This window comes from Leopardus geoffroyi, chromosome A2, assembly GCF_018350155.1.
Source record: "Leopardus geoffroyi isolate Oge1 chromosome A2, O.geoffroyi_Oge1_pat1.0, whole genome shotgun sequence".
Classification (NCBI taxonomy): domain Eukaryota; kingdom Metazoa; phylum Chordata; class Mammalia; order Carnivora; family Felidae; genus Leopardus; species Leopardus geoffroyi.
In genome coordinates, this window is record NC_059331.1 from 115,584,803 (window position 1) to 115,728,981 (window position 144,179).

Sequence of the window (144,179 nt, forward strand, 5' to 3'; positions counted from 1 at the left end):
TGACTTAGTACTCCGGATTGGGACTAGGGAGAAATGGGGTCTTTTTTAAAAGTTTATTTTTGAGAGAGAGAGAGAGAGAGAGAGAGAGAGAATGAATGCCTGAAGGAGGGGTAGAGAGAGAGAGGACCCCAAGCAGTCTCCATGCTGTCAGCACAGAACCTAATATGGGGCTCAAACCCATGAACTGTGAGATATAATCCAAGCTGAAGTTGGATGTTTAACTGACTGAGCCACTCAGGTGCCCTGAGATAAATGGGTCCTTTTGGCAGCATCCTGCACAAGTGGGAAAGCCAGGTGTTCATTCACATGCTTTCACTTTCCCCTGTGGGAGAAATCATGTGCTGAGAAGGGCTCTCTTAGTACTAAGCTGTGTTGCTTTGTGGGAGAGTTGATACAGGTAGAGTCAAACTGTTCCTCTTACCCTCACCACTGCATTGTCTTGGATTTGTTTGTTTGTCTGTTTGTTTTTGGCTCCAACATTGTGCTGGATCTTATCTGCTGGACACTTGAACTTCCAAAAAGGATCTCTCATTGTGGGTGATTGCTTAAATCAGTGTTCTCCAGGACCTCCCGGACTATAGCTAAGATAGGCAGATGCCAGTTCATGGGCTACTTCAGGTTCCACAGCCCAAACCAAGGTCTGCATGTCTACTACCTGACTCACAAGTGGGCAAGTCCTCTCTCAAATCCCTTGGTATATAGTGCTGGTAACAGAACTAAAGCCAAACAAGGCTACAGCTAAGTCTTCAAGGATATGAAACTGTTTTGGGTCTACAGCTGGGACTACAGTAGATAGGTCAACTGCCTGGGTGCAGGCCTGTCTTCTCAAAATACCCCTCCTAATTCTTGGACTGCCCAGGAAATTCACAATCTCTATCTGAATCCTGCAGCTTCCACACAGGCACTTTTGTTCATGGATAGATGTCAAATTGTTATTGTTGAGGACGGAATACAAGCAAGGGGGGTCTTATTCAGCCATCTTGCTGACATCACCATTAGAGCTCCCCCCAATTTTTCTTCGTGCCCCTTTGTAATCTTTCCCTTTTGTCCCTCCCTGTCCCCAACCCATAACCTAGGCCACCACTGATCTGCTTTCTATCAATACAGATTAGTTTGCACTGTCTAGAATTATAAAATGGAATCATACAGTGTGTATTATTTTTTGCCTGTCCTGTTCTACTCAGCAAAATTATTTTGATATCCATCCATTTTTTTGCATGTATCAGTAGTTCATTCTTTTTTATTAGCACATAGTATTCCACTGTATGGGTATATCACTTTCTTTTGTATCTTCACCTGTTGAATATGGAGTTTTTTCCAGTTTCAGGCTATTACAAATAAGTCTTCTATAAACATTTTTTACAAGTTTTTACAGGACATGTGCTTTCATTCCTTTAGGATAAATACCTATAAATAGAATGGTTGATTTATCTAATGGTTGATTTATCTAATATCTAATCTAATGGGCATATGTTTAATTTTAAGAAACTGCCAAACTATTGCCCAAAGTGGTTATGCATTTAACATTTCCCACTGGCAGTGTATGAGAGCACCAGTTTTTCCAAATCTTCACACACACTTGATATGGTCAGTCTTTGTAACTTTAGACATTCTTTTAGGCATGAAGTGGTATCTTATTGTGGTTTTAATTTGCATTTTCTGACGTCTACTGATGCTTATTTCCTATCCATATATATGCTTCGATAGAGTATCTGTTCAAATATTTTGCTTTCTTGGTTTCCTGCCTCCGCCCCCCAGTTGTTTCTTTTCTTCCTGTTGAGAGTTCTTTTATATTCTGGAAATGAGTCATTCATCAGGTATGTGATTTACAAATATTTTCTCCCAGTCTGTAGCTTGTCTTTTCATTCTCTTAACAGTGCCTTTTGAAGAGAAGTTCTTGACTCTTGTGAAGTGCAAATTATCAGTGCCTAGTTCAGAGGGCCATGAAGATGAAGGGAATGATATAGAGAAAATAGGTAACAGTGATTGGAATATAGTAAGTGCTCATTAAATGTTAATCTTTGTTGACTTCATTGAAGGAAAAAATGGCTTAAATAATAAAGACTAATTGTTAGCTTAAATCCCCCACTTCCTTACCACTTATGATTATGAGCTGTATAAACAAAATTTAGGGTTCTGAAATAGTTGAGCACTTATCCATTGCTGGTAAGAATATAACTTGGTACAACCACTTTGCAGAACAATTCGACAAAAGCTAGTAAAGTTGACAATGCATATTTCCTCTCTAAGCAATTCCACACCTGGACCATAGAATCTCACACATATATCCAAGGAGATATGTATTTATATATGAATAGCTATGTTTTGGTGATAGAAAAAAAGCCTAAACAACCTAAATGTACCCTAATAGGAAAATGGATAAAGGATGGATATGGACACAACAAAAAATTACATTGCAGTAAAAAAAAAATGATAAAGCTGTATTAAGAGCAATGAGCTTCATAAACATAATATTTGAGGAAAGAAAACAAGATACAAAAAATACTCCTTAGATGATTTCAAGCCTTTAGCTAGTTTCTAGCAACCTGAAAAAGCTGATTTTGACAGTTCCCTAGTGTTCTTGTCGCTTTCAGGGAGGAATCGATTTTCAGAGGTCCAACTTACTCCACCATTTTGCAAGCTGAGGTCACGCTTGTAACTTATATGCTGTATTATAAAATATATGCATGACAAGCATATTTCTACCATTTTTGACTAGAATTCAATGAACACTAAATCTTTTTTGCCTACCATTTTACACAACTGAAGATCGAAAGAATTTTCCACAGACCAGCTTCTGGCTTTATATATTTCACACTTGTTTTTCCTCCACTCCTTATGGTATTGGGCACTGTAGAATATATTGTGATAAGATCTCTGGCCCTACATCTTTACATTGCAGCACAGAATTGGCACAGTGGGCACAAGGACTATGCCTGGAAGTCATACCTACATTGAAGGGCTGAAAATAACATAATTATATAGAAGTAACTATGATCCACAAAAGTATATGCTACTAAACCCCAACAAAATGTATCCCAAGCTCAATTTGTTCTTAGTCATGTCTCAAAAAATCCATGTCCACTCCCACACCACTTTATAGTAAAAGAAATATATAGAGATAAAATCAGAGTAGAATGAGACAACAGACTCAACCTAGTATGGTTACAATATCTTTTAGAAATTTTACAAAACCAAATGACTATATGAACACATTGCTAGGACTCCAACCTTGAAAAGGGCCTATTAGAGATCCTGAATTTTAAGCTTAACCTCACTATATGTCTCTGTTTCTGCCTCTATTTCTCTCTCTCTCTCTCTCTCTCTCTCTCACACACACACACACACACACACACACACACACACCACCTGGTCTCTCCTTTGATTTCTCTCTGGATCTCTGGGTTTCTTTTCCTCTATGTAGTTTCTGCAGACTGCTTTACTCTGCTTATCTATGCACATGGCCCTAAGATGGCTGCCTGAGCCCCTTGTACATATACCCTGTAGAATTGCTAAGTGCCAGCTCACTAACATCTATTTGTCCAGTTTCCAGAGAGAAGCTAATTGCTCTCCCCACCAGTTTATTAATTGGCTTTCTTCAGCTCAGGTGTTCAACTTTGATCCAATAAGCTATACCAAGTATAAGTAAAGTCTCATAGGACAAAGGTAGCTTTAGAGTCCCATACTGTAAGTGGATAGAATATCAAATAACTTGTGGATGGAAAATAGGAACAGGCTAACCTGATGCCCAAGGCAGTATATTATGGAAAACTTGATTACGTTCAAGCAATAGGTACAGCAAAGTCTTTGCCAAAAACTTCATATGTAAATATATTTGGGATTTTCTCTAAGAACATATATCTTATTTCCCAAAATTGTATTCACAGGGATCCTATTTCAGGGGGATAGGGATTGTTCATAGCACTAGAATTCTGAGGAACACATTTTGGGGAATTCTGGATTAAATAATAACAGTGAAATTATTACTCAGTAAAGTAATATTGTTTGTCTCAGTGTGGCACCAATCTAAGCATTTTTGTAATCCTTATACCAGTTCCATGTGGTAGGTCCTATTCTTACAAATAGAGACGCTGAGGCATAAGAGAAGTTGACCAATTTGCCCCAAGTTGAACAACTAAGGAGTGGGGCTGCTTGATTGGCATCCAGGCAAGGTTTCATGCTTAACCTTGTGCTACATAGGCATACCTTGGAGATATTATGGTTCAGTTCCAGATTACTGAAATAAGGCAAAAATCATAATACAGTGAGTCAAATGAATTTTATGCTTTCCCAGTGCATACAAAAATTATCCTTACACTATAGTCTATTAAGCATGCAATAGCATTATGCCTTAAAAAACAATGTACATACATTAATTGTAAAATTCTTTATTACTAAAAATTGCTAATCATCATCTGAACTTTCAGCAAGCCATAATCTTTTCCCTGGTGGAGGATCTTACCTTGATATTGATGGCTGCTGACTGGTCAGGGTGGTGGGTTGCTGAAGCCTGGGGTGGCTGTGCCATTTCTTAAAATAAGACAGCTATGAAGTTTGCTGCTTCAGTGGACTCCTCATTTCACAGCTGATTTCCCTGTAGCATGTGATGCTATTTGATAGCATTCTACTCACAGTAGGAGTAAATTTTTTTTCAAAATTGGAGTCAATCCTCTCAGACCTTGCTGCTGCTTTATCAACTAAGTTTCTGTAGTATTCTAAATCCTTGTCATTTCAACAGTCTTCACAGTTCCTAACCAGGAGTAGATTCCATCTGAAGAAACCACTTTCTTTGCTCCTGCATAAGAAGTAACTCCCCATCCATTAAAGTTTGATCTTGAGATTGCAGCAACTCAATTATATCTTCAGTCTTCATCTCTGGTTCTAGTTCTCTTGCTGTTTCCATCACGTCTACAGTTCTGTCCTGCACTGAAGTCTTCAACCCCTCCAAGTCATCCATAAGGGTTGTAATCAACTTCTTCCAAACTCCTGTAAATGTTGACATTTTGACCTCTTCCCATGGGTTATGAATGCTCGTAATGGCATCTAAAATGGTGAATCCTTTCCAGAAGAGTTTCAATTTACTTTGCCCAGACTTATCAGACGAATAACTATCTATGGCAGCTATAGCCTTATAAATGTATTTTTATTTTTATTTATTTTAAAGAAAAATTTTTTATTTTTATTTTTAAAAAATGTTTTATTACTTTTATTTATTATTTATTCTATTTATTATTTTCTTCTCCTCCATGCATGAGAGGGAGAGAGGGAGAGAATCTTTTATTTTTAAAGACATAGTTATTCAGCATCATGATTAGATTATTACATTGAGAAATCAACAGCATGGGTGCAAAAAAAATATCTACATTAAAACCCTTTGTTGGAGTGCATTACACTTTCCACAGAACAGAAACTAAAATAAACTGTTATATAATTAGTCATGAATATAGTCCTTGGGTTTTAGCCCATACACATGAATATTGTCTAAAACATGGCTCCTTTGTGGCAGCTAGGCCCTGCCACCACCGTGCTTGACTGAGCTCACAAACCTGTTGTAACCTGTAGCTTCCCTGTTACTTCCCTGGCTCTCCTCTCCTGCTAAGCTTTGTTTCCCGACAGTAATTAAAACCTTCTGCCACTGCCATAGCTACTGCTGCTGCTGGAACTGCCACAGCCACCTTGGTTTCTGGTTTGGCAAAGTATTGGCCTCCACCATCATAGGGCACAGAGCTTCTGCCTCCAAACTTCCCTCCTTGCAGGGGTCCAAAATTTGAAGATTGATTGTTGTAATTGCCAAAATCATTATAGCTTCCGCCACCTCCAAAACTGCTTCCATCATTACCAAATCCGTTACAGCCATCCCCACTGCCACCACGTCCACCACCACCTCGCCTGCCACCAAAGCCACCTCGCCTGCCACCAAAGCCACCTCGCCCACTGAAGTTTCCCCCACGACCAGAGTTGTCATTCCCACCACAACCACCACCAAAGTTTCCAGGACCACTTTGACCTCTCTGGCTGGCTGAAGCACCAGCCATCTCCTGCTTAAATAGGGCTCTCCTCACTTCCCAGTGTGGCCATTCACAGTATGGTATTTTTGAATGACAATCTTGTCTACAGAGTCATGATCATTAAATGTTACAAAAGCAAAATTCTCTTCTTGCCACTACCTCGGTCAGCCATGATTTCAGTCACTTCAGTTTTCCCATTCTGTTCAAAATAATCTCTAGGATGTGTGCTTCAGGGTCTCCTTTAAGGCCACCGACAGAAATCGTTTTCACTGTTAAGCGGGCACCAGGTCTTTGAGACTCGTCTCTTGAGACAGCCCTCTCTGGTTCTACAACTCTTCCATCCACCTGTGTGGCCTTGCATTCATGGCTGCGTCCACCTCTTCCACAATGGCATACGTGACAAACCCAAAGTCTCTGGAGCGCTTGGTGTTGGATCTCTCATTACCACACAGTCTGTAAGCGTTCCCCCATTACTCAAAATGGCTCCTCAGACTCTCATCGGTTGGTTCAAAGCCCAAACCGCTGATGAAAACCGCAGCTGTTCAGGCTCTTTGGGAGACTCTGACATGACGGCGTCTACAGGCAGAAAGCAAGAGAGAGAATCTGCTTGATGCAGGGCTCAACGCAGGGCTCTACCTGGGGCTCACTCTCACAACCATGAGATCATGACCTGAGCGAAAATCAAGAGTCAGACACTTAATCCATTGAGCCATGAAGGTGCCCCGAAATATGTTTCTTAAATAATAAGTCAAAATTACTCTTTGACCCATAAGCTGCAGAATGGATGTTGTGTTAGCAGGCATGAAAATCTTTGTTTTATATCTCCATCAGAGCTCTTGGGTGACCAGGGGTATTGTCAATGAGCAGTCATATTTTGAAAGGAAGCAGATCTCAACAGTGGGGCTAAAATATTAAGTAAATCATATTGTAAACAAATGTGCCATTACCTAGGTTTTGTTTTTCCATGTAAATTTAGCATAATTATTAAGGGTCCTAGGATTTTTGGAATGGTAAATGAGCATCGGCTTCAACTTAAAGCCACCAGCTTCATTAGCCCCAAGAGTGTAACACTGTCCTTTGAAACTTTAAAATCAGGCATTGACTATTCTTCCTTAGCTATGAAAATACCAGGTGGCCTCTTTTCCAATAGAAGCCTGTTTAGTCTAGATTGAAAATCTGTTGTTCAGTGTAGCCACATTTGATTAATTGCCTTAGCTAGATCTTGTACATAACTTCATATGGCTTCTACATCATCACCACTTCACCTTGCACTTTTGTGTTATGGACATAGCTCTTTCCTTAAACCTCATGAACCAACCTCTGCTAGCTTCAAATTTCTGCAGCTTCCTCACCTCTCTCAGGATTCATAGAATTGAAGAGGGTTAAGATTGTGCTCTGGATTAGGCTTTGGCTTAAGGGAATGTTGTGGCTGGTTTGATCTTCTATCTAGAGCACTAAACCTTTCTTCATATAAGCAGTAATGCTGTTTCACTTAATCATTTGTATGTTCACTGGAGTAGTACTTTTAATTTCCATCAAGAACTTTTCTTTTGCCTTCACAGGTTGGCTAACAGTTTGGTGCAAAAGACCTACCTTTTGGCCTATCTCACTTTCAACATGTCTTCCTCACTAAGCTTAATCATTTCTAGCTTTTGATTTAAAGTGACAGATGTGTAGCTCTTCCTTTCCCTTGAACACTTAGAGGCCATTAGGGTTATTAATTGACCTAATTCCCTCATTGATGCATCTCAGGGAATAGGGAGGCCTGAGGAAAGAGAGACAGGGAAACAGCTGGTTGGTGAAAGAGCCAGAACACACATTATTTATCAAGTTCACCATCTTATATAGGGACAGTTTGTGGCACCCCAAAATAATTAGAATGGTAACATCAAAGGTCACTGATCAAGAGTACCATAACAAACATAATAATAATATAAAATACTGCTAGAATTACCAAAATGTGACCCACAAAGTGAACAAATGCAGTTGGAAAAATTGTGCTGATAGACTTGCTCACCACAGTATTACCACAAACCTTAAATTTAAAAAAGTGCAATACCTGCAAAGTACAATAAAGCAAAGCACAATAAAAGGAGGCATATTCTGCAATATGTAAAAGGATTGATTTAACATCAAGTAGGTGATTACTGTTTCTTGGGCTTTTTTGCCTTGTTACAGATGAGTATTCCATCTCCTCACCTGTATTTCTGCTTTGGAATCATGGATCCTTAGTGACTCCCAAGGCCTCAAGAGTTAGAAGACAGGTTTCCACTTCCTTTCAATTAAAATAAATATTTAAATGCACTCATATTCTTCAGTGTCCTGGGTCATTTGATGAAGTACATAGGGTTTTCCTCATTTCTAATTTCATGAGGAATAAATGGTTTCTATTGCCAGGGTCCAGTATAAAACCTCAAATTATGAACTAGCTAAAATACAAGATCTGAGAACCTCTAGATTAAGAGAAGAAAGATAAAGTGCACAGAGGCATAAATGCCTTAGACTTTCATAAAAATGGAGGCTTATATACCGCTTGCTTTTTCATTTGAGTTATTGTATAGTTTGTCTTCATGAAGAGAAGGCATAATACTTCAATAGCATGTTATTTTCCATGAAACATGTCTCCATATATACCCATATAGACATAGGTAGAAAATCTTCTACCCTCTGCGTTATGTAGAAATTTTTCAGAATGTGAAACAATGTATAATTTCAAATGATCTTGTATATTATCATGCACTAGAACGATTATTAGAGTCACCAAAAGTCTTTTCATGCGTTCTGTGATTGAGTTCCGGTAGAATATTTGGGGAAGACTAACTGAAGATTTCTGGAGCTGACACCTGATCTTCTGGTTTCAAACACAGTAATCCAGCCTAAGTAGGCAGGCGTTCCACATCAGGGAGACGCCAACGGGACTGTACGTTTTTGCTCTATGAATCCCAAGCAAATAAATCTTGTATTCTGTGTAATACGCCTTTCACTGGCAGTACGTGAACATCCTTCATCATTTAATAAATATGTATTGAGCGCCTACAGTTTGCGTCTGATGCTGCAGTGAAGAAAACACCAATCCTGTTCCCAAGGAGCTTACGCTAACGGGAGACACCCTAATGTGTCCTACCGCCTACGCTTCCAAAAATATATATATAATCTCACCACATAACCTAAATTTATAAAATCTGACTTGGGGAAATGGAAGCGCACGCTCGTCCTTGGGGCCGCTGAAAGTCAAAACCGTTCCTGCTCCCGGTGGCGACCCAGTCTCCCGCCCAGCGCCGCGTCGCAGGGAGCGGCGCGCCTCTGTGACGCGCACGCCCCGCCCACCGCTCCCTTCATAGTGCCCCGCCCCCGTGAGCGAAGTGCGCAGACTCCTCAGCCCGGCTCCAGTTCGGTCGGGACGCCGCTGAGCCCGCGACGTCGCCTCCCGGTGAGTTTCTGAGGGGGCCGCCAGGCCTTGTCCTTCCGCAGTGGCCGCGCCGGCAGCAGGGCACTGCAGCCGCAGTCCCGGCCGCGGTGTTTGGTAAGCAGAAGCCCCGGCGTGCCCTGAGCGTGCAGCCCCCCGCCGCTCGGCCAGGCCACAGCCCCGGGCGTGAACGGAGCTGACGGAGGATGGCAGCCTCCGGGGTGGAGAAGAGCAGCAAGAAGAAGACCGAGAAGAAACTTGCTGCTCGAGAAGAAGCTAAATTGTTGGCGGGCTTCATGGGCGTCATGAATAACATGCGGAAACAGGTACCGCCTTTGTGGGAGTGACGGACGCCAGGGGGGAGGGGGTCCGGGACTCGCGCCCCTGGCTCCCTGGGCCGAAACCGCGCCCGGTGGTGATCGCGACTCTCCTCTGTCCTCGCCTTTCCTTCCATTTTCGCACGCCAGCGGAGCTGCTGTTAGTAGAGGGTCGCGTTAACCATTTGTCGAGCAGAAGCGTCTCCTCGTCTGCCGGTGCTGCGTGGCTCGCAAGTCAGGCTCCTGGGAGACTCCTGGGCTGGCATATTCGGCATCGCGTATCGGTTGTGTAACAGCTCTGCCCTAGTTATCTCTTTGTGAGGCGAGGATCCTTCCATTGGCGAGCCGCCGCGTTAAGGTGTCGTGAGATCTTGTGCGAAGAAGCCCATTGGCACAGCCCAGCCCGAAGCCCCCTCGGAAGGGAGAAGCATTGCTGGCCTGAAATCAGCTACTTTTAGATAAGGGTCCCCGCCCCTCGTCTGTGTTCCCCGGGTGGAGCTAGTTGAAGGCAAATCCTCCTGTACGTGTTAATTTAGAGCAGAAACAGTCACCGATAAATACCGCGCAGTCTTTTAAGGCTCCTCTGCGCCTCTGTTATTAAGAGGAGCTCTTTGTTCTGTCCTTGACGTGTGGCGCATTAATGACCGTCTTCACGTCGGCGAAAGGTGGGTGATGAAAAGAACGGATTTTAACGCGGAGGATGTAGACAAGAGAGGTTTTTTGGTGGTGTTTTTTTTTTTTTTAATTCCATAACATCTTATACCAATAAGTATAGAAAAGTCACTTGGTTACCGTAAGCTTTGTTTATAGCAAATAGGCATCTTAGATGTGGGAATGTTTCTATGCTGTAACTGTGGTCCTGTTTCCAAAGAAGACAAAAGCAGGATGTATGAATAACTGCAAAACCTGGTTATCTAGTGGTTTTGATGGGAATATGGAGAACAGTACAGGAATTTGAGATTTGTAAGAAGATCCTAGCTTCTGATTTCTTGAAGCAAACTCTGACTGCAGGGATCTTGTCTTTGTTCATCAGCTCCTGGCATGGTGCATGAATGCGGTAGAGATCTGTCTGAATGCCTTTAAATCTTCCACGGCTTTTGTGCCGAAGTCGCCGTGAATGTCTGCATTCAGTATTGTATGTAACTGACTTTCATGTATCTATTTTCATGTATACATTCAAGTTCCTTTCATGTAAACCTTTTTATATTTGCAACACCGGTGACTTCAAATTACTGGTGCATTTAACAAGTGTGTGCTCCTAAAGGGTAGTTGAACACAGTTAACCAGTGCTCAAATTTGTTTCCAGCAGTCCTCCCCCCCCCCCCCCGCCCCCCTCCCCCATCCCCAGAGAGGTGGTTTCATCTGTGGACTCCAGCATTGTAAAGCTTGCCTCATTCCTTATGTAGATAGGTTGCAGCTGGGTTGCAGCATCAGCTGTTTACTTGAGGAAAAGGGGATTGTATGTTTAACTGTTTGGGTTCAAAAGTTGAATTGTATCCATTTCTTAGATTTAGCTTTAGACTATGTTAACCTCTGTTTATCCACTGTTGAACTAGAAATAAAGTTACTGAAAAATCAGGATTCTGTTACTGTGTAGTAGGGGAAAATAGAGTCTGTTACTGTGTAGTAGGGGAAAATAGAGCTGGAACAACCAGAGATCTCTTCCACAGTGGTTCACTGATCTTAATCTGCGGGTTCTCATTTTGTCAATGGCTTTGCATGTTTTTAAGGTATTCTCCAGTAGAATTTTCACCAACTTCATGGAATCCTTTTGCAAGATGTGCAGTTTCCTTTGCAGTTGATGTATTGTACTCGTATTGTTCTGTTTAACGTAACACAGGAGAGACTCACCAAGAATGACTGACAAGGGCATTTGATGGGATTGGCAGAAATAGAAAGTGGTCTGAGCCAGAGGAAGAATGTTTGAATGAGAACCAGTTTTATAAGTGTTCTTGTTCTTCAGTGAATATTTTTGTGTCGTGACTCTTTTTTCTTTCCCATATGACTTTATTACTTTGGGGATCAGGATAATGAGTGCCTAGATGACAAGGACTCCTCTGTACACACCCAGAAACATTCTTACGAGAACTTGAGAACACTGAAATTAGAATACCTGGATTCAAATTCCTGCTGTACCATTAATTAGTTTTGTGATCTGAAATAAATATGACTTAGGTCATTTCATCTCTCCATAACATAGCAGTCAATTCTATACGTAGTGGCCAAGGAGGTTGTACAGAGCCAGCAGCCTCAGCTTCTTATGGGCCCCTTTTCCTTCATCATCCTTGCAGTCATTTCTAGCCTTTTATTTTTAAGTAAACTTTCCAATGAAGTAGAGAATTCATTAAAAGGATACAAATCATAAACATGCAGCTCATTGAATTATTACAAACTAAACACACCATCGACGATAAGAAATAGAACATGAAGAGTACACAAGAGGTCCCCCTTTACACTCTTCTGAATCACTACCCCCCCCCCAACCAAAGGCAACCACTGTTCCAACTTCTATCACCATAGATTTGTTTTTTCTGTTTTTGAACTTATATAAATGAAATCCTACTGTATATATTCTTGAGTCTTGGCTTCTTAAAGCTAACATTATGTTTATGAGATTTATTATGTCGTTCTGTGTCACTTTAGTACATCCTCGTTGTGCTTAGTATTCCATTGTATGAATACACCACATTTATCCATTCCATCATTATGGACATTTGAGTCATTTCTAGTTTGGCACTATAAAGACCAGTTCTACTTGGAATGTCTTGTATATTTTGTACATGTCTTTGGATGTGTGCATGTCTGCATTTCTGTTGGGAACTACATAAGAGCGGAGCTGTGGAGTCATAGGTTACACTACATTTAGCTTTAATAGACACTGTCCTGTAATTTCCAAAGTTGTGTCAGTTCATGCTCATTCCAGCTGTGTACGAGAGAGGGTTTTGCTCTCATCTTTGTCAGCACTTAGTATTGTCAGTCTTTATAACATTGGCCATTCTAGCGGGTGTATTGTAGCATCTTATTAGGTTGAGCACCTTTTTATTTCCCTTTTTGTTTAGATTAATTTTATTACCTGATACACTAGAGAGGGGCTCTACAAAGGAGGGCTGGGTCATAGTCACTACTGCTCCTATCCAGTTGCTGTCACTGTGTTAATGAAGTCGAGGAGACCCTTAACATTTGAGGGATATATTTTGAGACCTTTCGGAGTACCACTGTAGTTTATAGTTTTCTCATGTTAAGTGAATTAAAGCATAATTAGAATTTAAAAGCTTAGTTAAAGCCCTATTGAGAATTATGTGAGAGAACCAAAAAAAAGTTGATTTGAAGACTGGATGCTGAGCAGTTAACTGGGATTATTTACCAACTAAAAGGACTCAGCTTCTGTACAGTCACCTCTTAAAGATTGTTAATTACTGGTAGTCATTTTCTTTAGGGTCTCTTGTGAATGATCTAAACCCTCTGCATTAAATCTTCAATAAGAGAAACACTTCTTGGGCATGTATTTTCTACCAGCTTTGTCTTACTTAATTCAGCTAACAATTCCCATATACAACTCCCATCATTCAGACCTCCCTATTCTTAATTGCTGCCTTCTCCTTTTGTCTGTCCAGTTTAGGAGATAATCATCTCTCTCTTCACTCCCTTTCAAATGCCCCAGGCTTTCTTGACATTTCAGCCTTTTTTTCACATCCATCTGGCCAAAAGCATTGATGACAATTTACCTTATTTGTGCAAGGCTTCCAAGCACAGCTGGAGAATATCCCATTATTGAACAGTCCTCTGCTAGGTAAGTCCTAATTTCAACAGGGCTGTCAGTACTGGTGATCAATCCTACTTTCCATTAATTTTACTGTTTTTCTCTAACCTGAGCCTTTTCTCTATATCCTCATTTTCAGTAGGGCATCCCTCTTGTGATATCACAAATAAATAGAAGACATTAGTTTGGAACTATCTAACTTTTAACTTTCTACCACCAAGTCTTTAAGCCTATTTTGTCACATTTTATTTTGCTACCGTGAAGAAGCTGCCTCTTTTCCATCTAAAGCCAGTGATTTCACCTGGGCTTTGACTCAGTCTGGTCAGAAAAGTTATATTGTTGTTTATTCCATCTCTGCTAAGCACCCTTAACTACTTCTTTTCTACTAGACTCTAGCCATCAACAGTCATGTTTTAACCTCCCTAGCTTTTAAGCCAACCAAACCAATCCACCTATTCTTAGTCTCAACATTCCCCTGTAAATAATACCTCTCTCCCCCTTGTTAAAACCAAAAGGTGGGTAGATTCACTGCCTTTTTTTGGCTCACTGTTGATTTATTCCCTTATCTCAGTTTCTTTCTAACTCAGCCCTTCAGATGAATGTTTATTGAGACCCACTGTGTATGCTAGGCATTTTGCTAGATTGTGTAGTTGCAGTGATGAGCAAAACCAGACAGTCCCTGTGTTCATGTGGGTTTTGTCTACTAAGAGAGACATTAGTCAAGCAGTCACACACAAATGTAAAATTGCAACAGTGGTAGGTATTATTAAAGAGAAGAACATAGTACAGTGAGGGCATATGAATAAATCATTTCACATCAGGAAGATTTCCCCAGGAAACTGGTAAATGAACTGAGAGCTGAAATAAAAGTAAGGGCACCTTAAGGAGGAGCCTCTTAGGTAGATGGAACAACAAATGCAGAGGTTCTGAGTCAAAAGACCTACTTACCATAGAATGGCAAGTGCAAGATACTGATTAAAGGCCAGCGTGACTGGAGCACAGAACATAAGGGGGAGGATGGCGAACATGAAACTGGACAAGTAGTTAGAGAACTGTCCATGCATAGTCTCATAAGACATTAGGGGGAGTTGCCTCTATCCTAAAACCCCTTCAGATGCGTGTGTGTGTGTGTGTGTGTGTGTGTGTGTGTGTGACAGAAACAGAAAAGGGATCTGTGAGTATTTGTTTTTCTTTTGAAAAAGATGGTGCTTAATCTGTGGCCAAATGGGAGAACTCTCAGAGTGGTTGTTGGCAGACCAAATAGGAAGTTGTTCAGTAACTCAGATGGTCCCTTGGACTAAGGTGGTAGCAGCAGTAGCAATGAGGAAAAGATGACCTATTCAAGATTTAGGGGGTAAAATCAATAGATCTTGGTGATGATAACTCTCACATGTGGTTGTGATGACTAAATTAGATAGCCAAGGTAAAATAAAGCATGACCTGATAATGTTGGCTATTTTTGTTGCTCTTGTGATATGGTGGTTGATTCGATGCTGAGGGATTTAATACAAGTTGTCAGTTATGACCTCTAGGGTTCTAGAATTCATAACTAGATAGATGATGACGTTAGCCACCAAGAGAGGAGACACTAGAGAAAAGGATCAAGGCTTTGAGGAAAGGATTATAGGTTGTATTTTAGATATGTTCAGTTCACAATGCCATGAGACAGTAAGGTATATAATGAACTGACAGGTTTGAGAGTTGTGGGTTAAAAGTATAAATTTGTGGTGCACCTGGCTGGCTTGGTCAGTAGGTAAAGCAGTAGAGTGCACAACTCTTGATTTCAGGGTTGCGAATTCAAGCCCCATTTTGGGGATAGAGTTTACTTAAAAAAATTTTTTTAAGTGTAAATTTGTGATTATCTGCAGATAGAAGATAACTTTGTTGAAACTATGGAGAGTCAGGAGTCTGGGATAAAGAATAGGAAGGAGCCTATAAAGGAGACCCCCCCCCCCGAAAAAAGGCCAGAAGAATAAGAGGAAAGTGAGAATTTTCAGAATCGGGGAAGAAATTGTTTCAGAAGGAGGATGGCAAATTTTGAAGCCTATGAGAAGTCAAGATATGATATAGCAACACAGGGGAGTTGTTGACTGTAGTGTGTTGTTTTGATTGGAAGACAGATGGAAGTCAGATTGGCATGAGTAGGATATGAGACCATTCAGACAATATTTTTGGAGAAACTTGGCCCAGAAGGGAGTAGGGGAGTCCAAATGAAGGTTGTTTGGTTTCATGTGTTTAAACTGGGGAGATATAAGTGTGCTTCAAAACTGAAAGGAAGAATTCATTTGAGATATAGAGGTTGAATGTATGTGAAACAGAATGTATAATTGATAGATGATTCCTGAGATAAGATCTAAAGTAAAGGTAATTAATCTCATGGGAGGAGGATAGTTTCTCTTTCATCAGAGTGGGAAGGAAGAGTGGTTGGAAGAGAGGTTTGGAATCAGAATAAAAGAGCCTCTGTCAGAGGCTGTCTCTCTGAAAAGTAGCAAGTGAGACCATCTGCTGAAATGAAGGAAGAAGAAAATGAAGTTAGAGGTTGAGGAAAATAGTTTATGTGGAGTGGAAATGGTATGATGGCTGGCAGTATTTTTGAAGGTTTTTTTTTTTTTTTGAGGTTAATTACCATGGATTTGTAATTAATATTTATCCTCACCCTGGCCTTCAAAGCCCTGTCTGACCTGATCCCATCCTATTTCAGTCAGATTTCATACCACTTTTCTCATAGCCATTTCACTCCAAGGCACCTGTCTTCCTTCAGAGCCTGAAATGTTGTATCAGTGCTTGTAACTCTTTCCCTCTTACTCATGCTCAGTTCTTACCATAAATGGCACTTCCTCCCTGAATGCCCTTCATTGTGTCAAGGGCATGTACTACATATACTCTATTTCTTTCCTTCACCCATTGATCTTCTTTATTAGATAAACACTTTGTATGTATGTCTTTGCTACTAGGCGCTAAGTTCCTTGAGGGCAGGGACAATATCTGTCTTATTCAGTGCTATATTGCCAACATCTACCACATAGGTGTCAAATATTTATTAAGTAAATAGTTGATGCCATAGGTATGGTTGATAACACCTAGAGATTGAGGAGGAAGAAGAAAAGACAGGATGAAATTCTAGGGGAACATCAACATTTTAAAGGATAGAAAGAAAAGTGCATTGGAGATTGAGGTGTGGAAGGAAGAAAGACAGCAGGGAATAATGTCATTGAAACCTAGATATAAATTACAAAGAAGAGGAGACAGGAGTATCAAATGTAGTAGGGAGGCCAAAAAAAGATAGTGTTCCCTGGGTTTGAAAAGTGGTGCATTTAGCAAATAAAGTTTTAATGGAATGGTGGGGGAGGGAGCAGATTTTAGAGGACAAAGGAAGGACAGAATGGTGAGTACATGGAGAGGGGCCTGCCTCCTCTGGGGCCAAGGCTTTCCAGGATGAGATTAATGTTCTTTAAACACCAGTGGTATAAACGGAATGGGAAAAGATATTTGCAAATGACATATCGGACAAAGGGCTAGTATCCAAAATCTATAAAGAGCTCACCAAACTCCACACCCGAAAAACAAATAACCCAGTGAAGAAATGGGCAGAAAACATGAATAGACACTTCTCTAAAGAAGACATCCGGATGGCCAACAGGCACATGAAAAGATGTTCAGCATCGCTCCTTATCAGGGAAATACAAATCAAAACCACACTCAGGTATCACCTCACGCCAGTCAGAGTGGCCAAAATGAACAAATCAGGAGACTATAGATGCTGGAGAGGATGTGGAGAAACGGGAACCCTCTCCCACTGTTGGTGGGAATGCAGATTGGTGCAGCCGCTCTGGAAAGCAGTGTGGAGGTTCCTCAGAAAATTAAAAATAGACCTACCCTATGACCCAGCAATAGCACTGCTAGGAATTTATCCAGGGGATACAGGAGTACTGATGCATAGGGGCACTTGTACCCCAATGTTCATAGCAGCACTCTCAACAATAGCCAAATTATGGAAAGAGCCTAAATGTCCATCAATTGATGAATGGATAAAGAAATTGTGGTTTATATACACAATGGAATACTACGTGGCAATGAGAAAAAATGAAATATGGCCTTTTGTAGCAACGTGGATGGAACTGGAGAGTGTGATGCTAAGTGAAATAAGCCATACAGAGAAAGACAGATACCATATGGTTTCACTCTTATGTGGATCCTGAGAAACTTAACAGGAACCCATGGGGGAGGGGGAGGAAAAAAGAAAAAAAAAAAAAAAAGAAAAAAAAAGAGGTTAGAGTGGGAGAGAGCCAAAGCATAAGAGACTGTTAAAAACTGAGAACAAACTGAGGGTTGATGGGGGGTGGGAGGGAGGAGAGGGTGGGTGATGGGTATTGAGGAGGGCACCTTTTGGGATGAGCACTGGGTGTTGTATGGAAACCAATTTGACAATAAATTTCATATAATTAAAATAAAAAATAAAAAAATAAAACCTAATGCACTGATGAAAAAATAAATAAATAAATAAATAAATAAATAAATAAACACCAGTGGTATATACCCAAAGGATACAAAAATACTAATTCAAATAACCATGCATGCACCCTTCTCAGCATCATTATCTTCAATAGCCAAACTATGGAAACAGCCCACATGTCCACTGACTGATGAACGGATAACAACACGCATGCAAACACACACAGATGCACACACACTTCTTATTCAGCCATAAAAAAGAATGAAATCTTGCCATTTGCAACAACATGGATGGAGCTAGAGAATATTATACGAAACAAAGTCAGAGAAAGACAAATACCATATGATTTCACTCATATGCAGAATTAAAGAAACAAACAAGCATAGGAGAAAGAGAGAGGCAAACCAAGAAACAGACTCTTAACTGTGGAGAGCAAACTGTACCAGAAAGGAGGTGGGTGGGTGGATGGGTTAAATAAGGGGAGTAAAGAATGCACTTTTTGTGATGCGCACAGGGGTTGTATGGTAGTGTTGAATCACTAAATTGTATACCTGAAACTAATATTATACTGTATGTTAACTAAATAGAATTTAAATAAAAACTTCAAAAAAGTAAAATGTACTTCTAAATAAAAAAAAAAAAAACTCTGGTAGTATAAAGTGCATACTGCCATCATGACACTTACCACATGTGTGTTGAATAAATGAATACAGAAGCACATCTTAAAGGAGACATGATTGTATTAAAATTCCCTATGAGGAGAAGAAAATCAAGATTTGGGAGCTGCAAGAACCATGCCAACCCCAGAGGCCTCTAGCCTCTCTCTAGGACACTGCCTTCATTGCACCTCAGCTCTGACTACCGCCAATCTGTTTCTCTTTCAGAGTTTCAAATCCTGGAGAGAGAGGATCTGATAGACCTAGTTTGGGTTGAATGTTAACCCTTTGAATCAATGATCTATGCTAAGGAGAACAAGGTCATGTAGCACAAACATGATCTTGAAAGGGTTATTTTATGTACTTATTTTGTGTATTCCATTTCTGGGGAATGGAGAATTACAAGTTGGGTAGCTACTCCAGTGGGCATCTATTACAAAGATTCATATCATTAAAACAGCTGGCATATTATATATTTTAATACATTATAATATAGCATATAATTTAGTTACATTCTGTTGAACTGTCTAAAATGTGGTTGATTGGGGCGCCTGGGTGGCACAGTCGGTTAAGCGTCTGACTTCAGCCAGGTCACGATCTCACGGTCCGTGAGTTCGAGCCCCGCGTCAGGCTCTGGGCTGATGGCTCAGAGCCTGGAGCCTGTTTCCGATTCTGTGTCTCCCTCTCTCTCTGCCCCTCCCCCGTTCATGCTCTGTCTCTCTCTGTCCCAAAAATAAATAAACGTTGAAAAAAAAAATAAAAATAAAAATAAATAAAATGTGGTTGATTAATATTTAAGAGAGGCACTCTTAATATGCCATCTATGCTAAATGTCATAAATTCTATACTCGGTATCAGGTTAGTCTACTGGAAAATGGTCTGCTAGAATGAAATTAGTTCTTTTTTAGACCTTTGAATTGCACTTAAATTCAATCACAATTTAATATTATACTGTAAGCTTTTATCATGAACAATGATTTTAAAATGTGTTTGTATCTTCTATAAAACTTCTTTTAGTCATGTTGTCTTTAGTCACTCATTGCTATGGGAAACAATATGCTATAGTGGAAATAACTTGAGTTTTGGAATCAAACAGATCTGGGTTTGAATCCTAGCTCTTCCTAATTGTGTGACATTGGGCAAGTCAACTTCTTTAGCCTTTTATGTTTATATTTACACAATAATGATTATAATATTATACTGACCTACCTTACTGATGTTGGGGATAGAGAGAGAATGTGAAAACTCTTGATAAATTAATGTTAAATATTGTTGATATTGTTATCACAACGAGTCTACTGGCATTCTTCATTATCAGCAAAAGAAATATGTTCTCTCTTAAGTCAAAATAATTTATTGTAAGAAGTTCAGAAGCTTATAATGTTGACCACAGGCTGGAAGATGAGCAAGCATGGCAAACAGGCAGAAATCAGGCATTCTCCATTAGCTAGGCTTCACAAACCCTGGAGTTCATTACAGTGTAGGCACAGTCTTGACTACCTGCTGCTGCTGCCGCCACCGTAAAGAGATTTTTCCTCCATCTTTCTATCATTTGCTCAAGATTCAAAATCCTGAAAGTTGGCATATAATTGACTGGCCTTAGATTGTTTGCCAGGTTTTGGCTCTGGTAAGTGAATCATAGAAACAACTGACTTCTAGTTTCCATAATGAGAGTCAGGCTCTGAGAATTGCCCTCTCACCATTTTCATAATGAGAAAATTTTCCAGAAATGGGAGGTTGGGTTTTGTTTTTTTTTACTTTGTTTATTTATTTTTGAGAGGGAGAGAGAGAGCATGAGCAGGGGAGGGGCAGAGAGAGAGGGAGACACAGAATCTGAAGCAGGCTCCAGGCTCTGAGCTGTCAGCACAGAGCCAGACGCGGAGCTTGAACCCACAGACGGTGATACCATGACCTGAGCCATCCAGGTGCCCCGGGAGCTTCGGGTTTTAATAGGCAGGAAATTGGGTGCTAGGTTGCCAGAATCCACAAATGTCTACTGTGATCTATATACCTCAAGCTGTTAAATACAAACATGTATGCACTTATTCTCATTCCTATAATTAAAAAAAAAAGTAATCAGTCTTTTTCACTTACCATATCTAACTTGAAGTTCAAGATTATTGGTGATACCAGTTTCTTCTATAGTCTTTTCAAGATTCTTAGGCCTAAGTCTTAATAGATTTATTTGATTGTAAAGGGGAGAGTTTCACATAGTTAAAACTTATATAAATATAAGAGCAAAAGGGTGCCTGGATGGCTCAGTCAGTTAAGCATCCAACTCAATTTTGGCTTAGGTCATGATCTCACAGTTGTTGAGTTCTTGTGCACTGACAGCACAAAGCCTGCTTGGGATTCTCTCTCTTCCCTCTCTTTTGCCCCTCCCCTGTGCACGTGCATGCTCTCTTTCTCTCTCTCTCTCTCTCAAATAAACATAAATATATGTGTGTGTGTTTGCGCGCACGCGCGTGTGTGCAAAGATGAAAATAAAAATGCAAGCCACATTGTTATTTAATATTTTTATTGTGCATTGTTTTCATGACTTCGTCCTTCCCTGACTATTCCTATTTGTCTTTAGCCAACTCCTCAAGGTTCTTTTTCTGATGGGATGATCTAATCCTTTATTCCTAGGTATCTTGAACCTTTGGTATTACCTATAAAGTCACATTAGTCTTCCATTAATGCTTATTACTAGCTTTAGGAGTACGAGCCTTAGGCAGGAATTTGATTTTATGATAATTATAAGTTGATTAGTTAGCCTGTTGCTGTTTACTTTATTTTATTTTTTTAATGTTTATTCTTGAGAGAGAGCACGCGAGCGAGTGTGAGTGAGGGAAGAGCAGAAAGAGGGAGGCACAGAATCTGAAGCAGGCTCTAGGCTCTGAGCTGTCAGCACAGAGCCCGACGCAGGGCTCGAACTCACGAATCAGATCATAACCTGAGCCAGTCGGACGCTTAACCAGCTGAGCTAAGCAGGCGCCCCAGCCTGTTGCTCTTTAATGGATGCTGGCAGAAGACATGAGACTCCTAGATTAGAGACAATAGACTTGATTACTCACAGCATAGCATTATGAGCATCCATATGTATGTGTCAGTTCCTCTTGCCCCACAAGTACTATGAGGGTGACCTGCCCGGGGCCCAGATGGATATTATACACACAGTGGGTTTGTGTTGTAGCTCTGGAATGAACACTGAGCTTAAGGAATCTGCTATTTTTATAGCAAACAATAAGCAAGCCTGCTCCTTATTCTTGTGAGGGAGAAGGTATCTCATCCCTATGGTTGCTTGCTGGCAACATAATCCTGAGAAATGGTGGCCCAGGGAAAAAGTGTCAGGGCCTTGCCTTCTTGACATGTCCGGGTTTTAAAATATATAGGAATTCAAGAGACCCACAGAGGTCTCTTCTCTCCCAACAGACAAAAGATACCCAAGGGGATCCCCTGAGCTCCAGCTATCTTCTGTCCCATAAAGAGCAATGGTTCCCCACCCCCCCCCCCACCCCCTTCATTGCCAGGTTCAGAGAACTACCCAAATGTAGTAACTTTTGTTCTTTTTACCCATTGGCAGGAGGAGGCCAAAATGGCCAGGTTGCAGTTTTAACTTCTAAATCTGTGGAAACATGATTCTATCACTTGAATCATTCTTCTTTTGGGTCCTCATATCTCTAAACTAGCAGAACCCACCTCCAGAGACTGATTGCTGAGATCAGAAGCAAAATATTTGTGAGTGAATCATTAAGCATAAGAGTGAGGGGAGTTTCTTCCATCCTTTGGTTGCCAGGCTAACTCTGGCTATAGAGAAAACATTATTTCTGTATAAATTATGTGTAATCACATCATTTGAAAATGGATTCTACTGCTTAAAAAGTTTGAAAACCACTGTTATAAGGCTTTTCCCTGAAAGGAAAAGACATATGTATTCTGTCTGTGTGTGTGTGGTGTGGGCTGGGAAAAACATTTCTGACCTTCACCTTACTGAAAGAGGAAACAAGGTATCTTGAACTCCTCTCTCTCTCTCCTACAAATTTTGCCCAATGAGAGAGAAGTTCTAATGAAGCTAGGATTTAAGACGTTTTATTAATGGTAGGGTTACTCTTTTGAGGCTTACATACTTTTTGCCCCAAATTTTTAAATTCTAGTTAACATACAGTGCAATATTGGTTTCAGGAGTAGAATTCCGTGATTCATCACTTACATACAACACCCAGTGCTTATAACAAATGCCCTCCTTAATACCCATCACCCATCTAGCCCATCCCCTACGCATGCACCCAGCTCCCTCCCTCAGCCCTCAGTTCTCTATCTTTAAGGAGACTCATATACTTCTACTTAAGGTCTCCATCTGCTAAGGAGGACAGATAGGATATGTCTTGTGGACTCTATAAGGTGGATTTGGGCCCCGCTATCTTCCCCCCCCATATGAATATGCAAATTTAAAAATTTAGATGATTGGAGTATATGGGTGTGAGTAGGTGGGGATTACTAAGCACTCACCCATCTGTTTTATTTTGTCTCACTTGGCTGTAAATCTTTACATAAACTCCCTGAGTTGAGAATCTCAGAGGGCTGAATAATAGTATTCAGGCACCAGAGCCCCATCCCAACTCCCAACAGAATGTACTGGACCAAGTAGTTATAAGTTCTTATTTCCAAGTTTTTTTTTTTTTTGTTTTTGGTTTTGTTTTAAGTTTTCTGTTTCTTGTTTGTTTTTAACCTGTACAGGGAGCATTTTGTTTTTTTTTTTTTTTAATTTGTGTTGAGAGAGAGAGCACACATGCATGAGCAGGAGAGGGGCAGAGAGAGAATCCCAAGCAGGCTCCATGCTGATAGTGTGAAGCCTGACGGGGGTTCAATCTCATGGACCATGATATCATAACCTGCACCAAAATTAAGAGTCAGATGCTTAACCAACTGAACCACCCAGGTGCCCCGGGAGTGTTTTGTTCTATGTTAAAGGCATCCTCTATCAATAACTATTCTTCCATGTGTCTTCTGCAGACCACCTTAGGAAGATTATTTAAATTTTTTACTCCAGAAAGCTTTAAAATGAGTAGATAATCTATTAACTCTAGACTGGAAATTCATTCGCATTTCCCATCTAAAATTTTTCTCAGCCAAGGTGTCATTCATAGCTTTCCAGATTATCTGGAGTGAAACAAATGACAGCTTAAAGCGCTCCATCTAATTCCATACTAGCAATATAAAATCCCCCAAATCTGACTGTTATGAACCCACTCATTATTAAATTCCCACATCTGTGATCTCCCTGTGGGTTAAAATTAAAGGGCGTTCCAAATGTGTGCTCTCTCTGGTTTCTTATATGCCAAGTCTCAGGCAAAAAGTATTCACTTAAGTGTTTGGGTAGGTTCTGGGACTTTGTTCAGCAGCTGCAGCCTGGGCTATCTTCCACTGGCATATATTAAGTTAGTTTAGCACCTCCAAAGCTGAATTTTTCCAGTGTCAAGGTGGTTGGTGCCACATGTTTTCAGAATGTCACAGGGTTCAGAGGACTCTTAAGATGAGTACGGCATCATCCTGATCCCCACAAACCTGAAAAGATACAAGCAAATCTCCCATCTCTACAATAGATGTTGACACCTTACTATACAGTCCTAACCCACATTGTTCCCAGACAAAAACAACAGAAACGTCGGTTTCTAGAGAACAGAGAATCTTCAAAGAAAACTTCAGGATATCTTGGCTTTTGGCTTGCCACAGGTTGCCAGTCTGTGTTGGCTATCTATAATTTATAGACTCTAAACTCAGCTAAGAGGAATCACTTATCAAGAGGCTAATAGGGACACTTTACCATATAGGGAAGAATTTTGTCTATGCTTGTAATGTTTCACTGGCATAGGATATTTTGTACTTAGAGAAATTTGCCAGGGGGATTTGCCCAGCTGCCAGGTCTTCTAGAATTTCTCTTGTTCCCCTTTGTCCTGCACATTTAAAGCTTAATTTTTATTTCTTTTTTCAACCTTGTGTTCCTCACACCCCAATGCTAGAATAGTTGAGTTCTGTCCTTTGAGAGAGGATGATCCACATTTGTAGCAGGCAGTCAGGCAAAGCATAGTCCGTAGCCTTGCATTCTCTACAGTTCTGATCCTCCTAGTTCTACACCCTTGTGTCCCCATTATGATCCTATCCTGCTGTGAAATTCCTTGTATCTACTAATCCTGCCTCTTGAAGGGGGGTCTTTTTTCCTTTCCATTTTTCTCAGCTGGAGAATGGCCTTTGACTGATTCCTCTAAAGCCTATGGGGACCAACCTGGCCTTTGCAGTGTGCTCCTCAGAATCTTACCTTTTCTTGTTATTTGAGCTTTCCAGACCTTGGAAACTCAGTAGTAGCACACACATTCCTTTCTGTTACCTGTATGTGTCAAAATGGGCTGTCTCTCTGTTTCTTTCAGGCATCACCAGCTGAGTTGTTAACCTGTTTAAGTTAAATCTTTTCCTTTCTACATAGTGTGGAGCTAACGTTATTCAGATCAGAATAACTTCCTTTTCCTTTCCTTTTGATTATGGGCCCAAATGTTTGTTTTGCTTCTTCTTTCTCTAGTGCCTTTCTTAAAAGACACTGTCCTAGTGAAAACAAAGAGGTCCACGTGTTCAGTATTGATTCAGTTACTGCCAGCCCTCAGAGTAATTCCAAATTATGGACAAGTTCAGTATTCACTTAGGCTTGGATTATGGCTGGGTCATTTGGCTTCCCTTTAATGTGATCTAGTACTCTCCCTTAGAGTCTTATTTCCACACATTTCCCAGATATGTTCCACTATAGCCTGTAGCCTTCCTGTCTTCCCAGACACACCACCTTGCAAATTATGTAGTGAAGGAACTACTTTACTGCTGATCTTCCTTTTCCAAAAGTTTACAAATCTATCTGAATTTAATGTAACCACCTATTATAACTGTCCTACTCTTTAAGGGCAATCCTGTCATTATGTTTATGATTCCTTACCTTTAGCTTTGAAAGAGCTCTTAAAAATTTCCTAGATCCAGGCCTTTTCTGAATTTTATTTCTCTTCCTCCATTATATTTCTTTGGTATGTATCACCTAAATTGAATAAATAAAGCAAAAATAACTCTTTTTCCTAGTCTTATCTTTTAAAGAGCAGTTATACCAAACTGTATATGCTTTCCCTTTCGAAGCTGTTTGACCTAACATGCCCTGTGTTTCCGTTAAGGAAGAAGTCCCCTTTTCCCTCTGTTTATCTGGTGTCTAACTTTTTCTTTCCTTTCCCACTGGCCTTATTGTGATTATGTGTCTTTAAATCCAGTGCTGTTTTTCTTGGCTTTCTGAGAAAATGTGATTCTGAAGGCTTTTTAATTTTTCTCTTAGGTTTTGAGTTTATCATAGCTTTGTTGAGGCTTTTCTAGTATCTCAATCCGAGAAGATTTACCCCCATATAATAAGGGCTCCATTTCCCTTTATCTTTTCAGTGATTTAAATCCACCACCCAACTATAGTTGAATCTGCAGTCTACTCAGGGAGTTATACCCAGGGCCAACTTGAAATCACGCTGTGCAGGACTGATTGCAGAACCTTGTTGACAAGCTACATAAACCCAAAGGTTAGTCATTCCCTGGTCCTCTTCTTGGGATACGATGAAGAACAGAATTTGGGACAGCTGATTGCATGCCTCCTACTAATGCCAGCACACATTGTTAAAAGCTAGAACCTCCTGCAATGCTGCGGAGCTTACATGGAGCCTCCTACCTTTTGCACTCCTACTAAGAAAACCTGTAAAGAGAGCAAAAGGTCATTCTACCAACACTTGCCTGAAATCCTTGCCTCTTTTCAAGTGAACGTTTCCTGACCGAAGGACGCTTCCCACAGAAGTCCCTAATGTTTGCAGGCACTAAAGCATTACCAAAGTTTCTGTCTCTGTCTACAGGGCTTGGAGTGTCTATGCATATGGATTTCAACAGCCCTCTTCCACTGTTGGTTCCAAACATTTGCGATGAGTTATGTTCCGTTTTGGGGCAAAATTATAGAAGAGAATGAACCAGACTGGGCAGTTTATGGTCAGTGACCTCTGCCTTAACTCTTGCTCATCTTGTAGACACTCTTCCACAAGTGACAGTGGAGAAAAGGACTGCACTTTGCTTCTCAGTACTTACTTTCCCCAGAGGAAGAGCATTATGAGAGAGAAATCTAATTTCCCCTAAATGGGTAACAGTTATACCATTTTTTTCCAATTAGCCATTCTCTCATCCCTCTTTTTAAATTAATAGACTTTGTTTTTTAGAGAGGTTTTAGGTTTACCAAAAACTTGAACAGAAAGCACAGAGTTTCCGTTTTCCCTCTCCCCCTCCCAGTTTCCCCTACTAGTAACATCTTGTTAATACAAGTGTGATACATTTGTTATAATTGATGAGCCAATATTGTTACATTATTATTAACCATAGTTTAGGGTTTTTTCTAAGTGTTATATATTCTGTGGATGTTGACAAATGTATAATGACATGTATCCACTGTTACACTATCATACAAAATAGTTTCACTGCCTTAAACATTGCCTTCTTACCACATTTTTGAAATAGTATCTTTATGATACATCAAATTCCTGCTTAGTGTAGATCCCTCACATTTCTTAGGTTTACTTCTCAACATTTAATTATTTTGTTGCTGCTATGATGGGTTGTTTTGGTTGTTTTTTTTTTGTTTTCTCATTTGTGTTTTTTTATGGCTTACTGCTCACATATAGGTTAGCTAGTTGCTTTTTCATATTTATCTTATTTGTGTCTAGCCATCTTTTCATTTAGTTCTACAAGTGTTAGGTTTATTTATCTTTATTTTCTTACTGATTTTGTTACCAAAAAACCCAGGTTTGGCTACTTGTTGCTTGAAAAGCCAATACTCAAGGGAGGAATTTTGATTGGAAAGGAATATGAGCTTTATTCAGGAGGCTGGCCATCTGGGGAGAAGGGAAACTCTTGTCTGAAAACCAATTCTGACTATTCTGCCTGGTCCAAAGAGTTTTAAAGGAATTTTAGGGCATTTAATCAATAAAAAGAGAGCACAGTGGCCTGGAACCCTTCCTGATTGCATGCAGACTTGATGCCAGCTACAGACATTATCATCACAGTGCCAGGAGGTTGTGTATTGGTGCCCCAGGGGGAGGTTGTGCAAGAGGATTTGGTTCTTTCTAGGGAACAATGTATAACCTGTAGATATACAAAGAAAGGCTTAATTAATCACATGGGCTAAAAGTGCTTTCTGAAACTTAAAGACTACTAAGTTGGCCAGACGGGCTGAGGTATCAGCTTCAATTTGGGTAAAATTTCTAAAACAATAATTGAAAAAAGTAGTGACAGCATATGTTTCTTAGATGAGAATGCCTCTTCTGTGTCGACATTAATTTTTTTTTTTTTTTTTGACGTTTATTTGTTCTTGAGACAGAGAGAGACAGAGCATGAACGGGGGAGGGGCAGAGAGAGAGGGAGACACAGAATCGGAAACAGGCTCCAGGCTCTGAGCCATCAGCCCAGAGCCTGACACGGGGCTCGAACTCACGGACTGCAAGATCGTGACCTGAGCTGAAGTCGGACACTCAACCGACTGAGCCATCCAGGCGCCCCTTCTGTGTCGACATTAAACGTGATGTTTGCTCTTTCTTTGTTGTTGTTTTTAAATTTATTTTTTAATGTTCATTATTTATTTCTAAGAGAGAGACAGTGTGAGCAGGGGAGGGGCAGAGAGAGAGGGAGACCCAGAATCTGAACCAAGCTCCGAGCTGTCAGCACAGAGCCTGACTGAAGGCTCAAACCCACAAACTGTAACATCATGACCTGAGCCAAAGTCAGACACTTAACCGAATGAGCCACCCAGGTGTTTCCTCTTGATTCGAATGACCTTCGTTATACAGATGCACCATTTTCTTTATTAAAGAGTATGAAAGGAAATGAATGTTTAATTTTGCCATCTATTGAAGTTTTTCTACATGAGGTTTTTCTCTTTTAACCTGTATATATGCTGAATTATATTAAAGAATTATTGTTCTTGAACCCTCCTTGCATTCCTAGAACAATATTTGACTAGTAACACTTCTGAATTCACTCAGCAACTATTTGACATATCTCTAAGTCTCTAAAAGAAGAAAAAGGTGCAAAGAAAATGTGACCAAAATAGCAACTGGTATTTAAAGAAGAAAAGAAGATGGGGCACCTGGGTGGCTTAGTCGGTTGAATATCCAGCTCTTGATTTCAGGTTCATATCATGATCCCAGGGTCATGGGATTGAGTCCCACATCAGGCTCCACACTGAGCGGAGAGCCTGCTTAAGATTCTCTCTCTCTCTCTCTCTCTCTCTCTCTCTCTCTCTCTCTCTCTCTCTATCAAGAAAAGGAAAAGAAAAGAAAAAAGCAAGGAAGCAAAATAAGTAATGTAAAAGAACATGGCATATGTAAGATGAAACATAAGTTATCAGTAATAAATATGAAGATTAAACTAAATCTGACTTAAGGTAATCTCAGATGGGGGTGGGGGTGCTGAATGGCTCAGTTAAGTAACTTCAGCTCAGGTCATGATCTCACAGGTCATTAGTTCTCGCCCCTCATTGGGCTTGTGCTGACAGTGCAGAGCCTGCTTGGGATTCTCTCTTCTGTTTCTGCCCCTCCCCCACTTGTGCACGTGCTCTATCTCAAAATAAATAAAACTTAAAAAAAGAAAGTAATCTTAGATGGTGAGAATTTTTAATTAAATCACCTAAAGCTATCAATTTATGAGAGGCTAAAAATTCAAAAGCTGAAAATAAATACAAAGATGTAACAAATATGGAGGAATATAAACAAAAAAATTACAAGATTTTTTTTTCTTGTTTTGTCCAGTGAACATGTATTGTTCAAAAGGTAGTTCTGTGTAGGTTTCTCCTCAGTTCATATAGATAGGACTTGTTATCTTTCATACTGTCTTCCGGTTTTCTGTGGTTACACTCTTCCCAATAGGAGCCTCTCTCTTTAAGTCAGTCCTATCTCTTGTTAAAACCTATTAATCTGTAGTACAGTCAGATGCACAATTTGGATACAAAAAGTTCCTCCCTTTCCTTCTACAACATTAATATCCAGCTGGAGATTAATCTTAGAGAAGACTGAATTGCTTTGCAGAGATCTGATTTAACTTTCTTCAGTGCCTGTAAATTCATGCCACTAGAACTCCCTGTTGCTGAGTGTATATTTTGAAAAGGTTTTTGGCTCCGTTTCCATACAGTTCTACATCTTCTGGAACTTCCTGTCAGCAGCCATAGACCCCTCCCTTATCTGATTCGCTGTTCTCTATCAGTGTTCTTTTTCTGTCCCACCTTTCCTTCTTTTCCTTCCACCTTTATTTTTCTTTCTTGCTTTCGAGCAACTAGATCAGTTTCTTTTGGTGGTAACCAAATATTTGGCTTGGTTTTGCTACCTGGTATTTTTGGTGTGGTATGTGGCAAAATCACCTGAAAGCTGACCAAAGGAAATAAAAATTTTAAACTTCGAGACACTATTGGGATAACAATGGCTTTAACTATAAATAATCTGCATATAATTTCTAAGCAATAGACCATAGGCCTTATGTAGAAATTTTTCACATAGCTGTAAAAGTGAAATTTTGTTTCTCTCTTACCCAACTATAAAATATAAATAAAGCCCATTTCTTTTCTTGTTCTAAGCATTACCATCTCATTTGGTAATGAGAGTATCAGAAACTGTATTAATAGTTTTAGTAAGTATTTAAAATTTACAAAAGGCCACATCCTCTGAGCTACTAACCCAACATTTAGATATGTGATAGATTTTCTTTTACTCTGATAACATTATTTTCCTCATATTCCCAGTGCCTGAGAGTGCCTAATATATCGCAAGCATCAAATTTTCTCTGAGACTAACCTGGAGGTTACATATGTAACTTCATTAAGAAATTGAAATTTTGTTTGACAAAAAGATGTTTTTTTTCCTTGAAATTCATGTTTAAGGGTTCCAATAAACCTTAAATTTTTTCTTTAATATTTCATTTCCTCAGCATCATAAGTATGTAATCTGACTCTGCCTTCTTTCAGCAATCTAGAGTGATACCATTTTTGCCTTGGTTAGAGATCACAATATAAAAGTGGTTGGTATCCAGCTTGTCAGAAGTGCATTTGAGGAAAGTGTTACTTAAGGAAAGAGTGCTGAATGGTCATTTGCTTCGTCCACTCTGTATTCTGAGTGGTTTCTGTGAAGGTTACTTTCTTGGGAAATACAGTGTGCACACTGCATCTCAAAACAAATAGATAATTAAAAAAACCCAGATTGTTCTGTTTGAGAAACCATCAAGGACATTGCTCCTATGTCATTTAGTGTCCCCTTAAATTTTTACCATGAGAAAACCCTTAAGAATTTGTGTCAGAAAAAAAAAAAAAAAAAAAAAATGGTTTCCCTAACAGATTAGTAGAATACTTCTTTTCTGATTGTAAAGATCTTTTCTTTTTTTCTGTTTTTACTACTGGGAAACTCAATAGCACTTTTTGATACAGCAAATCATGATAGCACCTGTCTAAGGTCTTCCTAAATAGGTCTTATAAACAGATTCTGTGCTGAAAAAAGACTGGATTTGAACAGAAAATAGAGATAAAACCTTTGGCAAGCACCAGTTTTATATGTGTGCTAAGCCAGGCCCAATGAGCCCCTTTTAATTTCATTTATTTTTCTCTTGACTAGAAAACGTTGTGTGATGTGATCCTTATGGTCCAGGAAAGAAAGATACCTGCTCATCGAGTTGTTCTCGCAGCAGCCAGTCATTTTTTCAACTTAATGTTCACAAGTAAGTATCTTAAAGTAATAAAACATGTTATTTTTTTCCATCAGAATGACTTAGAGTCTAAATTAAAATATCTTTCCAGTACCTGGGTGGCTCAGGCAGTTAAGTGTCCAACTCAGTTTCGGCTCAGGTCATGATATCTAGGTTTCATGAGTTCAAGCCCCACTTGGGGCTCTGTACTGATGGTGCAAAGTCTGCTTGGGATATTCTCTCTCTCTCTCTCTCTCTCAAAATAAACTTAAAATTTTTTTTAAAAGAAGAAAATATCTTTCTAAAGCCCTTAGATATTAAGGCCATAAAACATTGAAGAGATTGGAAAGGGGTTATGATGATGTTTGATCAAAAGAAAAATGTCCTTTCACTAGCACTAGAGGCCCAAAGGCTTTATTGATGGAGATGCAGTTTCTAGTTGAACAATTGTCATTGTTCTCATAGATTGGCTCCAGCTATATCAGATGTAGTTTTGCTCACAGCAATTTAGAAGAGTGCCACTAAGTCATTTTAGGAGTTGGGGAAATACTAAATCTAGTTTTATGTATCTCTGTTTACTTGGCCCTTTTTGTTTTTTTAAAGAAGTACACTAATCCACTAATTTCTTACCTTATTTTAAGACACATCTCAAGTGTGGAGAATTAATTTGCATTTGTTAAAGGAATGTTGGGCTTCCTGGGATCTTTATTAACAGAGAGCTCTCTGTCCTGTTATTCTTCTCCACATTTAACATGGCCTGGAATGATCTGGTCCTCAGTTAACCTGGTGATAGTAGTCATGTCATTTATATTTCTTCTTTTCATTTTAGCTAACATGCTTGAATCAAAGTCCTTTGAAGTTGAACTCAAAGATGCTGAACCTGACATTATTGAACAACTTGTGGAATTTGCTTATACTGCTAGGTAAGTTAAGAAGGATCATTTCTGTTGTGGAGGAGTAAGGTTGGGATCTACTATGGCAGAGCATTATCGTGACAAATTGATGGGCTCTAAATTCTTCAACAGGAAAAACCATAAGGATGGGGAAGTTTGAGGAGCTTATGCCATACATACTCATGCAAGCAAGGACCGAAAAGTTTAATTTTTTGTTTAATTTCAGGAGCTAGTAGGATACATTTTACAAAGCATTATTTAAGTAATAAAATATTATAGGAAATTAAATTCACTTTAACTTCTTTGCAGAATTTCTGTGAATAGCAACAACGTTCAGTCTTTGTTAGATGCAGCAAACCAGTACCAGATTGAACCTGTGAAGAAAATGTGTGTTGATTTTTTGAAAGAACAAGTTGATGCTTCAAATTGTCTTGGTAAGAAGTCATATTCCTATTTAAAATAAAAAACAAAACAAACTTTAATGTGCATTTTAATAAAGGAAAAAAAAAGTGTCATTCTAAGTGTCCTCATTTAATTTTAAAGACATTGTCCGCTAGAAAATACACTTAAAATACATTTTAAGAGACATTTAGGGAGATGCCTATTAACCCGGGCAGAAACAAGCCCATTAAAATTTCCAAAATATAAAATAGCTTTAATAATGAGTTTTTGTGTATCTAGAACAAAAAGTAAGGATTGCGTCTGGTGGTGGTGTGGTATGTCATAAACATGAATGTTTACCTTTGTTGCAGTACTTACGATTGGTCTGTCATAGATGAGAAAACAGGTTGTGTATATTACCTGAGGTCTTAAAGCTAGTATGTGGAGGAGCTGGAGTTGGAATTCAAGTCCTCTTGTTCTTAACTACTGTCCCATGTTGCCTCTCCACATTATTAAATACGTTATTGTATACTAGAACACTTAAAAATCCTAGACTATAAATTAAGATACTAAGTAAGAGACTGCTATAGCACTCTATTTTATTTTTTTAAGTCTTTATTTATTTTTGAGAGAGAGGTCAGTTGCAAGCAGGAGAGGGGCAGAGAGAAATCCCAAGCAGTCTCCATGCTGTCAGCGCAGAGCCTGATGCAGGCTCAAACTCACGAACCATGAGATCATGACCTGCACTGAAACCAAGAGCCAGACAGACGCTTAACCGACTGAGCCATCCAGGTGCCCCAGCACTCTATTGTAAAGCCATTAATAAAGTATTTTATATTTCATGTCAGGAAAAGCAGAAATAGTTGATCAGAGTTTTCCAAGGTGTGATATGGTATGCTTTCCACTGTGAAATAATCTTTAGTGGCACATAAATGAACATCCAGGTCTTTGTAGTTGTATTTTCTTACCCTTGCTGTGATTCAGAGGGGAAAAGAATCAGGGTAGGAGTCCTAGGAAGGCAGGGAGGAGAGGAAAGCTGAATCAAGGACAACCAATGCAAAGATTTTTGACATATGAGAGAAGATGAAGGGTGCTGACAAGCCAACAGCTGGGCAAAGGGCTCCTGGAGATACATGAGAAGTTTGCAAGCCTTCTCTTTCCACCGTTTTTCTAGGCTCCCCTCTAGTAATGAACTAGACGGTTCATTACTCCATCTGTCACACACCCCTACTGTGAATGCAGAGCAAAAGATCTTTGTAGGCAGGTAATTAGGAAGCAGAATAAATTTTAGGGAAGGATAAAAGGCAGGCAAAGGGGATGGGAATGAGTTTGTGGCTGGTATCCAAAAAAGGAAATGGACCAAATGGAAGAGGACAGGTAATAGCTATGCAGGTGAATATACTGGTGGAATTTATTTTAAAGGTGGTTGTAGGTCACAAACGAAAAGACCCATATATTAGGAAATAAAAGGCCAGTCTCTAATCTCATCTGTGCAGCAGAGACACTCTGGAATGAGTCCCTCTATTTCTCTGGGCCATAGTTTGGGGCTCCATTCATCAATAAAACTTATATTCTGAGATTTTACTTATTTCCCCTTATATAAATATGTAGTCTCACAAAATTTATTATAAAAAGAATTCAAAGGAGTTTTTGGAAGATGATGGCTTAAGTACTTCTCCTTAACTCCCTAGCACTCTAAACTTCCAACCAGGTGATTCAACTAGAAAGAAAAACAGCCAGAGTAGGGAGTGGATATGGTGGAACCTGGAGCAAGTTTGTGCTAATCTCATTTTAGGCTTTGGGCTTCTGAGGAGACCACTTGGGAGTGTTACTTCTGGATGCCTTCTGGGTCATTGTTTTCAAGAGAGGAAGGATGGTGTAGCAGCCTAGAAGGGAGCCTGATTCTCTAAGCCGGGGTAAAGACAGTGGCCCGTCCAGTTGAGCCAAGTGCAGCTACTCTCAGTATCCAAGGGAACTGCTGCAGCCTGCATTCTTTTTAGCCCTGGGGTGGCTCTCCCTGTGAACTGATTAGAGAACTCCTTTGTTCTCTGCTGCCCCAGAGATCCCAACAAGCTGACTTCCATGAATTCTAAAGGCACCCATAGTATCTGATGGAAGTGGGCAAAGATATCATACCAGGTTAAAGGAAACCTGCTAGTTCGAGGACAGAAATCAAGCTAAACAGCCAAAATGAATGGCTCCTGTAGAAATTTTCATTTAAGAAATGGAGGAGACCTTAAATAGAAAGGAAAGCCATGATTTTCCATAAAATTCAATTGAATTGAAAAACAGAATGGATATTCCTAAAAATCAACCTAAAGAAAATAAAACAGAGAAAACTGCCTTATGATAACAACACAAAAATGCAAAGAAATGGAAATCATTAGTGAAAAACATAAAAGACCTGAAAGGAAGATACGGGACACTGATGTGAAGTAGGGATTCCACAAGGAACAAGTGGAGGAAAAGTGATATCAAAGAAATCGTAAAAGAAAACTTATTTGAGACTTAAAAAACTTGAACTTTCACACTTATACCAAGTACTAGACCTGATGGAGTGAGATTTTCCTCTCCTAAACATATCCTAGTGATATTTTTTCACCTCCAAAATCAAGAGAGAACTTTTTATTTTTTTTAATATATGTTTATTTTGAGAAAGAGAGTGAGCACGAGTGGGGGAGGAGCAGAGAGAGAATCCCAAGCAGGCTCCATGCTGTCAGTGCAGAGCCTGATTGGGGCTCAGTCTCACCAACCGTGAGATCATGACCTGAGCCAAAAGTTGGACGCTTAACCAACTGAGCGCCCCGGGTGCCCCAAGAAAACCGTTTGATGTGATAAAAATGCTCTGGCACTAGATAGTGGTGATGGTGACACAACATGGTGAATGCACTAAATCACTAATGGTAAGTTTTATGTTGCATGTATTGTATCTTAATTTTTAAAAATATAATAAGAATTTATAAGTTTTTAGAAAGGGTATGTATGATAGGTTACCAGAAACTGGTCACAAATTCTTTTCATCCTTGTATGTATACCCCTTATATATGTGACTGTAGCTCTTCCATCAAGAAGTGGAGTCTTTTTCCCCTTGTAATCTAAGGTTGGCCATGTGGCTTGCTTTAGCCCATGGGACATTTGCAAATGTGACATGAGCAAAAGCTTAAACAAATGTGCTTTGGGGCTTGCCCTAGTTTGCTACTGGGGACTCTTCTGCCATCATGAAAAGAAAATTAGAGACCATTTGGGACACAGATGAGTTATACTAGCTGATGTCCCCTTCACCAACCAGCTTGCCTATTACCAAGTATGTGAATGAGGCCAATCTAGACTATACAGTCCCCACTAAGCAACCAGCTGGCTGCAGAGATTAAACCAGCCCAGGTCAAAAGAACCACCCACTTGACCCATAGAAGTGCATTGTTATTTTGAGCCACTAAGTTTTGGTGGTGTTTTTCCCGCATCAACAGATAATTAACATAAAAGTTTACTTAGAAAAGAAGGAGAATCTGAATGACATTAATTTTTTATCTGCAACAGGAAGTTAGAAGACCACAGCATTAGATATGCAAATCGTAGAGAAAAAAAGAATTACATTTAAAAACATTGTTCATTTGAGATATTGCAAAGACACAATGTATAATCCGCCTGGAGCCTTCTGAGAAAAGTATTGGGGGAACTACTACAGCAAAGTATGGTAAAGATCTCAAGATAGGGATATGCTGCATCAGCTTCCTTAATTGCAAGCGAAATAAACTGACTTTGCTGGTTTAAACAGAAAAGGAATTTATTGAAAGCTTTTGAGTAACTCAGAATTGGCTGGCTCAGCTCAGTTGGTGAAGCATGCAACTCTTGATCTTGGGGCTGTGAGTTCAAGCCCCAAGTGTGGCGTGAAGTTTACTTAAAATAAAAAATTAAATACACAAAATTAAATACACAAAATTGCATAGAAATCTCAAATCAAGCTTAGTAAAAGTCTGAATTTGAACAACACAAACTTGTTTAGGTAGATATCACAGAGTGTTTTACTCAGTAATCAGAGAACACATACAGTTTTCAGACACCTCTGGAGTGTTTACAAATCCTGATCAGCAGCCACAGAAAATCTGGAGCACCTAAAAGAGAAGAGACACAGTCTACATCCACTGATTACAGTGCAATAAAGCTGTGAACTAACCTCAAAAGGAAAGCTGTTTCCTCCCACTCCATTCTGAACACTAGATATTTAATTGAGAAATTTAGAAAAATATTTTTAAAGAGGTGTTAATGAACTTACAGGCCAAATAGAAATATATGACAATATATACAGAAAAAAACCCAAACCTTTAGAATGTGACCAAAGTATTCCTTTTAAAAAAAAAAAAAAAAAATTTTAATGTTTATTTTTGAGAGAGAGTGCATATGCAGGAGGAGCAGAAAGGGAGAGGGATACTGAGGATCCAAAGGAGGCTCTGCACTGACAGCAGAGAGCCCGATGAGGGGCTCAAACCCACAAACCATGAGATCGTGACCTGAGGTGAAGTCAGATGCTTAACCGACTGAGCCACCCAGACACCCCAGTGACCAAAGTATTTCTTAGAAGAGAATTTGTAGTCTTAAAATATTTTCCAAATAAATGCATTTATTTTTATCTTTCCTTGACTGAGTATTCTACTCAAAGAGATAGGAAAAAACTTTAAACACCTAATGAAAGTAGAAGAAAATCTCTTTCAAAGCAAAATTAATAAAATGGAAAAAAAGAACACTAATAGACTGTAGACTTGGCCAGGGAAACAAAAGCTAATTATTTCAAGAAATGGTATAAAATAGTAAACAAGTCTACTCAAGAAGGAAAGATCATAGAACAAACAACAAGAATTAGAAAAGGTCAAAGAAACAACATCAAGATATGAACACAAAAGAGAAATAGTCAAAATTGTCTTTAAAAGTTGAAAACCCAGAAATAGAAACGTTGAAAAGGTAAAGATTTGTTCCCAACGAATGCTCCAGGTTTGATGGTTTTATGTGTTGATTCTACCAAGCTTTCAAGCAATAGATAAATTCTGTATTACTTAAATCCAGTGGACATGGATAGAAAACTTTACAGCTCATTCTACAAGGATTATTGTAGGTGCCAGGATTGGACAGATAACACACACACGCACATATGTGATTTTAGTTTCACTTAGGAACAATGATTTATGGGGCCTGTGGGTGGCTCAGTCGGGTAAGCATCTGATTTAGGCCCAGGTAATGATCTCACGATTCATGAGTTCAAGCCCTGCATCGGGCTCTGTGCTGACAGCTCGCGGACGGAGCCTGCTTCGGATTCTGTCTCCCTTTCTCTTTGCCCTTCCCCCACTCACACTCTGTCTCTCTCTCTCTCTCCAAAATAAACGTTTAAAAAATTTTTTTTAACAATAATGATTTATTTTAAATTCCTTAAAAATAGCAAATTGAATCCATCAATGAATATATTTTTAAAAATAATACTTTACCAAAAAAAAATAATATTGTAATACTTTACCACCCTGGTGTGAGATGTTGACAATGGAAGAGATTATTTATGTATAAAACAAGTATATGGGAACCCTGTGGTTTATACTAAATTTTGTTGTGAGCCTACAACTGCTGTGGAAATTAAAGTTTGTTAATTAAAACAATAATACTTTGTGACCCAGTAGGGTTGACTTCAGAAATGTCAGAATGATTGAATGCTTAAGAATCTAACAAAGTTTAATATACTACCAAGCTATAGGAAAAAAATAAATTTTATAATCATAGCAACAGATACTGAAGGCACTTTTATATTTCCATTACCCATTCCTGATTAAAAAAAAAAAAAAAAAAAAAAAACTCTTGCACTAGAAATAGAATATCTAATTAACCTGTGTCTGAAACCAATAGCAAATATTCTTTACATGGAAAGATGCTACTATTCAACTTTTGCTGGAGATGTCCATTAATGCAATCAGTGAAGACAAAATAAGGTAACAGTAAAAGCTTCCTTATCAGGCATAATCAGAACATTAATTGGTTGTCTAATTTAAAATGTCATTAAAACAGTGGTTAAATAAGAGAGGCTCTGCTGTAAAGGTGTTTAATGTAGTATGTAAGTATACCAATCTTCCAGTCTTTGACTGTGAGGCCCAAACCTAGTTTCTCAGTATTGATCCATGTCATGTCTTAAATAAATCACACCAATAATATATATAATTTTTTTTTTTTTTTTTTTTTTTAGTTTCCTTGAAATGAATTGAGAACTTAGTCTGAGTACAGAATCCCCTTAGAATTTTGCAGTGTTTTTTTTTTTTTTTTTCAACGTTTATTTATTTTTGGGACAGAGAGAGACAGAGCATGAACGGGGGAGGGGCAGAGAGAGAGGGAGACACAGAATCGGAAACAGGCTCCAGGCGCTGAGCCATCAGCCCAGAGCCCGACGCGGGGCTCGAACTCACGGACCGCGAGATCGTGACCTGGCTGAAGTCGGATGCTTAACCGACTGCGCCACCCAGGCGCCCCTGCAGTGTTTTTTCATATCTCACCAGTTGTCTTGGTCATATGCCTAATCTGAGCTTTTCTCAAGTTTGTCTGAAATCTGAAGATTAGTTTTCATAGAAACAACTTTCTTTTCACATTCATATTTTATTGAAAAGCATGATATTTAATTGGGTTGCATAAATACAGAAAATTCAACTGCCAGAAATTAGTTAATAAACAAATATTGGGGGCGCCTGGGTGGCGCAGTCGGTTAAGCGTCCGACTTCAGCCAGGTCACGATCTCGCGGTCCGTGGGTTCGAGCCCCGCGTCAGGCTCTGGGCTGATGGCTCAGAGCCTGGAGCCTGTTTCTGATTCTGTGTCTCCCTCTCTCTCTGCCCCTCCCCCGTTCATGCTCTGTCTCTCTCTGTCCCAAAAATAAAAAAAAAAAATAAACGTTGAAAAAAAAAATTAAAAATAAATAAATAAATAAATAAATAAATATTGGTTCTTGGTGAAGATACCCTCTCTCTGTTGGGAGCATAGATACAAGCTATAGCAGACTGCTCACCATGAGCATCTAGCATGCCATGGCATTGGTTGGTATTAGATAATAGCAGTTAATCTGACAAGTTCATTACCAGGCATCAGTTATGAGAACCACTGTGATATAAATGTGAAAGTATCAAAACTCATTATCTTTTTTTTTTTAATTTTTTTTTTCAACGTTTATTTATTTTTGGGACAGAGAGAGACAGAGCATGAACGGGGGAGGGACAGAGAGAGAGGGAGACACAGAATCGGAAACAGGCTCCAGGCTCTGAGCCATCAGCCCAGAGCCTGACGCGGGGCTCGAACTCACGGACCGCGAGATCGTGACCTGGCTGAAGTCGGACGCTTAACCGACTGCGCCACCCAGGCGCCCCTCAAAACTCATTATCTTAAGGCAACATGAGTTGAAACAGAAAATCAAAAATAATGAACTGAAAAATATTCAACCTCTGAAGGGGGGCCTGCAACAAAATCACACACAATAATCAGTGGATTTATTTAGAAGGGGGATTGGCCAACTTTTCTGTAAAGGGCCAGATAGTTAAATATTTTAGACTTTGTATGCCATGCACATGTCACACATGGTCCTTGACACTTCTTTTCCCTCTCCCTCTGCCCCACTTTTTTTTTTTTTATGACCCTTTAAAACCATGAAAAATGTTTTTAGCTGCTGACCAGCTGGTTGTGGGCTGGATTTAGCTCATGGACAGTACTTTACAGATTCCTGAAACAGAACATTAATAGCCAATTGGGGAGACACTCCCTCTCAAACAAAAATATAGAATAGCTAGGAAAAGGCTGAATGGGAAATGTATGAGGGTTTATATAAAGAAATCTGTGTTAATTATATTGAAAATCATAAGAAATCTGAGTAAATGGAGATACATGTCATGTTCCTAAGAGGAGCTCCTCTTGTGTTGCGGAACAGTCCCCACAGTAATCCAGAAATGCACTGCAGTCCTAAGTAAAATTATACCAGGATTTTTTTACAGTAGAATGCTTATTTTTAAATTTATTTGCAAGAGAAAAATGTTTAACAGTAGCCAACAAAAATTTGAGAAAACATTGAAGGGGGTTCTCCTACAAAGTATCAATATTGGCCATACTTAATTCAGCATAGCACAGGCATAGGAATAAACCAGTAGAATAGAGAAGGATCCAGATTTGTTAAATTCACTCAGCCTCATTTTTTTGTTTTCAGTGTATGTTTGGGGATTTTTTAAGTGATTTTCTATTCATTTATTTTCTTCATGTTTAGGTATAAGTGTGCTAGCAGAGTGTCTGGACTGTCCTGAATTGAAAGCAACTGCAGATGACTTTATTCATCAGCATTTTACTGAAGTTTATAAAACTGATGAATTTCTGCAACTTGATGTTAAGCGAGTTACACATCTCCTCAACCAGGACACTCTGACTGTGAGAGCAGAGGACCAGGTAACTAAATTCTCTTCTCAGTTTTTTCTTAGTAAAATATCTTTTCTGATTTCTTTTGTTTCATGTTTGGATACATGACAAGGAAAAGAATCATAGTAGGAGAGAATGTGTTCTTTACATTAAACAGAGTATTCCAAAGTCTTTTTCATAGGAAAAGTAAGTCTTGCGTGCTTGTAAGGCTTGCTCCTTGAGAGAGAGACCATTCGGTAGAAATAAAGCTATTGGGTACCATGGTAGGAAGAACAGTGCTTCCCCCCAAGGATATCCACATCCTAATTGTCAGAACCTGTTGTGAATATGTTACCTTACATGGCGGTAGGACTTTGCAGATGTGGTTAAAGATCTTTGAGATGGAGAGATTATCCAGGTGGGCCCAGTGTAATCTCAAGCGTCCTTAAATGTGGAAGAGGGAGGCAGAAGAGTCAGTGTCAGTGTGATGCAGTGTGAGAAAGACTTGGCTGGATGTTGCTGGCTTTGAAGATGGAAGAAGAGGCCGCAAGCCAACGAATGCAGGAGGAGGCTGCTGGATTCTGAAAAAGGCAAGGAGATGCTTTCTCCTCTAGACCCTTCAGGCATCCCCGCTGACACATGGATTTTGACCCATTGTGACCTATTTTGGATTCAACCTCCATAACTGTCAGATTAAACTGCCGGAGGTGTAAGCTGGGTGCAGGCATTTGGGAGCTGGGTGGACTAACACTTAGAAATGCAGTCATTCAATTATTCCCTGTTTTCAGTCCCACATCCTTCTCTGTATTTTATTTAATTTGTTAAATCAGCAGTAGCAAACTAATAGAGGTACTGTAGGATCATATGCTTTGAGTTACTTTTGTTCTCCAGATAAAAGGTTAGCACTGGGCCATTTTTGTCCAGTCTTCTTCATGGCCCAGCGTATTATATTAGTCTACAAGTTGACAGGTTGGACCTGGAAGACCTGACTAGGGAAAAACAAACAAATAAAAATCTTAGTTCTGTGACCCATGACTAAAATTAACGGACTCATATGCATTATGGAAAGGGAATTAAAAACGTAACTAGTCTGAAGAAACCTGGCAAACATTATCTACAGATTATTATTATATCAAGCCTGATGAGCACTATTTATAGGATAATACTGTCAGTGATAAGTCACGTTGATATATATGCATGGCACCTCCGTAGTCTTCCTCCCAAAACACAGCGCTCCTAGTCTAATCATGAGAAAAACCTCAGACAAACCCAAATTGAGAGACATTTTACAAAATACCTTACCAGAACTCACAACTGTCAAAGTCATCAGAAACAAGGAAAGTCAGCAAAACTGTTATAGTCCATAAGACCCTAGGTGACATAATGAGTAAATGTGATGTGCTCTCCTTTATGGGATTATGGGACAGAGAAAAAAATTAGATCAAAAACTAAAGAAGTTTTTTTGGAAATACGGACTTTAGTTAATAACGGATCGTTAGCTGTGATAAGAGTATCATACTAATGTAACATTTTAACAGCTGGGTGCAGGGTATATCGGAACTTTGTGTGCTATCTTTGTAGTTTTTCTGTAAATCTAAAACTTCTCCAAAATTAAGAGTTTTTTTTCTAAAAAAAAAAATAGACCAATTCCCATTAAAAATTAATTCATATGGAGGTCAGAACTTAGGCCATATTAACACCAATCCCAAATTAACTAATTTAAGTAACTCAAATGTGACAGGTGTGTTTTCAATGTGTCTGAACTAGTGATTTGTGGGACACCTGACTGGCTCAGTCATTAGAACATGTGACTCTTGATCTCATGGCTATGAGCTCAAGCTGCATGGTGGGCATGGAACCAGTATAAAACTAACAATAACAATAAAAAACTAGTGATTCATAAGTCAGGTTGTGTTGATGAACTTGGGCAGGTAAATACTACAGTATTATTTTGAAAAAAATTCTTATATAATCTGTAATGTATTTTTTAAACATAGAATTCTTATAAAGTTTCTGGAATGTAGATAAGTCTATCAGTTCACAATTCAGGAATATCATATTGAAATAAAATCATAGATGAACTTCATTTCTCTTGGGATGGACATCCTCTTAGGAAATTAAAGTATTTCCGTGATACCAAGTAAACATATATTGACACTATCGTTGACCAGTAGATTTATTTCAGTAGAAATGTACATCACAGCTCCTTCTGAAAAAAGGTTATATTTTGTTTCAAAAAATAAGTTCAATATCCTCCCTGTCATTACATTATATAGTAGTAATTCTAAAAAATATATTACCGACAAGAATCATTAGAGCAGTGTGTAAGCTGTTCTGAAGCACAGGCAAGTGTTGGGGAATGAAAGAAAATGTCTGATAAAATATTGGGAATAAGTGGTTGCGTCTTTATGAGATCCTCCCCTGTCCTTCAGTGTGAGAGTAAACATAGGTAATTGGAAATGTTGCTGCCTTGTAAGAACTTACTGTGCTGTTTTTCCCCCCTTAGGTTTATGATGCTGCTGTCAGATGGCTGAAATATGATGAACCTAATCGCCAGCCATTTATGGTCGATATCCTTGCTAAAGTCAGGTTTCCTCTTATATCAAAGAATTTCTTAAGTAAAACAGTACAAGCTGAACCACTTATTCAAGACAATCCTGAATGCCTTAAGATGGTGATAAGTAAGTTGCCTTAATACCCATTTATAACCTGATCCTGTAGGCAGTTTCTCATGGGCTTAAAACCCTATAGAATGGATCAGACTCCATTCAAGACTTAGCTCTTTAATTCTTTTTTTTTTTTTTTAAGTTTGTTTGTTTGTTTATTGAGAGAGAGAGGGAGGGATTGAGAATGTCCAAGCAGGCTCTGAGCTGAGAGCACAGAGTCCAATGCGGAGCTCGAACCCACACACTGTGCTGAAACCAAGAGTCAGACACTTAACTGACCTAGCCACCCAGGTGCCCCAAGACTTACCTTTTTTAGATTAATAATCCACTGGGGTTCTTAGCTGTCTACCTGGAGGAGACTTAGCCCCAGCCCTCATTTTACAGGAATGTGTATGATAGAATGTAAAAATTACTTATGCCTTGTCTCCTTTTGTGTATAATAGCTTTCATGTACTTTGTGCCTAGTGTTTCCTTTTTATTTTACTCAGCCAAATAATATACTGTGATCACTTTTTTTTTCCTTTTTGACCAGCCAACAACTGCCATATTTTGTCATTTACTTAGTTTTTCTTGGCTTGCAGGCTAAGTCCCAACCCCTCTGTAAAATGCTACTTAATAAAATTGTACAATTAAACAATCTGTTGCTTTTATTTCTTGTAAACATCCTTCATAGAGCCTTCTACGTATTCCAGTGTGGACTATTTGCACTCTAACCCTGAGACACTCTTCTTGTCCTGGAACTTCCCTTCTCTGCCATCCTGGGATGTCCTTTCACTCCTCTCCTTTGTTAGATCCACTGCCTTCCCGGACCTCAGGTCTTCCCCTTTTTTAATTCTCCCTGTTGAATGGAATGTATCCCATAACAGGTTCCTGAGAAAGAGTATGTCATCAGTAAATATTAGGAGACTTGATGAATCTCCTGTATTTATTTTACCATAAAATGTTGAAGGATAGTTAAACTGGGTATATAGAATTATGTTGAAAATCATTTTAGAAAATTCAAGTTAGAATTTTGAAGGCATTGCTCCATTAACTAGCTGCCAGTGTTGTTTTTCAGAAATCTGATGCCAGTCTGATCCTTTTATTTTTTATTCCTCTTTGTAATTTTTTTGTAATATCCCTGATATTTTGGAGGTTCACAATAATGTAACTTTGTGTTTTGTTTTTTGTTTTTTTAGTAATCATGTTGGACATTGTCTTTTCAATCACAAATTTCTCATTTCTCTGTTACTGGTATTGTGATTCTTCAATACAACTCTTGTCTCTGCTTCTCTGATCTATCTTCCAGGAGACAGCCTTAATTTTTCTATCATCACTTTTATTTCAGCTATTATTTTTAATTTCTGTGAGCTTTTACTTATTCTCTAATTCCTTATTTCATGGTTATAATACCTTATTCTGAAGTAGCATTATAGTGCCTTTCATATTTATCTTGTCTGCATTTTCTGTATTACCTTTGAATTTTGTTTTTCTGTTTTTGTTGTTGGAAGCTTTTCTTAATGTCTTATCTGTGAATCATATTTATAAGACTAAGTTATTAATAAAGCCAATAGCACTGTATATGTGAGTGGGCTCTTGGTTCTTGGCCTGAACTGTAGGGTAATCAGTGTGAACACACATTTTTTTCTTTATTTTTGAGAGAGATAGCAAGCAGGGGAGGGACAGAGAGAGAGGGAGACAGAATCCCAAGCAGGCTCCACACCATCAGCACAGTGCCCGATATGGGGCTTGAATTCACAAACTGAGATCGTGACCTGAGCCGAAATCAAGAGTTGGGTGCTTAACCAACTGAGCCACCCAGGTGCCCCAACACACATTTTGTTTTTTATTGAGGACCCCTCCAATGTTAGTATCTATAAACATTTTCTCAGATAGTTGGATATAGGCATTTGGGAGCTGGGTGGGGAATATTTTGATATGTAGACTTTCACTTAACCCTTGTCATCAGGCTCATACCCTTCTCTGTGTGATTCTCCAAAGACCAGTCATCATATATCCTACTTGGAGAAGGCATGGCAGGTTACTGGACTGTGCAATAGGGGAAGGAAACCTGACAAAGTGTTGTTTATTCAGAATTTTAAAGCTCTCTTGTTTTCATCCCCACCCCACTTTCTGGGGGTACTTCCTATCTCCCATTATGAATCTTTCCAGGCTTCTCCAAGATTATTTGGCTTGCTTCTCATTGGTGTCTCCTTCCACAACCATCTCTTTTTCTTTTTCTTTTTTTTTTAATGTTTTATTTTTGAGAAAGAGCACGAGCCAGGGAGGGGCAGAGAGGGAGACACAGAATCTAAAGCAGGCTCCAGGCTCTGAGCTGTCAGTACAGAGCCCGATGGGGGCTTGAACTCATGAGTTGTGAGATCATGACCTGAGCTGAAGTCAGACACTCAACCAACTGAGCCACCCAGGTGCCCCCACAACCATTTCAGGTTAACATTCTATCTGCTATATGGCTTCACTTACTGAGTTTCAGGGTTATATAGATCTTCTAGTATTATCAAAGGTAGAGTTTGTTTCTTGTTTCATTGTTGTTTGGGATGGCTTTCAAGAGAAGAAGAGAAAAAGGTCTTAAAACTGGCACATTCAGTCTCAAGTTCTTTTTATCGTTAAGTCTGAATCAGTGTTTTTATATTATTAACTCTGAATCTAGTGTTAGGGATGTAGTTGGAAATGTCTTCCTTATTCCAAGGTAATTTTTTAATTTCATAAATTCTTGTCTTGTGCACTTAACGGATTTCTTATTTTCTCCTTTTTAAAAAAAATGTTGAAACCTTGTATCCAACTGAAATTTATTTGAATACAGAAGAGTCTATCTTTTTTTCCTCTTTAAATGTCTGGCAAGATGGCCCAATATCATTATTGAATAATTTATCTTTTCCCACTGATTTGAACACCATGAACTAAATTTCTCATCTGTATACACACAAAAATCAGTTTCTCTTCCATTTCATTCTGGTACCTTTTAATTATTGTTGTACCTCATTTAAATTATATGTCCTGGAGAATTTATAATTTTCTTTTTATAAACTTCTACACTTCTTAAAATCTTTTTTTAGATATTTTTGTTGTTGCTGTTGTGAATTGTATTTGCATTTGTCATTACTCATTTCTTTTTAAAACTTGTTCAGTTGATTTCTCTTGCTTTTTCTAGGGATTTAATCTTTTATCTGCAAGTAATGATAATTTTAGATTCTCCCCTCTACTATTTATACCTTTTATTTTGTTACATTGACTACTTTCAATAGCCTTTTCATGACAGTGTGCAGTTAACTGATAATGATAAATGGCAGCCTTGTATTTTCCTTTCTGGAAATACTTTTAGTCCTAGTGGTGTGGATCTGGGTTCTGACTGCGGTTGGCTGTGTGTGTGTGGTACTAGATGGATATGAGTAGAGTGGGTGTCTATAATTAAGACAGTACTTTCGTTTTCCTAAACTCTCAACTTTAATAAGCACCCATCAGTTGTTTTTTTTTCTGAGAGTTTGAGGATTTTGGCAAATATTGCTATAAGTGTTGTTTTAAAATTTAGTATGCATATTTAAGCTGTACAGAAAGGTATAAAAACTAATAATGAAAATATTCATGAACTTACCTAGCACCCTGAGAAGTCAGTACAGATGAAGCATCCAATGTGTTCCTCCCCAGTGACAGCTCACATTCTTCTACCTAGGAGGAAACAATAGCCCTGAATATGGTGTTTGATCAGCATGCAGTTCTTTACCATATATATATAAGCAACATTTAGTATTGTTTTGCCTGTTCCTAAATGCTACATGAATGGTATACTGTATGTATTCTTCTGCAACTTGCTTTTTTTTTTTTTAATTTTTTTTTTTAACGTTTATTTATTTTTGAGACAGAGAGAGACAGAGCATGAACCGGGGAGGGTCACAGAGAGGGAGACACAGAATCTGAAACAGGCTCCAGGCTCTGAGCTGTCAGCACAGAGCCCGATGCGGGGCTCGAACTCACGGACCGCGAGATCATGACCTGAGCCGAAGTCGGCCACTTAACCGACTGAGCCACCCAGGCGCCCCTGCAACTTGCTTTTAATATACTTTTTTAATGTTTATTCTTGAGGGAGAGAGAGACAGTGAGAGTGGGGGAGGGGCAGAGAGCGAGGGAGACACAGAATCAAACTCATGAGCCATGAGATAATGACCTGAGCTGAAGTCAGACGCTTAACTGACTGAGTCACCCAGGTGCCCCCTGCAACTTGCTTTTAAAAATACTTTCTAGGGGCGCCTGGGTGGCGCAGTCGGTTGGGCGTCCGACTTCAGCCAGGTCACGATCTCGCGGTCCGTGAGTTTGAGCCCCGCGTCAGGCTCTGGGCTGATGGCTCAGAGCCTGGAGCCTGTTTCCGATTCTGTGTCTCCCTCTCTCACTGCCCCTCCCCCGTTCATGCGCTGTCTCTCTCTGTCCCAAAAATAAATAAACGTTGAAAAAAAAAAATTTAAAAATACTTTCTAATTTCCATTATGTTTTCTCTTGTGACCAATAAGTTTAGTAGAAGTATGCTTTTAAATGCCTTTGGTCATGGATTTTTAACTTAATTGCATTGTGGTCTAAGAATGTTATGATCAGATACCAGTTTTTTAATATTTATTGAAAGTTGTCAATATTTGTAAAGTTGTTTTGTATCTTTTATGACTAATTTTTTGGTCTAGTTAATTTATCAGTTACTGACAAAGTTGTATTATATTCACCCACTATAGTGGATTTCTCCATTTCTCCTGTAATTCTGTTAATTTTTCTGTTCTATATTTTGAGGGTTCTAAATATGAGTTTAGAAATGTTATCTTCCTGGTGAATGCAACCTTTTATCATTATGTAATGATCTTCTTTTTCCCTAATAAAGATTGTTGCCTTTCTCTATTTTATCAGATATTTATGTAACTAAACCACTTTTTATCTGGTTACTATTTTCTTATATTTATGCATTCACTTCTTTTCAAACATTTTGTGTCCTTATATTTTAGTTAGATCTCTTAAAACAGCATATAGCTTTATTTTCTTTTTTAAACCCTTTCTTACTATCTTTTAACAGGTAAATTATATTCCATTTAATTTATTGTAAATACTATTATATTCTTAATTATTTCTAATACCTTATTTTGCACTTTTTGTTCATCCCAATTTTTCTATGCTTTTTTAATCTCCTTTTGGGTTGAGGTTTATTCCCTTCATTTTTTCCTTCTACTGTTAGAGAAGTTTTATATTTTGTATCAATCTTTTTAATAGTTATGCTTTATATTTTAATATGTGTACCTTAAACATTAATATTTCTACCTGCTTCCAGGGGCACCTGCGTGGCTTAGTCAGTTGAGCTCGTCTGACTCTTGATTTCAGCTCAGGTCATGATCTCACGGTTCGTGGGTTTGAGCCCCACATGAGGCTCTGCGGCTGGCAGCACGGAGCCTGCTTGGGATTTCTCTCTCCCTCTCTCTCTGTGCCCTCTCCCATTCGCACTGTCTCTGTCTCTCAAAATAGATGAATAAACTTAAAGTATATATATTTCAGGGCACCTGGGTGGTGCATTCAGTTAAGCATCCAACTCTTGGTCGCAGCTCAGGTCATGATCTCACAGTTTGAGAATAAGAGCCCCACATTGGGCTCTGCTCTGATGGTGAGGAGCCTGCTTGGGATTCTGTCTCTCCTTCTCCATGCCCCTCCCTTGCTTGTGCATGTGCACAATGTGCACTCTCTCTCTCTCTCAAAATGAAAAAATAAACATAGATAGATTGATTTCTACCCTTCTCTAGAAGAAAACAAGGGTCTTAGGACATTTTAATTCAGTGTACCTCTTTAGGTGTTTTGTTCTGTATTTTAGTTCTTTTTTTTTTTTTTTTTTTTTAACTTTCCAAGTGGGACATTATAATTTTTTTTTATAATTTTTAAAAAATATAGTGTGTGCTTAGATATACATGTTTACCAGTTTCTTTGCCCACCATTTCTTGTACCTTAGACCTTCCTTCTGAGATTATTTTCCATATTTCTACATTTATGGTCTGATTGTAATAGCCATTGTAAATGATTATCTGGAAATGTCTTTTTATTCATCCTATTCTTAAATGAAAGGTTAAGTGGGCGTATAATTCTAGATTGAATACTTGAAGGTGTTATTTCACCCTGCATCATTACTGTTGATCCCTGCTATTAGTCTAGTTGTCATTCTTTGTAGATGATCTGAATTTTTTCTGTGGCTTTTTACAAGAGCTTTTCTTTATTTGTGGTGTTTAGCACCAAATGTGTATGGGTGTTTATTTCTTTAGTTTATCCTGCTTGGTATTTGTTTTGTTTCCTGAGTCCAATGATCTGTGTTTTTCATCATTTGGAAAATTCTCAGCCATTTTTTTCTTCAAATAATGCCACAGCTTCAGGAATTCTTCAGTTAGAAATGTTGGCAGGTCTTGCCTTTGTGATTTCTAAACTTTCCGTTCATCTTTGTCTCGTGTTGCATTTGGGGTAATCCTTCAAGTCTGTATTCCAGTTCACTGATTCTTTCATCTATTTCTATTCTAGTCAATTGTTTAACTTATCCTTTCAGTTTTGAATATTACTTGATATTTCTTTTTTTTCATAGCAGCCTGGTCATTTTCAGTGGCCTTTCTTTGCTCATGTTTTCAGTTCTTTTATTTCTGTAAACACCTTAAATATAGTTATTTTATGTTTTATGTTTGATGATACCAATATGTGAAGTCTTTGAAGACCAGATGCTGCTATTTGTTGCTTGTTTTGACTCATTTCTGGTTGCTTAATTCCTTATGTGTTTTGTGATTTTTGTATTGTGAGCTTATATTTGTTTGATATTAATCTCCAATATGGGGAGACCTGGGTTGTATTCCTGTGAGTCTTCCCTGCTCTCCTCAAGAGGAGAATAGTATTTGCTTTTGCGAAGTGCCCTGGGGCACAAAAATCCAAGACTACTTTGAATTTTTCTTGGCTTACAGTTTCCTAGATTTACAGATAGGTAAATTCAAACCTCAGCCTTTACAAGGGCAGGGCCATCATTGTAAATTCTTTGTATAGAATTTATAAAGGAAAGGAAACTTTACCTCTACCTGGAGCTGAAATTTAAATAGGCAAAGTATTTCCCCATTCTGCCATAAGGCAGCTTAGTTTTTTGGCATTTTGTTTTGTTTTGTTTTGGCTCATCTTTTCATTAAAGGTATAACAAGTCCAAGTGAATTGGCTTTAGGCAAAGATCTCAGTTCCAACACCTTACTTGTATAAATCTAAGACCTTATCTTCTCATACAGCCAATAAAATAAATTTCTACGTTTCCGATATTATCAAAAGCCCTCAGAGTCGCTCCAGGGTCTCTAAATGCTTACCATTCTAGTGTTTAGTTTTCTCATTTTTCACCCTCTGATCTTGGCTGTGCATTTTTTTTTTTTTTGCCACTTTAACTATTTTATTTTATTTTACTCTTTTTACTCTTTACTTTTTATTTTACTTTAAGTAATCTTAAGTAAGCCCAACATGGGGCTCAAACCCACAACCCAAAGATCGAGTTGTATGCTCTACTGACAAGCAAGCCAGGTGCCCCTTAGCAATGCATTTAAAACATAAAATGATGTTTTAACATTTATTATTTCCAGCATTAAAGTTATTTTGTTTTTGTGGAAGTCTAAACTGTCATGCTGCTATAAGTAGAAGTTAAGCTTATTCTTTGAAGAGGCCTGAAATGTGCAGGCAATGACTGTAATATGCTAAGTTAAGTATACTAATGCTAAGTCTCCTGGGCTCTTGAATTCCCAGTCATCCTAAACCAAAAACCACATGGATAGTATCCACAAATGGGACCAACTGTAAGATTTCAATTAATGTGATGATCAAGAAATCCTCTCATAGAAGGTAGCTGGAACCTACTTTGAACCATTAAGTTGTTTTTGGTGCCTTATCTGGACATTTCATTTCAGGTATAGTTGGTTTCAGGCACAAAGTTAAGGAAATAAATGAAAGAGAAAGGAGCATGTTCCCTTCTGCCTAGGACATCTTTCTCAGGAGTGGCATTAAGTTTGAGTGTCCTAGTAATTAAATAGTATCACTTGCCTCTTAATTTGGAAGTTAAGTAAAATTTTCATTAGATTTATCACACTGCTACTACTTAATAATATTGTTATGGCATTAGGTAGGTTGACCCAATATTGTCCCTTAAATTGGAAAAGTATTATGGTATATCCATACAATGGAATGCTTTGTATTTACTAAAAATATTTTAAATGAATATCTAGTAATTTGGAAATTTTTCATAAGTGGTAAAAGCATGAAACAGTATATGGTATACTATCTTTTTGTTAAATGAAAATAAAGAATTTTTAAAAGACTAGGAATATTTTAATCCAGTTAAAGTGTGAAGAGAAAAAAGAGAAGAGAGTATAAGTTAGGGACATATCTTTATGAATACCTACATTTGAGCAGTGGTAGAAGGAAAAGAACCAGGAAAGGAGAATTTATTAAACTGCTTGAACCAAAGGATGGTGTCTTGAAAACCAAGGTATAGAGAGAATTTTAAGAAGTACAGCATAGGTGCCCACTAGTCTCTTAAGTTCATAAAGATGAAAGAAAAAATTGGGACCAAAAAGATACCTTTAGATTAGGGCTTTCACCTTTTGGATTTCACACATGTTAATATTAGATTTTTTGTCATGCCTCCATTCCCACACCATGTGTTATATTTCTGGTTTCATTGGATAAAGCACTGCACCTGTTTCTTCATACATGATGTCAGCTGTTAAAGACAACTAGCCAATCTCATTCAAGTACAGTATTTAGTTCCTATGTAGATTCTGAATTGATTTAGAAACAGGATGGCAGGATTATTCTGGAAATCCAACCAAGTATAGGGATTCCAGAAAGCCAATCAAGGCTCTGTTATTTATTACATTTTTTTTTTCTTTTTAAAAAATAAAGACAGTAGGTTATTCTAAAATTCCCTGACTAATACAAGCAGCTGAGACTCTTCTAGGCTTTGGGACCTGGGCAGAGCTAAATGGAGGAAAGACCTCAAACCTCCCTTCTTCAGATCATTAATTACCTTCCTAACATCTGCCTTAGCACTGTCTTTTCAAAGCCGAAGCAAAAAGCACAGTCAAAGCCACTGCAAAGGGCCAGACCAACTTCTTACTCAAAATTTGCAAGTGACAATACCTGACTCTCAAGGGAATAACTCCCAAAGCAGTAAGCCTAAAGAGCAAAGAGCTCCCCAGGAAAGATGTCAGAGTATTTGTTTCTAGCCCTGTCCTTGTAGAGAAAAAGCCTACCAGTAAAGCCCCAGCTTATGCTTCCTACAGAGGTCAACACAGTTGGCCACAGTCAGCCACTTTTACCCAGTGGCCTGTTGGTTGCAAACCATTACCTCCTGTCCCTCTCCTTCCTTGCTACCTGTCTTCTCTTGTTGGGAGTATCCACAGTACACTTGTGCCTGTGTGGAGCCCTCCTAGAGCAGTAGCTCTCAAATTCCAGCATTTCTGATTCACAAAGTCTGGGGTCAAGTACGGTAATTTGTATTTTTAACAAGTTTCCAGGCGCTGCTGCTACTAGTGATGGTCAGGCAAGAACCACTATCTCAGACCAGGAACAGGAGAGCTGAAGGGGAGGTCAGCAAACTACACTCCACAGGCTAAAGCTAGCCCTGAGCTAAAAGGATTATAAAAACAAACAAATGGAGAGTACGTGACAAAAACCATCTGTGGCTCGCAAAGCCTAAAATATTTACTGTCTGGCCCTTTCCAGAAAAAGTTTGCTGACCCCTGACCTAGAGCATGTGCCAGAGCCTTGGCTGCAAAGGTCTCCTGCTGTTCCAATACAAAGTGCTTCTACTCAAACTCTGAAATGAAGGAGGTGCTAAATATTGATTTTCATTCCCTCACAAACTTCTCCAACCTGTCTCTTTTTATTTGAAAGCCCAGCACAGCATCATGAACAAAGTGTTTTGCATGTGTTAAGAATTGTTGACATTATTTTATCTTTGGATCTATAATACTGCACATCATACATAATTCAAAAAGATACAAAAGGGTATATAGTGAAAAGTCTGTCCCCTATCCCCTTGTTCCCTCATGCGGGAGGTTACTTGAGTCTGCATACACATTTACGTACATATACTTGTATAAATTATATAACTGTGTATATATGCATAAAACGTACATTTTAAAACACAAATGTTATCACACTGTGTACTCTGCTACATATTGCTTTTTTTTATTCCATGTTTGGGGAGATTATTCCATGGGTACATATTCCCTTTTTCATTTTTCTTAACAGCCACATACAATACTCCATTATATGGATATACAGTAATTTTTAACCACTTTCCTAACTGAACTTTAGGTTGATAAACTCCTGGAAGAATTAAGAAGAATCATTGACTATAAAGAGTGGGTGCATTTGTAATTTCGGTGGATCACACTGTTGCCTTCCAAATAGTAGTACCTGTTCACGTCCCCCCCCCCCCCCCCCAGCACTGTATAGAAGGCAGCATGTGCTTCCCCACACCTATATTCTACCCTGTGTCCAGACAGTTTGATCTTGGCCAATTTGATAAGTGAAAAAGTATGATTTAATTTGCATTTCTCTAATGAGAGCACTTGAGCGTCTTTTCGTGTGTTTAAGAGTTAGTATATTTAAGTAGTTGTTTTTCTGTGAACTGTGTTCAGTTACTTAATGGAATTTTCTGTGGAATTTTCTGTTAGTAACTGGTCTTAATCTTGTTAACGGTATCTTTCAATATTTGTCCCTTTTGTTGATAAATATTTTCTTAGTTTGTCATTGTCTTTTGGTTCTGTTTTTTTCTTTCTGCCATGCAGCAATTTAACTTAAAATTTTATTTAGTTAAGTCAGTTTTTTTGGGTTTTTTTTTCATGGCTTCTGTGTTTTCTGTCTTAGCTTTCCCACTTGGGGCCTATTTTAAAAAAAGAAAACTGTTGTATTTTTCTTTTAGTACATTTATGAGATTTTTTGCATATTCAGGTATTCTTTTGATTTGGAACTTAGAATAAATTATGAGGTAGGGGTATAACTTTTTCCTTTTTTTTTTTTTTTTACATTTATTTAATTTTTACATTTATTTATTTTTGAGAGACCGAGCACAAGTGGGGGAGGGGCAGAGAGAAGGAGACAGAATCTGAAGCAGGCTCCAGGCTCCGAGCTGTCAGCACGGAGCCCGACACGGGGCTCGAACTCACAAACCGTGAGCTCATGACCTGAGCCGAAGTCCGACACTTAATTGACTGAGCCACCCAGGCGCCCCATAACTTTTTTCTTTATATCATTATCTAACATGATTTATTGAGCAACCCACCTTCCCATGCTGGTTTGAAATAATACCTTAAAAGTTTTTCATTGTTAAATGGCCATTGACAAAATGAAGGAAATGCTAAATGAAAAGGATCAGTTTAGATCACAATAATTCTGAAATGTCATTGCATTTTCAAATCATCTAAGGCATCTACTTTCTCGAAGTGTGTATCTGAATTACCATGGGATTTTGTTAAATATGTAGATTCTGATTCACTAAGCCTAGTAGGTTCTGGGGTTCACTATTTCTAATAAGCTCCCAGATGCTAAAGCTGTTGGTCTTTGAACTACATTTTAAGTGGCAATACTTGTGCCTGGGCCCCTCCAACAGAGTTTTTTACTTTATTCGTCTGTGGTAGTTTCAGAGATTTCCGAGGTGATTCTAATGTAGGGTTGAGAACTGATAGATTAGGAGATCTGAATTTCAGTAACTATTATTTTGGCAAACTATTGCTTGAAGAGCCAGATAATTACCTGGTGTAAAGTAAGTGGGTTTGGAGTTCTTAGCCTAATCGTGATTGCTGAGAATAATAAATTGGTTAGGACTCCAACCCTCACACATTTTCCTACCTTTTCCCCCTCTTTCCTTAACTGCTTTAAAAGGATAATAGAAAAACAGTTACAGAAGTAAAAGCACTATTATATTTGGTTATTTCCTTTTCAAAGCATTAAAGTGCCTAAAGTTTTTGAAAAGTTGCTATATGTTTTTCCACAGGTGGAATGAGGTATCATCTGCTGTCTCCAGAGGATCGAGAGGAATTGGTAGAAGGCACAAGGCCCAGAAGAAAGAAACATGACTACCGCATCGCCCTGTTTGGAGGCTCCCAGCCACAATCTTGTAGATATTTTAACCCAAAGGTAACTGATTTTTATTGTTTTTGTTTTTGAAAGCTCAGAGCACATAAACACTCATCTGCCACTAGTAATAATAGCTCATACGTTTAGAGAAGTTACAGTTTGTGTTGTTCTTTCACATATCTTTTGATATACACAGTTGTCTTCTTTAAAGATTGTCTTCTTTAAACAAGTAAAGAAATTGAGGCTACTCAGATTTTAAATGTTTCAGTAATTGCTCTGGAATGCAGTGTAGTAACCACTGTATCAAAGAAAATGGAAAACTAGTTCTCCTATCTTATCTCATTTTGTTACTAACCCCTTGCATTCATTACGACTCCTTGTTTCCTTTAGGTGCTATTTTCAATGACAATATGGTTCTGGAGCTGTATGTGGGTTGTTGTTTTTTTTTTTTTTTAGTAATTATGTTTTAGTGTAAATTAATACATACTCATTCTGGAAAATTTAAAAACCTAGAAAATCACAAAGAAAACAGATAAAGTTACCTTTAACTATGGAAATAATTATCAATTTTAATGTGTTTTCCAGTACATGTTATACCATTTGGACCAGCAGAGCCTGAGTCATAGGTCTAGAAATACAATTTTTAATAGACTATTAATTATAACCTTGAGAAAGGCCACTTACATTTCTACCCCTCGTTTCTTAGTCTTGTATGTTTTGGCTATGGAAGGGATAATACCATATTCTGTTAGTACTAAATGTGTTGCTGGGGCAGAGCAAATATCACAGTCCTAAAATATAACACCCCAACCTTGCAAGGTGGTACCCATAACTGGTGTTGAATCTAAGCATATAATGGTCTCTTTATTATTTTGTTGGCCCATTTTTGGTTGATGATAGATACCTGATAAGTCCAGAGCATCCTCTTGACATCAGGATGCTTATCTGATACTTGTTTCTTTGGAGGCAGTCTATGTCATACTCTAGTAGTGATGTACAAAGCATTTGTAATATGGTGATGTTGTCAAGTGTACAAGAGAGAGTGAAGTCCAAGCCAAGTCCAAAGTATTAGTTCCAATGAGGGCAGATCATTGTCCCTTTAACAGTGGAGGGGTCCCAGTGCAGTTAGCCTGGTATTAGATAACTAACTGGTTCCCACAAGGTTTGGTAACAAATCAAGGGCTTAGGATTGATCAATATTCCTGACAGAGTGGGAGCTGACTAGTGGATAGCCACATTGGCCTTAGGGCGGGAAAGTATGTTAGCTTCCACAGCTGCTAGCGTATGCAGCCTCTGTCATTGACCCTGTGGTCACTCATAAGCCCATGGAGCACAAGCATCAGATTGAAAAGGGAAGGTATAGATGGCAGTCCTATCCATGTAATTATTAAGAGACTTTACTGGTGGGCGCTCTGTTAAGAATTCATATGGGATGCAAGTCTGTGTCCTTTCTAGAGGGCCATCTACATTATCCTTCCTCGAATCTTTCTGTCAACAGTCTTACATTGTTGCTTATTTCAGGTGTGCATCCATCTGGGTGAACCATTAGCTACTGTCAAGAATTGATAAAAACTGACCTTAGCCTGTCTATCCTGAAGGGCATAATGGAAAATAAAAGGAACTACTTGAAATTCTGCCAAATCAGAAGGTTTCTTCTGAATTGTCCTTTAGTACCATTTTTGAAGGGACTAAAATGCTTTAGCAGTCCCCTCTTGGCTAGTACTATCACAAATGATCCAAGCTCAGGTCTTTCAAATTTATCAGCTGATTTATCAGGGACCACCTCCGCAAAGACATAACCCTGGTCGAAGGAGAAGACCTCCTAGGAAGGAGTTGTGATTCGTCCTTTCAGGTATTCTGTGCCTTTGGGACCTCCATAAGTGCAGGGTTATGTTTACAAACCAAATGATTGGTCAAAGGCATGCTATTTGTGATTTGATAGATCAGGTAAAATGGTTCAAAACAGGTTAATGATATGGTCAACCTGGTTTCCTTTGGTGTCAGACATTTGCTGTCTGTCACAACCTAGTGGCCAGCCAGGAGCTATGTACTGAAAAAAATGGGTTGGCCTTGCTCCAGAATCCCAGGGGCATGCTCCATGATCATACTGGAACATGCCCCAAGCTATAAGCAGCACACTGGTCAGTACATTGATGCCCCAGGATCACAAAGTAACCTGAGCAGCCAAGCCATTCTACTATAGCCTGTCCTACTTAGAAGGTTGTCTCCTGCTCTAGCTTTCACTTGCAACTGGCAGCTTTTTGGTTTACCTTATAAACATATAAAAGTGGGACACTCAGTTATAGGATCTGTTCCATCTGTAGTATGTAGGAGATACTTGGGGCAGCAAGCTATAGCCTTCGTTTCCAAGGAGCTATACCAACATGCTGTAGATCAGAGCTTAATGAACTTTGTCTATAAAGGACTTCATAATAAATATTTTCAGTTTTATAGGCTACACAGTCTCTGTCATTACTGGTCAACTCTGATGCTATAGCAGGAAAACAGCCATAAACTACATGAACAAATGGGCATGGGTGTGTTTTTGTTTATTTACAAAAATAGGCAGTGATTTGCCAGCCCAGTTTTGCCATCTGTAGGCCATAGTTTGCCAACCCAGCTCTAGACCTGTGCACATCTTTTGAACTTTGTAGTGACTGTATTCTAGGCTAAGCTTCTGTCCTGTCAAGCCCTTGTCTTACCACTTCCTGTTCTCCAGAACTGATCAGAATTATGGGCATCAATATAGGAAATCAGGGTGTGACAACTTTTGGTAAAGTTAGATAGACCAAGGGTCCTGCAGCTTAGATTATAGCATACAGAGTCCTCTCCTGACTTGAGGTCAGACCATGAAATGATTTTGTTTTCCCTGCCAGCTGAAAAGAAATCCCATCGAATGGTGTGGATAGACACTAACAGAAATACTCATAGCAGAGTGTTAGCTATATACTAAGTGTTAGCAGTAGTTTCAATCTGGTCCAGTCAGAAGACCACACATGACCCTGCTGCAACAGTTAGAGGCATCAGTCTCGACAGTTCTACAAAGCAGCAGTTCCTCCTCTGTTTTGGTAGAAAAGGAGGCCTTACCAAAGAAGGCTTTTCCTTCTTACTGTAGTATTTAACACCATAACCCATGAGTAAATATACTGCCAGATAGCAAGAAGACCTCTCCAAGGAGGGAGGGTTGGGTTAGATTGGTTAAAAACCATCATGTTTGGACTGTCCCTGTTGGTCTGGTCTCAACTCATCCATCCGTCTCTGGCCCATTCTTCCATCTCCAGAATATAGGCTGTATTTTCTTTACTAAAGACATCTGGCTTCCTTTCTCAGAAGACTGGTGTCTGGCAGGTACAACAAGGCTTCATGGCCTATGTGGTACAACCCAGTAAGCACAATGGTGTTGTGCTTAAGTGATTGATACACCTACCCATCTATTTCACACCAGGTAAAGTTAAGACTTCTTGACATTTCACTGTTTCATTGGTTTTTAATTTTTCAGGATCCATTTGAATAAAGAGCAGGAAACTTACAAGTATGATCTGTTTTTTCCAAGCAAAAATTGAAATCATAGGAGTTTATAATTCTATGAACCACAGCTTTCAAGTGTTGATAATAATCCCTTCTTGTTACCCAAAGCCTAACTACAGTATTGATTTTTACAGTTAAAAGCAAAAAACAAAAACAAAAAAACCGTAACTATACTTGTGGTGAGCAGAGCATAACATATAGACTTATCAAATCACTATGTTGTACACCTAAAACTAATGTAACATTGTGTGTTAAGTATACTTCAGTTTCTTTAAAAGGAAATGAAACTACATTTTGGTAGAAAATATTTTATGTTAAAGTAGGTGGCTATTTTGATGTATGGAGGGACAAGGAGATCTTAATTTCATTTACGAGGCTGAGCATTGTAGAATGTGGCAAATGTGGAATGACTCCTAGCACTTTATTTTTGGTGTGTAGTTCTAACCCTTTCCTTGTTTTTTTTTTTTTTTTGTTTTTTGTTTTTTGTTTTTTTTTTACTGGACAGTCAAAAAGAGACACATACTCTATACAAGCCTGAAAGTGAGACTGTAACTCCAGAATTCTCATTCATTGTCTTACTTTGCTCTTATAAATGCCTGATACATACTTAATGTTCTTTCCTGTATTCAACCACAAATTTTTAGGCTTTCAATGGAAAAATTCAAATAATTGAGGAAATAACTACAAATAAAATTATACTCATTCCATCAATTGTCTCTTATGCCCTGAAGCTAACCCCATTAGAATTCCACTAAATGTTTATTAAATGTTTCTATTAGAAGTATCACACCCTCCCTTCTTTTTGCTATAAAATTTTATCTTGAAAAACTCACCCATTACTATTATTTGTATATAATATTTTAATATAAGTTGATTAGTCTTTATTATATCTAATATTTAAATAATTGGGAAGGCTGATTTCATTATAAATTATTGTTATTTATCTTGAATCTCCCAAAGTGAACACTATTTCATTATTCAAGTAGATTGCTTAATAAGAAGTACTGTACAGAAATTATATTTTATTGAACTTAATCTTTCATCAGTTAGAATTCAGAAATTCAGATTTGACAGTCATCAAGTGGACCCATTTGTGTGTGTGCTATATGCACCAAAAATTATCATTTTCATTGAATTGATCTCCTTTAAAGGAGGCAATTTAAGCAGTATTATTACTTAATTGAATTGTCTAGAATTAAGGTGGTATCCCTATAAACTATTATCATTAGATATTCCTTGGATATCACCGGTGAGAAGAGGCAAATATTTATATTGCTGACTGAAAAATGATAAAATCTTATTTTTTTTCCTGAGTATCGATAGAAAAAGGAGTCTTGGGTTGCTGTATTGAATTGAAATGATGTAATTCTTGTTATGATCCTTTTATAAAGTCTGTTGAGTCTTCCTTTCTCCCATCTGTACCTGTTTTTAAAGTTTTCAAGTGCTTAGTGATTACTAAAAAAGTTATTTATGTGTAACCATGCTCTACTCTTTTAGTACTGGTATTCTCAAATTGTAGGATGGGAATGTCTTATGATATTAATGCCTAAATAAAAGTTGACTTAACTGACCAGTTTTTATTTGGACTGTTACTACCAGTAAAATGATGAGCTCTAAGGGCTTAGAACTTGGTAAAGGTCTTGGCTTGCCACTTCAGTATAGTGGAGAAATAGGAGACCGTGTCCTAGAGAAAAAGGGATTCTGCCTATTCCCTGCCAAAAACAAATAAGGACTAAGACCCAACAAGGTAAGGGCCAGAGCCTGTAAATTACAAAGGCAGAAAACCATATGGTGCCGTGTCATATGAAACCATCAGGTTCAGAAGGATTACCCTGAGTACACTTTCTCATTCAGAACTCTGACAGATTCATCACTGAGCTTAGTGTCTGGCCCAATGTGGACACTCAAGTTTGAAAGGATGAATACACCAAGATAACTTTATATAACACTTCACAAGCAGTTTTGTCAGTTTTACAGGACTGGGTTTATTTATTTTTTTTTTTAACTTTTTTTAAACGTTTATTTATTTTTGAGACAGAGACAGAGCATGAACAGGGGAGGGGCAGAGAGAGAGGGAGACACAGAATCTGAAACAGGCTCCAGGCTCTGAGCTGTCAGCACAGACGGGGCTTGAACTTACGGACCGTGAGATCATGACCTGAGCCGAAGTCAGACGCTTAATCGACCAAGCCACCCAGGTGCCCCATAGGACTGGGTTTAAACATAGGTGGCCCCTGAATCAAAAGAAATGAAGTTACCTTCCACTCAGAACACATTTTCCTGCTGGAAATATTGTTTGTTATAGGTATCAGTGTGCTTCACAGTGCTTTTTCTCACAGCATCATAGCCACCTTACCTCTTAAACAGGCCTTCACTGAGGAGACAGTCCCACTCTGTGATCAGGGTGGAAATGGGCAGTTATACATTGCATATTATTTTAAAAGACATGTACACGAAGAAGTGTAAATCTTAAATTAAAAAGTTAATAAGGCACATGGGGAACCTAGAAGAGCAGGCTTTTTTGTCAAAGAGCAACTCTTGATTTCAGGGTTGTGAGTGTGAGCCCCACATTGGATGTAGAGATTACTTTAATAAAAAATTAACAAAGCTTGTATGAGAGTGTATCAGTTGTGTTTGCCACCAGCAAAAGAGTGCTGTAGAAGCAGTGCACAGAGGTAAAAGGAAGAGCACTGCTAAAAGGATCAGGAGCGCCCATAGGAACAAAATATCCAAAGTGGGCAGCAGTCATCCCAAGTGGATTGGATCCTGGCTGTGAGCCCAGGGGCCGACATTGTTGGAATGCAAGTGTGGGTCACCCTGGGTATCGCTTCAGCTTCCTTAGTTGTCGTTATAATAGGCATCCAGTGGTAATAAGGTCCTCTGCAGCTTGGGCACAGTAGCTGTTCCGTAAGCTTGTTTGCATGCAGTTTGGTTAGAGAGGCGGTACTCACATTCATATGGAAGAGACTGGAGTACATTCTGAAGTAAATTCTCAGGAGAGTGCTCTTCCTTCGTAAAATGTCTTCTAAAATATTGAGAGCCTCAGTTCTTCTCTTTTCAAGCATCTCCACCACACACTATTTTGTAGTTTTATTCTAAAATCAGCCTGACAGCCCCTTGCTGTCTCCCTTCAGGGATCTGTTTCTTTTTGTGTTTATTCACTGCATCTGCAAGAAACCCCAGTGAAGTACAGCTAACCACAGGAGGGATGATACCAGACTCATTTTCTGTAAGCCATAGTTATCCTAAATTAACAGATCAATCCCCTAAAAAAGTCTGGAAGAGAGCAGAAATAGAGCTGTAGTTTTATTATTTTGTTTTGTTTCTGTAATAGAGCAGTAGGTATTTGATTAAGGGGTGTAAGGGGGAAGGAATGAGAAAACTAAACATGGTATCTGTGTGTGGTGGTGTTTTAAAGACTCCAGCCATTCTGAAATGAGCCGGAGAGTAGTGGGCATATGAACACAGGACTACAGGGGTAAGGGTCAGGTTGAGGGTAATCCTCAGAGAAGTAGAAAAATTACCACTACCATGGCACTTGGAATTTTCTCTTGGCTAATTTGGGTAATTGTTCATATGATGACCCAGAGGCACAGTAAGATCTGTCATCCTAGAAGTATTAAATCATGTCCAAATAGGTTTGCTGTGATTATTTTCTTTGAAAATTGATGATCAGGTTTTAAGAGAAAATTATCCTCAGCGGTTATAAACAACAGAACATATTGTATGGACTGTGTCCAGAAGCAGGAAGCAGTTAGAGGCTGAGGTCAGTGAGGAAGCCACTGAACACAGCCAATCAAAAGTCCCAATATGGGATGGACAGTAATGGCCTTGTTGATACGAAGAGCTCCACCTGAGTTGGATTTGTCCATGGAAGCTTCATGGAGGTTTTCTTGAGGGAAACTTACTGGTAGAGTTTGGATAGGAAGAAAGAGAAAAGACAAGAATATATAGAATCCTAAGTATGTTTGCATCTTTTTGGTTTGATAAGTATGGTTATTAAAATTTTTCATGTGAGCTTCCAAAGTATTACTTAGCTGAATGGAATCTAACTTTGTGCTTTAAGAAAAGAAATTAGATGTAGGTGGAAGAACTGAAGGACTAGGCCATTGGTCATTTTTCTTTTGTGATGCCTTTTTTTTTTTTTTTTTTTTTTTTTGGTTCTTTTTCTTTGTTTTATTTGTTGTGTTGGTTGGTTACTTTTGTTTTGTTTTGTTTTTGTAAATGAAAGCACCTCTTTAGGAGAAAGAGCATTTCAAGTTTAGGGTATATGAACTAAGGCAAATCAGTCTTTCTAAACCTCAGCTTTCTGGTCTATTAAGAAAGTTTAAATCTTCTCAGCATTTGTGTGAGCATCAGTTATGTTCATTTGACTCCATCTTTTCTTTGACCTTCACTCACTCAGCTTCTCCCTGCCACATCTTTAGGACTCTTCATCTTCCATATTTAAACATAAAAAGCCTTCTCATCTTCCTTTGTTCATCTCCTTTGTCTCTTCACCTTCCCCAACTCTTCCAAACCTCTTGCCCTTGTGCAGCATCTCCCTACTCTGTCCATCTGAGACAGCAGATGTTCATCCCATCTAGTGAGAACAGTTTATTAAATGAGTCTGTTACTGCATTTCAAGATTTGAGACAGTCATTTAAAGCGTAGTGTGCCTTCCTGTGCCAAGATTTGCAATCCCGCGTTAGGGCTGTAAAGGCAGATCTTGTGTTGAAGTAACTGGCAGAGTGCTAGCATAGGGGTGCTTCATGGATTCTCTACACAAAGCACAAGGGCTGTTATAAAGCCTAACATCCTTCTCAGGGTCCACTTTTGCATTGAGCTTCATTTCATATTTAAATTTCTGAGTAATTCAGGTTTGAGTTTTGTTTTCTGGTGGTATGGTATTCATCTGAGAGTTGAAGGGAAGACATTTTGTGACTTTATAAAGCAGCAGGTTTTTTGTTTTAAAGTCGGCCCCACGCCCAGGGTGGAGCCCAATGTGGGGCTTGAACTCATGACCCCCAAAATCAAGATCTGAGCTGAGACTGAGTCTGACACTTAAACCTACTGAGCCACCCAGACACCCAGCAGCAGTTATTCTTAATCAGTAATTCCCTTTTATCGGGTCTCTGCCCTTCCTTCAGGCTCCTTGCTAATTTTAACAATCATTAACAGCTGAGAAATGGCCACTTACATGCTTGTTGTTCCTTATTTATCTCACAGTTTACTGCAGCACAGCCATGCCCCACCCATCCCCACCCAGCTCCCACAGTAGAAGCCCTTTCTTCCTAACTACAATGCTGTATTTCTTGAAGAACTTAAATTACAAGAGCATTTTCTCCTAATGGCTGATTATTTAAATCCCTTTCTGGAGTTTGGAAGGTTAATATGTTCTCAGCAATATTTGTGTGACCCTGTTGAAAATAGTGTATTTCAAAATGGGTATGGCCTGAGAAATTACTTGGCATGATCAAATGTTTACTTCTGAAAACCAGAGTGCCCTGGTAAGTGTGCTGTTTGGAAGGAAGGCAGAAAGACTGCTTCTGATCTGTCCTGTAGTTGAAACTCAGACTCATAGTATAATAGCTATTTATGTGTTTCAGTTCTTAAAACCTGAAATTAATTTTACTTCCACCTTTGTGTTAAAACATTAGCACTATTATAAACATCTGCTCTGAGAAGTTGTTTCCCTTGTACCATACTTTTGCTACCATTTGCCTGATTGATGTATTTACTTTTTCTGGGTTTTTTTTGTTTGTTTGTTTTTACTGTTTATTTTTGAGAGAAAGACAGAGTGCAAGGGAGGGGCAGAGAGAGACGGAGACACAGGCTCCCAAGCAGGCTCCAGGCTGTCAGCACAGAGCCCGACATGGGGCATGAACCCATGGACCATGAGGTCATAAACTGAGCCAAAGTCAGATGCTTGACCGACTGAGCCACCCAGGTGCCCCTACTTTTTCTGTTTAAATAAACACATGTAGAAAATTCAAATATAGCAAGATATAAAGGAGAAAGCCAAAGCACTCCCAGTATCAAAAGACAGTTCTCAGAAGTTAGTGAATATCATTCCAGTCCTCTCATTTTACATATATGAGATCATACTGTACACGCTATCTTGTAAAAACTATTTTTTACTCTTTCGGCATTTATATTGTGGAAGTATTTTCATGTCAGTGAAAATACCATCCTTTCAAAGGGCTACAGAGTGTTCCATCATAGGGATATAACGTAATTTATCTGAAGCTAAGGATATACCATAATTTGTTTAATGCTTATCTTCTTCATGCACATTTGGCCTAATTCCCATTTTTCCCTGTTAAAATACCCCTGCAGTGAAACATCTTGTATATGCCAACTTTACACTGTCCCAATTTTTTTCTGGAGAGTAAATTCCTAGGAGAAGAATTGTTCTAGCTAAGGATAAAGATGGAAACTCTTTCAGTTTACCAAAAAAGTAGATAAAAGCTCGGTTCCTAACATCAGGTACTGTTTGTTGGTGGGTCATAGGTTTCCTGTACCTCAGTAGTGCAGCCACCAGAGGCCCAGGGACTAGAGTGACAAGATGCACACTGGAGTCAGTATAGTTTAAAGACATCACTACAATGAGGAACTGACTCATTGGACTAGGAGCCCCGTGCAGCATCTACAGTCTTTGACCTTTAGAAAGTCAAAAATGAAGGTGGTTCAGCTGAATGAGACATTTCCACAAATCTGGCCTATCTCCCAATAAAAATATTCCCATCAGCATGCTAAGCCCTTGGCCAAATACCATACAAAGACATGGGGGATATCACTGTTTTCAGAGAGGCTGTGGTTTTAGTGCTCAATTATTATTTTTCTAAGTGATAAGATATGGAGACTGTGCATGAGGACCTCAGTGGCCCTCTTGCCAACATCTTGATTGGTAGATGAGGGTGGTTCAGGTCCTTTGATGTCAAGTCAAATGCCCACAGTGACTTAGCTAGAAATACAACAGGAATAAGAAGAACCCAGATTATTCCACTCCCAGTCCGGTGTTCTTTCTAGGAGGCCCTATAAGAAGATTTTTAGAGAGCCGGGCAGTGTAGGAGTTAAGAGCACAGCTTTGGAGTCTTGACAGATTGGGACTTAAATCTTGGATTCACTACTTTCTAATGCTGTGATCTTGACATGGTACTTAACTCTCTAAGATATCATCATCTATAAAATAAGCTTATTCCTCATGGAGTTATTGAGGAAATTAAATAAAATGTTTTAAGATATTTCAGCATAGCTCCTGGAAGGGGAAGTGCTTGAAATAAGTCAGATAATGGCTTTACAGAAAGTGCTTACAATTTGGACATTGTAAACTCAGATTAGATTGACTCCTTGAAGTTTCTGCAAGAAATCTTAAGGGTTTTTTTTCTTTTATTTAATTTTTTTTGCCGTTTTGTTAATTTTGTTTTCCTTTTTTTCTAAGACCCCATCTTTCCTATGTTTGCTTGGTTTCCTCTCAAAATGATCCAAAATAAAATTCTCAAGTCTTAAAAATAAAAAGTATTTCTTTTATTTTGGATTTTGCTTGTCTTGATTGTTAAAATATCTGTGTGTGGTGTCTTTATTTTTTGAAGATTCATGTGTTTTCAGAATGCAGATTGTATAAAATCAGTCCTTACTCTCAAGGAAAACAACAAGCTGATATTTTTGCCTTGAGGGATTTAGAGAGGCGGTTACAGCCCCTCACCTCAAGAAGCATTTCACTGTAGTACCACACTACTGCTGGAAAATCATACAGGACACGATGTAATGGAGTTCTCAGTCATCAAGCCCAGACTTAAGTTGTGGTGGGGATTCAGAAAAAGACAGGGAAGCCTACAAAAAGGAAAGAAGCCTTGAGCTTGAAAAAAATCTTGAATGTGGTATATATCACAGCAGAGACAAGAAAGGCTAAGGACAAAGGAAGACAGGATTTTATACACGAGTGTATATGTGTGTGGATGCATAAATGAGTGATGTGTCAAAACTTCCTTCTACCTGTGTCTTTTCCAGGCTTTCCAGTTATCCCATTTTCATATCAGCAGTCAGGCACAGAAACGTGCATGAAATTGATACTCAATAAAACTTAACTGAGTTACATTGTTTTTAGAGTAACAGTTCCATGCCCACACATATACAATGTAACTCTAGTGCTATGTATGTGTCTGGACTTACAGGAAAGCTGCATGTCTAACTTGACCTGTAGCCTAGGAGCTCAGAGCCATAAGCAACCCTTCCTCTACCTGCAGGCCCCAGGTTGGGAATGGTCCTATTGCTAGGATAAGACCTGGCATTCCTACCCACAGAGACTTTAAGTCAGACTTCTAATCTATATTTTTACCCTCTCTGCTTTCTCTCTCAACTGCACACATTATCTCCTAGGCAGTATAACAAGTTATTAAAGGGCAAACATCAAATCACCATCTTAGTATTGTTTTGGATGAAGTGTAGATGGGGGGAGTTAGTAGATGGGAGTGAGATCTACCATACGTACATGTGAGTAAAAAAGCTCCCTTCCCTCATACATGGATACAACCAAAGCCAGGTATTTTCAAGCACAGGTGCATACCTGACAGGTATATTTAATGAGCTAAAATATAAAACATTAAATTTTAACTGAAATGAAGTCGGATTTACATTCTAGGTAAAATTCTTGCAAAGGTTATTTCATCTATCTGCCTTGAAGATGAACTCTTAGGTAAGAATATTATATGTAGTTAGTATTTATCAAGCTTAGCGTCTACAATGTACATTGACCAATGACAGTATTTGGAGAATTGAAAAAGATTTAAAAATTTGAGGATTTCTAAAGAAATCAGGGCCCAAATTGCAAGTAGATACAAGCATGTGCATGTGCCTATCTATTCCTGGTCACACATGTGTGCACACACACTGGATAATCATTTTTCCCTTGAGTTTATAGTTCTAAGAGCACAATTTATTTTAATTCTTAAATCTGAAGCCTAAGCCCTATGTGACAGGTACATATGAGAACTCATTTATTCCTTACTCAAACCCTTGGGTAGTATCAAATTTAGAACTATTCTATTATCAAACTCTTGGGGGTTATTTGTTTTGTTTTGTTTTCTTTTTGGAACTTCATATCCTAGCGTCTAAGTGTTCAAACTCATTTAGCTAAAAGAAAAAGTATTTTGTTTGTGTGTTTAATCCCAGCTCATACATGGGCAGTTATTTTTAATTTGAAGAGTAGCGGGTCTTAGAGATCATTTAAAAGGATGTATCACCCACTTTCTCATCCTGAAATAAAGGAAGAGCAGGAAAAGGTAATGTTCTTGAGAATATCTTTAGAAATTATGGGAAAGTTCCCATATTGCTTTCTAATAATATCAAATAAATTGGGTGTAAAAGTGGCAAGACTTGAGATTCAGTGAATTAACAATGTATCTTATTAATGAAACTGAAGTTCTCTACTTATAAAGTTGGTCAGGTAGGAATTATGAGTAGATTTGCAGAATATGTAAGAGAGTCATTAGTTTACTTTTGAGGGATCATTCCCTGTAGAGTATGATCATTACTTTCTCTCTTATTTTTTTTTCATTCTGTGGTATGCAACTCTAAGAAAACAAATTTTTAAAATAATTTTCCCATTTTTCAGTGTCCACTGAGCAAAACAAACTTTGGGAAAATGTTATATTTATCCTATAGTTTTGTATGCCTGCCATAGGTATACACTGAGTAACCCAGGGGGATCCCAAATTGAGAATAAAGCAAGGATTAAGACTCTTGTTTTTCTAGGGGTGCCTGGGTGGCTCAGTCAGTTAAGCATCTGCCTTCAGCTCAGGTCATGATCTCGCGGTTTGTGAGTTCAGGCCCCACATCAGGCTCTGCACTCAGTACTGAGCCTGCTTCAGATCCTCTGTCGCCCTTTCCCTCTTTACCTCTCACTCTCCCCCCACCTCTCAAAAATAAAAATAAACATTAAAAGAAAAAGAATTTGCATTAAAAAATAAAAAGTCTCTTGTTTTTCTGGTCACCTAAAGAGCAGAATGTTCATCATCACAAGGAGTCAAGGTGCTCTGCATAAGGGGCTCTTTTTCCTGAGACTTCCTGGTGTTGTATGATGCTTTGATCTAATCTGATGAATGCCTAAAACAGTGGGCGCTAGTGTGACAGATATCCATCAGATTTTCCCAAAGGGCACTGAACATTAATAATCACACACACACTGCTTTGCTCAGTGAGAGCAGGAATTGTTTGGATTTCTGCCAGACCCAAATTATTTTTAGACATTTTCAGAAAGCAGCAGAAACACTATAGCTTCCTTGTTCAAAAAAAAAGGGGGGGGGGGTGGAATCAAAGATGCTGTAGCTTTGGGAGAATCCCCATACATTTACACAGAAAAAGGTATCCTTGGATGTATCAGACATAGTGAGGAAACTAAATGGTGCTGTGAACCACCCTTATTGTGAGGTACTGATTATGTGCTCATTTTTAATCACTGGGAAGAAAAAAATGAGCTTCCAGACTAGTTGAAACAGATTCTTCAAGTATTCCATAGTAAATATCACAGCTTTAAGAGTCCATCTGAATAAACTGGCTCAACTGAATATTTTTTAAAAGTTAATATTACAGAAGTCCACAAAATACCTTCTCGCCTTAGATGTCAGGAAGATCACAGCACCTTAAACTTCATGTTAGCCAATGATTATTTACATCTCTCAGTGTATCTGGCAGGGAAGGGATGGCTAGAGTTACATTTGAAATAGGCCTTTTTCTAAGTAACAAAAGTACTTCACTTATTTTAGAATTTTCTTGTATTATTATGCTCATTAACAGAAGGAATAGGAGACTGGTGGTAGGGATGCATTCAAATGTGTGACAGTTTAATCTGGAGCCAGAAAACACCCAAAGCAGCCACTATCTTCCTCTCACCCTCTGCCCCCACCTAACCGACACTCTGAAGAAATCACACAAGATTAAGTTAGATAATGTCTCAAGCCAAACATTGTGATATGTACTCTAGTAAATTAACAAACTCATATTTTGCATTTTCTCAACTATGTCTTTGCCTCATCTGTATCAATTTGCCTCATCAGATCAATGCCTCATCTGATCAATAAGATAAGATCATCTTATCATCTGATAAGTTTTGCATTACTGACCATTTTTTTCCTGTTACAGGATTATAGCTGGACAGACATCCGCTGCCCCTTTGAAAAACGAAGGGATGCAGCATGTGTGTTTTGGGACAACGTAGTGTACATTTTGGGGGGCTCTCAGCTTTTCCCCATAAAACGAATGGATTGCTACAATGTCGTGAAGGATAGCTGGTATTCCAAACTGGGCCCTCCGACACCTCGAGACAGCCTTGCTGCCTGTGCTGCAGAAGGCAAAATTTATACATCTGGAGGTTCCGAAGTCGGTAAGGACTTACTCGGTACCTTTGTTTGCAAAAAGTGTTTTACCAAGTATCTTGGTAAAGTTTCTTGGCTTTTCATATTTATATAAACAACTGGTATGGTCTTTTTAACATAACTTACATACACATCTGTCACATTGTACAGCCCATTTCCCTGAAGGTTTACCTTACTTCGTTAATTTTACAAGAACTTCAGCTTCCTAAGTTACGTTAACTGTCCCATTTTTCTCTCATGCCGTCTAGATTTTAGTTCTATGTAGATTGCTTTAAGATACATAATATTTGCTTTAACGATTTCAGAGTGTGGCTCACTCATAGACCCTTTAAGATCTCTTTACTACATTCTTGCTTTTAAAATCTATATTGCCTTTTTAGAACAGCATATGGGCTTGGGTGTAAAACACCTTTCTCTTTAATGGATAATTTGTTAGCATCAGGAGTGGTCTTTTTCTAAATGAGTAGTTTTTCTAAATGAATATTCTAGGCGCAGACTGGATATATAATAGCATTTACATGCTTTCACCTTTTCAGATAATTTCTTTAGCTAAATAATGGGTTTATAAAGAAAACTAGGAAGACCAAGTAAACCTAAGGTACAGAATTTAAATGTTAATTAAGTCTTTATTTTCTTTGATAATTTTTTTTTTAATTTTTTTTTTTCAACGTTTATTTATTTTTGGGACAGAGAGAGACAGAGCATGAACGGGGGAGGGGCAGAGAGAGAGGGAGACATAGAATCGGAAGCAGGCTCCAGGCTCTGAGCCATCAGCCCAGAGCCTGACGCGGGGCTCGAACTCGCAGACCGCAAGATCGTGACCTGGCTGAAGTCGGACGCTTAACCGACTGCGCCACCCAGGCGCCCCTTCTTTGATAATTTTATATTAGGCCAGAGAATGTTTTACTTTTGGTCAGCATATTTATCTGTTTGATGTTTTTACTCCCCCACTAGATGTCAAAAATATTTAGATTCTAAAATATTAGAAAATTTAAAGTTTTTTTTTTTTTAAGTTTATTTTGAAAGAGAGGGAGCATGAGCAAGTACTGGGGAGGGTCCGAGAGAAAGGGAGAGAAAGAATCCCAAGCAGGCTCCGTGCTGTCAGTATGGGAGCCCATACAGGGCTCGATCACAACCTGAGCCAAAATCAAGAGTTGGACACTCATCCTCGTGACACCCAAGAAACCCAGAAAAATTAAAGATTTTTAAAATGTGACTTAAGAAGTGACCTTTTCCCCCCTTTCTTTTTTTTTCTTTTTTTTCTTTTCCCCCCTTTAAAAGCATTCTTTATAGAATGTCTATGAAGACATATTTCAAACACAATAAATACTAAAGATAATAGAAAGTAACTGTTCTATAGATACACTTTTTATAGAAAGTATAATATGTAACTTCTTCAGCAATTACTGAGTTTTTTACTTAAATAGTAATTTCTTATATCTGCCACATACTCTGTATTTCCCCTTAATATCAACCAATTGAATCTATCAAATTGAAAATGTTCTAAAAGTTAAAAAGAAGTTAATGTTAATCAGGATGGTTGCTTCTAACATTTGTTATTCCCTGAATTTTGCCTTCTGTAGACCTTGGTTGTGGTTGAGAAGTATAAGGGTGTTGTTAAGCATTAGCAAAGTCCAGAAGAGTGGGAGATGAGAAATCATTTGGTTAAATTTTAACGTTTTTCTTTGGAAGGAAAAAAGCACCTGTTTCTTCATTAGTATTATTTCTAAAATTCTCTATTGAGCCCCTATAACTTGCAGAAGTTGCAAAACAGGATGAATATATGTTTTGCTATTAAAACATATAATCAAATTACACCAGAGTCATGCAGTGGTACCTTGAGAATATACTTCAGAATGACCCAGCATGACTTCAGGGCTTACTCACACAACCACTAAGAGTAGTCAGGAAGAATAGTTTTGTTAATGGTGCAGTGACTATTACAGAATGTTAAATTATAATCCTTAGAATATTATCAGATCATAGTTTTCAGAGTTTAAGGTATGGATTTATCATCTATAAATAACTATGGTTTTCTCCTCTATAAACATTTGAAGTTTGGATAATTCCCATCATGCATAACTGGGCTTGAAGACATACATAATGTTATTTATTTAATTTTTCTTCTGAATTCAAACCAATCTTTTCCTAAATTAATTACCAATAAATAAGTATCTTCAGCAGATCCTTTTTTTTTTTTTTTAATATTTTCTAAGGTCTATACAAACAGGGTTAGCTTTTTCTTAAGCTATTCCTACATTTTGCTGTTATTGTTAATTAAATTTAGAAAAGACTCTACAACTGTAAATTCCTCCCTCCAGTAACTAGTGACTTACTTCTACAATCAGCTCACTCCAAGCCCACACACACACTAAGCTAAGTCTGGTTGGGCCTTTTCTTTTACAGGAAACTCAGCGCTGTATTTATTTGAGTGCTATGATACAAGAACTGAAAGCTGGCACACAAAGCCCAGCATGTTGACTCAGCGCTGCAGCCACGGGATGGTGGAAGCCAACGGCCTGATCTATGTTTGTGGTGGAAGTTTAGGGAACAATGTTTCTGGGCGCGTGCTGAATTCCTGTGAGGTTTATGATCCTGCCACAGAAACGTATGTATCAGTTTAAAAGTCCTATTTTAAAATCATGCAAGAACAGACCTGTTCTTAAGTCATTGAAATCACACTGGGTATAATTCGTCTTTTAAGTAACATCGTTCTTTAGATATAAGGGTTTGTAAACTTATGTGTAGAAGTGTGTGGGAATAACCTTATGCATACCTCATTAAAACTACACTGTATAAACAAAAAAAAAGTCTTCTTTCAGTTAATTGTATGTAAGCTCAGAGGAAGAAGATGGCAAAAGGCAAAGGAGCCCAACAGAAGAATTTAGTTCTCGTATCAAGAATGTGCATACGCTTGGGAATGTGCTAGGTTTGGGACATTCATGGCCTGGACCACTCCTCTATGCTTTAAGAAATGACTTGACCTTATATACCCTGTGGGAGCTGCTCTCTTTCTGTTGTTTGTGCAGCAAATGCTGTGAATGGGACAGGTATGACTTGATTCATCAAAGTCATAAAATACTTTTGTTTGAGGTCAGGAAATGTAGGGGAGGAGACGGAAAAATTTATGATCAGTAGTAAATTTGCCTTTAATTGGGAATATCATATATTGATTGGTTTGTATCATTAATAAATTGTACCCCTAGGTATAATGTCTTAATTCTGAGTTTGTATGGGTAGATACATATTTTTCCAGTAAGATTATTCTTAAATCCAGGAAGTAAGTAACTGCTTTTTTAAAGACAAAATGCTAAAGAAATAAATGGTTAGGCAGCTTTTCTGACCTTATAATTAATGATGGAACCTGTTCAATGTAGACAAAGACAAAGCTAATGTGCAAATTACTGAACAGTAGGGGGCGTGGGTAAGTAAAATGCCATTAAACTAATAAGGAAATGACCACGGGTAATATCCAAGTCAGACCTTTTTTTTGATACTCAGAAGCAGCCAAAGAGATTTGATAAGACAAGTAACTTACTAATTTGAAAGCATTGTTCTTCCTTTACCAGAACCAATTATTAGGTAAATATGTTCAACTTAAACATTATGCACCATAAGAACTGCACCATAAGTCTTACGTTCAAGTTTTACATTTAGGAAATATTGCCAGCTTATAAAACATAGAAGTCTTCTACTCCAGCTATTGTTTTTTTTGTTTGTTTGTTTATTGTTTTTTATTGTTTTTGTTATTTTGTTATTTTTGTTGGGGTTTTTTTGTTTATTTTTTTTTGTTTTGGTTTGGTTTTTTTAGTGAAAAGTAATAATTACAAAATGTGATTAGCCATGTACCATTATTTACTTATACTTCCACCTATTTTTAAAGGATTTAAAATCAGTAATTCCTTTCCCAAACAAAGCTGCAGTTACAGTTGTTCTTTTCTCATTTTTTTTTGCCCAGCTGGTTACCAGTGCTAGTAATAGAATTGAAAGCAACTTATCTTGAAACTTACCTTTGCTGAAGTGTTGAGACTAGAAAATCTCTCAGAGATCATCAAATTTACTACTCCTCAGTGTTTTTCAAAATATACCTTTGTACTTGCCAGAACACACTGGGGATACCCCTTATCTCATCCCATCATCCGTCAGCTGAGCTATCCACCCCATCTTGTCCCAAATTACAGGAGGGGGGTGTATGCCAACTCTCTTCCCTCCTGTATCCCTGAGATACCTCTGCTTTGCCTCTAAGAAATTTTATGCTCAAAAACTAGTACTGCATATTAGTTGGAAAACTGTGGTCTCATTCATCCTGCTGCCTAATTATTTTTTTCATTTCTAAAAAAATCTCTTAAAGTAGAACCCATACCAGATAAACACCAGGATTCTAAATTTTGAGATCTTTATTCAGGCACTGTCAGTGTAAATTAGTATATTCTTATTCACAGCAGCAGGGAAGAAGTATAAAGGAATTCTGCCCCTCAATATTTTTTTTTAAAGTTATTTATTTTTGAGAGATAGCAAGAGCAGTAGCTGGGGAAGGGCAGAGAGAGAGAGAATCCCAAGCAGGCCAGTGCAGAACTCTACATGGGGCTCAGTCTCACACACCATCAGATCATGCATGACCTGAGCTGAAATCCAGAGTTGGATGCTTAACTGATTGAGCCACCCGGGCACCTCTGCAACCTCAATATTTTATTATTATTACTATTATTATTATTATTATTAATTTACTTATTTTTGAGAGACAGAGAGTGACAGAGCACAAGTTGGGGAGGGGTAGAGAGAGAGAGAAGGAGACTGAATCCAAAGCAGGCTCCAGGCTCCAGGCTCCGAGCTGTCAGCACAGAGCCCAGTGCGGGGCTCGAAAGCACGAACTATGAGATCATAACCCGATGCCCAACCGACTGAGCCATCCAGGCGTGCCTACAACCTCAATATTTTTTAAAACTGGATCAGTACATTCAATTTAGGGGAATATTTTAAAACACAACTTAGCATTTCTTTTGTATATATTGAGCTTATGTATGAAACCTGAATTCTCTATATTCTCTTCAATGCCCTTAACTTTACCCTAAGTGAAAAGCTAGTGTGACTATAATGATTCACATCCCAAAATGAAAAGTTATATGCTACAGTGATTTCCTTTTTTAAGTGTTTTGTAACTGGTTTAATTGGAAGCTAAGAAATGAAGCCTGTGGAAACAACATGACACAGTTTATGCAGTCAGAACTTTAAGAAAAACTTCTAAACACTAACGTTCAGGTTGGGGAGAGCATGGACACAGTACATACTCCACATATGAAATTACAGGAAGAAGAAAATGTATTTTGGGAAACTTCCTATTCTAAACCTTCAGGAGACTTAGCTACAAAGATCTTCCTCTACTTACAGTGGGGTTACATCCTGATAAACCCAATGTAAGTTGAAAATATTGTTACCTTGCAAATGCACTTACTCCACCTAACCTGGACATCATAGCTTAGCCTAGCCTACCTTAAACATGCTCAAAACACTTACGGTAGCCTACAGTTGGGCAAAATCAGTTAACACAAAAACTATTTTATAATGTGTTGAATAGGTCATGTGATATATTGAATACTGGACATGAAAAGCGGAATGGCTGTAAAGTACAGGATGGTCCTAAGTGTATCAGTCGTTCACCCTCGTGATCATCTGGCTGACTGGGAGCTGTGGCTCACTGCTGCTGGCCAGCATCACGAGAGAGTATCATACAGCTGGCCCAGGAAAAGATCAGAATTCAAAATGTGAAGCACAGTTTCTACTGTATGTGTTTCACTTTGGCATTATCATAAAGTCAAAAAATCATAAGTCAAACCATCATTAGCATCAGACCACCTACCATACATACAAATACACTCTTACTTTATATCACGGACATATGTGGAGAAGAAAGGGGTATATATTTTGAATTTTTCCAAGTCAAATACTATGTTTATTGCATTTTGACAGCTTACCATCTGAAGCTCACTGCGTGGAAAGGCAGTGGAGGTCCAGTGTGGCTCCCATGTCTGAGCTGTTTGCTGGAAAAGACCAGCATGGGCGAGCATGTGTATTTACCCTGAAAAAAAAAAAAAAGGACCAGTGTGTTGTCCACCTCACCTTACAGAGTGCTCTGAAAATGAGAGTGGTGACTTTCAAATATCTTTTAAAACAAACAAAATTTAGGGGCGCCTGGGTGGCGCAGTCAGTTAAGCGTCCGACTTCAGCCAGGTCACGATCTCGCGGTCCGTGAGTTCGAGCCCCGCGTCAGGCTCTGGGCTGATGGCTCAGAGCCTGGAGCCTGTTTCCGATTCTGTGTCTCCCTCTCTCTCTGCCCCTCCCCCGTTCATGCTCTGTCTCTCTCTGTCCCAAAAATAAATAAACGTTGAAAAAAATAAAATAAAACAAACAAAATTTATAGATATAAAGCAACAAAACAGTTGCTAATATTTCAGTTAATCATTATGTCCTAATTATTTTGAAAAAAATATAAATTTAACTTTTAAAAGAAGAGATAAGGGTGCCTGGGCGGGTAAGTTGGTTAAGTGTCCAACTTCGGCTCAGGTCATGATCTCACGGTTTGTGAGTTCGAGCCCCACGTCGGGCTCTATGCCTACCGCTCAGAGCCTGGAGCCTGCTTTGAATTCTGTGACTCCCTCTCTCTGTCCCTCCCCTGCTCGTGCACTCTCTCTCTCTCAAAAATAAATAAACATTAAAGAAAAAAATTTTTTAAATAAGAGATATAAATAATCATATTAAAGAGTTACACTTATGTCCAATTTCCTGTTTGTTTTTGCTTGGAGACTTTTGATATGTTAGCTGTTGAGACACAAACAAGCCTGTGTGCCAGTACTCCCTTCACAGTCAGAAATGTCAATTGGGTATATTGGATTATATGCAAAAGAAGGGATTGAGTCTCATAGAAAAAATTAACAGTTGTCTGTGTGTATGAGGCTGTTAGCTATGATTTAGTATTCTTCGACACTTGTGTCCACATTTATATTCTCAGTCTCATTACATATAGTAGTGGCTGTGAACAAAATAACATGCTAATAAGGTATTAAATTAGACACAGTGACAGTACTTTTGTTACTAGAGCTGCCTAAAGTTCGAGTGTACATTTGAAGGTGGACATGTGAATAGTAACAGATACTACTCATTTGCTGATTGCTAGAGCCCAGTGTTAAATTTGTATTTTACTCATACATAAATATTAATTAAAACCATGTGTGACAATATTAGTATTTTATACTTAAATACCTTCCCTTTTTTTTTCTTTTTGTTACCATTTTAACAAATTATTGTGAACTACAGGGATTGGATTTCCTCCAAAGACGTGTTAGCAGTCTCCAGATATTCTCTATTTCTCATACTCTATCGAAGTTGAAAGGAGTAAAATCCCCATTTACCTGACCTTTAAATAAATTCCTCAAAACCATGTTAGACTTTTGTTTTCTAGCCTCTCAGGTGTGTGTATTTGTGTGTGAACACATAGGTGAGTGGTAAATGATCACTTTAATTGGGATAACAAACCTTTCTTATAAATTAGTATGAGTACTTTACTTCCTGTGAACAAGTACTCTAAAAACTTCTTTTATTTTCAGATGGACTGAGCTGTGTCCAATGATTGAGGCCAGGAAGAATCATGGACTGGTATTTGTAAAAGACAAGATATTTGCTGTAGGTGGTCAGAATGGCTTGGGTATGTGATATTAATTCACTGTTTAACTTTCCCAGTGAATTTGCTGAGACCTCCTTCTCTTAAATTTTGTAAACATTTCTTAAAATCTAAATACAAGCATTTATCACACACATTATTGTACTTATTTTTATAGTTTCTGGGAACTATTTTATGAGACATTGCAGTGTATTTAACATTGCTGTCCATGAAATGTAGGTAATGTCCACCTCACACATTTCCTGGGTAGTAGTATCATAATAACCAAAGAACTTATTGAGTAACAGAAACATTGGAATTAAAAAAAAAAAAAAAAAAAAAAAAAAACCTTTAAATACAACTTTTAAGATTTGTATACAGACCCTGCATGGCATAATTTCCTAAACATTTTTAAAATTTGCATGAAAATACCAATATTACTATTTTTTAAATAAGTAAATTTGACTTTTTACTTTCTTAAATAATTTATGGTAAAAAATCTTATGGAGAATCTGGACTGAATCTATAGTCCACAAACCTCATTTTAGTACCTTTTAGCATTACTTAAATATATAACAAAGAAATACCTTCTTTCCCTTTTCCTGTCTCTCACCGTTGCTAAATTGATAAATGGCAGAAGGATAATTTGAATAATTATAATCAAAGTTAATCAGAAGGAGAATCCACTGATTTACTTTTCCAGAACAGATAGAACATTTTTAATTTTGCAAAATAAATATAAATATTTAGGATTCTAAACCAACAAGTAAAAATTAAGTTAAATTTTTATTATGTTAAAGTAAAAATAAGAATAGATGACAGATTTCTGGGCATTCATTGTAAGATTAACTGTTCTGCATGTTTGAAAATGTTCGCAATAAAATGTTGGGAAAATGCAAAAAAATAATACTTTAAGAGATCTTAGAATTGTTCATATAGTCGTTCATGTAATTTTATTCTTTTGAAGGTGGCCTGGACAACGTGGAATATTATGATATTAAATTAAACGAATGGAAGATGGTCTCACCAATGCCATGGAAGGGTGTAACAGTGAAGTGTGCAGCAGTTGGCTCTATAGTCTATGTCTTGGCAGGTTTTCAAGGTGTGGGTCGATTAGGACACATCCTTGAATATAATACTGAGACAGACAAATGGGTTGCCAACTCCAAAGTCCGAGCTTTTCCAGTAACAAGTTGTTTAATTTGTGTTGTTGATACTTGTGGAGCAAATGAAGAAACACTTGAAACATGAAAAGTGAATGGACTTCAAGATTTATTGGAGACTCAAAAATATGGCCACCAGTGCTTTGTTCCAAGAGTTTGGTTACAAAGGTTTAGTTTGGTGTTTTGTTTTGTTTTTAAGGAAATTTCAAGTAAAGTAAGATCGCTATAAAATAGATGTTTCTTTTATATGAATTTCCTTACTTAATTCAAAGACCATATTTTAGCTGGCCACTTAACCAAGACATACCTAGTGAGAAAACTTGAAAAATCATAAGCATTTGGTGAAAATACAAATTCTTGAATGAATTTTACATGTGTAACTATGATTATGGCAGAGTGGGGATTGGCTCGTCAGTGAAGCAGTCTCATCTTAGCTCTAGATTCTATTTTCATACATCATAGAAGTGCTATGTAGGTAGGTCTACTTGTTTCTGTTCAGTCAAGAACGAAGACATAGTATGAAGTGTAAGTCAAGACAGGCAACTCCGATGAAGCAGCTTAGTCTCACCTAGTTTTGCTTGTCTTCATTTGTTCCATTTAGTGCCAAATTTATTCCATTTTAAAAGCAAGCCAGAGTGAGTCAAGGCATACACATATTCTCTCACAAAACTTCATAAACACGTTTTGGGCTTAGAAACATACCAAGTCCTCATGAAATATATTCAATTAAATATATTCCATCTTTTAAACACAAAATGTCAAGCTTAGCACGCCGGTTAATTTATAGTACTGTTTTACCCCGTGGTTAAAAAATGATTATGCCTCTTCACTCACTGTTAAATAAAATAAAATCATAGTAAGAATGATTAGCAAAAGATAAAGCTATTTATAGCAAATTTCTAGGTTACTAGAATAGCACTGATAGCTATACAATATCAATGTTGACTTTGAACTTCTTATGGATTTAAAAAGATACATGATTTCTTTTTGTTAGCAGGACGCATCAGAGAGGTTTGACCCAGGTATCTCCTAAAAGTTTTGTAATAATTTGAGTTAAATGTTTGTCATCTCGTATTAATTGCTTTTATGTGGTCAATAAATCTTTTACAAACCCAACTACTCATTTCTTTCCTAGTAATGTTTTGCCCTTTTACATTATGGAATGTATGGAATGAGCCATGTAAAGCTGTCACCATCAGTGTTTTTATCCAATTATATTAAATATTTTTTAACTTAAAATAGACTGCTAAGTTTTATTCATCTTTCATTTTAAATGTGTTAGGCAACGGTTGTTTTTAAAACTTGTGAACCATTGTTTCTGTTTTGATCTTCATTGTTTTATTTATATGGGGGTTATAATCTTAAATCCTAAAAATGTTCAAATGAAAAAGAAATTATAAAAAGCATAGTGATAGTATTTTTATTTATGTAGGGTTTTTAATGCACATAACTCTTTTCTTGAAATGTAATTTACATATCCTACAATGCACCCATTTAAAGTATACCATTCAGTGGTCTTTAATATACTCACAGACTTGTGCAGTCAGCATCACAATTTTGGAACATTTTCATCACCACAGAGAAGAAACCCCATACTCATTAGCCATCAGTCCCCATTGTCCCCTCTATTAATTTCCTGTGGCTCCTATAATGAGTTACCACAAACTTGGTGACTTTAAAACAACAGAAACTTATTCTTTCTCAGTTTAAGAGGCCAAAAGTCCTAAATCGGGTTGTTGACAGAGTTGCCTCCTTCTGGGTAGAGGCTCTGAGGCAGAAAGTGCCCACACCTCTCCCCTAGCTTCTGGTGGTTGTTGGAAACCCTTGGCATTCATTGACTTGAAACTGCATCATTAAAATCACTGCCTCTGTCTTCACATGTCCTTTCCTATGTGTCTCTGTGTCTTGGTGTGGTGTTATAAGGACAGTTAGTCATTGTATCTAACCTACCCTCCCTCAGTCTAGTATGATCTTAACTAATAACATCTGCCGAGACCCTGTTTGCAGATAAGGTCACAGTCTGAATTTCCAAGTGGACATGAATTATAGGGGGACATTATTTGGGGTTACATACCCCAAACAAGACAACCATTAATCTTTCTGTCTCTGGATTTGCCTATCTTGAATATTTTTATGTTGGGTTGTGAATTTTGTGAAATTGAATTAGAAAAAAAATGTCCAGTTTAATTTCTTTGAGGGCAGAACATCCATTTAACATGATTTGGTTATATTACTTAATTTAATACAATAATCTCCCATATGGAATATGCAGCACTCTTTGAAATATTTTATTTTTTAAATTATGTTTGTCTTTGAGAGAGAGCATGGGAGGGGGGCAGAGAGAGAGAGAGAGGGAGACAGAGGATCTGAAGCAGGCTCTGCACTGACAGCAGTCGGGGCTCAAACTCACAAAGTGAGATCATGACCTGAGCTGAAGTTGGACGCTTAACCAGCTAAGCCACCCTGGCACCCCCTATTTGAAATCTTTTAAACAGACTAGCCTTTTCTTTAGGCTGTATCGACTGACCAGAACACACTGTAAGTATGTAGAGAGATTTGATGTATTGTAATGAAGTGGTTTGGGGGGAGGACTGACCAGAACACACTGTAAGTATGTAGAGAGATTTGATGTATTGTAATGAAGTGGTTTGGGGGTTGGTGGTGTTAGTAATCTTAGTAATTACTAATTAGTACCTATTTTCTGCCTTGGAAATACTCTGCAAAATTGTCAATGCCAGGATAATGAGTAATGATGACATGATATATCGGCAAGTATTTTTTCTATTCCTTTTTCCTCCCCACAAAATTCCTGTCCTTCATATAAAGGTCTCTACTTTCTTTTTCATCACCATGTGATATGTTAATACTATATCCTTTGCAGTGACACGATTTTGATGACAGAAGTTTAGTTGAAATTTTAAAAATCACAACTTGAACGTAAAAAGTTTGTCTTCAAAAAATGTTGCTATAAAAAAACAGTACTCAATTACAATTTTGACCTAGCTTTCAAAAACCTGACCTACAATCTTAAAGGAAATTTTGAATCACAAAAATAAGCCATTAAATAAACACATATTAACCAAGCGGTCTATGTTCCTTTTGCCTTATATACTGTTAACAGCAAAAATTTGAGATTTGCCGCATAGGCCAGGGTAAGGGAAATATTTGGAGGAAATTTTGCTTTTTAAGGGTGATGCCATTAACATATACCCACAATGTCAGAAAATTCAGTCCATTCCAACATGACACCAAATTAAGCCTCAATAATTTGGCAAAATGAAAGACAATTTCAGGCTGCATCTTTCATCATGTGATAAATCCTTTAACACTCTTTTTCTTACATTTGCCTCAAAAGACTTAAAAGTTTGAATTTATTTTCACCTTCCTAACTTCCTCCTTTGCAAGGCTATTTTTGGGAGAAATAAAAATTTTAAAGTCTGTGCTGGGAAATTGTCTGAAATGTTACTAACTAGAAAGCTTTTTAGTTCCCAGACCTTTAAGCCTCCTCTCATAACAACAGTAATTGGGTTCAGGATCTGGTTTAGTCAGTTCTTGTACGGGATTTCTCTGACTTTATCTTCCAACCCTCTATTGAATTTATTTTCACTAGCCATGTTTAATTTCTAAGAACACTTTTTAAAAAATATTCTTTCCTATAGTATTATGTCCTGGGGATATTTTAGTTTCTTTAACGTTTTCTATACACCTTGATGTCTTTCAGTTTACTCTTCTTTTTCTGTTTGCTCTTTTCTGTTGGGGTCTTTACACAAATATCTGATCCCTGGCTGTGTATTTATATTTAAAATGAGACATTTAAAAATAATTTTTGTGTACAGAGATGGGCTTAATTTTCAGTGAGCTTTAATGCACCTGGGTGGCTCAGTTAAGCATCTGACCTTGGCTCAGGTCATGACCTCACAGTTCATGAGTTCAAGCCCCATGTTGGTCTCTTTGCTGTCAGTACCAAGCCTGCTTCAGGATCCTCTGTCCCCCTCTTTCTGCTTCCGCACCCCCCTCCCCATTCTCTCTCAAAATAAATAAACTTGTAAAAATAAGTATAAAAAAGTAAAACTTATCAGTGAGATTCGTCATATGATGAGGAAATGGCCACTTATTTTTGTTGGGGATCTATCGGAGACTCATAGATACTTTTCTGAGATGTTTGATTCTCAAAAAAAATAAACTTCCAAACTCCTGGACCTTGGGTGGGGAGGGCAAGTTGGGGAAAAAGGGGACTGTAAGCCTGGCTGCAGGATTTCTGGAGCTCAGGCAAAGGGGACAATAAACATAAGTTGCTTTGTCAGTACCATAATTTCCCCTTTGTCGTTGATGTCCTGGATTCTGAGGCCTCTCTGGTTACCCCTGTCACCCCACCCACCCCTTTTTTTTTCCAAGAAAAAAACCTATCTCCCATCAGGTACAAATAGTTGCCTCACTAGGTGGATTTATGGAGCTAGATTCTAACTTCACCACTTACAGACTTTCAGTCTACTCTTCTCTGGTTACCTAGAGGCTTTTAGTTCCTGAGGCGTTTCAGCCTTCTCTAGGGACATCAGCGTGCACCCCATAGATATTTGATCTTCTAAGTAATTGAATATTCTTCCATGTGCATTCAGTCCTCATAAATCGTGGTTTGAGATTTTGGTTATCTCCTAGTATAATGAAAGATGGTGTTTTTGCTTTTCCCTCTTATTTTGAGATGATTTTTAAGAGGAAAGGGGAGGGGGCATTAGTATTTTCACTCCGCTATGTTGAAATCAGAAGTTTCCTTCCTGTGACCCCACTCCTGATTTTTCCACCTTCCCCTTCCCTGACTGATCACTACTGAATTCTGCATCCATTGGCCCTACGCTCTATTGTCTAACACAGCACTCCACCAAGATGATCTCCATTGGGATCTGGGCTTGCCCATCTCTCTCTACCTTCACACACCACCATGCTCACCCTCACAGCTTCAGCCACCACTGACATTATTTTAGGTCTTTGATAACCCAGCAGAGTCCTTACATATGTTGGTGTTTGCATAGACAAGTCAGTGGCCACAATGAGAAACTGGTTAATACAAGGGGATTACTCAAATGTGAACAGTGGGAACCAAGTTCCTCCTCCCAATCAAAGGAGGGAGTTAGAAATACAGGAGCAAGATAACTCCTGTGATCTTGGGATAGAATTGGAGGTTATCAGTGTAAACTCCTAGTTTCTAATACACATAGACACAGAAATAATGTGTTGGTGTAAATGTGTGTCTGTCTATAGTACATATTTCCTAGCAATGCCCATGAAAGGGCTTGGGAGCAAAAACCTCACAACAGCAACCAGAAAACTTAAAGTTCGGATCATGGCTTCTAAGTACCATTAAAAGACCCAAGATTCCTTGGAGAAATGGCTGATTCCAAGACTGGATCAAGGAATGCACAAGATGAGCCTTGCAATCTTTTGGGCCAAGGAGTAAAGAAGTGATCAGAGAATCATGCGATGTGTCAAAAAACAAAGGAGCTTACAGGGCTCTCGCTGGCCAAATTGGGGAAGATACGAACCTCAAAATAATGACTAATAGATTATAACCCACTGAATAAAACTGGAAATCATGAGGCCATACTGATAGGAATAAATGAATGAATGAACCAAAAAGCTTGAGGAGGAATGACATTTTTATACTTTCAGAGTATCTCCCCACAAAGTCCTTACTAATAACAAAAGGAAAAGAGTCATTGTAGAGTGAAGTAGCTTGGCACACACCACCTTATCAAGTGATCAGAGTGAGGTAGTGAGACAAATTGAAATCGTGCACAATCTGGGAGGTACAATGTGAAGACCATGGCTTCATTTCTGTGATAATCCTATCAGAGATGCTCAATCTGAATCCAATCATGAGAAAACATCAGATAAATCTGCATTGAGGAACTTCTACCAAATAACTAGCTATCAAGGTCTTGAAGTAGTGTTAAGGTCTTTAATAGTGTTATGCTCTTGAAAATCAACCAAATACTGAGGAAATGTTCCAGAATGAAGACGACTAAAGAAATATGAATAAGGCAACAATGATTCTAAACTGGATCCTTTTTTTTTTTTTAATATAAATGTGTTTATTTTTGAGAGGTTGCACGCGCATGAGCAGGGTAGGGGCAAAGAGGGGAACAGAAGATCCAAAGCAGGCTCTGTGCTGACAGCAGTAGGCCCCATGAGGAGCTCGAACTCACAAACCTGAGCTGAAGTTAGATACTCAAACGACTGAGCCACCCGGGCGCCCCAGTAGTACTAAATATTAACGTCTTGATTTTGGTGACTGCACTGTGGTTATGTGGGAGAATGTTTTTGTAGGAAATACAGGAACTATTTGGGTGATGGGGCATCAAGTCTGCAATATAGTCTCTTATACTGTATTTGTAAATCTTCAATAAGTTTCAAAGTAAGTGAATTGAATAGATTTTTTTTTTTTTTTTTTTTTTTTTTTTTTTTAATAAACTAGGTTAGGGTGCCTGGCTGGCTCAGTCAGTCAGAAGGGCATGTGACTTGATCTTGGGGTCGTGAGTTTGAGCCCCACGTTGGGCACAGAGATTACTTTAAAACGTTTTTGTTTTTTTTTACATTTATTTATTTTTGAGAGACAGAGCACAAGTGGGGGCAGAAATAGAAGGAGACACAGAATCTGAAGCAGGTTCCAGGCTCTAGGCTGTTAGCACAGAGCCCAACACGGGGCTCAAACTCACAAACTGAGATCATGACCTGAGCCGAAGTCCGACGCTTAACCGACTGAGCCACCCAGGCACCCCTAGAGATTACTTTAAATAAGCTAGGTTGTACCAGTTATTCCCAGTGCTTTGGTAGATTCCATTGTACTGAAAATCCAAAGATGTGAGCAAGAACTATGACCAATCATCCTAAACCACCAGGGATAAACCTGTATTCCAACAAATTCATATTCATTGCCTCCTTGCAACCAAGCAGACTGGGAACCAGGGGGAGAGTAGGGTGTCTCACCATACAAAGGAAAAGACAGTTGTAGGATTTTGTGGGGAAGATGGATTTTAGGTAAAATTTGGTAAGCTCAAAGCAAAGCAGAGTTGTGTGTAAAGGCATCAACATCCAATCTGGACTGAGAAGTGGATGTAGGGTCGTTTTCTTGGAAACTACAAAATTAAGAAAAATATGGAATGTTCTTTTCAGGAACCTGAAGTTCCACACCTGGGTAGAAATCGATGCTACTTCTCTGTCTTCGCTCCTCCAAGGAAGAGTGGGATGTTTCATTCTTAAGGAAACAATTTTAAATAGCGGTGTTTATGTGGACTTTAAACAACTTTCTCCTTTTATAGGAGTTGTTATGATACTTTTCAGTTGCTGTCTGTCCTTGAAGGAACCAGTTTCCTGTTAACCTTATAACTGGCTTTATGTGTTACCCACCTGATGAATGGCTGGGCAGATTTTTGCTTCCTCAACAGCAGAAATGAAAAGTACGACTCGGTCTCTCAAGCTACAAGTACTCCTGTCCTCCAGGGCCTTGCTGAAGATCTGTTTCCTTAACCTGCTTTCTTCTCATTTCCGACCCTCAAGCCTCCCTTAAAGTCGGAGGCCTAGTACCACGCGCAAACACGCCTCTTTCTCCACGTTAACCATCCAAACATTCCGCTTTCCCAAGACAAGCTCAGTGAGTGGGGGCCGCCCCGTTCTTCTCAAACCCTATTGGGTAAAACCCACGCCTCTCATCCCAGGGCGGGACAAGAGAGAAAGGGGCGCGAGAAGATGACATCACGGTAGCGGGGTGGGACCTGTGGTTGCATTGGGCTCTCTTTCCGCTGAGGGTGCCGCCTGAAGACCGTTCCGTGGGCGACGCCGTCGCTATGACCATTTGTCAATTCTTCCTTCAAGGCCGGTGCCGCTTTGGAGACCGGTGCTGGAACGAACACCCCGGCGCCGGGGGTGCGGGCGGGGGACGGCAGCAACAGCCCTCAGGTGACGTTCTCCCCGGTCCTACGCCGGTAGCCGACTAGGGGAAGGTCTGGCCCGGGGCTCGTCCGGTTGGGAACGGGCGTCAGGCGTGAGGCCCGCCACTAGGCTTTGCGGCGCTATGCACCAGTCCGGTGACGCTGAGTTGCTCGCGTCGTCCCCTCTTCAGCCCCGCCCACGGGGCTGGGTTCAGGTTCTCTCCGACGCTTTTATTAGCTTGTTAGTCCCTGGGTTGTTTTTTGTTGAGGGGATGAAGACAGGGATTTGGCCTTTGTTACTAATGCGAAACAATGAGTTTTTAGGTCGGGAGTACGTGGAAAGCTACCTTGTCTGTGGGTGGTAATGGTCTGGAGAATTGGTGTAGGTCGACCCAGATGCCTCCTTGCTTTACTACCCTTCTGAGTACTTTATTTTTTTTCCCTTGTCACCTTAAATATAATTTTTACAAAACTTTTTTCCAGAGAGAGGCTAGCAACTGGGGTCAGAGCCTGGATTCTTAACTTTGGAGAAGTTGCAAACTCCTTTCAAAATCTAATAATAGCTACAAAGGTATACCCCAGGTGAATGTACGTGTTCATAACATTGGGGGTAAAATTAGAAGGGTGGGATGCCCAGTTAAGAACTGTGAGTTATGAGGGAAGGGGGATGGAGGACCACGTTGACCTACTATCTGGGCCTTAGTGATTGTCAAAGTTTTTGGAATATTTAAGCCAATCGTGGATGATGTGAAAGGATGGTGTTCAAGATGAGGAGGGAACAAAAATGAAACCATATTACAATGCAAAGTTTTAAAGCTCAGATGAATAGTTAGGTTTTATTTTCTAAGGATTGACAGTAGCCCTTGACAGTGTCACAAGATGCTGACCACCTCTCCTACTCTTCCTTCCCTTCCCTCTTGTGGGACTGTTCATCCAACTCTTCATGTTGCATTGTGGTTTCACGTCTGATCCCTCCTTGTCTTGGAGACAGCCCTTTTGCATCACCCACCATTAGTCTAGTGAATATTCCAAACCAAAAATTATGACTCGGGGTTTGATAAATGTGAGTGTATTTCCTAGAAAAACCACTTAATATTTGACATTCTTTGAAGACTCACTCTAAATGTAGTAATTAAAAAATAAATGTTGAATGGATTAATGGTTGAAGAAAGTGTAAATGAAACTCATTAAGTAAACAGTGTATTTAGTTCCCAGAAAGGAATGCTTCTAGAATTAATAAGTGAAGGCCAAAAGCTATATACAAAAGAAAGAATGAATTTCTTCAGGGTGTCATCCCCCAAAGGATTTGAAACTTCAGAAAACTAAAATACCATTAACCCTTACATGAGGAATCTGCTCCTTTTTCTCATTGGTTTTATTAAGTAGTTTTAGAAATGGGAGATGAATTTTCAAGAAGGAATATATCTCCCATCACTCCAGTTTTTAATATATTTCATGGCATATCTCCTAATTCAGTCAAAAACAAGGTGAATTATCTTGGCCCCAACTAGGAAGTGATGAGTAAATGAGGTACTTTAAGTGAGAAGATTTTTTTAAATACAGAGAGAGGAGAGAGTCCTGTTGGCTCATTTCGATAATTATGAAATATTAGAATCTGCTCATAATAGAACTCAGTGCATTTTATTCACATGTAAATTATAATCTCCCTATGAAAGAGAGGTGGTAATGGTGTTTTCGCAGAGGGAAGATGGAGTCAAATAGATTTAAGCATCTATTCAAGGACAGAGGGTAGGATCTAATTTTTTATATTTACAAACTCTTTAATACATTGTTCATTTTTCAGACTTTACTGCTGTGTAAGGGCCCAGTAGGAGAGCAAAAAATGGTAAAGACAGAACTTTTTATCCTGAAGGAGCTTATGGTTTAAGATAGATCCTAAATCCATTATCAAGCAATTATTTATTTAATAAGCTTATATCATCTTAACTTAGTAATATATCATTATTTTTCTGTGGATTTATAGGCCATCCAACCTTTTTAAGCAAACAAACAAAAAATGCCACTAGACCATTACATGATGTGTTGGTTACAAGTAAATATATAAATCAAAAATGAAGGATTTTGTGATTTAAAATGAGTGGAAATGTACTTCTTAAATCTTTGCATAATGTCTGCACATAATAAGACAAAATGTAATGAAATTTTTAGAGTTTTAAAAAAGGAGTTGCCAATAAAATTGTTTTGTTTGTTTTCAGGTAGTAACAGACGTGGATGGAATCCCTCCAGCCAGAGATACTCCAGTGTTATCCAGCCATCCAGCTTCTCCAAATCCACACCATGGGGGGGCAGCAGAGATCAAGAAAAGCCATCTTTCAGTTCTTCGGATTCTGGAGCTTCAACTAGCAGGAACAGGGGGTTTGGACTATCCCAGAATCCATTTGCTTCACCCAGCTCTGATGAGCAGAAAGATGAAAAGAAACTTCTGTAAGTGGAAGCCTTCAGAAAAACTAACTACCCATTTGCTTATTTTTTTCAAAAGTACCTACAATATTTTCTTTAAAAAAGAAGTAATACATTATTAAAAAGTCAGAATAAGCAAAAAGAAGAAAAAGCACCCATGATCCTATTACTCAGAGATAACTATTTTGCATATGTCACAGTAGACTTTATTTCACTTAAAAATGTACCACCTTGGGGCACCTGGGTGGCTCAGTCAGTTAATCATCCAACTGGATTTCAGCTCAGGTCATGATCCCAGAGTCATGGGACTGAGCCCCACATCAGGCTCCACGCTGTGGAGCCTGCTTTAGATTCTCTCTCTCTCTCTCTCTCTCTCTCTCTCTCTCTCTCTCTCTCTCCCTTTCCCTGACTTACACACACTCTCTCTCTCAAGTAAAAATTAAAAAAAATATTGGTCACCTTACCATACCAGTACAGTGACTCTCAGGGCTAATTTTTTTTCCCACTTTTCTATGGCTAACACTATATTGTGAATATCTTTCTGAAGTAGTTCTGTTTAAATTTGTTGCAAATTATGAGGTCTTTGCAAAGTATGAGGTAATTTAAGCTATTTGTAATCTTGGTGGTACTTACAACATCTGGCATTTTTCTTTCTAAAATTTTTATTTCACCTACCCCATTGAAACTGATTTCATTTGATTTCCTTCATTACTGTGGAGTATATTCCTTATGATTTCTTGATCACGGTAGAATGTATGACTGGTGCCAAAATATTCCCTGACTCTCTGTAACTGTTGCCTCAGCTCCCCACTTGAGGACAGAACTTAAATATACTTGTTAGTCTTTTATTTCCCATAATAAATTAGAACAAGTGGTAAACATTTTGAGCCATGTACTACATACAATTGATTTTTTAAAGGTAAAAGAGCAAACAAAGCCTTCCTTCCTATATTTGATGTTGTAAAATAATTTAAAAATTATTTAAAATTCTGTGATAGCTAAAATTTTATTAATTGTGGCTTTTTGGATAGTGGAGGGAAACATTTAATTTAGAGTCAAATCTATCCACACCTTCGCCAATAAAATAACTATATGGATATGGGTCTGTTTTCCATTCTGCAAAATATGAGAATTAAACAAAATGGTCTCTAAAATCCTGCCCGCTTTATTTTTTTTTTAATTTTTTTTAACATTTATTTATTTTTGAGACAGAGAGCATGAACGGGGGAGGGTCAGAGAGAGGGAGACACAGAATCCGAAACAGGCTCCAGGCTCCGAGCTGTCAGCACAGAGCCCGACGCGGGGCTCGAACTCACAGACCGCGAGATCATGACCTGAGCCGAAGTTGGCTGCTTAACTGACTGAGCCACCCAGGCGCCCCAAATCCTGCCCACTTTAAAACGTTTAAGGTTCTGGGTGCCTGGCTGGCTTTACGTGGCTGATGTGTCTGATTTGATCCCAATTCAGGTCTTGATCTCAGGGTAGTGAGTTCAAGCCCTGCATTGGGCTCCCGCTGGGCTTGAAGCTTACTTAAAAAAAAATTTTTTTTTAACAAATTAAATACAGGGACATCTGAATGCCTTGGTCAGTTAAGTGTCTGACTCTAGGTTTGAGCTCAGGTCATAATCTAACAGTTCGTGAGTTTGAGCCCTACATCGGCTCCTCACTGATGGCACAGAGCCTATTTGGGATTCTATCTTTCCCTCTCAGAGTTTCTGCCCGTCCTCTGCTCATTCTCTCTCTCTTTCAAAATAAATAAATAAACTTCAAATACATACATACATACCTACATAAAATTAAAATGTCATGGTTCTGTATTACTCATATGGTGCTTTGTGTCTTTTTCCAGTTAAATGGCCATTGATGTTTATGATAACAAAGAAAGATTAAAGTTAGTATTGTATATCTTATTGTATTTTAGTTCTTTAAATATGTATAGTTGGATAGTTCTCACTTAATAAATGTATTGGTTAATGGTTCAGCTTACTAGAAAACCAGAACTATAAACTTTTTTGGTATTATATTTTTTTGTTTTAATTTTTTAAAATTATTTTTTAATATTTATTGTTGAGAGAGAGACACAGAGTTTGAGCAGGGGAGGGGCAGGGAGAGAGGCAGACACAATCTGAGCAGGCTCCTGGCTCTGAGTTGCCAGCACAGATGCCAACGCAGGGCTCAAGCTCACGAGCCATGAGATCATGACCTGAGCTGAAGTTGGCTGCTTAACTGACTGAGCCATGCAGGTGCCCCTTATTTTCATTTTTAATGTTTATTCATTTTTGAGAGAGAGAGAGAAAGAGACAGAGTATGAGTGGGGAGGGGCAGAGAGACAGGGAGTCACAAAATCTAAAGCAGGCTCCAGGCTCTGAGCTGTCAGCACAGAGCCCGACGCAGGGCTTGAACCCAAGAACCACAAGATCATAGCCTGAGCTGAAGTCAGACCTTTCACTGACTGATCCACCCAGGCGCCCCTAATTTTTTTTATTTTAAAGAGCGCTCGAGCAAAGGAGAGGGGTACAGGGAGGGGAAGAGACAGAGATAGAGGATCCCAAGCAGGCTCCCCACTCAGTGTGGAGTCCAACACAGCTCAACCCCACAACCCTGGGATAATGACCTGACCCAAACCAAGAGTCAGATGTTCACCCAACTGAGCCACCCAGGCACCCCAATATTACAATATTTAAAATCATGAAATATAGTTCTTATTCTATAAATTCTGCTTTAAAGAATACTCTTCAGAAATACAATTGAAAAAATCTGAAATTATATGTTTACTATAATTTAAAATTTGAGTCATTGAAAATTATAAACAATAAATTTTAACAAGCAGATGAAAAAGTTCCTTTTCTCTTTTTTTTCCAGAGAAGGAATTATAAAAGATATGGAAGTTTGGGAATCATCAGGGCAGTGGATGTTTTCTGTTTATTCGCCAGTGAAAAAGAAGCCTAATATTTCAGGTAATTGAGAAATTGTATGTTTTTAAAATGTGTTTTATAACTCTTAGTTTCTAAAACGAAGGTCATGCTTAATAAACTAATCTCAAACTTAGCTACAGTTAGGAGAGTTTAGACATTGTTTAAAATATTCCATTTTTCTGGCGGAACTTCATAATTCAGAGATAGAGATTAGAAGATACAGTTTTTTGAGGGGGCGCTTGGGTGGCTCAGTCGGTTGAGCATCCGACTTCGGCTCAGGTCATGATCTCGCGGTCTGTGAGTTCGAGCCCCGCGTCGGGGTCTGTGCTGACAGCTCAGAGCCTGGAACCTGCTTCGGATTCTTTGTCTCCCTCTCTCTCTCTGCCCTTCCCCCACTCATGCTCTGTATCTTTCTGTCAAAAATAAATAAACATTAAAAAAAATTAAAAGAAGATACAGTTTTTTTAAAGTATGTAGTTCTCATGAGAAAATAGTGAAATCAGGACCCACCCCAATTCCAATTCTGTAAGCCCCCAAAGAGTCTCTGCCTTCTTGGTTCCCTATAAGTACAACTTTCAAAACTCTTAGCTGCTAACAGTGAATAGAAGATTCACATCCTTTTTGTCATTAAGGCCTTGGCTGCCTGATTCTCTTCTCCCTTCCCTGTATTTCCTTCCAAAGATAGTTATTTTTTGTAAAGCGTGTTGAGACCTATTCTGGAGATAGCATGTGAAGGTAAAGAGCTTTAGCTTGGCTACAGGGATAGCATTTCTTTAGAATACACTTTTTCCTCCCTGTTTTCTTTTGTGCGTAGTCCCTAAGCCCTTTCTGAACTCAAACCTAGAGCACCACACTTTTCTAATCCTATTTTGGGTGGTCCTGGGCCCTCTGTGCTGTTGAGTAAATAGCAAGTACCTCGCAGATGAGAGCCCCTGCAATCCCTCAGAACTCTGGGATCCCTACTCTGTCTCAACTCTGCCTGCTTATTCCCTCTGAGCATTTGTCACACCAGTCCTTAGTTATTTATTCACTCAGCTGTTCAACAAAATATTTACTGAATTTCCTTTGTGCCAGGCCCTATTCTAAGTTCTAAGAATATAGTGATGAGCAGGATAGACAAGCTCCCATGCTTACAAAGCTTATGTTCTTGAGGGAGGGAGACAGTAAATAATACAAATAAATCAGATAGTTTTAGATAGTGTTTTCTATAAAGAAAATAAAGAAGTACTGAACCTTTTTTAATCAGTTTGGAATTAAACCTAATGTCTAATGCCCTAAAGCAATGGTTCTCAAACTGTGGAATATAGATTCCTACGTAGGATTGCCAGATAAAATATGGGACACTCGGTTAAATTTAAATTCTTTTTTATTTAGGTAAACAAAAAATATTTTTAGTACATGAAATCCCATGTAATATTTAGGACATACTTATACTAAAAAAGTATTTGCTATATATCTGACATTGAGATTTAACTGGGCATCCTGCATTTTTTTTTAATGTTTATTTTGAGAGAGAGAGAGAGTGCTTGTGCACGGGGGAGGGGTGGGGGTGGTGAGGACAGAGGATCTGAAGTGGACTCTGCGTTGACAGCAGGGAGCCCAGTGCAGGCTTTGAACTCTCGAACTGTGAGATCGTGACCTGAGCCGAAGTCAAACAATCAACTGAGCCACCCAGACACCCCTGGGCATCCTGTATTATTTGCTAAATCTGGCAGCCCTATTCCTGAGACCCTTTTAAAGGCTGTACAAATTTGGGGTGCCTAGGTGGCTCAGTCAGTTGAGCGTCCAACTGTTGATTTGGGCTCAGGTTATGATCTCACAGTTTGTGAGATCCAGCCCCACAGTGGGCTCTGTGCTTGACAGCATAGAGCCTGCTTGAGATTCTCTCTCTCCTTCTCCCCCTGCCCCTCCCCTTCTCACTTGTGCTTGAGTGCGCACACACATGCTTTCTGTCAAACTTTTTTTAAAAAGCCTCTACAGGAGCGCCTGGGTGGCTCAGTCGGTTAAGCGTCCAACTTTGGCTCAGGTCATGATCTCAAGGTATGTGAGTTCAAGCCCCGCATTAGGCTCTCTGTGTCAGCATGGAGCCCACTTCAGATCTTCCCTTGCGCTCTCTCTCTCTCAAAAATAAACTTTTAAAAAAAATAAAAATAAATTTTAAAAAATTTTCGAAAGGCTGTACAAATTCAAAAATATTTTCATAATAATACCAAGACATTAATTGCCATTTCACTCTGTTGACATTTGCACTGTTGGTGCAAAAGCATTGATGGGTCAAACTCCTTGTATCTTAGCATGAATCAAGGCAGAGGCAACATAACTGTACTAGCAGACTACAGTAGTCAATAAAAAAAATTTTTTTTTTTAATTTTTATAAGTAATCTCTACACCTAACATGGGACTTGAACTCATGACCCTGAGGTCAAATGTCACATGCTCTTCTGACCAAGCCAGCCAGGCTCCCCAATAAAAAAAAACTTTTTAATGCCATTTTCACTTAAAGTTTTTGATGAAGAGGTAAAAATACTGATTTTATTAATCTCGACCCTTGAGTGTACACCTTAAAAAAATTTTTTTTTAATGTTTATTTATTTTTGAGAGAGAGAGAGAGAGAGACAGAATGTGAGCGGGGCAGGGGCAGAGACAGAGGGGGAGACACAGAATCTGAAGCAGGCTCCAGGCTCCGAGCTGTGAGCACAGAACCCAATGTGGGGCTTAAGCTCATGAACTGCAAGATCATGACCTGAGCCGAAGTCAGTCACTTAACCAACTGAGCCACCCAGGCGCCCCACACTATTTTTTAGAGAGGGAAAGACAGAGATAGAGAGAGAACAGATCAAGCAGGCTCCACACTCAGCACTGAGCAGCATGCAGGGCTCCATCCCATGACCCTGGGATCATGACCCGAGCTGAAATCAAAAGTCAGATGCTCAACTGACTGAGCCACCCAGGTGTCCTGTATGCACACTTTTTTTAATCTGTGTGACAAAATGAGAAGCACACATGAAATGCTTCTGCCACGTACTCAGATATGATGGTTATCTTCCTTGAGGGAAGACACGAGTGATCCTTTGAGTTGTGAGCTGAACCAGCCACTTTTTCCATAGACCGTTTTTACTTGAAAGAATGACTGACAGCTATGGTTATCTAGACTTAGGAATTTGGCAGCATTTTCTAAAAAAAACAAATGGAGTGAGTTTGTTGCTTCAAAGAAAACAACTGTTTATTGCCAATGGCAAAATTCAACTTTCATGTGAGAATTAGAATTATGGAAAACTGTTTTCTGCCACTGTCAGCTTGATGACTTAAATATCTCTTAAAGTCTCTTCTGATGAGATGGACAGTGACATTAACAAATAAGAGTTTTTTGATATTGTAAAATGGCATGTGGCAATATTTGAAAGTTCTAGGTGACTCAATGAACCAGTAGTTTCTAAATGACAATGTACGATGTTATAAAAACATGCATGGCTGAAAAATTCATTCTAAGCACAAGATAAACCACTGGATTTAATATAATACAAAAAGTTAATTAATATTAAGGCTTAAATTTACATTATAGCTAAACTTGTAAGAACCTAACACCACAATTACCTGAAAAGATTATTAAAGTCCTCCTTCCCAACTCCCTATCTGTGTTAGAACAGATTTTCTTCATACACTTCAGCCAGGTAGTATATTGCAACAGACTGAATGTAGAAGTAGATATAATAATCCAGCAGTCTTCTCTTAAAACCAAACATTAAAAAAATTTACAAACAGACCCTCCATCAGCAAAGAGATGATGACTCACTGAAAGCTCAGAAGAGGGTTAGCATTTTTTAGCGATAAAATATTTTTACATTAAAGTATGCAAAAAAACATTTACAAACATAAAACAGTGCCACTCGTCTCACTAAATTTTTATTTTTTGCTTGAAAAATAGTTTTTTCATTTATGTTGATATGTAATTGGTTTCTTATTTTTATGTGAATTAATAAGTATGTTCTATTATTTCTTATTTTTCATTTTAAATATGGTAAATATGTATATTATAACCTATATAAGCAAAAGCTCTTTGGCATTGTTAATGATTTTTAAGAGTATAAATGGGTTTTGAGACCAAAAAGTTGGAGAACTGTTCTTAGACATCAGTTGTAATGAATTAATTCTCTATGCATCTAAAATGATACTGCTTTTTTACCCCCTTGGGATAACTGCGAAAATAGCCACTCAGATAATTTTCTGTGTTCTGTGGTTCAGATGAGGAACAGCTGGAAGGAGGAGAAAGTAACTGGAGGGACAGTTTTTCTTTAGAGTAAATTATCCATTCTTACAAGGCAGGATTGGAGCAGAGTCCTAAGTGAGAAGAAGGTGTCTCTTATGGGAAGATTTGGGGAAAGCATTCCTGGCAGTAGGAATAGCTAGTGCATAGGCCCTTGTAGGAACAAGATTGGCAAGTTTGAAGACAAGTGAGGCCAGAACCCCTGGAGGAGAGTGAATGAGAGAAACTGAGTAATAGGACATAAGGCCATAGAGTCAGCCAAGAGCCAGATCATGTTGGACTAACTGTACTGGACAGCCATGTGGAGTTTTAAGCAGAAGGACATGATCTGATTAGAAAAAACTCAGTCGGACTGTTGTATGAAAGAAGTGGTCTGTAGGGAGTGCTGTGGGGTGAAAACTAAAATAGTGGCAAGGAGATGAATTAGGAGACAAATGCTGGTGACTGACTGGGTTAGAATCACTAGCAGTGGACAGAATTGGTCAAATTCGTAGTGCATTTTGGAATTAGAACTTGGCAGGATGCCGATTAATTAGATGTGGGGAAAAAGATAAATACAAGGAGATTCCTAGGTTTTTTGGCCTGAACAGTTATTAAAGATGGTATAACGACAAGTTGTTAGAGGGAATCCAAGGTTCTAATTTGAACATTTAGTCTTTTCTTTATTCTGGGTTGTAGAAGTCCATGGAGTTAATGATATCTGGGTTACAAGTAATTCTCTGTAGGAAATATCCTGAATGTTGTTTTTCCTTTCTTAAAAAGTTTCCTAATTATAAATTTACAGCTGTTGCCATAGAAAACTTGAAAAATAAAGATCACCTGGTGTCACAAAGATAACTATAATATTTCAGATTATTCCTTTCAAAATACGCACACACAACCATATTTCCTGTTTGTATATATATAATTAGGACCATAATCTAGTTTTGTATTCTACTTTGTTGTTTTCAGTTTGTCTCTATTACTAAAAATACTAGAATGAACACCTTCATACATAAAACTCTTTGATTATAGGTCTGATTATTTTCTGAGGTTAAATCCTAGAAATTCTATTAAGGACAGAAGGTACAAACATATTTAAGGCATTTGACACGTACTGACAATTGTCCTCCTAGAAAAGTGCCTTTCTGATTCCCTTAAGGGCCAATTTAGGAGAATGTCAATTTTACCACACCCTTACTAACAATAAATACCATCCATTTTTAATTTTTGCCATCAAGTAAAGTATCTTATCTGTATTTTAAGTTGTACTTTTAAATTGAACTTTTTTTTTTAAAGAATTTTTTTTAAGTTAGTCATTTATTTTGAGAGGGACAGAGAGATCAAGTCAGGGAGGGGCAGAGAGAGGGAGAGAGAGAATCCCAAGCAGGCTCCACACTGTTAGCACAGAACCCTATGTGGGGCCCAAACTTACCAGTTGAAATCATGACCTGAGCAGAAACCAAGAGTCGGATGCTCAACTGACTGAGCCCCCCAGGCGCCCCTAAACTGAACTTTTTTATTTCACTTATTTACTGGCTATTTGAATTTTTTTGTGAATTGCCTGTTTATTATGTTTGCTCCTATTTGTTTGTCCTATGGATTTGTAAGTGCTGCTTACACATTGACATTAGCTCTTTTCCTGTCATATATGTTAAAGTTACTGTTTTCCATTTGCCTTTTAATTTTGCTTATTATAGTTTCTGGCATACAGAATATTATTTTAGACAGAAATTTGAATGTATATGTAGTTAACTCTTGTATTATTCCTTATACTCCATTTATCTTTAGAAAATTTCCCCCTTTAAATATCAAATATACAACTATATTTTATTTTAATCTTATACTTTATTAAACATATAGGCTTTGAAATTTTTCCTTATGATTATGAAAATTTTCTTATGATCAACATTAGCATATATTCTTGTCTAGGACTTCTAGCTTTACTATACTATCAAAAGTACTGGTATTTATTTTAAAGATTCCAATTGATTCCTCACTTCAGGTTTTACAGACATTTCACCAGAGGAATTGAGGCTTGAATACCATAACTACTTAACCAGCAATAACTTACAGAGTTATGTAAGTTTGTTTCCTATTCATCTACCTTAATACCAGATTAGCTGTTAATTATAGTCTTCTCTGTTTGTAGTGGCTTGCTTGTACATTGGCAAAGTGGATGAGGTCTAATAATTTTTCTCAAGACAAGGCTATTTTTATTTTCTAAATTACTTTCTTTGAAATTGGTTGGTTATCTAAAATGGTAATAATATATTTTGACTATATAACTAGGAATGTCACTATTTTTCTTGCAAATTATCCAGTGATCAGTCATAGAAGTCAGACCCTTTCATCATTTGACACTTATGGAGCATCTATTAGGTACAGACACCATGATGAATTCTAGAAAAGCAATGAAATAAGACACAGTCTGTGGTACGGATTAACATTCTCACATATGAGATATCAAAAAATAAAAAAGCTGGACTTCAATAAGTTAGTGCTTAAAAGAAATAACAAAGTGTATTTTTGTGTTGTCTACGGTCATGATCATGCATTTCAACTAGTATACATGTTTGTTCCCATCCAGATATAAATAACTACCTCTGTGCTGCCACATTACTTGAAATTCTAAACCAGGTGACACAAGGTTTTGGAGAACAGGGAGGGAACTATAGCTGGAACATCTTGGGTAAATTGTACGAGTAATGGGCCATAAAAATGTTTTCTAAACTTGTGATTAGCAAATAAAGACATGAAGTTAGAGAGACTAACTTAAACACTCAGAATTGACTGATTATTTTTCTGTCTTCTCTCTTTAGCTAAATTCCCTCCAACAGTTAATAAATCAGTGGAGAAACAGAGTAAATGAACTGAAAAATCTAAATACATCGGCTAACATAGCTTCGGTGAGTATTGGGAGAGTTTTCTACAGGGAAGTGTCTTATCTATTACTTTTTTTGCAGAGAATTTCACTTCGGATTTAGAAAGCAAAGCTAAAGTTCTCTGTCAAGAATTATGATACACATTCTCAGATTGTATCATTTAAAATCACAGTCCTGGAATTGCTTTCTCTCTGTTCCTCAGTCAGAAAAGTACAGGTAACTTTGCTTTCCTTAGGGTAAAGTTTTTGACTTAAGTAGTCTAGTTTTGAAAATGTTACATAAATTCAAATATACCAGGTTATTAGCATTTACAAAGAAATTGCTTTGAAAAATGATCTGAATACACATTTAGACTACTGTTTGCTTTTGTGACTGGAAAACACTCACCATCTATTCCCTGACCTATATAGAAATGCCTTTAGTAGATGTATACCCACTTGTCTCCAAAGATACATGATCCTGACTATAGCATATTCATTATCTTGGTCAGTAAAGTTATGATGTTTCTATTCCCATTAAAACTTCTTAAGGACCTTATTTTGAAATAAGATATTTAGAGTTTCCCAGACGATTTATATTTCTGCCTTCTAAAAAGGATATGATGGTTGTCACTGCCTAACTTAGTAAATGACTGTGTGACAGTTGCAGTGCTCCACCCCTTTCTTAAATATGTACTTCCTAAACAGACTCTTGTGTAAGCTAATTTCTCCACCGTTTAGTTGTTATAATGCCATTTAAGTTTAGTAGGACTTCTTGAAGGATTCTGTCCGTACATGAGAGGTAGCCCACCATCACCATTACTGATGTAAAGAGGATAACTGAGTCCAAAGAACTACACAACTACCCTCAGAGTTAGAAGTTCCTTGCTCTTTGCCACTTTTCTAGGTGCCCCTCCATAGGTTAAGATCTTGGACAGCCCCACCCACAGTGGGCTTAGCATATATGAGTAGTTCATTCTTTATTCTTTTAATCCAGTGTATGAATATATGTTTATCTGTTTACCTGTTAATGAATATTACACTGAAGGAGAGAAGCTGGACCAAAAAAAAAAAAAGTACATACTATGTGATTCCGTTTATATGAAACACTAAAGAAAACAAACCTCATCTATAGTGATAGGAGATGAGTTCTTCCCTGTACTTAGCGTTTGGGAGAGAGTTGACTGAAAAAAACACAAGGGAACTTTTAGAGGTGATGGAAATGTTCTAAATCTTGATTGTGGTGGTGACTAGAAGTTTGTCAAAACTCACTGAAATACATATATACGATGGATGCATTTTATTGCGTATAAACTATACCTCAATGAAATTGATTTTTAGAAAATGCTATTGAGGCTTCCAAATAAGAGAAATTATATCTGTTTGAGTTAGTTAGGAAAAACTTCTTGGAGGTAAGGAGTAAGTGAAAAGTTCCTTGAAAGGGATTTTAAAGGAGTGCCTGGCTGGCTCAGTCAGTAGAGCATCCGACTCTTGATCTCAGGGTCATGAGTTTGAACCTACATTGGGTGTAGAGATCACTTAAATAAATAAAACTTAAAAATAAAATAAAAGAAAGGGAGATTGAGATTTCACTATGCAGAGATGAAAGACGTTTCTTTTTTTTTTTTTTTTAATTTTTTTTTAACGTTTATTTATTTTTGAGACAGAGACAGAGCATGAATGGGGGAGGGTCAGAGAGAGGGAGACACAGAATCTGAAACAGGCTCCAGGCTCTGAGCTGTCAGCACAGAGCCCGACGCAGGGCTTGAACTCACTGACCGCGAGATCATGACCTGAGCCGAAGTTGGCTGCTTAACTGACTGAGCCACCCAGGCGCCCCGAAAGACATTTCTAGAGTAGAAAATAGTAAGAACATAAAGTATTTTCAAGGAATAGGAAATGTTCAATAGATTTTAGTAGTAAGTTTTTAATTATGTAATTGTGAATCAATTCAGTTCAGGCATCAGAGTAAGTAGACTAGGTAGCCTCCAAAGGCCCTTTGCCTGAAGTCTAGATTTTTTTTTTTTTTTTTTTAAAGTTTATTTATTTTTGGGACAGAGAGAGACAGAGCATGAACGGGGGAGGGGCAGAGAGAGAGGGAGACACAGAATCGGAAACAGGCTCCAGGCTCTGAGCCATCAGCCCAGAGCCCGACGCGGGGCTCGAACTCACGGACCGCGAGATCGTGACCTGGCTGAAGTCGGACGCTTAACCGACTGCGCCACCCAGGCGCCCCATTAGATTTTTTGATAATCAACCTAGTCATTAAAATGTATTATTAAATTTTTTTTTTCTGATTTTAATATAAATTCATTGAAGAAATTTAGAAAATATTTTAGAAGCATAAGTAAAATTAAAATCACCCATAATTCATCACTCATAATTCATGAGTTGCTCTTAACTCATTGAAATTAGTCCATTTTTTCCTATGCGTATTCATATTGTGGGCATTTTTCTATGGTAAACATTTTTAAGTGCACATTTAAAAAAATTTTTTTAACATTTATTCATTTTTGAGAGAGAGTTGGGGGGGGGGGGCGGTGCGCAGAGAGAGAGGGAGACGCAGGTCCAAGCAGGCTCCAGGCTCTGAGCTAGCTGTTCACACAGAACCCAATGCGGTGCTCAAACTCACAGAACATGAGATCATGACCTGAGCTGAAGTCGGATGCTCAACCAACTGAGCCACCCATGCGCCTGGTAAGTGCACATTTTAAAAATTTAATTTGGCTGTGAATTGAGAATTATTCATCAACTAATTTATTATTTGCCTGCTTTTTTTTTTTTACAGCTCTCAGATGTAAAGGGTGGAGTAAATCAAGCCGCAGCTACATTTGGATTTGGCAGTATGCTAGGAATAACATTTGGGCCACCAGGTAAATGATAAAGTGATGCAAGACTTTATCCATTTTGGAAACAGGATTTTAGAGGTTTCAGATCATAAAGTCTGAAGGTGTGTTAAGGGACATTAAATTACCATTGCAGATTCTACTGTCTTCCATAATGGAGTTTCAAAGAATTTGGCTCATCAGTCATTTGTGAAATGGAGGTCAGATGGAGCATGTTTTTTGAAAGACCCTATGGCTCAAGCTTTCAAAGTGTATTTTAGGAGTTTTTTCAAAAGTTTTATAGGAATACATAGTAACTGTTGTAGCAGCACCACAATTGAGGACCTTCTTTTCACTGTGTATAACAGCATAGTATTGTCTCACGTGGCAATACTGTGTCACTTTTTGTTTTTGGTTTTTTTTTTAGTTTAAAGGACAAATTTTTTAAGTTAGGACACAGGTGAACAATGGTTCTTAGAGACAAATAAAAATGCAAATTAGGACTGAGGGTTTCAACTGTCATAAAATGTATGCAAAAAATGGCAACTCAGGAAAAATTTAGGCAAAAACTAGAGATGTCTATTATTAGAGTATGATTTCATCATATTCATCTTAGTTGAGAGCTGGAAGGGGCTTGAGAATCACTCCGTCTATACAGGAGGAAACTGAGATGAAGTGACCACTCTATATTTGCTTACAAGAATATAGCTGGCGCGCCTGAGTGACTCAGTCGGTTAAGCATCTGACTCTTGGTTTTGGCTCAGGTCGTGATCTTGCGGTTGGTGAGATCACATCCTGCGTTTGTCTCTGCACTGACAGCATGGGGCCTGCTTGGGATTCTCTCTCTCCATCTCTCTCTGTCTCTTTCTCTCTCCCCCCTCCCCAAAATAAATCTTTTTAAATTAAAAAATTTTTAAATAAAAGAATATAGCTGAGGAAAGAGTCTTTGATAATGGATATAGCTGATTTACTTGGGGCACACGAGCACAGAAAGCGAAAGTCCACCTCCTAATCCCAGAGGTTTCTCAAAGCAGTTTCCATGAGTGTGGATAATCATGGTACAAATGAGATCAGTGCAGCAGAAAGACAGGACGACAGGGTTTTAATGGGTTTGTTCTAGCTGCTTCTTTTCACTTTTTCCAATAACGCTTTTCAACATTCAAACATGGCAGAAATGGGGCGCCTGGGTGGCGCAGTCGGTTAAGCGTCCGACTTCAGCCAGGTCACGATCTCGCGGTCCGTGAGTTCGAGCCCCGCGTCGGGCTCTGGGCTGATGGCTCAGAGCCTGGAGCCTGTTTCCGATTCTGTGTCTCCCTCTCTCTCTGCCCCTCCCCCGTTCATGCTCTGTCTCTCTCTGTCCCAAAAATAAATAAACGTTGAAAAAAAAAAAAAAAAAACATGGCAGAAATAAGAAAAAAAGGAGGGGTGGTTAATATGGATACATTTTCTGACTTATCATAGGTTATTTTTTCCTTTTTCTGGTTTTTGTAGGTTTTCCAGTGCATAACAGCAGCAGTGCTAATGTTCAGAATTTTAGTTTTAAACCAAGCTCTGGATTTGCCTCTGCCGCTTCTGGAAGTCCTTCTGTGTTTGGGAATACTCCAGCGTTTGGAGCCGCACCCCCTGCCAGTTCTGCCATCACTACTTCCACTCCAGCATTTGGATTTGGGAAACCTGCAATCACATCTGCTGCTTCATTTTCTTTTAAAAGTCCTGCAGCTTCCGGTTTTGGATCACCTGGATTTTCAGGATTTCCAGCTCCGATGGCAGCAGGCTCTGTTGGAGCCCCAGCCTTTGGAAGTGGCAATTCTGTGGCTGGTTTTGGTAATCTAGGCTCACATTCTCACAGTGCTTTTTCCAAGTCATCCAGTGACACCTTTGGAAATAGCAGCATATCCACCTCTTTACCAGTCTCAAATGGCAGCATCACAACAGATAATGTGTTATTCACACCCAAGGATCAACTAACAGCAGAAGAACTGGAGCAGTTTCAATCCAAGAAATTTACTCTGGGAAAAATTCCATTAAAGCCACCACCTGTGGAACTTTTAAATATCTGAAACGACAATTTTAAATACAGAAAAGAACAGCTCTTAGAGTTGTTTTGAGTGGTTCATATATAATTTCTCTGAGTGGTTCAAATATATATGTATATTACATATATATGTTTAAGGAATATAAGCTTTCAATAGTAACTTCAGGGGTTTTGAAATTCAATATTTTTTTCATAAAAAATACTCAAGAGGTTTTTTTTTTTTACTTTAATTGTGAATGGAACTGGAAAAACTGTCAGTGTGCACTGAATAAAGTGCTTTTCTCGTTCTACATCACTTTACTGTCATACCCTTTAAAGGTTTACCTGTAAACATTTTTTTTTAGGAAGGAGATCTTTCCTAAAGCCATTAGGGGAAAAAATGCTTAAATATGTAGCTTATTTACCAAATAAACATCAGTAACATCACTTTCCTTTATGTTAAAATTCTTTTAAAGAGAAATAAGTTTTTAAAGGGCAAAAATGTATTTTTCAGGTCTGTGGAGACATTTTCCCCTCATAATTTTGTTTCCCCCTCAGTTTTAACTTTCTCATGGGCCACTATTTGAGTATTCTTCATCAGTTTTAGGCAAATTCTTAAATGGGCCCAGGATTGTAAGAGAAATGGAAATTGTGGTCTCATGTGAATAAATAGTGTCTGTGGTGGGGTCAAGAGTCACCAGCTCTAGTGAGCTTCTCTTAGAATTCTCATACATGTTGGGTCTCCCTGTGTCCTTAGATTGAGAGAGGAATGCTTCTTTCTCTTATGTACAGTCGACACAAGAAGCCAAAGACTTGTCATGAGTTGAGGCATATGTATCAGAGTTCTGTGCTCCTCCCTCAAGCCTCCAGAAGGACATAGCTAGCACTACAAGAGCAGTTACCTGACATAGATCTGGTGTTGAGCTGATATAAGTGAAAACAGAATCTTCCCTAATAAAAGGCACCCCAAATGATTTTAGCACATATGCAAAGCATTCAGTCCTCAGAGGATCCAGTCGTTACTTCTTTCAAAGAACCATATGACTCCCAGCTAACACTTCTGGAAACCCAAAATTTGGGATTGAATCTATAGCCAAGGGGTATATGTTTGGAACCATTCTTGGTGTAGAAATGGTAAATAAATCCTAAGTTTCTGCTTTGGTCTCAAGCTCTAAAGACTTTTCAATGTTTATTCCAACTTACAGATGACGCCAGGAATTTCCTACCCTAATGGAATGAACCCTGTGCTACCAGACTTACCAGTCTCCCATGGGTCCCAGCTGAACTTCCCAGTGTCCTGGAGGCTCTGAGGATGCAGGTTAAGGGTCTAGTGTTTCTAAATTTGCCTGAAGAGAAGGATTACCTGAGGTATTTGTTAAATTATATATCCAGAATAATACATATCCACAGGGCTAGACCTGGGGATGTGTTTTTTACCAAGTGTTTCATGAGATTCTACAAGCAAATTTAGGAAACAGGGGCCTATCTAGTTGCATATACACTACTCAGTAATATGTGATTTGGGAGTTCTGTTGTAATTGCTGAAGTGTATTTTATGTGCTTTCACGCACACGTGCTCACCTCCCCCACCCCCCACACACGGTGTGGTGAACTTAATGAGATTCAAGGTTGTCAAATAGTGCTGCTGTCAAAAAGCACAAAGAAGTGCTATGGGTTACTTAACAGTGTGAGGAACTAAAGCAAAGATGTTTACACAGTAGAAACCAGCAGTGTGCGTGCATACCAGTATCAGGAGTCAAAGAAGGCCAGCTTAGACCTGGCTAAGAGGCAGCAGTGCTTCAGAAAATAGAAACAGGTACCAATGAGGTGGTGGCCAGGTAGATTGAATTTCAAGACCCTGAGAGCGAGTGGAAGGGAAAAAGCAACCCCAAGAGCATGTGCTACCATCTAGATTTATTCAGTAAGGCAGGAACCAATTCTGGGTGAGCTGGTCTAACTGGAAGGTACACCCCCAAATAAGCAAAATCCACCTCCCTTCACAGCTGCTGCAATGGCTGTCCCTGGTTACCCAGGATGGGAGCAAATTACAGAATTGCAAATAAGGTTTTATTACAAGTAAACTTACTTAACCAGCTTGGTTGTCTGATCACAGATTAGAAGTCTAATAGCTGAGAGCTGATTAGAAAAGGAGAGAAAAAAAGCTGAGATTATCACTGTTCAAAAGGCATAACATGATTTAGCTACACAGTATTATTCATAAGAATAAAATAATTCAGTCTAGTGTCCAACAATACTAGACAGCCTTTCTAAATGGCCTAAAAGAGGGGCGCTTGGGTGGCTCAGTTGGCTAAGCATCCGACTCTCGGTTTCAGCTCAGGTCATGATCTCACAGTTTCATAAGTTCATGCCCTGCGTGGGGCTCTGTGCTGACAGTGCAGAACCTGCTTGGGATTCTCTCTCTCCCTTTCTCTCTCCCCTCCCCCTCTGTCTCTGTCTTTCTCAAATAAACTTAAAATAAATGACGTAAAAGATAGAGAATAACTTGGAAAAGACTTTCTTCTGTAGTCAATGGACAAAAGCCTATTATAAAATAGTATGTACAATGTGGTCCATTTTAGGGGGAAATTGTATATTCATAGGGAGAGGAAAGCCTGAAAGTTCATAATAGCTCAGATTTATTACTGTGAAAAAAAAAATTCACAACATTAAATTTATCATCTTAACTATTTTTAAGTGTATAGTAGTGTTAGGTGGTTTGTACAACATTCACATTGTTGTGCAACAGATCTCTAGATCTCTTTCATCTTCCCACACTTGAAACTATCCCATTGTTTGTATGAACCGCATTTTCTTTAACCATTCATCTGTTGATGGGATTTGGGTTGCTTCCACCCAATGGAAGCTACTGCAATAATGCTGCAGTGAACACGGGTGTGCAAATATCTCATTGAGATCCTGCTTTAAATTCTTCTGGATATATTTCTAGATGGGGAATTGATAAGTCAATGCAACTCTTATGTTTAGTGTGTTGAGGAACCTCTACACCACTTTTCACAGCAGCTGCACCATTTTACATTCCCAGCAGAGTTCCAATTTCTCCACATCCTCTCCAACACTTACTTTCTTGTTTTGATAGTAGCCATCCTAATGGGTGTGAGGTGATATCTTATTGTTGTTCTGATTTTCATTTCTCTTGTGATTTGTGATATTGAGCATCTTTTCAGTTGCTTCTTGGCCATCTGTATATTTTCTTTGGAGAAGCGTCTATTTAAGTCCTTTGCCAATTTTTTAATCCAGTTATCTGTTTTCTTCTTGAGTTGTAGAAATTCTCTATATAGTCTGTATATTAACCCTTTATCAGATATATGATTTACAGATATTTTCTCTTATTTCATAGATTGCCTTTTCACTCTGTTGATTGTTTCCTTGGACAGATGGAAGTTTTTTCGTTTGATGTAGTCCCATTTGTCTATTTTTGCTTCTGTTGTCTGTGTTTTTGGTATCATATTCAAGAGACCATTGCCAACTCCAGTGTCATGAAGATTTTTCCTATGTTTTCATCTAGGAATTATATAGTTCTAGGTCTTACATTTAGGGATTTAATCTGTTTAAATTTATATATATGGTGTAAGGTAAGAGTCCAATTTCATTTTTTTTGCATGTGGATATCCAGGTTTCCCAATACCATTTGTTGAAAAGACTGTCTTTTCCCCATTTTGTTGTCTTGGCACCTGTGTCAAAAATTATTTGGATATATATATGCAAGAGTTTGCTTCTGGGCTCCATTCTGTTTCGTTGGTCAATACATCTGCCTTTATACCAGTACCACACTGTCTCATTAGTGTTACATTGTGTTATGCTTTAAAATCAGGAATTGTGAGGCTGCAAGTTTTGTTCTTTTTCAAGATTCTTTTGTATATTTGGGATACTTTAAGATTCCATATAAATTTTAGGATTTTTTACTACTTCTGCAAAAAAAAAAAAAAAAAAAAAAAAAAAAAAAATATATATATATATATATATATATATACACACACACACACACACACATATATATACATACATGTATATACATATACATGTATATAAAAATATACATATATATGCCATTGGGATTTAATATAGATTGCATTGAATATTTACATCACTTTGGATAGTATGTATATTTTAACTGTATTAAGTTTCCCGTTCCATAAACATGGGATGTCTCTACTCATTTGTATTTTCTTTCTTTTCTTTAGCAATGCTTTATAGTTTTGAGTGTACAAGTCTTTTACCTCCTTGGATATGTTTATTCCTAAATATTGATGCCATAGTAAATGGGATTATTTTCTTTATTTCCTCTTTGTATTAATTATTGCTAGTGTATATAAATGTAACTGATTTTTGTGTTGACTTTGTATCCTGCTACTTTGCTGAAAATTTTTTTAAGTTTATTTTGAGAGTGAACATAAGTCGGGGGAGGGGCAGAGAGAGAGAGAGAATCCCAAGCAGTCTCACACTGTCAGCACAGAGCCTGATGCAGGGCTTGACCTCACAAACCATGAGATCATGACCTGAGCCAAAATCAAGAGCTCAACAGACGAGTCATCCAGGTGCCCCTTTGCTGAAATTATTAATTGTAACAGTTTGTGTGTGTGTGTGTGTGTGTGTGTGTGTGTGTATTGAGTGTTTAAGGTTTTGGTTTTTTTTTAATTTTTTTTTTAACGTTTATTTATTTTTGAGACAGAGAGAGACAGAGCATGAACGGGGGAGGGGCAGAGAGAGAGGGAGACACAGAATCGGAAGCAGGCTCCAGGCTCTGAGCCATCAGCCCAGAGCCCGACGCGGGGCTTGAACTCACGGACCGCGAGATCGTGACCTGAGCTGAAGTTGGCCGCCCAACCGACTGAGTCACCCAGGTGCCCCGAGTGTTTAAGGTTTTGTACATATAAGATCAAATAATCTGTGAGCAGAGATAATTTTACTTTTTTCCTTTCCAATTTAGGTACCTTTTATTTTTTTTGTCTAATTGCTTTGGCTAGCAATTCTAATACTATGTTGAATAGTAGTGTCGAAAGGAGGCACCTTTTTAAAAAATATTTTTTAAATTTATTTTTGAGAGAGAGAGACAGAGTGCTAGCAGGGGAATGGCAGAGAGAGAAAGGTAGAGGGAGACACAGAATCTGAAGCAGGCTTCAGGCTCTGAGCCTGATGCAGGGCTCATACTCATGAGCCATGAGATCATGACCTGAGCTGAAATCAGATGTTTAACCTACTGAGCCACCCAGAGGCCCCGAAAGGAGGCATCTTTGCCTTGTTTCTTTTTTTTTTTTTTTTTTTTTAATGTTTTATTTTTAAGACGGAGAGAGACAGAGCATGAGTGGGGATGGGGCAAAGAAAAAGGGAGACACAGAAACTGAAGCAGGCGCCAGGCTCTGAGCTGCGAGCACAGAGCCCAACGCAGGGCTCGAACTCACGAACTGTGAGATCATGACCTGAGCCAAAGCTGGCCACTCAACCAACTGAGCCACCCAGGCACCCCGGCTTTGTTTCTGATCTTAGAGGAAAAACTTTTAGTCTTTCATGGTTGAGTATGATATGTATTCACTGTTGAGGTAGTTTCCTTTTACTCCTAGTTTGGAGTGTTTTTATCATGAAAGAGTGTTATATTTTGTCAAATGCTTTCTCTGCATCAATTGAGATAGTCATGTGGATTTTGTCCTACATTTGTTAATGTAGTGTGTTACATTGGTTTTTTTTATTATTGAGCCATTCTTGCATTCCACATGTAAATCCCATTTGATTATAGTGTATAATCCTTTTAGTGTGCTGTTTAGTTCAGTTTACTCGTATTTTATTGAGGATTTTTACATTGTTACTCATCAGGAATATTTTTCTACAGTTTTATTTGCTTGTGTCTTTACCTAGGTTTGATATCAGAATAATGCTGGCTTCATAGAATGAGTTTGGAAGTGTTTCCTCTTCTTCAATTCTTTGGAAGGTTGTGAGGAGGATTAGTGTTAACTCTTTAAATGTTTGGTAGAATCCTTCAGTGAGTCATCTGGTCCTGGTTAGGAGGTGTTTGATTACTGCTGGAATCTCCATACCAGTTATAGGTCTGTTCAGATTTTTTATTTCTTTATGATTCGGTCTTGGTAGGCTGGTTGTTTCTGGGAATTTATCCAATTCTTCCAGGTTATCCAATTTGTTGTTTTAGAATTATTCATAGTAGTCTCTTATAGTCCTTTTAATTTCTGTGATATCAGTTATACCCACAGTTTCAATTCTAGTTTTAGTTATTTTAGTCTTCTATCTCTTTTTCTTAGTCTAGCTAGGGCTTTGTTAATTTTGTCAATCTTTTCAAAAGACAATATCTTAGTCTGCTCAAGCTACCATAAAATATCATAGACTAGGTGGCTTTAAAAAACAGGCATTTATTTCTCACAGTTCTGGAAGCTGAAAGCCCAAGGTACCAGCATGATCAGGTGCTGGTGAGAACCCACTTCCTGGCTTGCAGATGGTTGCCTTCTTGTTGTGTGCTCACATGGCCTTTTCTTGGTGCGTGTGCATGAAGACAGAGATTTTTCTCTCTCTCCCTCTTCTTACAAGCCCATAAATCCCAACATGAGGTTCCCACCCTCATGACCTCATCTAAATCTAATTACCTCCAAAAGGCCCCACCTCCATATACTATTGCATTGGGGATTAGGGCTTCAATATATGAATTTGAGGATGGGGCGCCTGGGTGGCGCAGTTGGTTAAGCGTCCGACTTCAGCCAGGTCACGATCTCGCGTTCTGTGAGTTCGAGCCCCGCGTCGGGCTCTGGGCTGATGGCTCAGAGCCTGGAGCCTGTTTCCGATTCTGTGTCTCCCTCTCTCTCTGCCCCTCCCCCGTTCATGCTGTGTCTCTCTCTGTGCCAAAAATAAATAAACGTTGAAAAAAAAAATTTTTTTTTAAATAAAAAAAAATATATATATATGAATTTGAGGAGAAACAAAAACATTCAGTCCATAACACACCAACTTTTGGTTTCATTGATTTTTTTCTTTTATTTTTCTGTTCTCTATTTCATTTGCCTCTGCTCTAATCTTTATTATTTCTTTCTTTCTTTCTTCTAAATTTAGATTCAGTTTGTTATTTGTCTCCTCAAGGTGTAAAGTTAGGCTATTGATTTGAGATCTTTTTTTTTATTTTTATTTATTTTTTTTTTCAACGTTTATTTATTTTTGGGACAGAGAGAGACAGAGCATGAACGGGGGAGGGGCAGAGAGAGAGGGAGACACAGAATCGGAAACAGGCTCCAGGCTCTGAGCCATCAGCCCAGAGCCCGACGCGGGGCTCGAACTCACGGACCGCGAGATCGTGACCTGGCTGAAGTCGGACGCTTAACCGACTGCGCCACCCAGGCGCCCCGAGATCTTTTTTTTTTAATAATTATTAGTTTTTTTTATTTTTGAGAGGCAGAGAGAGCACATGTGGGGTTAGGGTGGAGAGAGAGGGAGACACAGAATCCAAAGCAGGCTCCAGGCATTGAGCTGTCAGCACAGAGCCTGACATGGGGCTTGAACTCATGAACTGTGAGACCATGACCTGAGCCAAAGTCAGACGCTCAACCGACTGAGCCATCCAGGTGCCCCAAGATCTTTTTTAATGTAAGCACTTACCATTATAAAATTCCCTCCTAGTACTGCTTTTGTGCATCCCATAAGCTTGAGTATGTTGTGTTTGTTTTCATTTGTCTCTACATATTTTCTAAGTTCCCTTGTGATTTTTTTCTTTAACCCATTCATTAAGAACATTGTTTAATTTCCACATATACGTGGATTTTCCTTCTATTGATTTCTAGTTTTATTCCATTGTGGTCAGAGAATATACTTCGTATAATTCAATCTTCTTATATTTGCTAAAACTTGTTATGTGGCCTCGGGCACCTGGGTGGCTCAGACAGTTAAAGCATCTGACTTTGGCTCAAGTCATGATCTTGTGGTTTGTGTGTTTGAGCCCCACATTGGGCTCTGCTGACAGCTCGGAGTCTGGAGCCTGCTTTGGAGTCTGTGTCTCCCTCTCTCTCTGTCCCTTCCCGGCTTGCACTCTGCCTGCCCCTCTCTCTCTCTCTCTCTCTCTCTCTCTCTCTCTCCCCCCCAAAAATAAATAAACATAAGTATATATATATTTTTAAAAAACTTGTTTTGTGGCCTAATGTGGTATACCTTAGAGAATGTCCATGTGCACTTCAAAAGAATATGCATTCTTCTTCTGTTAACTGTTTTATGTATATCTCTTAGGTCCAGTTGGTTGATAGTGTTGTTCAAGTCCTCTGTTTTCTTACTGATCTTCTGTCTGGTTGTTGTATCCATAAATGAAAGTGGAGTATGAAATCTCCTAATATTGTCTTGCTGTCTATTTCTTCCTTCAGTTCTGTCAATGTTTGCTTCATATATTTGGGACCCCTAATGTTAGGGGAATATATATTATAATTGTTATATCTTCCTGGTGAATTGACCCTGTTAGCATTATATAATGTCCTTTTTTTGTATTGTGTGATAGTTTTTGTCTTAAAGGCTATTTTGTCTAAATATGGCCTCCCCTGCTATTTTCAGCTTCCTGTTTGCATAAAATATCTTTTTCCAACCTTTCACTTTTAGCCTATGGTGCCTTTACATATAAAATGTATCTCTTGTAGACAGTATATTAATTGGATCTTGTTTCTTACCCATTCAACCAATCTGTGTCTTTCAGTTGGTACATCTAAAATCCCTTTGGGGCGCCTGGGTGGCTCAGTCGGGTAAGCGTCCGACTTCGGCTCAGGTCATGATCTCACGGCCCGTGAGTTTGAGCCCCGCGTCAGGCTCTGTGCTGACAGCTCAGAGCCTGGAGCCTGTTTCAGATTCTGCGTCTCCCTCTCTCTGACCCTCCCCCGTTCATGCTTTGTCTCTGTCTCAAAAATAAATAAACGTTAAAAAATAAATAAATAAATTTTAAAAAATAATAAAAAAATAAAATAAAATAAAAAATAAAATCCCTTTACCTATAAAGTAATTGCTGACAGGGAAGGATTTACTATTGCCATTTTGTTCATTGTGTTCTGCCTGTCTTATGGCTGTTTTATCCTTCTTTTCTTCCTGCTACCTTATTTTATGTTTCATTAATTTTTAAATTTTTTGGGGGGTGCCTGGGTGGCTCAGTCGGTTAAGCGTCCGACTTCGGCTCAGGTCATTATCTCGCAGTCCGAGAGTTTGAGCCCTACGTCAGGCTTTGTGCTGACAGCTCAGAGCCTGGAGCCTGTTTCAGATTCTGTGTCTCCCTCTCTCTGACCCTCCCCCGTTCATGTTCTGTCTCTCTCTGTCTCAAAAATAAATAAAGGTTAAAAAAAAATTTTATAAAATTTTTTTTAGTGACATATTTTGATTCCCTTCTCATTTTCCCTTTGAGTATATTCTATAAATAGTTTCTTTGTGGTTATCATTGTAAAAGCATTTTAAAGTTGTAACAATATATTTTAAACTGTTAATAGCTTCACTTCAATCACATAAAAACTTGCCCCTTTACATCTTTGCACCCCCCCTTTGTTATTGAGACACAAATTACCTCTTTTTATATCACATATCCATTAGCATATATCTATATATAATTGCTTTTCATGTTTTTGTTTTTAAAATTCTATACCAGAAAGTGATAGATGCACCTGCATTTCAACACTACATAGTTCTACATTTATGTATTTACTTTCACCACAAGAGTTTTATATTTTTGTATGGTTTTGGTTGCAGTTTATCATCCTTTGACTTCAACTTAAAGGACTCCCTTCAGCATTTCTTTTTATTCCCAGCCAGTTTATTGACACTGCAGTGCTCAGATTCTGACCACACACATCCACAGTGGGCACAGCAGTGTCTTCCACGGCTGCTTCTTAGTCCTCAGTTTCTTCAGTCCTCATGCTTGTTGAGCCAGCAACATCTGGCACATATTTCCTTGGGCTGCAGTTCCAGAGGCTTGTACTACTTGCCCTTGTAGAATTCTCTGAGATTCTCTTTCTGAGTCTGGTTAATGTGGCAAGAACCCAGGTGATGGATTTATGAACAACTTTGATCTTAGCTTGGATGCCAATCTGTCACTTTGGTGACACACAGCTGGGATAGCTTCATCTTCTAGTTGTCCAGCTATTTCAGCAGTTCCTCCTTTTTACCTTGAAGGTCTTGGGGCTTAATCTTGGCCATGGCTGCACAAGCCATCTCTGCCACCTCCAAGGGAAAGAGTGCATCAGCATTTCTTATAGGGCAGCTCTAGTGATGAGAAACTCTCTCAGCTTTCATTTATCTGGAAAAATCTAAATTTCTTCATTTGTTGAAGGGTAGTTTTGCTGGATATGGTATTCTTGGCTGGCAATTGTTTCTATCAGTAATTTTTTTTTTTTTTTTGAGAGAGAGTATGCATGAGAGGAAGAAAGGTAGAGGGAGAAGGAGAGAGAAAATCTTAAGCAGGCCTGACTCAGTGTGGAGCCTGACTCAGAGCTTGATCTCACAATCCTGATAGCATGACCTGAGCCAAAATCAAGAATCAGACACTCAACTGACTGAGCCACCCATGCACCCCTCTTTCAATACATTAAAGCCTTGGATTGTGAGTAACTTGTTCTGTGAGTGTTCTGGAATATGAACAAACATTTCTAATAAATTTTAACTTGATAAACGAGCAGTGTCTTGTAATATGAGTAGCACATGATGCCAAATGTCACATGATCACAACTGAGCCAATGGTTCTTGAAATTCAATTTGATATACAAGTGCTTTGGATTGCAAGCATGTTTCTGGAATGAATTATGCTCACAAACCAAGGTTTTACTGTATTTAAAAAATGTTTTTTAAATGTTTGTTTTATTTTTGAGAGAGAGAGTGTGTGAGTGGGGAAGTGGCAGAGAGAGAGAGACACACAGAATCTGAAGCAGGTTCCAGGCTCCAAGCTGTCAGCACAGAGTTCGATGCAGGGCTCAGACTCACTAACAGTGAGATTATGACCTGAGTCGAAGTCAGACACTTAACTGAATGAGCCACCTGGTGCCTCTACTGTATTTTTAATATATCATCCTACTACTGCCTTCTAGCCTGCAAGGTTTCCGCTGAGAAATCTTCTGATAATCTAATAGATGGTCCCTTGTACATGACAAGGCACTTTTCTCTTTCCACTTTCAAGATTCTCTGTGGCTTCTGACAGTTTGATTATGATATGCCTTGGTATAGTTTTCTTTAGATTTATCTTAGTTGGAGTTTTTTTAATTTCATGAATTTGTATGTCCATTTCTATTTTTAGATTTAGGATATTTAAGGCCATTAATTCCTCAAGTAGGCTTTCTGCTTTCTTTCTTTCTTTCTTTCTTTCTTTCTTTCTTTCTTTCTTTCTTTCTTTCTTTTCTTTCTTTCTCTTCCTTCCTTCCTTCCTTCCTTCCTTCCTTCCTTCCTTCCTTTCTTCTTTTTCTGAGGCTTCCATAATGTGTGTGTCGTTCTGCTTTATAGTATCCTATAAGTCACTTAGGCTCTCTTCATTTTTCTTCAGTCTTTTTTCTTTTTTACTTCTCTGCCTAAGTAATTTTGAAATTCCTATCTTTGAGTTCATTGATTCTTTCTTCTTCCTGGTTAAATCTGATGCTGAATAGTGAATTTTTCAGTGCAATTATTGTTGTTTTCATTTTCAGAATTTCTGTTTGACTCTTCTTCATAGTTTCTATCTCATCATTGATATCCTCATTTTGTTCATGCATTGTTTTCCTGATTTTGTTTAGTTGTCTGTGCTCTCTTTTAATTCAGTGAGCATTTATTTGATGCTTATTTCAAATGTGTTAGTAACTCATATGTCTCCATTTATTTGGGGTCAGTTTCAGGAAATTTAATTTTTTCCTCTAAATTGGTCATATTTCCTTGTATGTTTGTATGTCTTGTTATCTACTGTTGAAATTTTGGCATTTTAAAAATCACCCATCGGGGCGCCTGGGTGGCGCAGTCGGTTAAGCGTCCGACTTCAGCCAGGTCACGATCTTGCGGTCTGTGAGTTCGAGCCCCGCGTCGGGCTCTGGGCTGATGGCTCAGAGCCTGGAGCCTGTTTCCGATTCTGTGTCTCCCTCTCTCTCTGCCCCTCCCCCGTTCATGCTCTGTCTCTCTCTGTCCCAAAAATAAATAAACCTTGAAAAAAAAAAAAAATTTAAAAATCACCCATCCCTCTCAGACTTCTTAGTCTGGTTTTGTACAGGAATGACATTCTCAATTGAACCTTGCTAGAGATTCTGGACTTCTCAAGCCTTTTCTGGGGATGTGTCCTTTTTGGGCTTGTGTGTAACTTAATTAAAGAGGTTTGCCTATGTTTACGCAGTACTTCCACCTGATGTCTGCTGGTGGCCACCCTGGTGCTGTAATATGCCACATGACACTGGAGCTCCACCTAGTGTCTATCTGTGGTACTGCAGACTCTGGTGCATGTTGATCACTTGTTCTCAGAGTCGAAGCTCCCAACCTGGCTCCTGGTTGTCAGTCAAAATGTAAACTAGGCCCTTGGGCAGTCTACATAAAAGAATGTTGGGCACACATTCTGCTTCTTTCTTCCACAGGAAGGAGATGGGAATTAAGTGTTTCCTCCCAATAGTGCTACACTATTTGCACTATTAGAAGGAGGGGCTCTGGCAAGAGAAATTGCCACATATTTTCCTACCAGGCTTTAATATTATTGACTTTGAACTCACCTGGAATGCAGGAACCTCTTGACTGAATTCTAGATTTTTCAGACAATTGGTTCAGGCATTACTGTTAAATCTGTGTCTCCATAGGGGGAAGAAGGGGGAAGGGCTTCCTTTTCTACCATCTTACTGATGTCATTTCCAGTAGCTCCATAAACCAGTAGGTTTAATGAGCTTTTGCAGTGTTTCATGCAGTGTCCTAAATATTTTACATCTATTAGCTAATTTAATCCTCAAGCCCTATGATCTAGGTCCTATTATCATGATCCTTATTTTCTAAGTGAGAAAATGACCTATCCAAGGTCACTCAACTGGCAAATGGTTAAATTGGAATTCAAACACAGGACTTAGAAACACATGCTTTTCTGATGAACATGTACACAAAAATTCTCAACAAGATAACTAGCAAATAGAATCCAACAGTATATCGGGCTTCATGCTGGCAGTGGGGAGCATGCTTGGAATTCTCTCTCTCTCTTCCTTTCTCTCTGCCCCTGCCCCACTCACTTTTGCTCTCTCTCTAAAATAAATAAACTTTAAAAAAAAACAAAAAAACTTCTGCACAGCAAAGAAAACAACCAACAAAACTCAAAGGCAACCAATGGAATGAGAGAAGATGTTTGCAAATGACATATCGGGTGAAGGGCTAGTACCCAAAATCTATGAAGAACCTATTAAACTCAACTCACAAAAAATAAATAATCCAGTTAAGAAATGGGCAAAAGACATGAACAGACATTTCTCCAAAGAAGGCATACAAATGGCTAATGGACACATGAAAAAATGCTCAACATCACTCATCATCAGGGAAATACAAATCAAAACCACAATGAGATACCACCTCACACTGTCAGAATGGCTAAAATTAACAACTCAGGCAACAACAGATGTTGTCGAGGACGTGGAGAAAGGGGAACATTTTTGCACTGTTGGTGGGAATGCAAACTGGTGCAGCCACTCTGGAGAACAGTATGGAAGTTCCTCAAAAAGTTAAAAATAGAACTACCCTCAACCCAGCAGTTGCACTACTAGATATTTATCCAAAGGATACAAAAATACTGATTCGAAGGGGCACATGCACACCAATGCTTATAGCAGTGCTATCAACAATAGCGAAACTATGGAAAGAGCCCAAATGTCCATCGACTCGTGGGTGGATAAAGAAGATGTGGTATATGTGTGTGTGTGTATGTATACTTCTCACCTGCTCTACAGGCCCTAGAAAGTTCATGCAAACACCCTCTTCCTCCTGCAGCAGCGTTGTTCAGAATGACTGGGTGGAGGTTCCAGCAGTCCTCTGCCACCCCAAAATTATTGGCTGAGACCCCAGGCTTCCTCCATGCCCATTGGCCTACTCTGTCCACAGGTCCCTGGGCTGCAGAGGGGCTGGCTACAGTGGTCCTGACCTTTATTGCCAAGGGTACGCCTCTTTGCTGGGTTGTTCCTTTCTAGCATATGCGTGTGATTGTGTGGAACAGTTTTAGGAATTGTTTCTAGCTTAGAGGGACTAGTGTCCTCCCAAGTCAAGCATTTGGGGTATGGAAAATTGTGGTGTGTGGTAGGGTTTTTGTTTTCTTTTGTTTTTGAGTCTTTATTTTTTCCTTTGGTTTTCTGTCTTTTTCCTAACCCTTTCCTTTCTCCTACATTGGCCAGCTTGGGCCTTCTCTCCATGGCCCCCCCGTAGGAAGGCACCCACCCACCCCTTCTGTCGGCCTATAGCATGTATCCAAGGCCAGAGCTCAGGACTGCAGACTGGGTTGGTGGCTCCTCTGCCTCAGGAGCGTGGGAGCTGAGAAGGGGCTTTTAAGAAATAATAAAAAGAAAAATAAAGTGTTTGACAGTTTCCACCTACTCAGATCCTCAAAGGCTGCAAAGTTTTGATGACGTAGATTCATTAGGAATGTCTCCTTACCAGCCAGGGCCAAGCCCCAGACCTGCTGAGAGCAGAGGTCCTCCCAGTACCCAGGTTGCCACCACCCCAGGGACCCTGTCTTACAGAGGCCCAGGCCTGAGAGTGCAGAAATCTGGGACAGTTACCATCCCTTTTCAAGGGCCAGAACTCCTTTGCCAGTGTGGATTCAAGTCAGGACTGCATAACTAAACCAGTTGTAGTTTTATTTTATTTTTTTACAGCTTTGTTCCCCAAAATGATTTGTAGTTGTGTGTGCAGCACTTTGCCCTGATGTGTGTGCTCTGCAATAAAAACAAAATCTAGTATGTTTTGGAAAAACAACAACAACAAATAATCCAGTGAAGAAATGAGCAAAAGACATGAATAGACACTTATCCAAAGAAGATATCCAGATGACTAACAGACTCATGAAAAAATGCTCCACATCACTCATGACCATACAAATCAAAACCACCATGAGATACCACATCACACCAATCAGAATGACTAAAATTACAACTCAGGCAACAGCAGATGTTGGCGAGATGCAGAGAAAGAGGAACCCTTTTGCACTGCTGGTAGGAATGCAAACTGGTACAGCCAATCTGGAAAACAGTATGGAGTTTCCTCAAAAAATTAAAAATAGAACTAGCCTACGACCCAGAAATTGCACTACTAGGTATTTATCCAAGGGATACAGGTGTGCTGTTTTGAAGGGGCACACGCACCTCCATCTTAATGGCAACACTATTGATGATAACCAAATCTTTCCATTGGTAATGACGTGGATGGAACTAGAGTGTATTGTGCTGAGATAAGTCAGAGAAAGACAAATACCATATTATTTCACTCATATGTGGAATTTAAGAAACAAAACAGGTGAACATAGGGGAAAGGAAGGAAAAATAAGAAAAGCTGAGAGGGAGGCAAACCATAAGAGACTCTTAGGTATAGAGTACCTATAGAGAACAAATTGAGGGTTGCTAGAGGGGAGGTAGGCAGGGGATGGGTTAAATGGGTGATGGGCATTAAGGAGGGCACTTGTTGTAATGAGCACTGAGTGTTATACGTAAGTGATTAATCACTAAATTCTACTCCTGAAACCAATACTACACTATATGTTAACTAACTTGAATCTAAATAAAAACTTGGAACAAAAAAAAAAAAAAAGTGCATGCCTTTAACTACCATGCTATACTAGATATTAGATTATGGGGGAGATATTTCTTTTTTGTTTGTTTGCTTGTTGCTTTTTGCCTTTTGCTTTTTTCTATAATACATGTGCATTACCTTTGCACATTACATGTATCTCCCATTTTTCTTATAGGCATGGAATTTGTAGGATGGAGCATAAGACTTTTTAGATGCAAAGGCTTAATTTTAGCAGGATTAGTTACTTAAGTTAAATTCTTTCCCCTAAAATTCAAGATAAATGAGACACTCAGAAGGTACAAATTTCTTAGCCCTTCTTTCCTCCCTGAGCTTCCAATTCTGTTTCTTTTACCCTCAGCAAAGAAACAGTGTAGGAAAAAGACTAAGACATTCTCCCAGCTGGGGTGATGGTAGATGCTTCTCCTGGCTCTCTTCCAACTCCATTCTTTGAGTTCTGCCTTTCCACTTTTGTTTCCATTCCTTAAAAAAAGAACACTTGAAGGCTTTAAAAATGTGATGGAATCTTTTAAGAAGGAGGCTTTAGAGTATGAAACAAATGAATGAAGGCATTTTATTTGCCCCAAATTTTAGTTTATGTTTAGAATTACTTTAGAGAAAGAAACTCAAGTGGTCCAACCTCAATAACTCTCATGAAAAACAAATTAATACGAGATACCACTTCTTGCCCATCAAATTGGCAGAAACTAAAGTCTGACAACAACAGGTATTGAAGAAGATGTGATGTTGTCGAGACCTTGTGAGCTGTTGATATGAGTGTGGATTGGTGCAAGCACTCGAGGCAACAGTTTGGCAAAAGTCCACACCATTTACAGCCTAGTGGTTCCACTCCTCTTTGCTTCTCAGAAATGGTTCTAGGACCAGCAGCATCAATACTTCCTGAGAACTTGATAGCAATGCAGAATCTCAGGCCCTGTCCCAGACCTATCGAATCAGAGTCTGCGTGTTAACAAGATTTGCCAGATGATTGGATGCACCTGAATATATGAGAAACAATTGTGTGTGGAGAAAAACGTGCAAATCTACGCACAGTATTGTTTGTAGTACAGAACATTGAAAACAGCCAGAAGTCCATTCATAGGATAAATATCCGGTGAAATGGTGTTTATCTGTACAGCAATTCCAGTCATATCTACGAACAGCCAAAAAAGCACAAGTACAAATTGATATGTAGGGTATACCCTTTAAAGTACAAAATGCAAGAATAGTATTCTGTTATTTATGAATATATAAACATAATAAAGGAATAACTGCGTGAGAATAAACACCAAATTCAGAATCAAATTGACTTAGGGAGGGAAAAAAGGAATGAGATTTTGGAGGCATGTGACATTTAAAATTTTTTTTAAATTTATTCATTTTTGATAGATGGAGAGAGACAGACCATGAGTGGGAGAAGGGCAGAGAGAGAGGGAGACACAGAATCCAAAGCAGGCTCCAGGCTCTGAGCTGTCAGCAGAGAGCCCAACACAGGGCTCGAACCCATGGACCACAAGATCATGACCTGAGCTGAAGGCGGATGCTTAACCGACTGAGCCATCTAGGCACCCCTATCTCTGTGACATTTACTCTAAAATTAATATGACAGTGGTGACATTTGAAAGTACAAATGATGAGTACATAGTTATTCATTATATTATTTTCTATGTTTTTCCATATATTTGAAATAAGTTTACACATTTATAAAGATTTAATTTGGGGGGGGGGAAGGAATGCCTTATTTTCCACCCTAAATTGTGTATTATCAAGTAACTTTTAGATTTCTGAAGTGATCACTATGGATCAGCTGGTTTGTCAAACTGTATCCAAGTCTTTTGGATTAAATATGCCACCCTGATGAAGCTTGTCTTCAAACACCTAAGCACAAGAAGGAAAACTACTCTAGGAAACTGACTGTGGATAGAGACAATGTAATTTTTGCTGCCAGACTGATGAAATGTTAAGGGTACACAGATTCTTATGGAGCAAAATGAAAATTATATTTGATTCACTAGTTTGGGTATGGTCATGTGCTTGTCTCTCTACTTACACCAGACAAGGTAGATAATCTAGAATCTATGTTAACTAGCTACTTGGAAGCTCTTTTCTCAACCACGTGTCATCAACCAGCTGGAAGTCTCATCTTATTTCCTTGTCATTTATAATGTAAACAGTATTTAATCCTGTCATCGGTAAAGCAGTGGAATAGAGGGATTCTCTGCCATTAATACTTCTTTTGACATGGTGGTTGTCAAGCTTTTTCCATTTGGAGAAGTTCTAGTGACTGCATGACTCACATCTCCTTTCCACCAAAAAAAAAAAAAAAAAAGTCAAGAGAAGAGAGTACTGGAATTATTTATTAATCAAGAAGCTACTCAACTCAGGGACATTTACATAATTCAGTAGAGAAAACACAGTCTTGTATAAGAAAAAGATTGCCTGGTTTATTGGAATTGTTGCTCTCTGATATTAAGGACCCACCAAATGCAAATGTTACACTAAGGATTCAGTCCTAAGACCTACTGAGCAGGCTTGGAAATGACCCTGAAAGATTATGGAAAGTTCCAAAGTATCACGTCTCTCAAGGAGCTCATCATCAAAATGAAGATGAACAAGAATAGAATCATCTATGCAAATTCAGATGGTAACATATATTCCAAGGTGCTGCAGTGAGAACATCAAAAAGCCACAGAGTAGAGTTAATGGAGCCATCATCAGCCGGTGGTAATTTCCCAGAGGAAATGAATTTTAATAGTGTGCAGAGGGAAATGAAATCATAATGGGAAGGAGAAATAGCCAAAACAGCCAGAAGTGAGCTTCTCAATAGAGATAAGCTGAGCCCGGGAAGATCACATTAACTTTATTATATAGAGTTTGAAAAGCTTCTTTATCTCTTTAGGTAAAGAATCTTTACTAACTGGGTGAACTTGGGCAGGTTAACTTTCCCAATCCTTTTGTCCGTAGAGTAGGTAATATCCACCATCTAGTGACTGTGTGAATCAGTAATGAATGTAACATGCTTAACTGAGAAATTATGTTCAATGATTACATTATTTGAGCAAAAATAATGCTTGTACACAATAGAGAATTCAAACCACACAGAAATTCATAAAATAAAAATTATTGTCCTCTTTCACAATAGCATTGTCTTTAACATTATTGGGTGATTCTCTCATTTTTATATATATTTTAAATATTTATTTATTTATTTTGAGTGTGAGGGCAGGAGCAGAGAGAGGGAGAGAGAGAATCCCAAGCAGGCTCTGCACTGATAACTCAGGGCTTGATTCCACAACCCCAAGATCATGACCTGAGCTGATATCAAGAGTCAGATGCTTAACCGAGTCACCCAGGTACCCCTCATTTTTGTATTTTATACACATTCTAGTAGTTATTATCATTATCAGTGCTATATACTGTTTTTCATCTTGTTACCTTAACAAAATGTCTTGAAGAGCCTTCCAAATCAGCATGTATAGGTTTACCTCACTCTTTTTTTTTTTTTTTTTAGTTTATTTATTTTGAGAGAGAGAATGAGTAGGGGAGGGGTAGAGAGAGAGAGAGAGAGAGAGAGAGAGAGAGAGAGAGAGAATCCCAAGTAGGCTCCTCACTGTCAATGTAAGGCCTCACTCAGGGCTCAATCTCACAACCATGAGATCATGACCTGAGCCTAAATCGAGAGTCAGACACTTAACCAACTGAGCTACCCAGGTGCCCCATAGGGAATACTATTTTTAAAAAGAGTGGGGGGTGCCTGGGTGCCTCACTTGAGCCTCCAACTTCAGCTCCGGTCATGATCTTGTGGTCCATGAGGTCTAGCCCCGCATCAGGCTCTGTGCTGACAGCTCAGAGCCTGGAGCCTGCTTCAGGTTCTGTGTCTCACTCTTTCTCTGCCCCTCCCCTGCTCGTGCTCTGTCTCTCTCTCTCTCTCTCTCTCTCTCTCTCTCAAAAATAAATTAAAACATTAAAAAAATTTTTTTTTAAAGAGTGAGGTAGGGGTGCCTGGGTGGCTTAGTCAATTAAACATCTGACTCTTGGTTTACACTCAGGTCATGATTTCACAGTCTGTGGGTTCAAGCCCACATCAGGCTCTGCTGACAGTTCAGAGTCTGCTTGGGATTCTCTCTCTCTCTCTCTCTCTCTCTCTCTGTCTCTCTCTCTCTCTCTCTGTCTCTCTCTCTCTCTCTCTTTCTCTCCTTCTCTCTCTGCCCCTCCCCTGCTTGTGCACACTCTATCAAAATAGTAAAGATAAAATAGTATTCCACTGTATACATTAAAAATGTATAGATAAAATAGTATTCCACTGTATTCCATTACTTAATTTATTTAACTATGTCTATTCATGGGCCGACAGTGCTTCAGTAGGACATTCTAGAGCGTATATCTTTGCACCATTGTGCAAGTGTTTTGTCAGAAGTGAAAATGCTGAGTTGAAAGTATGAATAGTTTTTTATTTTAGTAGACTTTGTTAAATTGATCTTTGACATGTCTTACTAATTTATCCTTTCTTCCCCCATCCCCCCACCATGTAGGTCCTGAGAACAGAAGACACAGCCTACTTACATTTCAGAGGTAATGAATTTGTTGTCATTGAGTATATACAGCATATGACGTATATATATGTCATTGAGTATATACAGTATATACATTCCCTACCAATGAGCCCCCTGAACCACTACTGTATGGACAGTGCTTCAGGTCTTGTTGGTTTTTTTCCCATCAAAGTTAGAAAAACCCAGAGAGACTGGATTTCCAAGTGCTCCGAAGATGCCATATGTCCTGTAAACAGGTTTGCATAATGTGCGATGGTTGAGTGTACAAGCCTGTCATTGACCAGAGAGATGAATCTCATCAAAACACAAAGAAAACACAGTGCACCCATGGGGGCAGAATTGAGAGAGGTGATTCTAAGAAACAACTCCAGCTTCCTAACTGGCCAAGTAGTTTCTAACAAGCCAAGTCTGAGACCAACATGGGCAAAGGGAGAGGAAAATGAGGCTCTGTATAGAGAACTATACAGTGAGGAGAACTATCCCCAAGTGTCTGAGACACCTCCTGGCCTCACAGCTTTCTTCTTCTAGCGTAGATTCCATAGTCCATGAGTCTAATCACTCTTGAAGGTATATAATTACAACTCCTCTGTGTTCCTTCCTCCAGGCAATTTCCTGCCAACCTGAGACACTGGCCAGCTGTCTTCCATGGCCAGCACACCTGCAGAGCAGTGTAGCTGCTACAGAAAGCTACACCATGAAGTCATGACCTTCCCTCTCAGTAATGCTGCCCAGAAAGCCACACAGTTCCTCCAGGCACCTGCTCCCAACTAAGTTTTTCTCCCTTTCTTCCTTCCTCCTTCCATCCCTCCTTTCCTTTCCTTCCTTCCTTCCTTCCTTCCTTCCTTCCTTCCTTCCTTCCTTCCTTCCTTCCTTCCTTCCTTCCTCAGTAATCTCTACATCCAACATGAGGCTAGAACTCACCACCGCAAGATCAAGAGTCGCATGCTCTACCGACTGAGACAGCCAAGCACCCCGACGTAAGCTTTTTTTTTAGCGTTTGTGTATTTTGAGAGAGAGAAAGAGAGAGTATGTGCAGGTGGGGGAGAGGGACAGAAAGAGAGGGAGAGAGAGAAAGAATTCCAAGCAGGCTCTGTGCTGTTAGCATGGAGACTGATGCGGAGCTCAATCTCACCAACCATGAGGTCATGACTTGAGCTGAAATCAAGAGTCAGATGCTTAACTGACTGAGTCACTCAGGTGCCCCCCACATAAGCTTTTCTATACCTTTTCTATATCATCTCATCTGTCTTCTCTCTGAAGAAATGATCTTCCTCATCATTCATTGAGAAATTAGAAGCCTCAGAGAGGACATTGGTCATTCTCTTCTGTACTCCAAAGCCAGCCCTTCACACATGCTATGGGACACCACCAGTGCTCCACTCTTCTCTTGAGTCACCTGTTCTTTACCTTCAGTAAGTACCCCCATAAACATTTCACATGCTGTAGCATCTCCCTGCTGGGGGAAAACAAATACAAAATGCTCTTGACCTTGTCTTCCAAACAGAGAGCTGCCCCAGCTCTCTGTTTCCTGCAAAAACCACACTTCTCTAAATGTTGTTTCACTCAACCACTCTCCTCCCCCACCCATTCTCACCTCACTCTTCAACCTGTCCCAATTTGTCTCAGCCCTCATTTCACTGAAACTGTCCTTGCTAAGTTCTCAGTACTGGTCAGGCCTCTTTCCGGCTCCCTTTTCACACTGACAACATTCCTGCAGCAGCTCCAGACCCTACATCTCTCAGAGAGTTAGTGAAGAAAAAGAGTCTCTCCCAGGATTCCCAACAGAATCCTCACAGCCTCTCACTGGCTCTGATCAAGACCATGTGTCCATCCTGGGTCAGTCACAGAATACACAGAGGCTCTTCTGATGACCTGACCAATCTCTGATACAAAGGTCTACCTTCTCCTTTTTAACAGCTGCATAATATCCAATTGCATGAATGTATCATAATTTATTTAACCTCTCCTTTGCTGAAGGACATTAGGGTTTTTTTTTTAGCAATTTCCTAACACAAATAAAGCCATTCCAAGTTGCACATTCTAGGACCCTGCCCCCCTACATACACACTCACACTCACACGGTTCTTTCTTTACCAACCTCACCAAGCACATGACTGCTGAATTGTGCTTTTTATGCTTTTAAGGAACTTTCCATCACACCACCAGCATGGCACAATGTAAGTTCCTGTGACCACTCTGAGAAAGAGGAAGGGGGAGGGGACCCCGGAGTCTGCAATGTCTAGACATTTTCTTCATTGTCTTCAGGTCACCAAAGGTAGTCCAGCTGTCAGTAGAGGGGCTCTTTGAAGCTTCCCCTAAAATTAGAAGGAAAATAATTTTTCAAATTTCTATGGAAGCCTCACTTGCCTTCCGATCTTTCCGAGTCAACCTTTTGTGGGTGGTGGGGTAACATTTCTCCTAATCTGTTCTACCTCTGCTTCTACCTTAACAGTTCAAAAGAACTGTAAAAAATCTTGGAATTTCCAATTTCACCTCTTTTACCATTGTCTAAGGGCTGCTTCAACACAAGCCATAGGAAGAGCCACTACCACGACCCTCCTACCTCCATCTTCAAAGAGGTGACATTGCCCCCAGTCCACTACATGACTTCTCAGCTCTTCTCTTGATCCCCTGGCCTTGTGGCAAAAGCCCTTGCCTGTCCTATGATGCCCTTATCCAGCCAACCCACCACCTTGAAGCCATGAATCAGCACTTCTAGCTAAATGAATGCAGCATGTCTCAGAAGCATGTCATGTATCCTTTCTGCTTCTGATGCCTGATTTAAAATAACAACAACAATGACAACAATAATAATAATAATCACTTTACAAACCTTTCTGGGCTAACCTCAGTTTTGAAGTTCTAGTATGCAGCTCTACCACTGACCAGATAGATCTCCAGTCGATACCCAATTACACTTTCCGTCCTTGTTTTGTTGCGGATAAATAAGCTTTCTCTTCCCTGACCTTGCAGAACATTTATTTTTGCAACTGTTTTCTGTTTTGCCTTTATATCCTCTATTGTGCCATGAGAAAACACTACCAATGCTATTTGCCACCCCTTACAGCACAGGTCCTCTTCTTCCTCCTGCCCTGCCCCTCCCACATCTGCAGTATGGAGTGAAAACACACGCTGAAAATATTCTCTCTCCAGCCTCTCTCTGATGGGATCCTCACCCCGCTTCCAGTGTGCTCAACTCCTTGGGGGCTCCCAGAGGAAGTCTCAGCCCACATTGGAATACGGTCTTCCCTCAGGCCACATTTGCCGATATTTTAAAACAAAACTTCCTTTTACTGGTGCTTGGTAAGCTGAATGAACAAGTACCACTCATAAAATAGAGAGAGAATTTATTATAACTGCCAGCATTGTTTCTAAAGGGCTCTACAGACGCTGCACTACTGGCATTAGTGAACGTATTTGTTTTAAAGACAATTTTACCCAAAGAAGCCTTGGTATAGAGGCAGGAAAGATGTACAAGTTATAGATCCTACCTTGTCATTATTTTGATTATTTTCCAAAAACCAATTTTTTTCAGGCTATAATAACATGTGTATGTACATCTGGTGCTTAAAACACAAGTTCTCTGCTCCCCTCAAGTTCCATCACAGACAGCACTGCTCTGGGCAGCCCCATGAGACCCGGATCAAGTTTCTCCTTCTGTGTGTCCCAGGATGTGGCATGTCTACCACTTAGAGGTACAGGAGATGACTTTACAGTACATTATCTTTCTATAGATAGAAAAAGACACAACTAGTGTATCAAACCCCTGCATTTGGAGTACTATTGTTCAGGATGAGATTAAAGTGTTGATGTAGATTCAAAGATAAATATTAAGTAAAAAGTACACAGAGATGATAAAAACCATAAAGGTGGTACGAGAATGAAGTTGAGGACCCTGCTCTCTCTCATGCTGACTAAAACATGGTGCTTCATCAGAGTTCATTAATGTGATGCCTGACCGTCTTCCATGCTTATTCCAGCAATATTCTTTTTTACATTTTTCAATGTTTATTTATTTATTTTGAGAGAGAGAGAGAGAGAGCGCACAAGCAGGGGAAGGGCAGAGAGAAGGAGAGAGAGAATCCCAAGCAGGCTCCAGGCTCACCACGGAGCCCCATGTGGGGCTCAGTCTCATGAACTGTGAGATCATGACCTGAGCCAAAATCAAGAGCCGAACGCTTAACTGACTGAGTCACGCAGGAGTACCTTAAATTATTTCTTTTTTTTTTTTTTTTTTTTTTTAATTTTTTTTTTTCAACGTTTATTTATTTTTGGGACAGAGAGAGACAGAGCATGAACGGGGGAGGGGCAGAGAGAGAGGGAGACACAGAATCAGAAACAGGCTCCAGACTCTGAGCCATCAGCCCAGAGCCCGACGCGGGGCTCGAACTCACGGACCGCGAGATCGTGACCTGGCTGAAGTCGGACGCTTAACCGACTGCGCCACCCAGGCGCCCCTTAAATTATTTCTTAATGTTTAAGCAATTTTCTTTTTTATTTTTTTATAATTTTTAAAGTTTATTTATTTATTTTGAGAGAGAGAGAGAGAGAGAAAGAGAATCCCAAGCAGGATCTGTGCTATCAGCACAGAGCCCAATGTGGGGCTTGAACTCACGAACTGTGAGATCATGACCTGAGTCAAAACTAAGAGTCAGATGCTTAATCGACTGAACCACCCAGGCGCCCCTATTTTTTTTAAGCAATATTCTAAATAAGCTGCTGTAGGCAAAGCACATTAACCTAGTGGCTGGCTTTCTGTGTTTGCCTGCTTCCTGCAAAGCTGGTGCAACAAGGCAGAACCCACCGGCTGGAATGACTGTGCTGCACTTGGGTATCAGAGAAGGCTTTCAGGCATTTATCCGTTCAGTGGCCAGTGAGTTGATTTGGATTTGTTTTAGTTTTGAGAAAGAGGAAGAGGTTGGTAGTGATCTTCTCCCCAGGAGCCCTGGACAGCTGACTCAGTGTCACGGGCTTGTTGGCCTGGCAGCATTTCAATGGCAGGCTCAGACTCTTGCAGAGCAAATCCCATGACTTCATGGGACTGCCCGGGTCACTGTTGTGCCAGAATGTTCTTGTGGATGATACTGCTGAAGTGAGTAGGTCCTGAAAAATCTTTTTACCTTAAAGGAATTTTATGAGAAGAGGCCACTTAATATAGGGTTTTATTTATTTTTTATATTTCCATTTTTTAAATGTTTTTATTTTTGAGAGAGAGAGAACAAGTGGGGGAGGGGCTGAGAGAGAGGGAGACAGAGGATCAGAAGCAGGCTCTGTGCTGACAGCAGAGACCCCGATGCGCGGCTTAAACTCACAAAACGTGAGATCATGACCTGAGCTGAAGTCAGATGGTTAACTGACTGAGCCACCCCAGTGCCCCTAGGATTTGATTTCTTTTAACAATTGTCATTTAGTTTATTGCATTACAACTTTTTTCTAGAAAGGATATGAAATGACTTATAAAAATACATACAATAAGATAAAACTTTAATAGATGAGGAAACTGGGGCAAAAGGAGAAGGAGGGCAGGAAAGATAAAATGGAGCCAAGAATGAAGACAGTCACAAATGTATGCATCAGGGGCTCCACGGTGGTGGCACAGCTGGCTCACCTTCCTCACAGCCAGACAGCAAAGGCAACAATGACGTATATGGTCCATGGTGACCCTAACGTTTTCTTTCTAAAAACAAACCACTGCTCAGGAGAAGGCTAAGCATCCCATGTGCTGAGATCAAAAAGAAGTTTCTAGTGTACATGTGATGCTGTCAACAGGGTCCTCAATGATTTCTCTGGGATGCACCATAGTGGCTTCACAGGGCTGTTTTGTACCACATCCTTCAGCAGAGTTGGGGGCTTCAGGCCAAAGCAAGCGTTGGAAATCAATGTTACAGGGAACCCAGACTATGCCCTTTGAGGACACATCTCAGCTGGTTAGCTTAACCCCTCGGTGGGTTTCAGAGGGCCTGGTGGCACGGCCAGACGACACCTCCATAGCCGTTATTTCTAAGCCAGCTCTGCAAACTCTTCAGCACCGAGGAGTTCAGGGAAACACTCCCTGACAGCCTAGGATGTGGATGTGGCCCTTCCAGGCTGCAGTGCTGTGTGCTCTAAGACGCCAACTGGAGGCAGGACCCAGACTAGCTCCATAATTTGTGGGCCAAGGGCAAAATGAAAATACAAGTTTCCATGTGCAAAACTTAAGAATTTCAAGATGGTGACAGCAGAGTGGTGAAGCAGCCACAGGGCCCTTGTAAGGATGGAGTCCCGTGGGACTGCACAAGTCACTCACACACCTATGGAGCAGCTCTGGGTGCATTGAATAGCCTCATGAAAAACTGAAGAAGCTAGTGAGGACACAATATGTGTTTGTGTTGGCTAGATAATAATTATTTTAATTAATAATAATTGGTTTTTTAAATTAATTTATTTTTGAGAGAGAGAGAATGTGTGTGTGAGCAGGGGAAGAGAAGAGGGAGAGAGGGAGAGAGAGAATCCCAGGCAGGCTCTGTACTGTCAGTGCAGAATGGTGAGATCATGACCTGAGCCAAAATCAAGAGTCAGACGTTTAACCGACTGAGCTACCTAGGTGCCCCTAATAATTATTGTTTTAATTAATGGTATTGCAAATGCAGATACACAATACACTGTGTTTATTTTATTAGTTTTTTGTTGTTACTGTTTTCATTATTATTATCGTTGTTATTATTATTGTTATTTATGTATCTGAAGTTTAGCACAATGGACCAGGCTGGAGATTGTTTGGAGTCAGCAGCATGCAGTAGGCCTTTAAAGCCATGAGAGTAGATGGGCTCACCTAAGGACTGCATGCAGGTAGAGGATTGGAGCACCATGACAGCTAGGGGTCAAAGAGTTGGGAAGAAACCAGCAAAAGAGATTGAGAAGGTGGGGGAGGACAGGAGTGGGTGGGGTGCTGGACTCCAAGAAAAGACAGTGTAAAGAGGAGGAAGGGGATCAGCTGTGTTTGATGATGCTGTTGGATAAAATAAGACGAAAATTCAGAATGGACCATCAGATTTGACAATATGGAGGTCACAGTGACCTTGGTAAGAGCTGTTCTAATGCAATGGTGGGATGGAAACCCTGACTGAAACGATTTCAAAAAAGAATGGGAGGAAAGGTTGTGGATGCAATGAATGTGGACATACTTTTTAGGAGCCGTGCTGCAAAGAGCAGACAACAGGGACAGCAGCTGACCAGCAAGCATGGGAACCTCAGTCCTATAACCACAAGGGACTGAATTCTGCTAACACTTGAGCTTGGAAGAAGACCCTGGGGTCTAGAAGGGAGATGCAAACCAGCTAACACCTTAATTGAGGTCTGTGGGACTTTGAGCAGAGGGCCCAGGTAAGCCGTGCTCAGACTTCTGACCCATCAAAATCAGCAGACAATGAATTGGTGCTATTTTAAGCCACAAAGTTTGTAGTCGTTTGTTATGCAGCAACAGCTAACTAATACAATGGACTAAGTATAAAATGATATTAAGGAATTATTAGAACTGTCACAATTTGGAATTACAAAAAATGTTCTTGCTTTTTTAGTGATGGGCACTGAAGTATTCAGGAAATGTCTGGGATCTATTTTAAAATTATAGCAAAAATAAACAGATGAAAAATATATGAAGAAAATATGGCAAAATGCTGTTAGCATGAGACCCAGGTGATGGATATACGGGGAATCGTTGTGCTGTTCTGTTTTCATGTATGTCTGAAATTTGTCATAATAAAATGTGAACATATAGACATAGATATGGGTGCCTAGACAGAAAAGTTCAGGCTTAAGTCTTCTTTCTCCTCCCTCTTGTCCTCTTCCTCTTCCTCCTCCTTCTTCGTGTTTTCTAATTGTCACTTTCATTTGTCTCATTTACGAGGCTGCCCCCTACATTGGCCTGCTGTCTTTCTGAAGGATGCACCTGCTAAAGAATATTTTCATAATTCTCTCCTCTTAAAAGTTGGATTAACCTCTCAGCTGCAGCCTCGTGTGTCACGGAGCCCAGCGTGAGCTGACCCACAGGGACGGCCACCTCCCCGCAGCAGGTCTGCTGCAGGCCCTGGGGCTGAAGTGTCCTGGAACAATGGCCCTTATTTGCAGCAGGGCCCCCTTTCAGGAGCCTGGTGTGTTCTCCTGATGCCAGCCCCAGCTGTCTTTTTCACCATTCTGAGCTCTCCTCACCACCTCTGATGGGGGCCTTGATTCTTTCTCAGAAACCCGATTCCTTCGGCAGAAGCCACGTGTTCCCCTCAGGCCCCATCTGACAGCTGTGGCCCCTGGCCTGGCCCCACAGACACTCACTGTTCCCTTTCACAGACTTGGAGGTGTTCCTGCCAGAAAAGTCCACTTCCTTTACGCGTCTCTTTCTCATGGTGTCACTCTTTTTGGCCTTGAGTGTCATGCCAATTCCTTGCACACTTAATGAAAAGATGCAGGGGCAGAGAACTTGAATCAATGGGGTCTTTTTATTTTTGAACATCAGTAAACAGCACAAATCAGTTCAATGAGTTCAGACTTTCAATTATTTCCACACTTGCTGCAGTCTCTACCCAGCATTAAATCCCGCTGAAAATGCCTCTTGTTATCTCCAGCTAATGAAGAATGTCGCTCTTTTTTCTGGGTTTGAACACACTCCAAAACATTGGCCTGAAAGATCAATTTAACGCTGGAGAGCCCTGAACACAAGAATCTTTAACTTTGCCTTTTATGCAGTTCACTGGCATTATTCTAATCGTTTTCTTTCCTCTTCATTTTATTCTGCTCACTGACGGTATTTTTATGTTTGGTTGTGTAAAACGCAATCATTTATTTTCAAGACTAATGAAGACATGCCAGATCTTTTCCATGGACTAAGTTACAAATGACATAATTTGCAATTAAAAGCTCCAGCTAACCTATTAATTTGCCATGTTTGTAACTCCGTCAAAATGGACTCTTCCCACCGTTGTCATTCTCAATATCCAGGCCCAGGAAGGACACTTCATGGTATATTTGTGGCACCAGCAAAGAACATGGCCCTCTGTCTCTCTGTCTCTCTCTCTCTCTCTCTCTCTCTCTCTCTCTCTTTTAAATGTTTATTTATTTTAAAAGAAAGAAAGCACACAGTGGGGAGGGGCAGAGAGAGAGGGAGAGAGAGAATCCCAAGCAGGCTCTGTGCTATCAGTGCAGAGGCCAATGTGGGGCTCAAAACCATGACCCTGAGATCATGAGCCAAAATCAAGTCGTTAAACCGACTGAGCCACCCAGGCACCTGGCCCACTATATTTTTTATTTAAAAGTAGTCAGTGGCATATTAAGTTATTGAAAAATAAAACCATAGAGCAAGTCTTTTTGAAAAAAGATTTAAGACAAAAAAAATCTATGTATTGTCACTGGTACTACTGAATGCCCCCATATTTTAAAAAAGTTAAGCCTTTTATAATTAGACCATTAATACCAACAGCATAGTTAAGTGGTGCAAGTGATATAGTGAAACCCTCAGCACAGGAAGAGGATTCAATGGCAGATTCTGGAACCAGACTGCAGGGGATCCAAATCCCAATTCCAGTTTTTACTAGCTGTGTGAACTTGAGCAAATTACCTCACCTGTCTGTGCCCTGGTCTTCTCATCTAAAAAATCAGAAAAATTAAAGTACCTACCCCAGGCAGGTTGCTATGAAATGTAAAACACTTAAGTTATGGTCTAGCAAATGAAGAGCAATCAGCATTGCCATTGGTGTCAGGCAATCAGCATTGCCATGGGTGAACGATGTTAACTCTGATCTATCTGGCCTCACACCCCTGCCAGAATGGTCCTCCTGCGGCACTGCTCCAATCCTTCCTCACACACTTGCTCCCTAACACCCGCCCACATCTCACAAACCTCTGGCATTTTTTTACTCATCAAGTGGTCCGCCACTCCCCTTAGGAGGAAGCTGCCTTGAAAACACAAATAATCCAGTGAAGAAATGGGCAAAAGACATGAATAGACACTTCTCCAAAGAAGACATCCAGATGGCCACCCGACACATGAAAAAATGCTCCACATCACTCATCACCAGGGAAATACAAATCAAAACCACCATGAGATACCACCTCACACCTGTCAGAATGGCTAACATGAACAACTCAGGCAACAGATGTTGGCGAGGATGCGGAGAAAGAGGATCTCTTTTGCATTGTTGGTGGGAATGCAAGCTGGTGCAGCCACTCCGGAAAACAGTATGGAGGTTCCTCAAAAAACTATAAATAGAACTATCCTACAACCCAGCAATTGCACTACTAGGCATTTATCCAAGGGATATAGGTGTGCTGTTTCAAAGGGACACATGCACCCCAATGTTTATAGCACCACTATCAACAATAGCCAAAGTATGGAAAGAGCCCAAATGTCCATCGATGGATGAATGGATAAAGAAGATGTGGTATATATATACAATGGAGTATTACTCGGCAATCAAAAAGAATGAAATCTTGCCATTTGCAACTACATGGATGGAACTACAGGGTATTATGCTAAGCAAAATTAGTCAGAGAAAGACAAATATCATATAGCTTCACTCATATGAGGAGTTTAAGACACAGAACAGATGAACATAAGGGAAGGGAAACAAAAATAATATAAAATCGGGGAGGGGGACAAAACATAAGAGACTCTTAAATATGGGGAACAGACAGAGGGTTACTGGAAGGGTTGTGGGATGGGGGATAGGCTAAATGATAAGGGGCATTAAGGAATCTACCCCTGAAATCATTGTTGCACTATATGCTAACTAACTTGGATGTAAATTTAAAAAAAGGGGGGAGGGGGGAGGAGAAAGCTGCCTTGCTGTGGCATGATAAATTACCAAACTTTTACTTGGAAGGCAGTCATGATCAGGAAACCGCAGGTCACAACATGAACCAGGTCTGGTTTTTCAAGATGCTTATTACTTTTGTTGAAAATATTAACCTACATGAGGAGAGATCATTTAATTCCTCCTTTTGAAGCATATGCTTGTCATAAATCTCCATGTAAGTCTTTTCCCTTGCTTTATTTATTTATGTATTCCCTTATTCACTTTCCTCACTACCATATCCCTCCACACACATTCTGTGCTGAAGGTGTCTCTCAGTTTCCCAGTGTTTGGTAAAGGGAGTATGCTGGTGAATGTACTGGTCTTTACGGGTCCTTACTTACATGCATGTTACATGTACCTTTTCCCTATGGTCTTAAGATCCCTGTTGCTATGAGGATTTCAAGGCTTCTGTTCTCCTTGCTGCCTGCATCCTAGATACATATCCTGTCATTTGACGTTCCCCTACCCCAAGTGACAGACACCTAGGTTGCCCCCAGCTATCCTCCACAACAAACCAGGGAAAAGAGGAGTTTCTCAGAAGATGGCCTTGGAAAATCTTGGTACTGCATGGATACAAATAAAACTGGAGCACCACCCAACACTGCATACAGAGTGAACTGCAACTCGATTAAAAACCAAAATCTCAAAGCTGGAACAATGGGATTAATAGAAGAAAGAGCAGGTGAATGCCTCAGTGGTGGGGGCTAGGGGGAGATTCTCAACCCTCAAAAGCAGAAAAGCACTTGAATATCTCTTCCATTCACGATGACTTTCAGTCCTCTCCCCTCTCTGAGCCCTTTGCAACTGCCCAGAGCTTTTCTTCTGTGTAAGGACAAAAGTGGAAGAACAACAAAATTTTAAAGCTTGTCTTTTCCCTACTTTCAGCTTTCCCTTCCTCTAAATCAAAAAGATTTCTTTTCTGTAGTCCTCCCCTTTTTCCTGCACCAGGGTTGGTGATCTACAGCCCACGGGTCAAATCCAGCCCGTCTTCAAGTTAAGTACAACCCACTAAGAAAGGTTTTTACATCCTGGGGGCACCTGGGTGGCTCAGTCAGTTAAGCGTCTGACTTCAGCTCAAGTCATGATCTTTCAGTCTGTGAGTTCGAGCCCCATGTTGGGCTATGTGCTGACAGGTTGGAGCCTGGAGCCTGGTTTAGATTCTATATCTCCGTCTCACTCTCTGTCCCTCAAAAATGAATAAACGTTAAAAAAAATTAGAAAGGTTTTTACATCTTTAAATGGATGAAGAAAAAAAAGAACATTTTGTGACCCTTGAACAATATGTGAAATATGAATGTCAGTGTCCTTAAACAAAGAACTTGACCTAGTATGTCCTTCTCTTATAGGAGAGGAAAATATTCCCCGAGACTCCCCAGCAGACCTCTCCTCACGGTGTGAGCCAAAAGTGGATCACACACTGGACCAGGGGCCAGACCTCCCTCCCCCGAGAACCAGAGATCTCCTCCCAAAACTCAAAGATCATCAGGGAATGAGGAATAAGAGAATGGCTTTGGGGTATGCAATAAAAAGTGTCCACCGAGGCTGACAAACAGTGAGGCTGATGTTTTACCTTGGAAAGGCAACCCAGAAGTTTGAACAACGTGTTATGAATGAAACCAAGCAGAAGCTTAATTCCCATCTTTCCTAAGACTGTGACTCGTTTTACAAAAGCGTATCTTTACCAAATATTTTCAGATGGTTTTCAAACCATAGAAGCACCAGAGTTGGCTGAGTAGCTTTTTTAGCTTTTTCTAGACAGTTGGCTCTTTCTAATAAATTGTATTGTTCCCCAGTCCCCAGGACTCTCTGCGGCTGCGCACTAGTGGGTTAAATGGCTCTTGTCCTCAAAACCCTCCTATTCCTAATATCTGGTTCATCGGGATCACTGGAGTCCTCTTTTGCAATGGTTAAGCAAGCAATCAAACACACTATTATGTGTAAGTGTAAGTAATGGCTTACAACCAGAGTTCTCTGCTGCATGTAGAAATGAAAGAGTAGGACAAGAACACACAGGCTTGGAGGAGACAGGAGCCGGTGCCCAGCCTGTGATCTGGGGCCTCGTGAGTCAGAGCTGTGGGCCCATGAACATGCAGTGACAGATGGCTCCTTTGATCCTCCAGACCCCGTGCTACACGTTCTGTTTATGTGCCTCTGCTCACTCGATTCAGTACATGTGCAAATGAAGGCACCGTCAAACAAGGACTAACAAGGAAAGTAATATTTTCTTATACCTTTTAAAGTTAGAAAAGTTTAAAAAGTTAGAAATCCTGAAATGCCGACTCCAGAAGGAGAGAGGTGTGATAGGGTGGGTTTTATATACTTTTAAAAACATTTGGCTGCTCTGCTTGCTCCATGGCACCGTTTCTCAATGACCATTTAGTCTGGTGACTCCGGTGGGATCTGTCCCCACATTCTCTCCCTGTCCCGTTCTGACAACCCCACCTGCCTTAGATCCAGGCATGAACATAAAGGAGTCGATCCACACAGTCCTCCCCACGGAAACTTGGAGGGAATAGGGGTGTGATGAGAAGTTGCAAACTCACACATAGCAAATAAAACACTGCTTCACAAAGGCAACTGCCTTGACCAGCCCTGTGCATAGCCCTGACTTTGTAGATGTTTCCTAATGTCAGAAGGTAGTGAGGAATTGGTCAAAGGAACAACAAAACATATTTAAATATTTAAACTTTAAAGCATCGATGACTTCCATGAACTATAGTCTCTCCAAACCTCTCCCAGAAATTCAGATATGGCTATGGAGGCCTCTCTGCTTCAGTCAGACTTCCATTGTTATCAGCACCTCAACCCACTGCACAAGCAGGCACTCAAAATCGTAATCGAATTTGCATTCCGTGGCGAATGGGTGAGAAGGAAGGGAGCCAAGAGAGCCGGCACAGCTTGAAGGCATATCCTCTTTCCAAGCTGGGATCCGCAGATCCTGGGAGAAGTGAGGATGAGGCCCGTGGTGCTGGACCTTAAATCTGATCCTGCTCAGAGGTCTTGGGCTCTGGAACGCCATCCTGTTTTATTTTGTAACTGAGCACGCTCTGCACTGAGTTGTGTTACTTTTGCATTTCCATATTTAGAGGTATTGAGCAAAACCCCGTTTCATTTTTTTTTTAATGTTTATTTATTTATTTTGAGAGGTGGGAGGGTCAGAGGGAGAGGGAGAGAACCCCAAGCAGTCTCCACACTCAGCACAGAGCCCCCTCACGGGGTTCCATCTCCATCACAAGATCATGAGCTGAGCTGCAATCAAGAGTTGGTCACTCAACCAACTGAGCCACCCAGGCGCCCCACCCCTGTTTCATTTTATAAAGTATGAATGAATATGTACCATTCAGCTACAAAGCTACATAAGCTTTACAATTTACATGATTAATAAAAGAAAGGTAAGTAGATGTTTTTCAAACCCAAAGAACTAAGCAAATGCTGAAGGTAAAGAGGTCAAGCTGGATAATTTCTGGAATGTAGCCTCTTATAAATATCGATCTGTTAGAATAAAGGAAGAGAGTATTCTTGTGTGTGTGAGCTATGTCTCTTTATACCCAGATGAATGTTTTCAGTGAAATCACATTCTAAATATGTTCAGAATTTTCTCACACATTCTAACATCAGAAGAAGATTGCTGCAGTTTATGTGAATGAAACTTTAATTTGTTTTATAAATTTCATGTGACAATTGGAGTAGCCCTCTCTTAGTGACCTAAAGGCCTCCAAATCTCAATCAACAATGCTCCAGGGCCTACTCCATGCCTCACCCTGTGCTAAGAGATTTCTGGTTAAATCATATCCTCTTAATTTAATGAGCTAAAAGTGATCAACAGATACTGGAAGATGAGATGCTCTGAAAAGGGAGGAATATTATTTATGTGGTATTCCTATTCAGGAACACCTCAGCACAAGGAAATACCAGACAACTCCAAAGTGAGGGGCACTCTATAAAAACTTGGCCAATAGTCTTCACAGGTATTAATGATATGAAAGATAAAGTGGGCCGAGGGATTGTTCTAGATTAAATGAGACTAAAGAGGCATAACAACCAAATATAGTGCACGATCTTGGATTGGATCCTGAATGGTGGAGCCAGAGGGGGAATTGCTCTAACGGAGGTTATTAGAGGGGCACCTGGGTGGCTCGGTCAGTTAAGCATCCGACTTTGGCCCAGGTCATGATCTCACTGTGCGTGGGTTTGAGCCCCACGAGTGTGAGCCCTGCATCAGGCTTTCTGCTGTCAGCACAGAGCTGGCTTTGGATCCTTTGTCCCCCTCTCTCCTGCCCTTTCCCCACTCGAGCACACTCACTCTCTTTCTCGCTCTCTCTCTCTCTCAAAAATAAATAAACATTTTTTAAAAAGGGATGTTATTGGGGTGCCTGGGTGGCTCAGTCGGTTGGGCGTCCGACTTCAGCTCAGGTCACGATCTCGAGGTCCGTGAGTTCGAGCCCCGCATCGGGCTCTGGGCTGATGGCTCGGAGCCTGGAGCCTGTTTCCGATTCTGTGTCTCCCTCTCTCTGCCCCTCCCCCGTTCATGCTCTGTCTCTCTCTGTCCCCAAAATAAATAAACGTTAAAAAAAAATTTTTTTTAAAAAGGGATGTTATTGGAGTATAGGAAAAATTTGAAAAAAACTGGGGATTAGATAGTATATATTATGTCGATGTTAGATTTCCTGATTTTGATAACTGCACCGTACTTATGTCAACAGATTGCCCTTGATTTTAGGAAATGCTAGCTAAAGAAAAGAAGAGTAAGGGAGCGTAATGTCTGCAATTTATATTTCATTAAAAAATAATAACAGGAATAAATGTGCATATGTATGTATGAGCACATGTATATGTAAGTCAGCGCACACATGTGGCAGAATGTTAAAACTGGTAAATCTGGGTATAGGGTATATGGGAGTTACTCTTCCTGTAACTTTTCTGTGCGTTTGCGATTATTTTGAATTGAAATTAAAGTTTAAAAAGTTATGGGTGGGCACCTGGGTGGCTCAGTCGGTTGAGCATTGGACTTCGGCTCAAGTTATGATCTCATGGCTTCTGAGTTCGGGCCCCGCTTCAGGCTCTGTGCTGACAGCTGCTTTGGATTCTGTCTCCATCTCTCTCTGTCCCTCCCCTGCTCATGCATTTTCCCTCTCTCTCTCTCTCTCTCTCTCTCTCAAATATAAGTAAACATTAAAATAATTTTTTTTTAAGTTATAGGGACATACGTTACACTTCTGAAATCACTTGCCTTGAGAGATACCACTCTTGGCTAACACTGAAATATTCTCTTGAGCAAGGCACTGATGATTAAGTTGAAATGAACAAGTTTTACAACCAAGTTTTGCAAGATTTATTACCACTTTGAAAAGAATGCTGGAGACGGACAGTCGGGGTGTTGGGGGTGGGGAATAGTCATTAAATCAATTTTGTGTAAGAAAAATCAATTATGCATAATGACAACTCTGCTTCTCTTCTTTATCTCCACTCCTGGGAAATCAGAGAAAAAAAGACCAGATGTTCATTAAAACATACTCCCTGTTACACTCACTTTCTATCAAAACCAGACTGGACCCTCTACCCTGGCTGCTTGTCACCCTCACAGCTGGCAGACAGCAGCCCTCCTCCAGCCTCTGCTCCCCTCTGGGCTGTGGCCCCCACAACTTGCTCTGCCTGGAGCAGCACAAGTCCCAGGCCATGCCTCACCCGCTGGAGAAGCTTCTCCTGTCCCTCCAGGGTGGCGCTGTCCCACACACCAGCCCCTGGCCCATGCACCAGTGAGCACCGGCTGGTCTAAGCGACATGTGCTGTAAGTGCAAACACTGAATTTCAAAGACCACATGAAAAAAAGAATGTAAAAGATCTTGTTAAAAATTTTCTACATTGATTACAGGCTGAAATGATGTTTTAGATATATTGAGTTACATGATGCATAATAGTATTAAAATAATTTCAACTGTTTCTCATTACTTTTTTTAATGTGGCTACCAGGAAGTTTTATGTATGTAATATGTGGCTTACATTATATTTGTATGGAACTGCGCTACCCAGATGGAACAGAACAGCCACTTTTTTCTGCCCCTACTATGCACCCTGACATATTCCCCCTCTCAGCACCTACACGTGCTCCCTCACTGGGCTGCTGCCTCCAACAGGACGGGAAGCCCCAGAAAGCCAGGTTCCTTATTCTTCTCTGTATCCCAGTTTCTGGTACCACACCTGGCACACCTGACAAAGGGTACTGAGGAATTGATCATTAACATTTTTTAAAGAATCATAATTTTTTCTTTTTCTTTTCTTTTTCTTCTTTAAATTTACATCCAAGTTAGTTAGCATACAGTGCAACAATGATTTCAGGAGTAGATTCCAGTGATTCGTTCCCTACATATAAACACCCAGTGCTCACCCTTAATGCCCCTTGCCCATTTAGTCCATCTCCCCACCTAAAACCCCTCCAGCGACCCTCAGTTTGTTGTCTTTATTTAAGAGTCTCTTACGTTTTGTCCCCGTCCCTGTTTTTATATTATTTTTGCTTCTCTTCCCTTGTGTTCAACTGTTCTGTGTCTTAAAGTCTTCATATGAGTGAAGTCATATGATATCTGTCTTTCTCTAACTAATGTCGCTTAGCATAATACCCTGTAGTTCCATCCATGTAGTTGCAAATGGCAAGATTTCATTCTTTTTGATTGCCGAGTAATACTCTATAGTATATATATACCACATCTTCTTTATCCATTCATCCATCGATGGACATTTGGGCTCTTACCATACTTTGGTTATTGCCGATAGTGCTGCTATAAACATGGGGGTGCATGTGCCCCTTCGAAACAGCACACCTGTATCCCTTGGATAAATAAATACCTAGTAGTGCAATTGCTGGGTCATAGGCTAGTTCTTTTTTTTTTTTTTTTTAATTTTTTGAGGAACCTCCATACAGTTTTCTAGAGTGGCTTCACCAGTTTGCATTCCCACCAGCAGTACAAAAGGTCCTCTTTCTCCACATCCTTGCCAACACCTGTCGTTGCCTGAGTTGTTAATTTTAGACAAGGAATAGTAATTTTTTTAATCAAGGTGAAATTCACATAACATAAAATTAACCATTTTAAAGCGAACATGTAGAAGCATTTAGTACATTGGGGTTCGAGCCCCACGTTGGGCTCTCTGCTGACAGCTTGGATCCTAGAGACTGCTTCGGATTCTATGTCTCCCTCTCTCTCTGCCTCTCCCCCACTCTGCCTCTGTCTGCCTGTCTCTCTCAAAAATAAATAAACATTAAAAAAAATTTTTTGGAGGGTTCCTAGGGTTAAGCGTCTGACTTCAGCTCAGGTCATGATCTCATGGTTTGCGAGTTAGAGCCCCACATCTGACTCTGTGCTGACAGTTCAGAGCCTGGAGCCTACTTCAGATTATGTGTTCTCCCTCTCTCTCTGCCCCTCCCCCACTCACACACACACACACACACACACACTCTCTCTCTCTCTCTCTCTCTCTCTCTCTCTCTCAAAGCTAAATAAAATTTGAAAAAAATGAAAAATATTTTTTTTAATTTCATTAAGAAAAAAACAAATTTAGGTATAAGAGTAATGATCCAATATGCTTTTCTATCTTCAGTTTCCTGGCCTTTCTTCTACAGTCAAATCCCTTTTTATTTTTCTTCTAGCTTCTTCTTTCTTGGACTTACAATAGATTTCTAGTGAATGAGTGCAATGCACTTACTTGCTCCAGTATTCTGAAACATTTCTAGATAATCCCTAATTATCATAAAAGTGGAAGCCAAGTTTCCATTCAGATTTCTATTTTGGCCCCCTCCTTCCTTTCTCTTTCTATAGGTCCATTCTATTCCTCCCTTCTCTGTCCCACTGTTCTGTGGGCACCAAAGGTAGAAAGGAAAGGAGCCGATTTTTCTTTGCTACTGCATTCACACAACAAACTTGTGTCTTAGTCTCCTGTTACACTAAGAATACAGAGAAACGAGGACTTCAGTGGTGTGATAATCCACACGTTTCTAAACCTACTGATGTTTTTCATTTCAAATGGGGCCAGTAATTCCATAAGAAGAGTCATGTCAAAAAATATTTGCCATCAGCACTCAAGAAGAAAATCCCTTTGGCCGAATCAAGTAGCCAATTCCTTCAGGTGCAAAATCAGGCTAAAAATACAACAGCCGTTGATGCTTTGTGATTGCTGAAGTGACCAGAAAAGAAGGCATTTACCTTGGTGATTCATTTTCTCCTCTTTCTCTGAAAATCTAGGAAAAATATTTTGGTGGAAGAGTAATTTCAAAACTTAATAAACCTGGAAACAAGGGAGTTTAATTACTTATTCATGTGGAGAGAAGCCAGACAGGAGAGCCCAAAGAAGTAGACAGTAAACAGAAGTCTGTGAGTCATTTGTTAATGCTTAAATCTGAAAACCATGACTCTGATTATAACACGTTAAAAAGCC

At 39.2% G+C, this 144,179-nt stretch overlaps 3 protein-coding genes and 1 long non-coding RNA gene across 12 annotated transcripts; 2 read left to right on the plus strand and 2 right to left on the minus strand.

The window, feature by feature from the left end:
• Positions 1-5,285: 5,285 nt before the first annotated feature.
• On the minus strand, positions 5,286-6,662 carry LOC123607653 (heterogeneous nuclear ribonucleoprotein A1-like). The gene has a single exon (XM_045497093.1). It carries the CDS (start codon positions 6,033-6,035, stop codon positions 5,571-5,573), a length of 465 nt encoding a protein of 154 aa, XP_045353049.1. The 5' UTR covers positions 6,036-6,662; the 3' UTR covers positions 5,286-5,570.
• A 2,688-nt stretch (positions 6,663-9,350) lies between these two features.
• KLHL7 (kelch like family member 7) lies at positions 9,351-80,587 on the plus strand. 6 transcript variants are annotated; one of them, XM_045495073.1, is made up of 12 exons: positions 9,403-9,438; positions 26,041-26,171; positions 31,275-31,377; positions 32,174-32,267; positions 32,547-32,671; positions 40,883-41,058; positions 43,514-43,688; positions 55,690-55,832; positions 70,422-70,662; positions 73,061-73,262; positions 78,256-78,353; positions 79,276-80,587. In XM_045495073.1, exons 3-12 carry the CDS (start codon positions 31,299-31,301, stop codon positions 79,557-79,559), a joined length of 1,617 nt encoding a protein of 538 aa, XP_045351029.1. In that variant the 5' UTR covers positions 9,403-9,438; positions 26,041-26,171; positions 31,275-31,298; the 3' UTR covers positions 79,560-80,587. The 6 variants fall into 6 exon arrangements, with proteins under 6 accessions (XP_045351028.1, XP_045351030.1, XP_045351024.1 ...); XM_045495070.1 differs by lacking the exons at positions 9,403-9,438; positions 26,041-26,171 and adding exons at positions 9,629-9,740; positions 10,765-10,866; XM_045495069.1 differs by lacking the exons at positions 9,403-9,438; positions 26,041-26,171 and adding exons at positions 9,775-10,396; positions 10,765-10,866.
• On the minus strand, positions 41,877-87,184 carry LOC123606551. The gene is made up of 4 exons (XR_006716334.1): positions 86,873-87,184; positions 47,266-47,339; positions 46,137-46,214; positions 41,877-41,996 (listed from the first exon to the last, which is right to left on the minus strand). It is a non-coding gene; the product is annotated as an uncharacterized LOC123606551 (long non-coding RNA).
• A 38-nt stretch (positions 87,185-87,222) lies between these two features.
• Positions 87,223-105,121, plus strand: NUP42 (nucleoporin 42). 4 transcript variants are annotated; one of them, XM_045495075.1, is made up of 7 exons: positions 87,223-87,421; positions 89,610-89,838; positions 92,677-92,771; positions 98,978-99,054; positions 99,795-99,881; positions 102,624-102,708; positions 104,152-105,121. In XM_045495075.1, exons 1-7 carry the CDS (start codon positions 87,310-87,312, stop codon positions 104,718-104,720), a joined length of 1,254 nt encoding a protein of 417 aa, XP_045351031.1. In that variant the 5' UTR covers positions 87,223-87,309; the 3' UTR covers positions 104,721-105,121. The 4 variants fall into 4 exon arrangements, with proteins under 4 accessions (XP_045351031.1, XP_045351034.1, XP_045351032.1 ...); XM_045495078.1 differs by lacking the exon at positions 87,223-87,421 and adding an exon at positions 87,590-87,608; XM_045495076.1 differs by lacking the exon at positions 87,223-87,421 and adding an exon at positions 87,861-87,964.
• The last annotated feature ends 39,058 nt before the right edge of the window (positions 105,122-144,179 follow it).

Bases quoted from the DNA above. Each gene is read 5' to 3' on its own strand.
- LOC123607653 (XM_045497093.1), bottom strand. From the start codon at position 6,035: ATGGCTGGTGCTTCAGCCAGCCAGAGAGGTCAAAGTGGTCCTGGAAAC.
- KLHL7 (XM_045495068.1), top strand. From the start codon at position 9,621: ATGGCAGCCTCCGGGGTGGAGAAGAGCAGCAAGAAGAAGACCGAGAAG. The intron at 31,378-32,173 runs GTAAGTATCTTA...TTTTCATTTTAG, and splicing joins TTTCAACTTAATGTTCACAA to CTAACATGCTTGAATCAAAG. The intron at 43,689-55,689 runs GTAAGTTGCCTT...GTTTTTCCACAG, and splicing joins ATGCCTTAAGATGGTGATAA to GTGGAATGAGGTATCATCTG.
- NUP42 (XM_045495075.1), top strand. From the start codon at position 87,310: ATGACCATTTGTCAATTCTTCCTTCAAGGCCGGTGCCGCTTTGGAGAC. The intron at 87,422-89,609 runs GTGACGTTCTCC...GTTTGTTTTCAG, and splicing joins ACGGCAGCAACAGCCCTCAG to GTAGTAACAGACGTGGATGG. The intron at 92,772-98,977 runs GTAATTGAGAAA...TCCTCACTTCAG, and splicing joins AAAGAAGCCTAATATTTCAG to GTTTTACAGACATTTCACCA.